Source organism: Triticum aestivum, chromosome 2A (assembly GCF_018294505.1).
Source record: "Triticum aestivum cultivar Chinese Spring chromosome 2A, IWGSC CS RefSeq v2.1, whole genome shotgun sequence".
NCBI lineage: Eukaryota > Viridiplantae > Streptophyta > Magnoliopsida > Poales > Poaceae > Triticum > Triticum aestivum.
Window position 1 is genome coordinate 278,522,967 of NC_057797.1, and position 144,179 is coordinate 278,667,145.

The 144,179-nt window shown below is 45.6% G+C and overlaps 1 long non-coding RNA gene and 1 pseudogene across 1 annotated transcript; both read left to right on the forward strand.

Moving 5' to 3' along the window:
- Positions 1-40,054: 40,054 nt before the first annotated feature.
- On the forward strand, positions 40,055-45,200 carry LOC123188525 (uncharacterized). The gene is made up of 4 exons (XR_006494756.1): positions 40,055-40,703; positions 40,802-41,307; positions 43,098-44,544; positions 44,864-45,200. It is a non-coding gene; the product is annotated as an uncharacterized lncRNA (long non-coding RNA).
- Positions 45,201-50,485: 5,285 nt separating this feature from the next.
- LOC123191651 (nuclear transcription factor Y subunit B-1-like) lies at positions 50,486-97,847 on the forward strand (annotated as a pseudogene).
- Positions 97,848-144,179: the final 46,332 nt, after the last annotated feature.

A 144,179-nucleotide genomic window follows, 5' to 3' on the forward strand; every position in this document is an offset into this window, starting at 1 on the left:
TCGTCAAAGGAGAAACGGACATTGTAATCATCATCGTCGCCCTCGAGGAAACAACCGCGGTGCCCGCCGTCCTCCCCGAAGACTCTGACATAGAGAGTCGCAGCCCACCATGCTAGAAGTGGAGAGTACACCTCCCCTGCAGGCCGCGCGCGCGGGCGAACGGCTGCCACCTACGGTTCAGGAACACTTTGTCAGCGGGGGTGACCTCGACCTCCACCCACGAGGCCTTGCTGCCTCAACCATCGGCCTACTGCTAGAGGCGGCCAGGTCCTCGGTCGGTATCACCCCGTGAAGGAGTGCGTAAGCTAAAACCAGACGCCTGCTGGTCTGTCCTCCCACACCACGAACTCCAAGGATACGTCAGCCGAATGGGATCGAGGGCGCGGTGGCCGAGTGGCTACCACATGCGTCCCTACTTAGTGGCAGCCGCCTCGGCCGCAGCAGCTTCCGTCGTAGGAGGGAGCCTTCCCGTGACTGCCCGAGGTGATGCCGGCCTTCAAGGTGGTGCCCCCATGCCCTCGGGGAGCCACCGCCGGGGTCGCAACATACTTACAGGGTTGGCCGCGGCCCCGCTTGGGCGGTGGCGTGACGGCGGTGGCGCCATGGATGTACTGGCGAGACGGCGGCGCGGCAAAGAAGAAGAAGAGCGAGCAACAAGAAGATGAAAATGGGTTGGGGGCTCTGCCCCCCCCCCCCCAATTTATAGGCGAAGAAAGTCTAACCGACGGCCTCCCATGCTCCTAGTAATGATGTCTCCGCTGCATGCAGCAGGCAATTGTCAAGTCCGAGCAATTACCAAGGCGGCGTGGGGAAGCAGAGACACCCACGTCTCGTCAAGCGCTACGCATCGGCTTGGTCCGCAGGCAATTGGGTCCTGCGATACTTCGCCCTTGCCCCTTGGCTTTGCTTCGAAGCCAAGTTCGTGCGCGCCTTGGAGCCGGGGGCTACTGTCGGCATTTTGGACCTAGGGTACCCAGACTTGCCTACCTGTGACCCACGGTGTGGCTCCACCGATGGCCTGCTACGACCCATCTACAAGACCACCAAGACAAGACCCTCGCGAGGGGCCAAGCATCGTGAGGCGGACGACATCAAGGCTTCCCTAGGAAGCGGCCCCCCTAGGTGGCCTCCCGAGTAGCGGGGATTTCTATGCAGGTACCCAGCCTCATGCGGCTACAATGACACAAGCCATGATGACCACGGCAGGGTGGCGCCAGCGGGCGTAGAGAAGGCAGTTTCATCTTTCGTGCTAAGGAGGCAAGATAGTCATGGGTTCCCGAGGAATCTGGCAATGGTTTCCATTCCAGTGCAACGAGACCAAGGCCACCGGCATGGCATGACGGATGTCATTGCCGATCCCACCACAGCGTCACGACCAGAAGCTTTGCAGACGAATACAAACTTTCATCAGGATAAGACGTACTATTTGTTCCCTTTAAAATTGGCCACTGTGGGATCCCTTCCCGCCTACGTTTTGGGGGAAGTGGACTGAGGCCACTATAAATATAGGTTAGCCACCACCACAGGAGGGGTCGACTCATTCCCTCACCCATAGACCTCGCGAGGTTGTTCATCGCATGTACTAGTTCATCCTTAGCCCCTCGTGAGGCCAATCAACCACAAACCAGGAGTAGGGTCTTACACCACAAGGTGGACCGAACCTGGGTAAACTGCCGTGTTCACCTTCTTCCTTGGTCGTGTGAATTGAGCTAGGCCGTGGGGCGACGGGCTGGTAGGCTATATAGCTTGAGTCGTTCGCACACACCTCGGAGTTTGAACCTTTCTTGGGTCTGCAGAGCCCTAAATCCGGCAAACACCTAGCAGTGCATTTAATGCACTTTGTCCTAACTGCCAGACTTAGGTATGATAGCACTATTAGCTATGTAATCACTTGATAATGACTATTTCGCCACTGTGGTTACCCCTTGAGCTATAGAAGGAGGGCCATGGCAATCTAGAGAAGGGATGCATACCCTCCACAATTGTACGTTCTTAGCAGCTCTTCCCCCAAGGTAACCTTGTTGGGCTCGAGCGCTTTGTGTCGTTGTGCTCTTCCACTCAATCCACCAAAGCAGGAGTAGGGTTTTATGCCTCATGGCAGCCCGAACCTGGGTAAAAACCACCTGTGTCATCGCTGTCATGTTGCTTCATTGCCTCCGCTCTTTCTGCAACGTGATCTTTCCCCTTGCCGAACCACAAGGGGCTCATGGCCTGGTAGGTGATCATGTCCACCCACGACATCTTCAGCGTGCCAGGTAGCTAGGAGGAAAGCGCTTGCGCAAACCCGAGGTTGTGAGAAGCATGTTAATCATCATCATCGTCTTCATCCATGGCACCCAAGAAGAAATCTGGCGCAACAACACATCCTTCCACTTCGAAGGGTCCCTCACACACAGCCATGGACGCCATAGGCACCGCGGCGGCTTTGGGTGAGGTAGATATTGTGGGTGGCATGAATAGCATAGGCGACGTCTTCGTCGTGTCCCCGGTGGTCGAAGCTGAGGCAGGGAACTGCAAAGGCGGGCCCCACTCGTAATTTCTAGGCGAGCTTGGTACAGAAGCTACAGGGGGGAGGGGACAACCAGTCATCACTGCCTCGCCGGACCAGCGAACGTAGCTAACGTAGTAGCACTCGTTCTGGTGCAAGCCATGACCCTCTAGTAGCGCCTACCACCCGTGCGGCTAGTAGGCATCCCCCTTACCCAGAACAAAGCGAGCAGGGCGGTGGCACGAAACGAGGTTGTTGATCCCCGAGGACCCCCTACTCATCGCCTGGCTGCCATGGCGACTGTTTCACTATGGCAAGAGCGCAGCGACACTCCTGCTGATGCAACTAGGAGTCGGCCGACGTCTCAATCCGCCTCGTGGGCTATGCCGAGTACGGCTTTGGAAGCCATGTCGTGGGCCCAACTCCTACTGAGATTCCCATGAACGGCTGATCAAATGGATGAGTGGAGAGCCACCATCCAGAGTTTGATCGTCTTTTCTAAAGCCGAAAAATCCTAGCAGACGGAGCCCTCACGAAACCCATGAACAACGACAACAACACAAACTACTGGCCGTCTTGAGGGGGGCACACTTGATGTCTACTACACAACCTTCTTCTTGTAGACATTGTTGGGCCTCCAAGTGCAGTGGTTTGTTGCACAGTAGCAAATTTCTCTCAAGTGGATGACCTAAGGTTTATCAATCCGTAGGAGGAATAGGATGAAGATGGTCTCTCTCAAGCAACCCTGCAACCAAATAACAAAGAGTCTCTTGTGTCCCCAACACACCCAATACAATGGTAAATTGTATAGGTGCACTATTTCAGCGAAGAGATGGTGATGCAAGTGGTATATGGATGATAGATAAAGGTATTTGTAATCTGAAAATATAAAAAGAGCAAGGTAACTAATGATAAAAGTGAGCGTAAACGGTATTGCAATTCGTTGAAACAAGGCCTAGGGTTCATACTTTCACTAGTGCAAGTCCTATAGACAATAATAACATAATTGGATCACATAACTATCCCTCAACATGCAACGAAGAGTCACTCCAAAGTTACTAATAGTGGAGAACAAACGAAGAGATTATGATAGGGTGCAAAACCACCTCAAAGTTATTCTTTCTAATCAATCCGCTAGGCTATTCCTACAAGTGTCACAAACAGCCCTAGAGTTCGTACTAGAATAACACCCTAAGACACAAATTAACCAAAACCCTAATGTCACCTAGATACTCCAATGTCACCTCAAGTATCCGTGGGTATGATTATACGATATGCGTCACACAATCTCAGATTCATCTATTCAACCAACACATAGAACCTCAAAGAGTGCCCCAAAGTTTCTACCAGAGAATCATGATGAAAACGTGTGCCAACCCCTGTGCATAGGTTCATGGGGGGAACCTGCAAGTTGGTCACCAAAACATACATCAAGTGAATCACATGATATCCCATTGTCACCACAGATACGCACGGTAAGACATACTTCAAGTGTTCTCAAATCTTTAAAGACTCAATCCAATAAGGTAACTTCAAAGGGGAAACTCAATCCATTACAAGAGAGTAGAGGGGGAAGAAACATCATAGGATCCAAATATAATAGCAAAGCTCGCGATACATCAAGATCGTACCACCTCAAGAACACGAGAGAGAGAGAGAGATCAAACACATAGCTACTGGTACATACCCTCAGCCCCGAGGGAGAACTACTCCCTCCTCATCATGGAGAGCACCGGGATGATGAAGATGGCCACCGGTGAGGGATTCCCCCTCCGTCAGGGTGCCGGAATGGGTCTAGATTGGCTTTCGGTGGCTACGGAGGCTTCTGGCGGCAGAACTCCCAATCTATTGTGCTCCCCGATCGTTTTAGGGTATATGGAAATATATAGGCAGAACAAGTACGTCAGGGGAGCCACTAGGGGCCCACGAGGGTGGAGGGCGCGCCCAGGGGGGTGGGCGTGCCCCCTGACTTGTGGCTTACTCGTTGCTTCCCTTACATGGACTCCAAGTCTCCTGGGTTGCTTTCCTTCCAAAAATAAGTTCTGTGAAGTTTCAGGTCAATTGGACTCCGTTTGATTTTCCTTTTCTGCGATACTCTAAAACAAGGTAAAAAAAGAAACTGGCACTGGGCTCTAGGTTAATAGGTTAGTCCCAAAAATCATATAAAATAGCATATAAATGCATATAAAACATCCAAGGTTGATAATATAATAGCATGGAACAATCAAAAATTATACATACGTTGGAGATGTATCAACACTGACGGTGCAATCACCTCCATGGCATCCGATCCAGGAACAGCGACAAGCACATCAAGATTACAAACCTGATGGAGCATCGATGGCCTCATATGACCCGCAGGCCCGTTGGGATCAGTGATGGGTTCTGGAGGATGGACGGAGGGAAGATGCGTGCATTACCATAGAACGATGATGGGAAACCTGCCGCCAATCTGATAGGCTCAATGGCCCAGACTCGACGACCCGCGCCCAGTGATGGCGTGTACCAATCTTTTGAGGTTGGGTGCCCTGCCTTCACTCGGGAGCTGTGGCAAGTCCATTGGCCATCTGCCCGCGTTTTCAAGCCTGAGTTGCCAGAAAAATATGATCCAAAGTTGAACCCAATAGATTTTTTGATCATCTACACAATTGTTGTTCAAGCCGCCGGAGGGAGAGATGAGAAGGCGTTCGCCAACTACTTCCCTTTGGCACTTAAGCCAAATGTGAGATCATGGCTAATGCACCTGTCGTAGAACTCCATTTCGTCATGGGCTGACTTGTGCAATGAGTTTGTTTGCGCCTTCACGGGTGGCTATCAAGAGCATGGACAACCCATCGACTTGCAAGTCCTTCCACAGAAGGAAGGACAGGGCTTGCGAAAGTATATGCAGAGGTTCAGTCAAGTGCACCAAATATTCCTGAGATACATCCAGCAGCCATGATTGCCATGTTCCATTCGAACATGCGCAACAGAAGGATACGTTCCAAGATGGACGTTCAACTTCCGACGACCATTAACAAATTTTCCACTTTGGCATACAAGTGTGATCGGGTTGAGGAAGGAAGGCGACCCCCTAATAGGAGGATGCCGTCGGGGTCGATTTAGAGGACGACGACGAGACTACTAACCGGAGGAGAAGGAACCGGAAGCGCCATAAGAAATGCAAAGAGAAGTCAGTATTGGCCGTTGAGGGTTCTAGCAATCTTCAAGAAGGCCAAAACCGAAGCCCTCAACAAGGAAGCTTCCGCGTGCACTGATTGCCGCGAGGCTGTGGCGGTAGAGAAAGCTGGGAAGTCTGACGGGCCATACTGCAAGATCCATGGCACTAAAGGGCATGACCTTCAAGAATGCCATCAAGTTGAACAGGTTGTTAAGAAAAATAAGGCTAAGTATGAGAAGCATGTCAAGGAAAGAGACCAGGAAGGTGCTGTCGGGAAGAGCCATGACGGCAGAGGAGGCCGTTGCTGCAAGACCCCATAGCAGAAGGAAAAGCCAGCTAGACACCGAGAAGAAAGAAGGGGGCAAGTAAAGTGATGAAGGGGATGAGGAAGAAACTAGCGAGCAAGAATTGTCGAAAGCAATTGAAGCCATGTGCATTAACGGGGGTGCATCCCTGCACTCCTCTCACCGGCAAGTCAAGAAGTGGGCACGAGAGGTCAATGTTGTCGAGCCAGCTGCATATTCTCCGAAGCCGCTCAAGTTTTCATGCACGCCTATCATCTCCGACGAACATGATCATCCCAACCGTACCACTGCGGTTGGGTGTTTGCCATTGTTGGTCTCACCGACAATACACAACCTCAAAGTCACAAAGATGCTTCTTGACGACGGGGCTAGGCTGAATCTAATCTCCCCCAAAGTAGTCCGCAAGCTGCAGATCCCTGATGTTGAGCTTAAGGTTACTGGCACATTCCAAGGAATCAACCCCGCACGAGCTGGCCTAAGGGAAAGATTACGTTGCCGGTAACATTGGTGGAGAATTGAACTACCAGACTGTCGGTGCAACAAACCATGGGTCTGTTGCCCAGACTGTGCACAGGCACGAGCGAAAGAATGAAGGGCCAACACAAGTCAGGGTACAAGGACCCCGGAAGTTCAAAGGACCAACATGCAGATCAGAGGGACCAAGGACGAGCTAAAGGAAGCAGGGTATCGTCAAGAGAAAAGCCTCCCTTGCCGGGCAGGCGAGCCTGGCAAGGAGCAAGGCCACCCCCTGAAGCAGACAACCAGGGCACCCCGACAGGGCCTGCCGGGCCTCGCGGAGGCAGAGCTACCTCACCAACACCTCCAACATGACCCACGATGTCAATCAGTGTGGTGTCAAGCCGCAAAGAGAATAAGTGGCAGCCATTCGACACATGGAAGCCATTTCCTACAAAAGAAACCCACAGATGACACCCGTCCCATGACGTGTCAAGAGAACATGCGCAGATTAGGCAAGATAGCCCAACAAGAGTTGTCGGGCAACCAATGATGTGATGTTAAGTGGTGCATTAAATGCGCCCTTTCAGCGCATAGAGTTAGGTATGATAGCACTATTTGCTATCTTATCAGTGTGTAATGACTACTTTGCCACTGTGGTTACCCCTTGATCTATAAAAGGAGGCCCATGGAAACCATAGAGAGGGTTAGAAGGTTGGACAACTCACACCCCCATACGCACGTAGTCGCTGCTCCCCCAAGGCAACCCCTGCCGAGCAAGTGTAGTACGCTCGCCACCACCTTTTCCACCATCAATCCACCAAAGCAGGAGTAGGTTTTTACGCCTCATGGTACCCCGAACTTGGGGAAATTGCACGTGTGATCTCTGCCGTGCTGCCCCACGCTCGTATGCTCTTTGTGCAATGTGTCACCCCCCTGCCGAACCTCCAAGGGACCTCCTGGTCCCATAGGTGGTTGTGGTTTCCCACGACATCTTTGGCGCACCAGGTAGGGGGCACGCCTGCACGAACCTTAAGGCGTGCGCGGCGCGTTGGCTTCATCACCATCTTCATCCTCGACGACGCCATCAACCATGGTGCCTAAGAAGAAGCTCGGTCCTCCAGCTCACCCATCCACCTCAAAGGCTCCTCCCCCGTGGTCTCTAATGCTGCAGGGGGTGTGGAGGCGCACGAGGGTGTGGACGCTGCTAGGGAAGTGGTCGGGGCATGCGGCGCCATCACCACTTCCCCCGCAGCTGACACAGGAGGAGGAGGTGTCGGAGGAGAGCAATATCAGCAGCACCCCGACGGCCACGCTCCCCAAGGTATGGGCGAGGGCATCACTCCATCTGTGCCCCTCTCCCCCACTGATGGGCACAACCATAGCAACGACGCCCGGACCAGGGCGAACCGCCGCCCTCCAGCCGACCCCACTATGTGTGCGGTCGCAGCGCGTGCACCTCCCGCCGAAAGGGCCGATCAAGCCGCTGCGCCCAACGGAGCCACTAACCCTCAAGTGCCTATGCCGCACACATACATGTGGTCGCCCCGCAGTAGCAGCGCTGGCGCAGTACTACCACCGGTGTCACCGTTAGGAGCCGAGCGACCGTATGATCGACTTCATCATCATACCTGCCAAGTACGGCTTCAGAGGCCATGGCACGGGCTCAACTGCTGTTGAGGTTTCTGCCGGTGGCCGAGCAGGTGGACAAATGGTGTGCCACCATCCAAAGCCTTCTCGGTTTCGCCAAAGCAGGGAGCTCACTGTGAGCTGACCCACCGCGACCTCCCCAAGCGACAGCAATAGCTAGTGCTACTGACCGTATGGAAGGGGCCATCCCCACAGTGCAGTCCCCGTGCGAGCACAACCGAATCAAGACCCCGACGATGTCTTGATGGCTTCTTCTGACCCTAGAGTTCGTCCAGGCCAACACCGAGGACCGGAGGATAGGCGGAGAGGAGACGCACACGTCGTTGAGTAGCGCCGCAATGACCTCTATCGGACCGACAGGTACGACGGCCTCTACATCGATGAGGCTGCGCTCGATGTTGGCGGGTGCCTACCTTTCGAGGTTGTGTACCATGCCTTTACACGATAGTTGTGGCAAGTCCGTTGGCCGTCAGTATGCGCGTTTAAGCCGGAGATACCTGAGAAGTACGACGGGAGGCTGAACCCGACAGAGTTCCTGAGCATCTACACCATCGTTGTTCAGGCAGCCAGGGGAAGAGATGAGAAGGTGTTCGCCAACTACTTCTCCTTGGCCCTCAAGTCCAATGTGATGTCTTGGCTGATGCACCTATTGGAGAAATCCATTTCGTCATGGGCTGACCTATCCCACGAGTTCATTGGAGCCTTCACTAGCGGTCATCAGGAACCCGGCAGGCCCAACGATTTGCAGATTCTCCAGCAAAAGGAAGGAGAAACCCTCCGTATGTATTTACAAAGATTCAGCAAAGTTCATAGAAATATCCGAAATATCCATCTGGCAGCTGTAATAGCTGCCTTCCGGTCCAATTTGCGCAACCATCATATCTGTTCCAAGATGAACGTGCGGTTGCCCAAGACTATGAAGGAGCTTTACACACTGGTGGATAAGTGTGCTCGAATGGAAGAGGGGAGGAAGCTGCCCAGAGAGGAAGATTGCACCAATGTTGATTCAGAGGATGAGGATGAATAAACTAGTTAGAAGAAGAGGAAGAAGCACAATAAGAAGAGAAGGGATAAGGCAGTGATGACTGTTGAAGGATCTGGTATACCTAGTACTGGCAAGAAGGCCAAAGTTGAGGCCCCTGGTAAGGAAGCTGCCATGTGCACCGACTTCCGGGAGGCCGCTGCTGCCAAGAAAGCCAGGTAAGGCGATGGGCCATACTGCAATATTCATCGGACCAAGGGCCGTGACCTTCAAGAGTGTTATTAGGTTGAGAAGCTTGTCAAGAAACAGTAAGCAAAGTATGAGAAGCGTGATCAGGAAAAAGGTCAGAATGTTGCTTGCGGTTAGAGATGAGGTGGTGAAGTAAACCGCCCTGGCAAACCCATTCATAACCAAGGAAAACCCACAAGAGGTCGAGAGAAGGAAATCTGCGATGATTAGAGTGATGGAGGGGATGAAGAGGAAACCAGTCAGTAGGAGTTTCAAAAGGCCACAGACGCCCTGTGCATTGACGGAGGTGCATCTCTGCATACTTCTTGGTGTCAGCTCAAACGGTGGGCAAGAGAAGTCAATGGCGTGGAACCAGCGCGAGAGGCCTCGAAGCAGCTCAAATGGTCCAATACACCGATCATCTTCGACGAAGAGGACTGAGGGAGTCCTGGATTAGGGGGTCTCTGGATAGCCGTACTATATCCTTTAGCCGGACTGTTGGACAATAAAGATACAAGATTGAAGACTTCGTCCCGTGTCCGGATGGTACTTTCCTTGGCATAAAGGCAAGCTTGGCAATACGGATATGTAGGTATCCTCCCTTGTAACCGACTCTATGTAACCCTAGCCCCCTCCGGTGTCTATATAAACCGGAGGGTTTAGTCCGTAGGACAACAGACAATCATACCATAGGCTAGCTTCTAGGGTTTAGCGCCTACGATCTTGTGGTAGATCAACTCTTGTAATACTCATATCATCAAGAACAAACACGCAGGACGTATGGTATTACCTGCATCAAGAGGGCCCGAACCTCGGTAAACATCATGTCCCCTGCCTCCTGTTACCATCCGCATTAGACGCATAGTTCGGGGCCCCCTACCCGAGATCCGCCGTTTTGACACCGACGTTGGTGCTTTCATTGAGAGTTCCATTGTGTCATCATCATAAGGAGGGATGGCTCATCTCGTTGTCAAGGACAACCTCACCTCTGGGGGAGCCCTGGCTGTAGGCCAAACTCTCCGACTAGGCGGCTTCATCATAACCGCCCGCTCGGCCGCTGCGCCAATGATGACTTCTCAGGTCATCAAAAATAGCCTCCACATCGGCTCGATATTCGCCGAGCAGATGGATCCAATGGAGCTCTCCTCTTTGAACGAGCTCTTGGATCGCATCGCCGCTCTGGGAGTCGCTACGAACTACGATCGGATCGAGCTTAAACCCGACCAGATGGATATTAACTCTCCGCCGGTCACCCATCAGATAGCGGTGGTGGAGGAGCATTGCGGTGATTCTCCCTCTATCCTGACGATGAACTATGTTCGGATTCCCGAGCTCTCCGAGCCGGATACCCGTTCACGGGAGGACATCGCCCTAACCCTGAACCTAGAATTAGGCTGCATACCGAACCTGCGGGGTAACATCTCGGAGCCCGAACTTCCAAGATCAGAAACTCCCCTGCCCCGGGGTCTCAGATTGGGTCAAGGTATGGACTTAAATCCACCCACCCACCCAGATACAAACAATCTTTCCCACATTAGGCAAGCGCCCCAAGAGACAGTACATCACTATTGGGCCAGATTCCTCCTTGTAATGAACAAGGTTAAGGACTGTCGCGAGGAAGACACAATTTCGTTCTTTTGCAACAATTGCACGGACAAGGGAATCCTCAACGCCATAAGTCGCCAGGACATAGCACACTTCGCTGACTTGGAGGCCATAGTATGGAAGTACTGTGCGATGGAAAGCGCCTGGAAAACCCAAACAAAATTTTGGGATAATCCGGCTCTGACAAAACCCCCAGTCCGAATTAAAAGGGTGCACTTTCATAAATCGCCCCAACTCAATTACAAAGAAGCAAAAGCCCACTGCAGGGCGTGGAACCGTATTGGAGGGATGGCTTAACGAGCCCTGCAAAATTCATAGTACAGTGGATACCATATCAATAGACAACCTTAGAGCATGTTGGGTACTCCGGCAGGTGGCCAAGAGCGGTGAGGATCTCCTCATCCAAAATACCTCAGAGCACCTTCCCGTGGATAACAATACAGTATTGACAGTCTTTGAGACCTTCGCCTCAAATAATAGGCATAAGCGAGCACTCCGCAGCCTTGCCGAAGTCTGCCACGTGGCAGCAATAAATCCATGGAGCGACACGGATATCACCTTTAATGCCAGTGACGAACCTAAATTCCAAACAGCTCGAGCACCAGCCGCTTTGGTCCTCGGTCCAATTGTGGACGACTTTCGGCTCACTAAAGTGCTCATGGATGGCGGTAGCAGATTAAACCTCATTTAGGAGGAGACTCTTCAAAAAATGGAAATAGACAGCAACCGTATTGAGCAAAGCAGCACAACCTTCCGACGGATCATCCCCAGTCGGGAGGCACGTCGCGCTGGGAAAATCACACTACATGTGGTATTCGACACTCCAGATAATTACAGGTCCGAAGAAATAACATTCCAAGTGGCCCCGTTCAGTACCGGATACCACGCCCTTCTAGGGCGGGAGGCATTCATGATTTTTCAAGCCATACCCCATTACGGGTACATGAAGCTCAAAATGCCCGGACCGAATGGAATCATCACTCTAGCTAGTGATCCGGACATAGCACTCCGTGTCATGAACAAAACAGCCGCACTGGCCCTCAAGGCATTATCCGAAGCCCTTATGGCGGAGGAGTTAACCGCGCTGCGCTCCACAGTGGACAGGGACAATGTGATACTAGACAAAGGATCCAAGTCCACCTCCTTTAAACCAGCGGATGAAATAGTCAAATTCCAAGTCCGTCCAATGGACCCAACAAAAACAGCATCCATCGGGGCACAGCTAAACCCCGCCGTAGACGCCGCACTACGGGAGTTCCTATGCGAGAACTGGGACATATTCGCCTGGCATCCTTCAGACATGCCAGGAATCCCACGCAGGCTAGCCGAGCATAGCCTTAAAATTCTAAAAGGATTCAAGCCGGTCAAGCAGACTCTTCAGCGTTTCTCTGAACCTAAGCGACAAGCCATGGGAGAGGAGCTAGCCAAGTTACTGGAGGCCGGATTCATTAGAGAAATAAAGCATCCGACCTAGCTAGCAAACCTGGTGGTGGTGCCAAAGAAGGACAAATCCTGGTGCCTATGCGTCGACTTCAATGACCTTAATAAGGCATGCCCAAAGGATCCCTTCCCCCTCCCTCGCATCGATCAAATTATCGACGCTACCGCAGGACACGACTCATTGTGCTTCCTCGACACATACTCTGGTTACCACCAAATTAAGATGGCAGAGTCCGACCAAGCCGCAACGACATTCATCACTCCATATGCCCCCTTCTGTTTTAACACAATGCCCTTCTGGCTCAAAAATGCCGGCGCAACGTATCAGCGCCTGATTCAGACATGTCTGGAAAAGCAGATTGGCAAAATAGTGGAGGCATACGTCGACGATGTGGTCGCTAAAACCAGACACGTCGACTCCTTAATGGATGACTTGAGGCTCACATTCGACAATCTCCGAACATACGACATTAAGCTCAATACGGAAAAATGTGTTTTTGGCGTACCTGCCAGAAAGCTCCTGGGCTTTATCGTCTCCAGCATAGGAATTGAAGCAAATCCGGCTAAGATCCGGGCTTTGTCGCAGTTGGTTATCCCAACTGACCTCAAGCAAATCCAGAAGTTACTGGATGTGTGGCGGCCTTAAGCCGCTTCATCTCCCGATTAGGAGAAAAGGCACTCCCCCTTTATTGCCTTCTTCGGCGCACCAAACACTTCGAGTGGACGGACGCAGCCACGACCGGATTGGAAGAAATAAAAGCCATCCTAGCCACCAACCCAATCTTGGCCGCGCCAAATGTCAGCGAACAAATGCTATTATATATAGCGGCGACTCCCCAAGTTGTAAGCGCAGTGCTCGTCGTCGTACGAGAGACGGACGGACATAAATTCCCACTTGAAAAGCCGGTATGTTATGTATCCACTTTCCTCACTCCATGCAAATCACGGTACCCACATTATCAAAAGATAGCATACGCGGTATTCATGGCATCCCGGAAATTACGACACTACTTTCAAGAGTGTTCAATTACGGTGGCCTCCGAAGTAACACTCAATGACATAATAAACAACCGTGATGCCACGGGCCGGATTGCCAAATGGGCTATCAAGCTCCTCCCGTTCGACATAACATATAAACCACGGCGAGCCATTAAGTCGCAAGTACTGGCCGATTTCTTCGCTGAATGGACAGAAGCCGAACTCCCTAAAGAGTACGGCGCGTACTCCAATTGGATCATGCACATCGACGGCTCTAAAATGATGGCTGGTCTGGGGGCTAGCGTCGTCCTGACGTCCCCCACCGGAGCTACATTTCAATACGTACTCCAAATACTATACACAGACTCCAATAATCGGGCCTCATGAATCCAGACATTATTGGAGTCTGTGTATAGTATTTGGAGTACGTATTGAACCGTATCTCCGGTGGGGGACGTCAGGACGACGCCAGGACACAAATACTATACATAGACTCCAAATACTATGGTGGTTGCGGACCAAGCCGAATCGCACTACCGGATACACACCGTTTTTATGGTGTACGTCGCTGAGGCGGTTCTGCCTTGCGACATAATTCATGACTCACCTCGAGTGCGCATGTACGAAGAAAAAGAGGCTGAGCTCGATCGGCAGGATAGTTTGGACGCCCTAGAGGAGGAGCGCGACGTGTTAAAAGCCCGTTCCGCATTCTATCAGCAACAGGCTCAAAGGTATCAAAGCAGAGAAGTGCGGGACAAAACCTATAACGTTGGCGAACTAGTTCTACGCCTGCCGGAGAAGAAAAAGAACAAGCTTAAGCCCAAATGGGAAGGTCCCTTCATTATTGACCAGGTTCTGACAGGTGGAGCATACCGTCTGCGGGATGCATCGGACAATCGACTCGAGCCATACCCAAGGAACGCAGCCAAACTTCGAACATTCTACGCCTAGTGTCGGACTCTATGTTCGTCTCCTTACCTCTGTCAATTTTTTGCATATCTGTCTTTTTTCTCTTTCTCTCTTTTTATTCTCCTCAAGGCCCTAAAGGGATAAACTTGTGCTTGGTTACACAATCCTGACGCGCTAACCGCGCTCATTATACCTGGGGGCTTCTTATACACAAGCTTAATCTTAATATTTTTCTGGGCTTTATGTCCCACACATGTGTTATTCTTCCGCATGTACCTTTTTTCGCCATTATATGCATCGATATGACTTAAGTTTTGGCCAAGATGGGTTGCCTGGTTCTTGTATTTATGCCCATGTAATATAACATAGCTAGTTGGGTACTTGTCTGTTCAAGCACTTATGACCCTACGCATGGTTTCGATGAATACCCCGGTTTTTACATAACCGAGCAGGTATTCGGATACACTCCGGACTATCAGTTCTAGAGGTCGAAGCGAAAAGGTCCGCCATGACAAATGATTTACAATCCGGCTAGGACATCGCATATGTCACATGAAGTACACAGTCACTAAGACTGATTAAATTCTTCTTCTATACCATCCAACAGGTTGTCTAGCCTACAATCCTGTTGGGAATACTTTGCGGCTAATTCTACTTGGTCATACATTAAACTGACGGGGATCTCTTTCCCATCAGGCCCCACAGGTCCGACCTCGGCCATGTGGTTCCGGTCAGCTTTGGTATATCGCTTCTTAACCATAGCCCAGGTTTCCCTTGCATCTTGTCAGTAGGCTGATATCTTCCATAATCGGAAGCGCCGCCGCACTCCCTTGAGCATCTCTATAAGCTCCCCCATGCCTCCTGGCGGGGACGCGGATGGCCACAAGGCTTGGGCATTACCCTGCATCACCTGCCGAACTTGCTCATGCAGTTGTGAGAGCTCTGGTAGAAGATCACCCGAAGACCCAGGCATCTCCTCCGTGGGACGACCCGTCAGTATACCTGCAGACATAACTCTGTTAGCCGGCTTCTTCACCGAACTCCTTTAAAAATTTCGTTCAAGCACTTACTAAAAATGTCGCGCCAAATCTGCTTATTCTCCTTCATGGAGTCCGCAAGCTAGGCTCGGACATCTTCCAGTTGCACGCCCAGCCGGATATGGGCGTCTTGGAGATTATTGTTCTCCTGCCTGACTCGCGTAAGCATGCGCTCGCCAGCATTTAGCTGTCGATCAGCACGTGCCGCATTCACCGCCACGGCCTCCGGATTCACTCCGGGGTCATCTGCAACATCTATTGTTAGATTTGCATGCATGTCGTATACTACCTGGTACTTGTATTCTTTGCAATGGAAACAAGTGTTACCAGAGGGGTCCTTTTCGGACAAGTTCAACGCGGCAACAGCGGCCCCTAGCTGGTCCTTGCACTCTTCCATCTCTTGAGATAGTCGGGAATTCTTCTCTGTAAGAACTTGCACAAATAATGATCCTTAAATCAGTTGCGTCAACTGTTTCAAGTCTCAGGGGCTACTGATACATATAATTGTCAGGTTTTCTTACCCGTATATCCCTTACATACTTGTCTGTGGCTCTGGCTAGACGATTTTGAGCAGCACAGATGTATGTGTCTCCTGAGTTGAAGCCATCGAATGCCTCTTGGGAGAAACAAGTGTCACGGAGTATGGCCCGGCGACACCTGTGATTCACGGTGCTCTCCAATTCAGAATTTGTAGCGGATAGTCTGTCTGCATCCTCTGTAGGAGGAACATCCGGCGTCCACCCCGTGTTAGCTTCTGCCTCTATGTCCGGCCCTGGAGCCCGACTGGTGGAGGCATGATCGACAGCCTCTCCGGATATAGTCCAGCGAGCGTTTTTTGTACTAGGAAACATGGACGTTATTATATTTTAAGAAAGACAACAACCACGGAGCAAGGTTTTGTGTCATACCTCTGCGCTGGTGTCTCCGTCCTGACTGCCTTCCTTTTTGGCCTACCCGGCTTCGGTGCCACTTGTTGGCGATTCGCTGCGGGTTCATCCCAGCGTCCCGAAGGCCTTCCCTGTAAAACACCATATGTGTACGGTAGGTGAAGTGCGTAAAAGGGAATCCTTTTTGGACGTTGGGACTCCGGTTTTTTCTTACATGCGATGCAGGGAGTAGTCTAGGATAGTCGGCAGTTATGGCCACCATGGCGTCATCGCAGCTCAATTGATATAATTTCCTGTCTATCAGCTCCACAAATATGTCTGGATCCTCTTCGAGTCAGGATCGAGGGCCCGGTCAGGGTCCTCCGGTTGTGGAGGTGGGCTGTTAACCTCCCTTACAGCTTTTCGCAATTCCTGCTCTGAAACGGCAAGGTGAGTATTTACAACGCAGAATGCGGGAAGGTTGGGAGTAAAGAGTGACAGCTCACCCAGCTTGGAGGGTTGTGCATGGAGAATCCATCCTGTGGCTTAATACGGATGAACTCCTCTCCCTCTCCCTTGAACAACTTGGACAATTTTTTTGCTAAAGTAGTAGCGGAGTCCGGTCCCTTACGCCCACAGCGGGTGGCATCATCTTCCCCGTTAAAACACCACAGGGGGTGTCCTCGATATTGAAGCGGCTGCACCCCTCGCATTATGCATATTGACATAACCTCGATTATGGTCAATCCTGATTGGGCCAACAGTTTAATCCGGTCCATCAGGTAAAGGACTTCTCCGTTGTCTTCCTCCTGGGGGCTCCGTGGGCGCCAACTTCGGCGTTTCTTCAGAGGAGCATTGTTGAACTCGGGAAGACCCCTCCGAATAGGGTCTAGAAGGGGGACGTCCTCCATGTAAAACCACTCCGAAGGCCAGTCTTCGGACGTCTTCTTCGAGGTACCGGATAGGTATCTGGTCTCGGCGATGCGCCATATTTCGGCTCCGCCCACTTGATAAAGTGACCCCTCCTGTGTACAGGGCACAATGCAGAATAGGCTCTTCCACAGCTCGAAATGAGCCTCGCAGCCCAGAAACAGCTCACAAAGGGCAACATAACCGGCGATGTGTAATATGGAAGCAGGGGTGAAATTATGCAGCTGGAGGCTGTAAAACTCCAGGACCCCGCGGAGGAACGGATGGATTGGAAATCCAAGTCCCCTTAGTAAGTAAGGGGCAAGGCATACCCGCTCCCCCTTGGAGGGATTGGGGAAGCTATCCGCTTGCTCCCCGCCATTATAGGTGGCGAGCCTGGCTCGGACGGGGACCATATACGCTAGTGGGAGAAATCCCAGGGACTGCAACTCTACTAATTGGTTGTGCGCAACTAAACACTTCTCCCAATAACCGGGCTTAGGGCTATGGGAGCGGGAGGAGGAGTTGCGATGGCCGGCCATGATGGAATGGATTTTTCCGAGCGCGCTCCGATGGATTCTCGCCGTGGGAGGATGGTGTGGATTGGATCTAAGAATCCCCATCCCTTTAATAGACGATTTATTTACGTGGCTAGGGGCAAATGTAAAAACGCCCTGCCTCCTCGCATTCGCTCGACACGTGGAAGATAGCCCTTATTGGGTGTAGAAGCCAAGGAATGCAACATTTATAGGGAGCCGGACACTACTTCGCAGATATTCAGAATTTGGAGGAGGAACCCGCCTTGCAATGCGAAGACAATACTGCGCGTCAGACTCATCGTCATTGAAGCCTGGTTCAGGGGCTACTGAGGGAGTCCTGGATTAGGGGGTCTCCGGACAGCCGGACTGTTGGACTATAAAGATACAAGATTGAAGACTTTGTCCCATGTCCGGATGGGACTTTCCTTGGCGTAAAAGGCAAGCTTGGCAATACGGATATGTAGATGTCCTCCCTTGTAACCGACTCTGTGTAACCCTAGCCCCATGCTACCTCTTGAGCACTGCGTTGGTTTTCCCCGAAGAGGAAGGGATGATGCAGTAAAGTAGCGTAAGTATTTCCCTTAGTTTTTGAGAAACAAGGTATCAATCCAGTAGGAGGCTACGCGTGAGTCCCTCGTACCTGCACAAAACAAAGAAATCCTCGCAACCAACACAAATAGGGGGTGTCAATCCCTATAAGGCCACTTACGAGAGTGAGATCTGATAGATATGATAAGATAATATTTTTGGTATTTTTATGATAAAGATGCAAAGTAAAATAAAGGCAAAGTAAATAGCAAAGGAAATAACTAAGTAGTAGGAGATTAATATGATGAAGATAGACCCGGAGGCCATAGGTTTCACTAGTGGCTTCTCTCGAGAGCATAAGTATTCTACAGTGGGTGAACAAATTACTGTTGAGCAATTGACACAATTGAGCATAGTTATGATATTATCTAGGTACGATCATGTATATAGGCATCACGTTCGAGACAAGTAGACCGACTCCTGCCTGCATCTACTACTATTACTGCACACATCGACCGCTATCCAGCATGCATCTAGAGTATTAAGTTAAAATCAGAGTAACGCCTTAAGCAATATGACATGATGTAGAGGGATAGACTAATGCAATATGAAGAAAACCCCATCTTGTTATCCTCGATGGCAACAATACAATATGTGCCTTGTTGCCCCTACTATCACTGGGAAAGGACACCGCAAGATTGATCCCAAAGCTAAGCACTTCTCCCATTGCAAGAAAGATCGATATAGTAGGCCAAACCAAACTGGTAATTCGAAGAGACTTGCAAAGATAACAAATCATACATAAAAGAATTCATAGAAGATTCAAATATTATTCATAGATAGACTTGATCATAAACCCACAATTCATCGATCTCAACGAACACACCGCAAAAAGAAGATTACATCGAATAGTTCTCCACAAGAGAGGGGGAGAACATTGTATTGAGATCCAAAAAGAGAGAAGAAGCCATCTAGCTACTAACTATGGACTATGGTGTTGATGTAGAAGCCCTCCGTGATCGATGCCCCCTCCGGCGGAGCTCCGGAACAGGCCCCAAGATGGGATCTCGTGGATACAGAAAGTTGCGGCGGTGGAATTAGGTTTTTGGCTCCTTATCTGATCGTTTGGGGGTACATAGGTATATATAGGAGGAAGGAGTACGTGGTGGAGCAACAGGGGGCCCATGAGGGTGGAGGGCACGCCTGGGGGGGGGGGGGGTTGGCGCGCCCCCTACCTCGTGGCCTCCTCTTTTCTTTCTTGACATAGGGTCTAAGTCTCTCGGGTCTTGTTCATTGAGAAAATCACGTTCCCGAAGGTTTCATTCCGTTTGGACTCCGTTTGATATTCCTTTTCTTCGAAACCCTAAAACAGGCAAAAAAACAGCAATTCTGGTTTGGGCCTCCGGTTAATAGGTTAGTCCCAAAAATAATATAAAAGTGGATAATAAAGCCCAATAATGTCCAAAACAGTAGATAATATAGCATGGAGCAATTAAAAATAATAGATACGTTGGAGACATATCAAGCATCCCCAAGCTTAATTCCTGCTCGTCCTCGAGTAGGTAAATGATAAAAACAGAATTTTTGATGCGGAGTGCTAATTGGCATAATTTTAATGTAATTCTTCTTAATTGTGGTATGAATATTCAGATCCAAAAGATTCAAGACAAAAGTTTAATATTGAAATAAAATAATAATACTTCAAGCATACTAACAAAGCAATTATGTCTTCTCAAAATTACATGGCCAAAGAAAGTTATCCCTACAAAATCACAGAGTCTGGCTATGCTCTATCTTCACCACACAAAATATTTAAATCATGCACAACCCCGATGACAAGCCAAGCAATTGTTTCATACATGAGCATGAGCCATGGATATAGCACTATAGGTGGAATAGAATGGTGGTTGTGGAGAAGACAAAAAGGGAGAAGATAGTCTCACATCAACTAGGCGTATCAACGGGCTATGGAGATGCCCATCAATAGATATCAATGTGAGTGAGTAGGGATTTCCATGCAACGGATGCACTAGAGCTATAAGTATATGAAAGATCAAAAATAAACTAAGTGGGTGTGCATCCACCTGCTCATGAAGACCTAGGGCACTTTGAGGAAGCCCATCATTGGAATATACAAGCCAAGTTCTATAATGAAAAATTCCCACTAGTATATGAAAGTGATAACATGAGAGACTCTCTACTATGAATATCATGGTGCTACTTTGAAGCACAAGTGTGGTAGAAGGATAGTAACATAGTCCCTTCTCTCTTTTTCTCTCATTTTTTATTTGGGCTTTTTCTCTTTTTTTATGGCCTCTTTTCTTTCTCTTTTTTTATTCTTCCTCCGGAGTCTCATCCCGACTTGTGGGGGAATCATAGTCTCCATCATCCTTTCCTCACTGGGACAATGCTCTAATAATGATGATCATCACACTTTTATTTTTCTTACAACTCAACAATTACAACTCGATACTTAGAACAAAATATGACTCTATATGAATGCCTCCCGCGGTGTACCGGGATATGCAATGACTCATGAGTGACATGTATGAAAGAGTTATGAACGGTGGCTTTGCCACAAATACGATGTCGACTACATGATCATGCTAAGAAATATGAGAATGATGCAGTGTGTCATAATAAACGGAACGGTGGAAAGTTGCATGGCAATATATCTCGGAATGGCTATGGAAATGCCATAATAGGTAGGTATTGTGGCTGTTTTGAGGAAGGTATATGGTGGGTGTATGATACCGGCGAAAGGTGCGCGGTGTTAGAGAGGCTAGCAAAGGTGGAAGGGTGAGAGTGTGTATAATCCACGGGCTCAACATTAGTCATAAAGAACTCATATACTTATTGCAAAAATCTACAAGTTATCAAAGCAAAGTATTACGCGCATGAAAAAGACCATCGCTCGTCCCCGACTGCCACTCATAAGGAAGACAATCAATAAATAAATCATGCTCCGACTTCATCACATAACGGTTCACCATACATGCATGCTATGTGAATCACAAACTTCAACACAAGTATTTCTCAAATTCAAAACTACTCAACTAGAATGACTATAATATCACCATCTCCATATCTCAAAACAATTATCAAGCATCAAACTTCTCATAGTATTCAACACACTCATAGGAAAGTCTTATTACTAATCTTATATACCAAGCATATTAAGATTTTAAGCAAATTACCATGCTATTTAAGACTCTCAAAATAATCTAAGTGAAGCATGAGAGATCAATAGTTTCTATAAAACAAATCCACCCCCGTGCTCTAAAAGACACAAGTGAAGTACTAGAGCAAAATTATATAACTCAAAAGATATAAGTGAAGCACATAAAGTATTCTAACAAATTCCAAATCATGTATGGCTCTCTCAAAAGGTGTGTACATCAAGGATGATTGTGGTAAACTAAAAAGCAAAGAATCAAATAATACAAGACGCTCCAAGCAAAACACATATCATGTGGAGAATAAAAATATAGCTCCAAGTAAAGTTACCGATAGAAGTAGACGAAAGAGGGGATGCCTTCCGGGGCATCCCCAAGCTTTGGCTTTTAGGTGTCCTTAGATTATCTTGGGGGTTCCATGGGAATCCCCAAGCTTAGGATCTTGCCACTCCTTGTTCCATAATCCATCAAATCTTCACCCAAAACTTGAAAACTTCACAACACAAAACTTAAAGTAGAAAATCTTGTGAGCTCCGTTAGTGAAAGAAAATAAAAGACCACTTCAAGGTACTGTAATGAACCCATTCTTTATTTATATTGGTGTTATACCTACTGTATTACAACTTCTCTATGGTTTATAAACTATTTTACTAGCCATAGATTCATCAAAATAAGCAAACAACACACGAAAAACAGAATCTGTCAAAAACAGAACAGTCTTTAGTAATCTGTAGCTAGCGCAAGATCTGGAACCCCAAAAATTCTAAAATAAATTGCTGGACGTGAGTAATTTATATATTAATCATCTTAAAAACGAATTAACTAAATATCACTTTCCAAATAAAAATGGAAGTAGTTCTCGTGAGCGCTCTGTTTTTTACAGCAAGTTCAACAAGACTGTCCCCAAGTCTTCCCAACGGTTCTACTTGGAAAAAACACTAATTAAACACAAAAAACACAACCAAAACAGAGGCTACATAAATTATTTATTACTAAACAGGAGCAAAAATAAAGTAACAAAAATAAAATTGGGTTCCCTCCCAACAAGCGCTATCGTTTAACGCCCCTAGCTAGGCATAACAAGCAAGAATAGATCTATGTATTGCCATCTTTGGTAGGCAATCCATAAGTGGCTCTCATAATAGATTCATAAGGTAATTTAATTTTTTTTCTAGGAAAGTGTTCCATGCCTTTCCTTAATGGAAATTGGAATCTAATATTTCCTTCATTCATATCAATAATTGCACCAATCGTTCTAAGGAAAGGTCTACCAAGAATAATAGGACATGAAGGATTGAAATCTATGTCAAGAACAATAAAATCTATGGGCACATAATTAATATTTGCAACAATAAGAACATCATTAATTCTTCCCATAGGTTTCTTAATGGTGGAATCCGCAAGGTGCAAGTTTAGGGAGCAATCATCAAAATCACGGAAACCTAACAAATCACACAAAGTCTTTGGAATCGTGGAAACATTAGCACCCAAATCACATAAAACATAGCATTCATGATCTTTAATTTTAATTTTACTAGTTTTTTCCCACTCATCATAAAGTTTTCTAGGGATAGAAACTTCCAATTCAAGTTTTTCTTCATAAGATTGCATCAAGGCATCAACGATATATTTAGTAAACGCTTTATTTTGACTATAAGCGTGAGGAGAATTTAGCATGGATTGCAATAAGGAAATACAATCAATAAAGGAGCAATTTTCATAGTTAAATTCCTTGAAATCCATAATAGTGGGTTTAGCAGTATCTAGGGTTTTAATTTCATCAATCCCACTTTTATCAAATTGAGCATCAAGATCAACAAATTCCAAATTCTTGGAACACCTTCTAGGTAGAGGTGGATCATATTTAGTCCCATCATTATCAAGATTGATATTGCAAAACAAAGATTTAATAGGGGACACATCAATAACTTTTAGATCTTCATCTTTATTTTCATAGGAACTAGAAGAACACACTCTTATAAAGGCATCTTTCTTAGCACGCATCCTAGCGGTTCTTTCTTTGCACTCATCAATGGAAATTATCATGGCTTTGAGAGACTCATTGATATCATGCTTAGGTGGAATATATCTAAGTTTCAAAGATTCAACATCAAGAGAAATTCTATCAACGTTCCTAGCCAAATCATCAATCTTAAGCAATTTTTCTTCAATCATAGCATTAAAATTCTTTTGCGAAGTAATAAATTCTTTAATATTAGATTCAAAATCAGAGGGCATCTTATTATAATTTCCGTAAGAATTGTTGTAGGAATTACCATAATTATTAGAGGAATTACTAGGATAAGGCCTAGGGTTGAAATTTCCACTATACGCGTTGTTACCAAAATTGTTCCTACCAACAAAATCCACATCCGTAGATTCATTATTATTCTCAATCAAAGTAGACAAGGGCATATCATTAGGATCAGAAGAAACACTCTTATTAGCAAATAATTTCATAAGTTCATCCATCTTTCCACTAAAAACATTAATTTCTTCTATCGCATGCACCTTTTTGTTAGTAGATCTTTCAGTATGACATTGAGAATAATTAACCATAATATTATATAGGAGTTTAGTAGCTTCTCCTAAAGTGATTTCCATAAAAGTGCCTCCCATGGCCGAATCTAAAAGATTTCTAGAAGCAAAATTCAATCCGGCATAAAAAAATTTGTATAATCATCCACAAGTTTAAACCATGAGTAGGGAAATTACGTATTATTAATTTCATTCTCTCCCAAGCTTGTGCAACATGTTCATGATCAAGTTGCTTAAAATTCATAATATCGTTTCTGAGAGAGATGATCTTTGCGGGAGGAAAATACTTAGAGATAAAAGCATCTTTGCACTTGTTCCAAGAATCAATACTATTTTTAAGCAAAGACGAAAACCAAGCTTTAGCATGATCTCTAAGCGAAAAACGAAATAGCTTCAATTTGACAATATCATTATCCACATCTTTCATCTTTTCCATGTCACACAAATCAACGAAGCTATTTAGATGGGTAGCGGCATCTTCACTAGGAAGGCCGGAAAACGGATCTTTCATGACAAGATTCAACAAAGCAGTATTAATTTCACAAGATTCAGCATCGGTAAGAGGAGCAATCGGAGTGCTAATAAAATCATTGTTGTTGGTATTGGTGAAGTCATACAATTTAGTATTATCTTGAGCCATCGTGACAAGCAAGCAAAATAACACACAAGCAAACAAAAAGCAAGCGGGCAAAAAGAGGCAAATAGTGAAAGAGAGGGAGGATAAAGAGAGAGAGAGGGCGAATAAAAGGGCAAGGGTGAAGTGGGGGAGAGGAAAACGAGAGGCAAATGGCAAATAATGTAATGCGGGAGATAAGGGTATGTGATGGGTACTTGGTATGTTGACTTTGGCGTAGACCTCCCCGGCAACGGCACTAGAAATCCTTCTTGCTACCTCTTGAGCACTATGTTGGTTTTCCCTGAAGAGGAAGGGATGATGCATAAAAGTAGCGTAAGTATTTCCCTCAGTTTTTGAGAACCAAGGTATCAATCCAGTAGGAGGCTACGCGCGAGTCCCTTGTACCTGCCCAAAACAAATAAATCCTTGCAACCAATGCAAATTGGGGTTGTCAATCCCTATAAGGCCACTTACGAGACTGAGATCTGATAGATATGATAAGATAATATTTTTGGTATTTTTATGATAAAGATGCAAAGTAAAATAAAGGCAAAGTAAATAGCAAAGGAAATAACTAAGTAGTAGGAGATTAATATGATGAAGATAGACCCGGAGACCATAGGTTTCACTAATGGCTTCTCTGGAGAGCATAAGTATTCTACAATGGTTGAACAAATTACTGTTGAGCAATTGACACAATTGGGCATACTTATGAGAATATGTAGGTACGATCATGTATATAGGCATCACATCCGAGACAAGTAGACCGACTCCTGCCTGCATCTACTACTATTACTCCACTCATCGACCGCTACCCAGCATGCATCTAGAGTATTAAGTTAAAAACAGAGTAACACCTTAAGCAATATGACATGATGTAGAGGGATAGACTCATGCAATATGAAGAAAACCCCATCTTGTTATCATTGATGGCTACAATACAATACATGCCTTGCTGCCCCTACTGTCACTGGGAAAGGACACCGCAAGATTGAACCCAAAGCTAAGCACTTCTCCCATTGCAAGATAGATCAATCTAGTAGGCCAAACCAAACTAATAATTTGAAGAGACTTGCAAAGATAACCAATCATACATCAAAGAATTCAAAGAAGATTCAAATATTATTCATAGACAGACTTGATCATAAACCCACAATTCATCGGTCTCAACAAACACACCGCAAAAAGAAGATTACATCGTATATAGTTCTCCACAAGAGAGGGGGAGAACATTGTATTGAGATCCAAAAAGAGAGAAGAAGCCATCTAGCTACTAACTATGGACCCGTAGGTCTGAGTCAAACAACTCACACTTCATCAGAGGGGCTATGGTGTTGATGTAGAAGCCCTCCGTGATCGATGCCCCCTCCGGCGGAGCTCCGGAACAGGCCCCAAGATGGGATCTCGTGGATACAGAAAGTTGCGGCGGTGAAATTAGGTTTTTGGCTTCGTATCTGATTGTTTGAGGGTACGTAGGTATATATAGGAGGAAGGAGTACGTCGGTGGAGCAATAGGGGGCCCACGAGGGTGCAGGGCGCGCCTGGGGGGGGGGGGGTAGGCGTGCCCCCCTACCTCGTGGCATCCTCTTTTATTTCTTGACGTAGGGTCCAAGTCTCCCGGGTCTTGTTCGTTGAGAAAATCACGTTCCCGAAGGTTCCATTCCGTTTGGGCTCCGTTTGATATTCCTTTTCTTCGAAACCCTAAAACTGGCAAAAAACAGCAATTCTGGGCTGGGCCTCCGGTTAATAGGTTAGTCCCAAAAATAATATAAAAGTGGATAATAAAGCCCAATAATGTCCAAAACAGTAGATAATATAGCATGGAGCGATCAAAAATTATAGATATGTTGGAGATGTATCACCCCCTCCGGTTTCTATATAAACCGGAGGGTTTAGTCCGTAGGACAGCAGACAATCATACCATAGGCTAGCTTCTATGGTTTAGCCTCTACGATCTCGTGATAGATCTACTCTTGTAATACTCATATCATCAAGAACAATCAAGCAGGACGTAGGGTATTACCTCCATCAAGATGGCCCGAACCTGGGTAAACATCGTGTCCCCTACCTGTTGTTACCATCCGCCTTAGCCGCACAGTTTGGGACCCCCTACCTGAGATCCGCCGGTTTTGACACTGACAAGGACCATCCTAGTCGTACCACTGCGGTAGGATGTTTGCCGTTGTTGGTCTCTCCAACAATCCGCAACCTCAAGGTCACAAAGATGCTAGTGGACGGTGGGGTCGGGTTGTATCTTATTTCCCCGGCAGTTATCAGCAAGCTTCAGATAGGAGAAGTAGAGCTAGAGGTTACCGGCATGCTTCAAGGAGTTAATCCTGGCAAGAGCCATCTTAAGGGAAAGATCACGTTACCCATAACATTTGGGGGAGAACTGAACTACCAGACTGGGAGGATTGTCTTTGATGTGGTTGATATCCTCCTGCCGTACGATGGAATTCTTGGACGCCCGCCCTAGCTATGTTCTTGGCGGCATCACACTATGTGTACAACACGTTGAAAATGCCTGGGCCACTGGGAGTCATTACCATCCCATTAGAAGAGAAGGATGCAATCGTTTATGTGGATAAGATGTACCAGGACGCGGTTGCGGTAGAGGCAGCGGCCGCTCCTACTAGGGAAAGTGAAGGAAAAAGAGAGACTGTAGGGACTCTGTCAAAGAGTCCGGGAAGAATGCCCCCACCGAGTGCACGACACACGCTCATGACGTGCCGAAGTGTTCTAGCAACAAGAGGTCCAAGGTTGCTGCTCCCCAGGTGAAGAAGGTCCCCGCAGGGCTGGTAGGCATTGATGGTACTTTTACTATCAGCGCCACCGTCGATGACAAATAGGAAGGCGCGCTCATTGCCTTCCTGGGGGCGAATATCGATGTGTTTGCCTGGCAACCATCTAATACCCCGATGTTCCCAGGGAGGTAATCGAGCACCACCTTGCCGTCTGCCCACACGCCCGACCTGCCAAGTAGAAAGTCCGGAAGCAGGCCTTGGAGAGGTAGTAGTCCATTGCAGAAGAGATCAAGAAACTTGAGGTAGCTGATTTGGTCAGAGGAGTATTGCACCCCACGTGGTTAGCAAAGCCAGTGGTGGTCTGGAAGGCTAACGGGAAGTGGAGGCTTCGCATAGATTTCACATATCTCAACAAGGCTTGCCCGAAAGACCCATTTCCCTTGTCGTGCATCGCCTAGATTGTGGATTCCACTTCAGGTTGTGATTTGCTCTCCTTTCTGGACACATACTCTGGGTATCACCAAATCTTCATGTCCAAGGAATATGAAGAGAAGACGTCATTTATCACTCCTTGTGGTATGTACTGCTTTGTCCGCATGTCATTTGGATTAAAGAGTGTCGGGTCCACTTTTGCAAGGGCAATCCAGATTAGTTTTGAGCCACAGTTATGTAGGAACATAGAAGCCTACATGGACGATATTGTGGTAAAGACCAAGGATAAGGCCACTGTTATTCGAGATTTGGAAGAGACATTTGATAACCTGCGCAAGATCAATCTAAAACTCAACCCGGAGAAGTGTGTATTTGGTGTTCCCTCCGGCAAGGTGCTTGGTTTCTTTGTATCCCATCGCGGGATCGAAGACAACCCCGACGAGATCAAAGCCATAGAACACATCCAAGTTCCAAGGACAATTAAGGATGTGAGGCGCCTGATGGGATGTGTTGCCGCGCTAAGCAGATTCATCTCCAAATCTGCCGAGCGTGCCCTATCGTTCTTGAAAATTTCGAAGAAGGCAAGTCCTATGAAGTGGATCCCAGAAGCCGATGCAACTTTGCAAGAGTTAAAGTCCTACTTGTCCTCTGTGCCTACCTTGGTTGCTCCAAAACCCCAGGAACCATTGTTGGTATACTTGGCGGCAACCAACCAAGTGGTCAGTTGATAACCCACAAGTATAGGGGATCGCAACAGCTTTCCAGGGTAGAGTATTCAACCCAAATTTATTGATTCGACACAAGGGGAGCCAAAGAATATTCTCAAGTATTAGCAGCTGAGTTGTCAATTCAACCACACCTGGAAACTTAGTATCTGCAGCAAAGTGTTTAGTAGAAAAGTAATATGATAGTGGTGGTAGCGGCAACAAAAGTAAAGACAGCAAAAGTAATATTTTTGGTATTTTGTAGTGATTGTAACAATAGAAACGGAAAAGTAAATAAGTGTAAACCAGTATATGGAAAACTCATAGGCACTGGATCAGTGATGGATAATTATGCCGGATGCGGTTCATCATGTAACAATCATAACTTAGGGTGACACAAAACTAGCTCCAATTCGTCAATGTAATGTAGGCATGTATTCCGTATATAGTCATACGTGCTTATGGAAAAGAACTTGCATGACATCTTTTGTCCTACCCTCCCGTGGCAGCAGGGTCCTGTTGGAAACTAAGGGATATTAAGGCCTCCTTTTAATAGAGAACCGGAACAAAGCATTAGAACATAATGAATACATGAACTCCTCAAACTACGGTCATCACCGGTAAGTATCCCGATTATTGTCACTTCGGTGTTAACGGATCATAACACATAATAGGTGATTATAGACTTGCAAGATAGGATCTAGAACTCTCATATATTCATGAAAACATAATAGGTTCAGATCTGAAATCATGGCACTCGGGCCCTAGTGACAAGCATTAAGCATAGCAAAGTCATAGCAACATCAATCTCAGAACATAGTGGATACTAGGGATCAAACCCTAACAAAACTAACTCGATTACATGATAAATCTCATCCAACCCATCACCGTCCAGCAAGCCTACGATGGAATTACTCACGCACGATAGTGAGGATCATGAAATTGGTGATGGAGGATGGTTGATGATGACGACGGCGACGAATCCCCCTCTCCGGAGCCCCGAACGGACTCCAGATCCGCCCTCCCGAGAGGTTTTAGGGATTGGCGGCGGCTCCGTATCGTAAAACGCGATGATTTCTTCTCCCTGATCTTTTCTCTCTCCGAAAGAAAATATATAGAGTTGGAGTTGTCGTCGGAGGGTCTCCAGGGGGCCCACGAGGTAGGGGGCGCGCCGTAGGGGGGCGCCCCCACCCTCGTGAGATGGGTGTGGGCCCCCTGGTCTTTATATTTGGCGAGGATTTTTTTTTATTTTTTCTAAGACCTCCCGTGGAGTTTCAGGTCATTCCAAGAATATTTGTTTTCCGCACATAAAACAACATCATGGTAATTCTGCTGAAAACAACGTCAGTCCGGGTTAGTTCCATTCAAATCATACAAGTTAGAGTCCAAAACAAGGGCAAAAGTGTTTGGAAAAGTAGATACGACGGAGACGTATCAACTCCCCCAAGCTTAAACCCTTGATTGTCCTCAAGCAATTCAGTTGACAAACTGAAAGAAATAAAGAAAAACTTTTACAAACTCTGTTTGCTCTTGTTGTTCTAACTATGTCAAGCCAGCATTCAAGTTTTCAGCATAGATCATAACTAACCACATTCGCAATAATTCTCAGGTCTCACAATTACTCGTATCAATAGCATAATCAACTAGCAAGTCATAATAATAAATCTCGGATGACAACACTTTCTCAAAACAATCATAATATGATATAACAAGATGGTATCTCGCTAGCCCTTTCTGAGACCGCAAAACATAAATGCAGAGCACCTTTAAAGATCAAGGATTGACTAGACATTGTAATTCATGGTAAAAGAGATCCAATCATAGTCACACCCAATATAAATTAAAAGTCATGAATGCAAATGACGTTGTGCTCTCCAGCTAGTGCTTTTTAATAAGAGGGAGATGACTCAGCATATAAGTAAATGGATAGGCCCTTCGCAGAGGGAAGCAGGGATTTGTAGAGGTGCCAGAGCTCGGTTATGAAATAGATATAAATTGTATTTTGAGCAGTATACTTTCATTGTCAACGTAACAACTAAGAGATGGCGATATCTTCCATGCTAAACACATTATAGGCGGTTCCCAAACAGAATGGTAAAGTTTATACTCCCCCTCCACCAACAAGCATCAATCCATGGCTTGCTCAAAACAACGAGTACCTCCAACATACACCAGGTCCCAGGGGGAGTTTTGTTTGCAATTAATTTTGATTCAGTTTGCATAAAGCATGGGACTGGGCATCCCGGTGACCAGCCATTTTCTTGTGAGTGAGGAGCGGAGTCCACTCCTCTTGAGAATAACCCACCTAACACGGAAGATAAGGACAACCTTTGTTGATACATGAGCTATTCGAGCATACAAAACAAAATGTTTATTTGAAGGTTTAGAGTTTGGCACATACAAATTTACTTGGAACGGCAGGTATATACCGCATATAGGAAGGTATGGTGGACTCATCTGGAATAACTTTGGGGTTTTAAGGGATTGGATGCACAAGCAGTATTCCCGCTTAGTACAGGTGAAGGCTAGCAAAAGACTGGGAAGCGACCAACTAGAGAGCGACAACAGCCATGTACATGCATTAAAATTAATAAACATTGGATGCAAGCATGAGTAGGATATAATCCACCATGAACATAAATATCGTGAAGGCTATGTTGATTTTGTTTCAACTACATGCATGAACATGTGCCAAGTCAAGTCACTTAAATCATTCAAAAGAGGATACCACCCCATCATACCACATCATAATCATCTCAATAGCATGTTGGCATACAAGGTAAATCACTATAACTCATAGCTAATCAAGCATGGCACAAGAAACTATGATCTCTAATTGTCATTGCAAACATGTTTATTCATAATAAGCTGAATCAAGAATGACGGGCTCATCATATTTACAAAAACAAAAGAGGTCGAGTTCATACCAGCTTTTCTCATCTCATTCAGTCCATCATATATCATCATAATTGCCTTTCACTTGCACGACCGAACGGTGTGAATAATAATAAGAGTGCACGTGCATTGGACTAAGCTGGAATCTGCGAGCATTCAATAAACAGGAGACGACAAGGCAATATGGGCTCTTTGGTTAATTCAACAATAATGCATATAAGAGCCACTTCAACAATTTAATTATGGTCTTCTCCTGCTGACCACCAAATAAAAGAAATAAAACTATTTACACGGGAAAGCTCCCAACAAGTAAAAGAAGAACGGGAAATATTTTTGGGCTTTCTTTTTAGTTATTACAACTATAGCAGAAAAATAAACTACTACTTATTTTTTTTGGTTTTTCTTAAGGTTTACTAAACACACAAGAAGAAAGCAGGAAAAAGAAAATAAACTAGCATGGCTATTACAGTGAAAAAGTATGAGCACCGACATCTAGCAATGAGTGTGTGAGAACATAAATGTAATGTCGGTGAGAAATACGTACTCCCCCAAGCTTAGGCTTTTGGCCTAAGTTGGTCTATGGCCACGGCTGGCCTAGCGGATATCCATAATAATAGTTGTTGGGGTCGTACTGTGATGAGGAAGGATAGTTGGGATCATACTGATGTGCAGCGGTTATCGCCTGCTGAGCTACAGCATGGAGTCGGGCTACCTCCGCTCTCCTCTTGTACTCTTCTGCCTCCTCTCTGGTAATAACATATCTTCCTTTTGTCTGTGAATCAAAGAAGGCAGGAGCAGGGAGAGTAATACGGAAAACACGTTGTTTATCAAAAATTAAACGATATAAGAGAGGTGATTCAGGCCTCTCGACAAACTGCTGCGAAGCCATAGAGTTATAATCTAAATATGCAGGAGGCAACTCCATATCACCCTCACGAATGTCTATTTCAAGAAAATGAGCTAAGCGGGATGCGTAAATTCCTCCAAAGAAATCTCCATTATGTCTATTATGATGCAACCTACGAGCTACAATGGCTCCCATATGATAAGATTGGTCTCCTAACACAGCACTCCTAAGAATGCTAAGATCAGGGACACACATGTGACATGCTTCATCCTTAGCATTTATGCATCTACCAATGAAAAGAGCAAAATAATGTATAACAGGAAAGTGAATGCTCCCTATGGTAGCCTGCGTTATTTCTCTAGATTCCCCCACCGTTATACTAGCAAGAAAGTTTCTAAATTCAGATTTATGGGGATCCCTAACACTACCCCATGATGGAAGTTCGCAAGCAGAAGTGAAATCCTCTAAGTCCATGGTATAAGATTTTTCATAGAGATCAAACATGACCGAAGGAGAATTACGCGAAGATGAATACTCAAACCTCCTCACAAATGAACTTATGAGATCATGATACTGAGGGCATTTGTTAGCCTCAAAATCCTCAAGACCGGCATTGCGCAAATATGATTTGAATTATTCTTTAATTCCCGCACGGTCCATAAAATTTTCCGACGGCCATTCGCAAGGCCGTACTGGAGCGTCTCTTGGTGGATCCTCGTCAGCATCGCGCATAGCAATTCTGGGTCCTTGCTTCTTAGAGGAACCACCTTGGAACATCTTCCTAAACATATTTTTTTCTCTGAAATTTTTAGTAACTTCAAAATAAAAGTAAACCAAATTCAATAAAACTGATAGCAACTACTCCTACAAGTGCCTAGAGCCTATATCAAGCATTAGAACTACTTAGAAGCATAAAAATTTGACATGCAAGCTCAAGAACATAGTCACCTATGCAGCAGAAATTTGGAAACAATAAAGCACTAGAACAAAAACTAATTGGACGAATGGAGGAGTCCCATACCAAGGAACAATCTCCCCAAGCAGTTTTGCGAGAGGTGCTTTGAGCAAGGAGATCGAAAATCATAGCAAAAGTGGCTGGAACTCGTGCTTGAGTTGGTTTTTCGGGTTTGTGTGAGATAGAGGAAGAAGATAGGTGCTGGGATAAGTGGAGGAGGGCCACCGTGGGCCCACGAGGCAGGGGGCGCCCTATAGGGTGGGGCGCGCCCACCTCTCTCGTGGCCAGGTGGTAGCTCCTCCCACGGTAATTTTTGCACAATAAAATCTCAAATATTCCTGAAAAAATCATATTAAATTGGCATGGCATTCTGAGGACTTTTATTTTCAGGATATTTTTATATTGCACGGATAAGTCAGGAAACAGACAGAAAATACTATTTTTACTTCATTTAACATAAATAACAGAAAGTAAAAGTGGGGTACAGAAGTTTGTGCTTCTAGTTTCATCCATCTCATGCTCATCAAAAAGAATCCACTAACAAGGTTGATCAAGTCTTGTTAACAAACTCATTCCGATAATCATGAAACCGGAGAAATTTCGAATAACACTAAGTTACCTCAACGGGGATATGCACATCCCCAATAATAAGAATATCATATTTCTTCTTGACAGTAGGAAGAGGAAATTGAAAACCTCCAAATATAATTGATGGAATTTTTCGAATAGAGTTGATACTATGAAGTTGAGGTTGTTTCCTCGAAAAGTGTACCGTATGCTTATTACCGTTAACATGAAAAGTGACATTGCCTTTGTTGCAATCAATAACAGCCCCTGTAGTATTAAGAAAAACTCTTCCAAGAATAATAGACATACTATCATCCTCAGGAATATCAAGAATAACAAAGTCCGTTAAAATAGTAACGTTTGCAACCATAACAGGCACATCCTCACAAATACCGACAGGTATAGCAGTTGATTTATCACCCATTTGCAAAGATATTTCGGTAGGTGTCAACTTATTCAAGTCAAGTCTACGATATAAAGAGAGAGGCATAACACTAACACCGACTCCAAGATCACATAAAGCAGTTTTAATATAATTTCTTTTAATGGAGCAAGGTATAGTAGGTACTCCGGGGTCTCCAAGTTTCTTTGGTATTCCACCCTTAAAAGTATAATTAGCAAGCATGGTGGAAATCTCAGCTTCCAGTATCTTTCTTTTATTAGTAATGATATCTTTCATATATTTAGCATAAGGATTTGTTTTGAGCACATCAGTTAATCTCATACGCAAAAAGATAGGCCTAATCATTTCAGCAAAGTGCTCAAAATCCTCATCATCCTTTTTCTTGGATGGTTTCGGAGGAAAAGGCATGGGTTTCTGAACCCAAGGTTCTCTTTCTTTACCATGTTTCCTAGCAACAAAGTCTCTTTTATCATAACGTTGATTCTTTGATTGTGGGTTATCAAGATCGACAACAGGTTCAATTTCTACATCATTATCATTACTAGGTTGTGCATCATCATGAACATCATTATTAATATTTTCATTAGGTTCATGTTCATTACCATATTGTGTTTCAGCATCAGACATAGATATATCATTTGGATTATCAGGTGGTTCAGCAATAGGTTCACTAGAAGTTTGCACAGTTCTATCATTTTTCTTTTTCTCTTTTTAGAATAACTAGGAACATCAATATTATTTCTTTGAGAATCTTGCTTGATTCTCTTAGGGTGGCCTTCAGGATACAAAGGTTGCTGAGTCATTCTACCAGTTCTAGTAGCCACTCTAACAGCATAATCACTTTTCTTACTATTCATTTCATCAAGCACTTCTTTTTGAGCTTTAAGTACTTGTTCTACTTGAGTGGTAACCATAGAAGCATGTTTGCTAATAAGTTTAAGTTCACCTTTAATATCAGCCATATAATCACCCAAGCGTCTAATCATATAAGCATTTTCTTTTAATTGTCTACCAAAATAAGCATTGAAGTCGTCTTGCTTAAACATAAAGTTATCAAACTCATCCAAGCACTGACTAGCAATTTTATTAGGAGGGACTTCAGCTTTATCATATCTACAGAGAGAATTTACCTTTACTACCTCTGTCGGGATATCGGGATCAGGAGGTTCTTCAGTAAATAAATAATTGAGATCATATGTTTCTTCAACAGGTGGTGAATTAAGACCATGTATTTCTTCAATAGGAGGAAAGTTCTTAACGTCTTCAGCTTTAATACCTTTTACTTTCATAGATTTCTTTGCCTCTTGCATATCTTCGGGACTGAGAAATAGAACACCTCTCTTCTTCGAAGTTGGTTTAGGGATAGGCTCAGTAATTCGAGCAGGAGCTGGCTCAGGAGGTGCCCAATTATTTTCATTTGTCAACATATTATTCAATAGAATTTCAGCTTCATCCGGTGTTCTTTCCCTGAAAAGAGAACCAGCACAACTATCTAGGTAATCTCTAGAAGCATTGGTTAGTCCATTATAAAAGATATCAAGTATTTCAGGTTTCTTAAGAGGATGATCAGGCAAAGCATTATGTAACTTGAGAAGCCTCCCCCAAGCTTGTGGGAGACTCTCTTCTTTAATTTGCACAAAGTTGCATATTTCCCTCAAAGCAGCTTGTTTCTTATGAGTAGGGAAATATTTGTATAATCACCTTATTATTGGGCCAAGCCCATGTAATTTCAAAATACATAAGTATAGGCTATTTCTAGACTCCGTATGTGTGGGGAAACAAAAGATAGGGTTGGTTTCGGACCCCTCCCCCAAGGGCCACGAAATCCCCCTCCCCCTCTTCCTCCATATATACAACCCTTAGGTCATCATTTAGACTTTGGGTTTTGTTTAGATTAAAAGTTAGCCATAGCTGCAACTTTGTGTACTTCGTTTGTGTTCAACGACCAGACCAAGGCATCATAGAACCCCACCTTGATCAATAAAGCTTTCATCTTATATTCACAATATCTAGATTGCACTCTTAGTTTCTTACTTGTTCTTCGTTTGCTTGCAGGAAAAAGACCTTTGTGGTCAGGTTGATCATGCTCCGGCGTGGTCAATAACGTCTCGGAGTTGGTTTAGCGATTGCTAAGGCATGACGTCCTCACACGTTCGTAGTCGGATCATGAAAGTATACTCCTCTAAAACGATAGTCACCATCTCATCGAAGATAGGACACCTTTGCCTCTATTAAGTGGTATCAGATTTCCAGGTTGCTCGGTGAGATTTTACAGTTTTTCGTAGTTTAGATCGAGTCTGTTCTTCATACCTACAGTCCACGAAAAAGCCACAAAAAATTAGGGTTAGTTCATCATATCCGAACCAATCTGAGCCTTTGCATAATCTTTTTAGGGTTTTTGCGTTGTTAAATTTGCGATTGCATCATCGTGTCTAGTTGCTAGTCTTAGTGTCTAGTCTTTTAGAGTTTCAGTTCTGGTCATTGTTGTCACACTGTCGTCGCACCATCATCATCTCCCTGCCATCTACCACCACTGCTTATCCGCCACCGATCTGTATCCATATCCATATACCTCCACCAATCCATATCCATATACCACTACCGCTACCATATACCACAACCGCTGCCATATCTTACCATCATATATCCACCACCAAGCTAGGTTCTTTTCATATTAGGTTTGTTTTCGAGATCCAACTATTTTCTGATTCGTGTTTCCTTGCCTAAGTAGGTTTCGGAAAAAAATCAACAATATTCAAATGCCAAAATTTCGACAGCCGAAAATATTTTTCCCTAACCTGTTTTTAGGATTTTCTGAGTCTTTTGAGACACTTGCCATCATAGTGATTTTTTGTCGCACTTTTTTGTCGTCGCTGCCCTGATTCCTGAAAATTTTGTCAAAAAAAATTCGTGCCTATCCTATTAGTTTGACTTGGTAAGAGTTTTGAGACACTTGCCATTATAGTGATTTTTCGAAAAAGAAAATAAAAAGAGGACTGCAAAAAAAGAGCAATTTTTTTAGGGTGTGCTTTTCCCTTGTTTACGTGTCGCGCCGTGATTTTGTTTGTGTTCTAGGCTCGCATTTCTAGTATGGTCTAGCCTAGGACCAGCATAGTACTGTCGTTGAGCATTTATTCAACTTTGCATCTCTGAACTGATTATTGCTGACCCTTTTTGCTACCATATTATAAGCCTTCCTAGCTCCACATACATCTACGTCGTGCGTTTGACTCTCCCTGGTAATCACTCTATCCAAGCTTTGAGAGTTTTCACTACAGCAGTTGTCGATCACTGCCTGCTGCTGGTTAAGAATTGGTAAGAATTTGAGATTTGCTTGACGAATTTGTGACACCCACCACCACCACTTGTTAGTAGTCTGTATTATCATATTCTTGTGTGTTTCTATTGCTGCTAAGCATGGAAGGATCATAAGCCGACGAGATTGACTGGGAGAACTTGACGAACAAGGAGCTTCATGATAAGTTTCAGCAAATGATGAGTGGACAGGTGCAAGAGGTGCTAAATAGATTTGAAGATACCATGGAGAAGATAGATGGCACGAAGAAGACGTTCAAAACAAAGATCGATAACAAGTTTAATGAATTGCTCGCGCATCTTCCACCACCACCAATGGCTTCACCTATCGCACCTCTACAACAACAACAACAACAACAACAACAACAACGTCGCCTTCCAAATCAATTGGGACGAGCACTGCATGTTCCCCTTGAGTCTGGTCAAAATTCTGGTGCCGCTGTACCACTACAAGAAATATGCCAACTAGTGACCTTCTGTCAGTGACCCTGGAAGAATTGGTCATAGATCTATGACCATTTCAGACCAATTGGTCAAAAACTGTTCGGGGGGCTCCAAACCCTAAACTATAACGACCATTTTGGTCAGAAATGTCGTAATTTCCTTACACAAAATGGTCATAAAGAAGATAGCACTGGTCCGCTGCCTTATTTCTAGCTGATCACGACCAATATAGATGGTCATAACCTTGTAAATTGTGGTGGGTTGCTATGACTAGGCGCCACCTCATTAGTTTTGCCTATGTGTCATGTCCATGTGTCATTTTTTGCCCCAGGTTGTGAAGCAACCTATATTTCTGTCATTCCTAAAATTCCCCAAAAAAATATCATAAATTATTTGGGTCATATCTTCATCAAATATGTAAATAACCTTCCTTGCCTAGTTCAAAAATAATTCAATAATATTCATTTTCCTATTCTGTTCGGAACAACACTTTGTGAAGGAAGTACCACTTTGGCATGTCCAAATAGTATCCATTTTCTACAGTGCTTTCCTATGCCCAAATAACCATACTCCACCAAATGCCAGCTCAATCCATTTATTATTTTGAGCCCAGCTTCAACATTCATATTTATGTCCAGTGTGGTACTTTGCAAAGCAAGTACCACCTAGGCTCCTCCTTTTGAGCTGAAAATTTGTGAAGACGGCCTCCTTAGTAACTGATCACCCTCAGCCAAAACTCACGCCCATTAGCCATGTACATTTCTCGTACCGCCAATCAAACACTTGGCTGCTAATTCATGTTTGAGCATCAATCGGTCTCCTCGTGAGAATCTTATGTTGTAATTTTCTTCCTAGAATCTACCTGGGGAGTGCCCAACCCACTAGACATGCCTAGGCCGCCCAGAACACATGGCAAGGCCACGGTCACATGGTGACCACGCGATGGGCATGCGAGTTTACGCGCTCTAGAGTTGGGGCCCTCGGCCACCGCCCAAACCTCGACGTATCGCCACCAAACCATGTATTTATGGTTAAATAGGTACCTATGTAACTAGAAATGATTTTTGGAAAAAATAAATAGCAAACTAGGAGGTAGCCACAGTTCAAATTTGACCCGCTTCCATCTAAATCAGCAGAAATTTATCTTTTTCAGGAGAGGTGGATCAAAAGTTTTTACACCCAACCATTTTGTCAATTGTGCATTAAATATGTCCTAGTATTCTAGAAAATTGATTTGGTCCAATCTTGCAACAATTATTTGGGTGGTCCTTCACAAAAAAACCTCCTTTTGGGCACTCGAAAAATGGAAAATGGTTTTTTCGTCCAAAGAAAATGAAAACTTCCTTAGGCAGCATTGTTTGCCATTCCAATATGCACCCTTGTGCACAATATGAGATCATTTGAACAAACTATGCCATGAATGTGGCCATAAGATTGATCATTTGGCTTGAAAGCCATTGATCTCCACACGTGATAGCTCGTTTCTGAGAACACTTTTTTAAAATAATTGCACTATTACAAGTTTGTTATTTTCCCTGGAAACTTGGCCACATATAATGACACAATGCGAAGGTTTCTCTATTTTTTTATTTTTTTTTATTTTTTATGCACGTTTCAAAATGCGGTCAAAACGGCGGGCTTGAGCGTTCCTAGCTAGTTGTTGAATCTTGGAAACCTTTTGATGCTTCTATGATTAAATAGATAGTTATGTACCTAGAAATGGTTTGTGGAAAAAATAAAGAGCAAACTATGAGGCAGCTACAGTTCAAATTTGACCCGCTTCCTGCTGAATCGGCGGAAATTTGTCTTTTTCACCACCGGTGGATCAAATCTTTTTACACCCAACCATTTGGTCAATTGTGAATTAAATATGGCCTAGTATTTTAAAAAATGATTTGGTCCAATTTTGCAACAATTATTTGGTAGGTTCTTCACAAAAAACCTCATTTGGGGCACACAAAAAATGGAAAATGATTTTTTCATCCAAAGAAAATGAAATTTTTCTTAGGCAACATTGTTTGCCAATCTAACATGTAAACTTGTGAAAAGTATGATATCATTTGAACAAATATTTGGTAGTTCTTTTACAAAAAAACTCATTTTGAGTACTGAAAAGTGAAAAGTGGTTTTTTTCTGAAAAAGTTATCTTTGATTTCGACCAATTTAGATGGTCGTAAGGTCTTCGCACTGTTTGCTGCGTTATGATTGGTCCATGGGCATATCACGCGGATCATGGATTATACACTGTTGGATGCTTGAGGATCCAATGGCAGTCATCAACCCTTCCACACCAACCCTAGCTTTGTTCTTGTGGTCATTTTGCATCCACACCCCCGCCTCCTTTTTTCCCAATCCATCCATCCATCCATTCCAGATCGAGAGGGATCTCGTCTCCTTCCTTCCTCCAGCTCCCTCCAGATCGAGAAAGAGATCGCCGCCGCCACCTCCCTCCAGCGGAGCTCGCCGTCGTCCATGGCCTCCCCACACCCTCCTGCTCCGCCCGCTCCTCCTCCCTCCACGCCTACCGCACACCATTGCCGATTTCCCAAACCAGACCGCCTCCCCGGTTCATTCCTTCCTCCCCTCCCACCCACCCGTCTCGGCGCCGCCACCCAACTCGCCGACGACCTTACGCATCGCCGCCGACCTACGCTCACACCCGCTGCCCCACCCTCTCCACCTCCCCTTCTCCCCCTACCCCGGTAGCACCCAGGCCAACAACACATGCAGCGGCAAGATCCAAGATCCAGCAAGCTGGCCTATGCCTCACCGGAGGCGCACACGCAGAGTGAGGTGGGCTGCCCGCGTGCACACGCCATGGACCTCCGTCACGGGACGCCAACACGTCTTGTCTGCCCGGCCGCATCACCAAACGGTTGCCTGCCTGCTCCCTGCCGACGCCATCCCGTGCTTGGGACGCCGCGCCTACCACGCCCCGACGTCCCTCCTCCCTCTCCCCTGCATCGGCCTCGTCGTCCGTCCCCGAGGTACCCCGCCCGACCACCCCCAGTTAGTTCTCTTCTCCGTGGCTGGTTCAGCGTGACATGTTCCTGACATTTTTTCTCTCCTCTCTGTGGTTGGGCAGATGGAGAGTGTGCTCAAGGATGATGCCATCCAGGAGAAGGGTGAATGTGCTAGGGTGGTAACCAGCCCCCTCCCATCTGATCTGCTTGTTTTCCTTCTTGGTCTGACTGGGTTGGTTCATTCGTCAGTTGGTTGGATGGCGCTGCTACAACTGTGTGCAATTAGTATATAGTGATCTCACTTAGACTACAAAATCCATATATTTTCCTGATCTTTGTATAGGTGGTATGATTATAACTGAACCATATGTTCTGTTTTATAATATATAACTGAATCATGAGTTTGTTTCATATTTTAAACCTACATGAAAGGAAGTGTGATTGTTGACGATGGTTATTGTTGCTGAATCCATATCCTGGTTCAGACTTATATTTTGCTATTCTTAGGTGGCGGGCTTATACGGCATCGCGAGCAGGAGGGCCATGAGGGGTTTGCTGCTCTTCTCCTAGGGCGACCAAGAGGTCCTGCCCCGAGCTCATGCACGTCCACGCCGACCCACCACAACAGGTAGCATCTCCATCTCCCTCTCATCTTCCTCTGCTCTCTATTGCTGCTCCGAATTATACATGTAGGCAAAGAGATGTCCCTATTTTCCTCAGTACTATGCACTGCTATATTTATGTGGTTGTCTTTGTGTGCATCTTATTTTGAAACCAAGTGAGACACCTCCATCCCCTACATCTTGACGATCCCTCATGCATTGCTCTCACTACCTCCTGCTCATAGATTTCCAATTGCCTTTGTTGCCTGCTCACTTAATTAATTAAGTGATCAACATCATTTCTATGTAGATATGCAACTCTTGAGTATATTTTCCTTATATGCCCCTTTCATACCATTCCCACTCAAATCAAAGCTTGTGTATGCACTTGATATTTGCAATGAGACTTGAGAGAACATCCGTATGCACTGAAGTTTTCTCTAATATAGATTTTTCAAATAATATTGAGTGGACATATAGAAGAAAGCTTGTGTATGCACTGAAGTCTCAAAACATGTCACCACTTGTAGATGTCTACGTGCTGGCACCTCCACTTTTATCCCAGCTTTTTCCGCTCACAGCTGTGGCATGTTATATCGGCCAATGCTATCATGATAGGAACCTATGTGAACACAAGTTTTTGTATATACCCTTTTTGCATCCGAGTTTTGTAGCGACATCACAGAACCTTGTGGACAAGATCTAAGACAGTTTAGGTACATGATTCTTGTTATATGACTGCTTTCACATATGCAAATTCTGCCTGTGCATGTTTTCTGAGATGGCTGAAACGCACGCCAGGTCCTGCCTGTGCCTGGGGGCTTTGAATTTCGTGTTTGGTACTGAATACTGATGCTGGGACGTGGGCGGTTGTATTTTAGGATTTGTAGATCTGTTTCTTCCCTAGCGTTGTTGTATGCTGGAAAACATTGTCAGGGCTTGCAGGTTTTTTATCGCTGTACTCTGTTGGTCAGCTCTGTACTTGTTATAAGACTTGTTAGAGATTTCAATATGTGTTGCACATGTATCTATATATGTATTTAAGAGTGTAGATTTTTACTCATTTTGCTTTGTATGTAGTCCGCATTGGAATCTCTAAAAAGACTTATATTTAGGAGTAATTTATAGTACATACGTCTTTATCTAAAAGCGTGAATGGCTCAGAATCTGATATGCTATTTGTCAAGGAGTACTGCTGCATATCAACAAGAAGTACGTAGGGCTATTTGACCGACTCACTTCCTAGCCATAGTAGCTAGTGCTTAGCTCTGTATGGTGGTCGTTGCTTTGTTGAATTGCTTGGTGTTGCTGTAGCCATAGTAGCCAGTGCTACTATTTCCACAATCGATGCTTACTGAAAGATCATGACTAGTACTGTGACATATGCTCGGTGACTAAAAATATGTTGATTTATAAGATTTTTTCGGTAAAGCGGAACTTCTTAAATATTGCATGCTGAAGTAAACTGAAATGTGCAGCGCAGTACATTACCAGAAGCAGAATGGCCATGGACTCAATCATTCTTTGTTATTACAGTTTGACTGTATCTCCAATGCACTCAATCATTCTTTGTGATTATAGTTTGACTGTATCTCCAGCATTGACAAATACTATTGCTTGTTCAAATTTATATTGGAGTTGCTTGTTCAAATTTATACTGGAGTTGCTTGTTCAACATTGATAAAATGTCATTGCTTGTTTAAGGACTCCACTAAACTGTATTGTAAATTATTCATTTTGCTGCTAGTGTCCATTTAGCAGTTTTTTTACTATGTTCCTACCAAGATGATTCAGCCATTTATTTGTTTTCCTGCAGCGAAGTGTGGCTGGACGATCGAGGCTGCTATTCTGCCTTGATCTGCACACAAAGAGTTCCTAGACCTGACTTGAAGCAAGGATACCTACGGCTGCAAGCCAACAATATCTGAAGACGGGTGCTGCTTGCCTATGTTCTCAGCATAACTATAGGCTGCCATGTCTTTTCCACTTTCCTTTTCGCTTTATGTAATGCTAACTTGACGGTCAGCCAATAGTTATGCGAAGAACATCGGCAAGCAGCACCTATCTTCAGACATACACTGCCATGTCTTGTTCCATTAATCACCTAGTCCTCCTATTAGTGACATTCATCTAGTATTTTATTTTGCAAAGCATGCAATGGTTTGGAGTACTTGATCATGGCCTGATGGAACCTACATGTTGTGGTTTACACATTTACACATTCATGGTTTCCACTGCTGTTTGTAATTGTTCTGGTTAACTATGCTAGTAGATATCGCGTGGGATCTGTAGCTAGTGTCTGTTGTGCATGTCCTCTTTGACGAGTTCATTCTTTGAAAAATATTTCTTGATAAGTTGCTTTCTTTCCAAATGCATACTATTATTTCAGATGCTTTCTATACTTTAGCTAGTGTCTGTTGTGACATCTTTCTATACTTTAGAACTACCACTTATCATGTTGCTTATTTCTGATGCTTTCTAAGTTGGTAATATATTTCACCAGTACTTGATTCCCTTTTCAAATTGTTGTTGCCATGTGGTTGTCCTTCCCATTAGTTCATGTGAAATTTGGATTTTAAGATTATGGCTTAATATGTTGTCTCATGTTGTTGATTTCACTTGTGCAGAATCTATTGACTAATCTTGACAAGTTTTGCTCTTCTGACCGCCCGTGCTGCTGCTCTTTGTGCTAAGAGTCCTTGAGTGCTAAAGTGCATGTCTCGACTTGACTGTGGTTACAATTATGGGTTTACTCAAGTTATACCAAGGGCAGTAAACCATACAGTGCTCCTTTGTTTGTACTTGCTAGTATTAAATTTACGCTCCTTGGAAAGTGCTGGGATTAGATATACCAAGTACCAACCAGACAAGGCTAAAGTATAGCTGATCAGGCTTGCACTGCCCTGAGTGATGCAAACCTATAGTGGTTCTTTATAGTTCCTTAATCTACTGACCGATTTCTAGTAAAGCTAATATACACATTTGCTGGCTCTGTTAATGGCTATTTTATCAGAATGGTGCCTGTGTACTTTTGTAATTTGGTGGTTGTTCTAACATTTGTTATCAACTCATGTCATATACTAATGTCATCACTTTAATTCATGGGTTGCACATTAGAAGATAATCATGGTTTTGTTGTATCACCATATTTACCAGGTCCACGATGGCGTCTGGCCTGTCGAGTCCTTCTGCAGCCGCTGCAGCTACTCCTTCCACAGCTTGGGTGGGACTCGTCGGATTGGCCTCCTCCTTTCCCATTTCGGGTAGTACATCCTTCTTGCTCGAATCTACTATTTGATCTACCTGCACATCTCTCACTCCAGCGCAGAATTGATGGGTTCTTCCTGGATTCTTGTGTAATGAGCTCTTCTTTTTTAGTACTTCTGTAATGTTATTAAGAAATAAAATTCATATGTTTCTATATATGTTCTTTTAGATAAGTATGTCAATACATAACTAGTAATGTAAATGGTGTGACGCAGTTCTAAATATAAATGCAAATAGCTTGTGAATGTCACTCTCATGTATCAGGGTCCTATTCTTGTAAACCTTATGTAAAGCTAAAATTCTTGTTGTGTGCAGGGCGGCTAGTGATGCAGCAAACTAAGCAGTAGCAGGCACACCAAGCAGTAGCAGGGGGAGGGTATCTCTCGAACGTCGCCGCTGCCACTCATTGCTTCTGTCACTGATTAATTATGGATGATCGCTATTAGTTTAGCTCCTTGGTATTCCCCCCCTCTCTCGCAAGCGTGTAGAAATAGATATGGTAGCTGTAGTCCCATGTAGTTGTAGTTCATGTACTCGGTCTGCCCTTGGTTGCTTCATTTCTATGTTAATTCAGTCTCTATTGAATGTATCTACTATCTATTGTTATGGCTGTTGAAAGAAATGAAATGGTTTGGATACATACGTACATGCTGAGATGTAAGCTGGAACAGCCATCTGCCCTTGTGATGTCAAGCTTCTAAATGCATGTTGTGGAGGCTCAAAATAGACAGGATTGTAAAAGGGCCGAGGCCCAAAAAAGAAATGAAATATAGAAGGCTACGTCCTAGAAAATAAAATGGGCCAGGCCCATGAACCCAACAAAAATTGATGAAAAAAACACAAATAGGCTGAATTAATGGGCTTGGCCAATGTAAAACAGCGAATCGGATCGGGCTGAATCTTGTCAGTGACCTTTTCAATTGGTCACAATTTTGCCACGTCAGATTGCCACGTCGGATCCGACATGGCCTGGGCAGACAGCCAGTGGCCAAAACAAAAGGTCATGGGTTCAACGACCTTCTGTTTTGGTCGTAAATGTCTACGACCTTCTCAGAGAAAAGGTCGCTAATTTTAGTTTACGACCGCCAGCTTTTGACCTTTTGTTTTTGGTCACAGAAAGGTCGCAAATGAAAAACTATGACCTTTCAGTGGCCAATAGTGAGGGTCACAAGTTGACATATTTCTTGTAGTGTACCTACTGTTGATGCTTCTGTAGCTCCTGCTGCTACTACCGAGGTGGAGGACCATTACGAGGATGAGGTTGATCAAAATCAGAACTACGTGCAACCACCAGCACCACCACTACCAGGTCGTCCTCATGCATATCATCGCAATGGTAGGGCTGCAGCACCACCTGAGGTACGAGATCATGACCATCTTCCTAAACTAAAATTGAATATTCTACCACTTGAGGGTAGATATGTTCCTGATATATATCTTACTTGGGAGTTAGAAACTGAACAATGTTTTACATGTTTACAATATCCTGAGGATAGACGTGTTCCTACTGATGTTTGTGCTTTCACTAGTTTTGCATGTGTTTTCTTTGAAAACTGCTATGCATACTCGTTGGGTTCCACCATATTATCAACATGAATTACTTCAAAAATTGCAGTGTTTAAGACAAGGAATTTTTTTTGTAGAAGAATATTATCAGGAATTACAAACTAGCATGATTAGATGTAGTATTGTTGAGGATAATGAAGCTATGCTTGCATGTTTTATGGGTGGATTAAATAAAGAGATTCAGAGAATTCTAGAGTTTAAGGAATATAATAATATCACTTGTTTATTCCATCTTGCTTGCAAAGCTGAACATGAAGTGCAAGATCGCGCGAACTAACTTTTCTGCAGGTCCACCTTCATCATGGACACCGCGTGCATCCTCTAGTTCCACACGTTTTGCTGCATCGACACCTCCGTCAGCTACCACCTCCAACCGTGATACAAGAAAGCAGGCACAACCACCCCTATCTGCCAAGAGCACACCTTCTGGGCCTGCACAAAGCTCTTCTTCATCCATGGCATCAACATGGCAAACACACAATATTATTTGTCATCGTTGCAAGGGTGGAGGTTATTATGTGAGAGAATGCCCATCTAAGCTTTTGATGATTGTTACTGAGGATGGTGGGTATGACTCCGCTAGTGATTATGATGAGGAGACTTTGGCTCTTATTACAAGTGAAGAACACGGTGGAGATGATTCTGATCATGAGACGCAATACATGGCTGCTGAAGATGCTGACATGTATGAATGTTTAGTTGCTGAACATATTTTGAGTGTGTAGGTTACATAAGCTGAGCAAAATAAGATGCATAATTTGTTCCGTACAAAGTGAGTTGTGAAGGAACGTTCTGTTCCCGTCATCATAGATGGAGGGAGCTGCAACAACTTGGCTAGCATGGAGATGGTGAAGAAGCTATCTCTCACCACAAGACCACATCCACATCCTTACTACATCCAATGGTTCAACAGCAGCGGCAAGGTTAAGGTAACACGTCCTATTCATGTACATTTAAGTATCTCTACATATGCTAATTATGTTGATTGTGATGTGGTACCTATGCAAGCATGTTCCTTATTACCTGGTAGACCATGGCAATTTGATAAAAATTTTGTACACCATGGTAGAAATAATCAGTATACTCTTGTTCATAAGGATAAAAATATTACTTTACTTCCTATGACTCATGATTCCATTTTGAAAGATGATATTAATAGAGCTAATAAAGCAAAACAGGAGATAAATAAGTGTGAAAATCAGATTGTGCCAAAAGAATTTGAGCAACAAATGAAGCCTAATAATAAACCATCTAGTGTTGCTTCTGAAATTAAATTGAAAATTGCATGTTCACTTGCCAGCAAATCTAATATTGATAATCTAGATTTCAGCAAATCTGTCACTAATGTTTATTGTGCGAAGAGGTATTATTTTCTTTCGAGGATGTACCTTGCTCTTTGCCTCCTGCTGTCAGTAACGTTTTGCAGGAGTTCGTTGACGTCTTTGCACAAGACATGCCACCGGGATTACCACATATTCGAGGGATTTAGCATCAGATTGACTTAATTACCGGTGCTTTGCTGCCAAACCGTGCGCCATATCATACCAATCTAGAGGAGACAAAGGAGATTATGTGTCAAGTACATGAGCTGCTCGACAAAGGTTATATACATTAATCTCTTAGTCCTTGTCATGTTCCTATTATACTAGTGCCAAAAAAGGATGGCACGTCGCGTATGTGTGTTGATTGTAGAGGCATTAATAATTTTACTATTCGTTATCGTCATCCTATTCCTAGGCTAGATGACATGCTTGATGAATTGAGTGGCTCTACAATATTATCCAAAGTTGATTTGCATTGTGGATACCATCAAATTCGTATGGAATTGGGAGATGAATGGAAAACAACATTTAAAACTAAGTTTGGATTATATAAGTTGTTAGTCATGCCTTTTGGGTTAACTAATGCACCTAGTACTTTCATGAGATTAATGAACAAAGTTTTACGTGCTTTCATTGGACGATTTGTGGTAGTCTATTTTGATGCTATACTAATTTATAGCAGATCTTTGGAGGAACATTTGGAACATTTACGTGTTGTTTTTATTGCTCTACGTGATGCACATTTGTTTGGTAACCTTGGGAAGTGTACAGTTTGCACCGACCGAGTATCTGTTCTTGGCTATGTTGATACTCCACAAGGAATTTAAGTTGATAAAGCCAAGATTGAAGCTATTGAGAGTTGGCCGCAGCCCAAAACGGTCACACAAGTGAGGAGTTTTCTTGGCCTTGCTAGATTCTATAGGCTTTTTGTGAGAGGTTTCAGCACCATTGCTCCACCTCTCAACGAGCTGACAAAGAAGGGTGTGCCTTTTGTTTGGGCTACTGCACAGGAAGAAGCCTTCACAGTATTGAAAGATAAGTTGACACATGCTCCTTTACTCCAACTTCCTGATTTTAATAAGACTTTTGAGCTTGAATGTGATGCTAGTGGAATTGGATTTGGATGTACGTTATTACAAGATGGCAAACCTGTTGTATACTTTTCTAAAAAGTTGAGTGGGCCTAGACTGAATTATTCTACATACGATAAAGAATTATATGCTCTTGTTCAGAATTTAGGAACATGGCAACATTATTTATGGCCCAAAGATTTGGTATACATTCTGATCATGAATCTTTGAAACATATTAAAAGTCAAGTTAAACTGAATCGTAGACATGCTAAATGGGTTGAATTCATTGATACTTTCCCTTATGTCATTAAACACAAGAAGGGTAAAGAAAATGTTATTGCTGATGCATTGTCTTGTCGCTATACTATGCTTTCACAACTTGACTTCAAAATATTTGGTTTGGAGACCATCAAAGATCAATATGTGCATAATGCTGATATTAAAGACGTAATGCAGAATTGTAAAGAAGGAAGAACATGGAACAAGTTCTTCATTAATGATGGATTTGTGTTTCGTGCGAACAAGCTATGCATTGATCAGTTTGTCTTTTGTTGTTGCAGGAGGCGTATGGAGCAGGATTAATGGGATACTTTGGCGTGAAGAAGATGGAGGCCGTACTTGCTACACTTTTCTTTTGGCCAAAGATGAGATGGGATGTTGAGCGTTTTGTTGCTTGCTGCACTACATGTCAAAAAGCTAAGTCATGACTCAATCCTCATGGTTTATATATGCCTTTGCCTATACCTAGTGTTCCTTGGGAGGATATATCTATGGACTTTTGTCGGGGTTGGGGTCCTGGCAAACCCTTAAGGTTCAAACACTGGGGTGCGGTGAAGTCTATCCCTCCAACCGATCTACGCCCTAGCTTGTTAGGATCTTGCGGACGAACTCGACGAACTCACAACACAGATGGACACAGGGATTATACTGGTTCGGGCCACCGTTGCGGTGTAACACCCTACTCCAGTGTGGTGGTGGATTGCCTCTTGAGCTGATGATGAACAATACAAGGGAAGAACGGCCTCCTGAGGTTGAGGCGTTCTTGGGCTCGGTGAGCTTGTCTGTCTGACCATCTCTCTCCACTATGGTGGCTAGTCCTATTTATAGAGGCCCTGGTCCTCTTCCCAAATATCGAGTGGGAAGGGAGCCAACAATGGCGGGATAATTTGAAGGGGGATAGCTAGTACAAGCTATCCTGACAAAAGTAGTCTTCGCCTGCACAAAGTTCTGGTGGTGACGCTGCTCCGGGCTCCACGATGACCTCCGTCTTGCAGTCCTTGGTCTTGGTCTTGTTGCACCGAAATGGCAACCTTTGCTTGATGCCTCGGTACTCCATGACCGCGCTTGCCCCCTTTGCACCAAAGAGGAAACAAGGATGCTGTGCGCGCTAGCGCCCGCCTGGTGTCGATCGTCACGGCTCACGTCACGGAAGTCTCGTGAGGTTCGCCCCGCCTTGATATCTCCGCTCCACGTGAGCCTGCCCAGCTAGGCCACCTAGGAGGAGGTCTTGCATCGTCCGCCTTGCGAGGCTTGGGCCCCTCGCGAGGGTCTTGAGTGCTTTGCTGGTGAAGATGGGCTGTACAGCCTGCTGGCTCATCCATGCCATGGGCCGCAGGCAGGCAAGCCTAGGGACCCCTGTTCCTAGAACGCCGATAGTAGCCCCCGGGCCCAAGGTGCGCGCGGGCTTGGCTTCACGACAAAGCCAAGGGTCAAGCTCGAAGCACTACGGGCCCCAAAAGCCTGCGACCTTGGTTGACGCGTGGCGGTTGATTGAACGTGGGTGTCTCCGCTTCCCGATGCTGCTTTGGCGACTACACAACTTGACAGGTCACTGCGACATGCAAGTGGAACCATCATTACCTGTGATCATGGGAGACGTCGGTTGGCCTTCTCTTGATATAAATGGGGGGGGGCGAAGCCCCCGTTGCCCATCCCTTCCTTGCTTGCTTCCTCCTTCTTGATCCACTACTTTCTCCAATGGCGCCCATCAGAAGATTCTCCATCGAGGAGAAGGGGAAAGCCCCCTGGGATGCCCCGGAGCCACTCCTCCTGAAGAAGAGGTCGATCCATCGCCGTGACAAGGCGGCGTTGCAGGTGGTGGCGAGGCCTTTGTGCGAGGCCTTGTACGCTGCATCCGTACACTCAGGAAGACGAAGTGGCGAGCAGCGTCACCCTCACCGCACCCGGGGCCGCCATGCGGTGGACTCCTGGTGCTGTGGATGCCGACGCCTCCGAACTCTTGGATCCGCTTCCCATAGTTCTTCTCCGACATGATGCCGCTGAGGGGGCCTCTCGAGCTCTAGATGTAGCATGCTGATTGTGGTGCTCCGGTGATCAGAGCGAAGATCGAAGTGGTTCCCATTGGCAAAATCTTCATGACTTGCGACAGGGGCGAGATTGTGCGGATCTGTCGCGCGAGGGGTGCCCTCGCGATTCACTTCGAGTATGACAGCGCCTCCATGCTTCTCTTCAAGGTCTTTGACACCGAGGGCCGCCGCCTGGAGTGCTGCTTTGGAGAGGAGCGCGAGGCTGACGCACGTTCCACCCGCGACTACTCGAGAAGTAGCAGCCCTTGGGAATCCAGCAGTTCTCCTGAGCTCCAGGAGACTTCGGAGATGAGTGACGACATCTACATCCCCCCGAGCTCTCGCCTTGCTAGGGGCAAGGCCGCGGCTTCCGGCCGCCGCGGCCGCTGATCTGGATGGGGTTGGCGCCGGCCTCCCATGACCCACTGTTGATGATGGCATCCACCACGAGAGGATGTAGATAGGATCCCCTAGCATCACCTGCGAAGAATCATGAATCACCCCATGGGGGCATGTAAGGATCCGCAATGCCTTTGTACCTATTTTCCTTGTTGTGAAAATTTGATGAACGCGCGCCCAGTTAAGGCTCGGCCTCCCCTTTCTTTCTTCGTGATAGCTTGTTGCTCTACGCCGACGGGTCTCGATCCCAAGGCGGCTACAGCCGTCGCTGGTATGCCAGGTCACGATGCCGTGGTCAAGGCCAGGAGGTGCGTGGCCCGAGGTCCAGTAAGAGCCCCTGGGGCGCGATGCTCAGCAGGTACCCCTTAGCGCCCAAGCGGCCATTGCAAGGAAAGAAAAGGGAGATGACTTGGCCGCAACGGGGTTGCAGCATGGGGTGAGCGACTATGGGGACCAAATGTTTTGCTGATCTGAGGGCGAAACTTATCTTGATGACTTTGCAGTGATTCCCGATGTTGCACTAGGGCTGCGTGCCAACTTATGTGACATAGGTAAGCCGGACCGTGCGAGTTTTCCTTCTCCCGAGCTCCCCTTAATGCTCTACGTCCTCAGGTCCCGGCCCTCGAGCGAGCTCAGCCGCCGCTGGTATTCCAGGTCGTGATGCCGTGGTCAAGGCCAGGGAGTGAGGGCAGGAGAGCCAGTAAGAGCTCCTGAGTCGTGATGCTCAGGAGCCCCCCTTTTAACGCACAAGCGAGACGCACGAGAGGGAAGGAGACTCTTGGTGCCGCCTTCTATCCTTCCCGCGGGGTTCCTGTGAACAGGCACAAGGAGAAACATGGTTGGTTGTTACTGCCGCCTGCCTGCAGCTGGTTGGTCCGGGTGAAGTGAAGGCACTAAGGGCCTAATGAGGTGACATGCATGGCGCGTGCCGCAAGCCAGAGCTCGACCACTCAGATTTGTCGGTCGTGGCAGGGACGGACCCATGCACCAGCTCCGTGGTTGTTTAGGGGCCCCGAGGGGGGTGATGATCGAGCAGGTGATAGCAGTTGGCAGGTTAAGCATGAAGAGCAGATCGACTAGGATAAATGCAGGAAGATACATGCCACTGGGTCTTGCCCGAGTGGTGTGGGGATGATGCAGCCCAAGGGGCGGCCCCAGCAAGGTAAGCTAAAGACATAAGTAAAAGGGGGACATGCCGCAGGGACGGACCCACGTGGCCTGGGAATAGTGCAGCCCGAGGGGCGCTCCGAGCTTAGACGAACTTGGAAGCTGTCACCTGGGTCTGTAGACGAAGTAGAGCCGATGCAGCTGAAGCCATGCGCCGAAGGAATGACTCCTCATGAGCCACCGGGGCCCTGAGGCTCAGGAGGCTCTAGGAGCTCAGGAGGCTCCCTAAAGGCCATCGCCATCTCCTCCCGAACGGCGCGGAACCTGCCCTCCTGAGCCGCCTGGAATTGCCGTAGGTTGCACTGATAGGCTGATGCCGCACTCGGCAAGCCGAAGGGCATGTGAACGTTGCTGTGCGGTGGACCCTCACAGCGGCCCGCGCGTGATGGACAGAAGCGTTCCTGAGATGCTGCCCTGTTGAGCCCTGGGATGTCGATGCAGGCGCGCAACTCAGCACCCTCGCCTGGGTGGTGAGCCACACTCTGTGAGCGGCTGTCGCCACGCATGGCTCTTGCGTCTTGTAGCTCTAGGGTGGTCTTGGTGATGAACTCCTGGGTGGTGGGCATTCCTCGCCTCATGCTCTCCTGCGGAACACGTGTTGCAAAGCACGCTTCCAAGTGGTGCCTAAGCGCCTACCTTGTGAGAGTGGCAAGGTCTGAGGCCCTCCAAAAGAGAGCCCCCGAACCTTTCCCAAGGAGGGTGTCGGGCGCGCTTTCCTATGCGGTGGAGTGAGGCACCCCTGGAGCGGGCGCCAATCCTGACGAGGCTCTTGATGTGTCGCCATCTTCTTGGGGTCCTACATGGCGCGGCAGCTTCTTCTTGGGGATGGTCTTCGGAGGGCCCTCACTTCCGCAGTCAGGGTTGGAAGGCGCGCTCAAGGGAGCACACCGCATCCCTTTCTTCACATGGGACCGTGATGATCCCCCTGCTTCCTGGCATCTTGAGTACGTTGTAGCCGTGGTGAGTGACTGCCATGAACTTGTCCAGGGCTGGGTACCCGAGGATGGCGTTGTACGACAGGGGGATGTGTGCGACATCAAAGTCGATGAGATCGGTGCGGTAATTCTTGCACTCCCCGAAGGTGACAGGCAGGCGGACCTGCCCTATCGGTGTGGTGGAGCCGTCAGTCACTCCTCAGAAAGGCTTGGTTGGCTGGAGCTGCTCATAGGGCACTTGGAGGCTGTCGAATGTGTCGGCGGATAGGATGTTGAGCCCTGCGCCACCGACTATGAGAGTATTGGTGACTTGCACATTGCTGATGACTGGGAGCACAGCATAGGGAGTGTGCCAGCAGCGGATGCGCACTTGAGCTGGTCGGCCGAGCTGAAGGTGATGGCGCATTGGGACCACCGGAGCGGGCGCGTGGCCTCGAGCTTGGCGAGCGCCGCATTTACTTCACTAGCGAACTGTTTGATGGTACGCTGAGAGGCTGGGGCCTGAGCGCCGCCCAGGATGCAAGCGACCGCGTGCAGCTCCTGGAAGCCCACAGCCCCCTCGTCCTGGTGATGGTCGTCATCCCTCCTTCGCGGTGGCAACGGGGAAAGACCGGCGTTGCCCTAGCGACGATCCTCGTGAGGCGGGTCCCTCCAGGCGCCCTCGCGTGGTTGATCCTGCCAGCAGTCCTCACGAGGCCGGTTGCGCCACTCCTGGCGCATGTCACGGTCGTCCCAGCGTCCACCTTCGCGTCCTCCTCCGCAGTCGTAGCCCCGGTCGCTGCGCTCGGGGTGTTGGCCGAAGCGTCCTTCTCGAATAGCTCTCAGCTCTTAACCCTCGCTGGTGTTGTGGGTGTTCAGGTTGTGGAAGGCACAGAAGGGCCGACCGTTCTTGGATAACTTGGGCCGATCTCTGCCTCGCTTGGTGTCCGGCTCCACTGTGAGCACGACTGCCTCTTTGCGCTTCACGTACTTGGCCTTGGCCTTATTTTCCTCCACTCCTGCAGCTGCCAGCTCCAGGAGAGAGGCGCCCCTCCTCAGCTTTTGCGCACCTGGTCGCTAGGTTGAACAGCTCCTGAGATGTGTAGAGCTCCTCATGGATGGCCAGCTCTTCCTTCATCTTGACGTCGTGGACGCCGTCGGAAAACGCGGAGATGATGGCCTCGTCCGAGACCTAGGGAATATTGAGGCGGGTGCTGTTGAAGCGATGGATGTACTTCTAGAGGGTCTCTTCGGGCTGTCGCTTGATGTGGCGTAAGTCGCCCGCGACCGGTGGGCGGTCACGAGTGCCCAGGAAGTTGGCGACGAAGTGGTCACGCATCTCGTCCCAGGAGGAGATCGAGCCGTGCTGCAGGTTCAGGAGCCAGGAGCGGGACCCATCCTTGAGAGCCATGGGAAACCAATTCGCCATGACCTTCTCGTCGCCGTTGGCCGCTTCGATGCTCAACTCATAGAGCTGCAGGAACTCCGCGGGGTCGAAGGTGCCATCGTACTGTGGAGGCAGATCTGGCTTGAACTTGCCTGGCCAGGCAACGCTACGCTGCTCAGTAGTGAAGGCGCGACATCCTGCTGTGGTTGCCGGGGCCCATATCAGGCGTAGAGCTTGATCTTGGCGAGGTTTGCGCTGCGCCACTGCAGGCGGCGCGCGGTCTTGACGAGGTGGCGCGGGGAGCGCTGGTGCGGCGTCTCGCGGTCGCGGGACTTCTTGGCAGCTCCTTTCTTCACGTGCGGGCGCCGGGCGTGGCGGTCGTGTCGTGGAGGCGCGCGCCTTGGCGCCAAGGCACCGTCTTGGGGTCGAGGTGGTGGAGGCGCGCCACGGGCCCCGTTGCCCGCAGCCTGCTGAGGGGGAGGCAGAGACTGAGACGGCGCCAGAGTGCCCCCCGCGGCACGGACGAGCTCGGCGACGTGGTCGAGCCACTCTTCATAGATGTCGTCGACAGGGCGATAATGCAGGAGCTCGTTTGCTACGATGAGCACGGCCCGCGCCTCTAGGGGAGCACGGTGCGCGTGAGACGAAGAGCCAGCAGGAGCGAGTGAGGGAGTAGCGGCGCGGCCGTCCTGCCGCACCAAAGGATGTTGCAAGGACGCCTGCTACTCGTTTCCCACTGGGCCGGTGGCTGCGTTGGCGGTGGGGGAGGGACATCGACGAGGTGGCCTACCGACGGGTGCCGTCTGTGCGACGCGGGCAGCGAGGGCGGCCCGATGCACAGCTCCAGCACGGGAGCGTCTGCCATGGAGACGACGGGGCGACGGAGCGATGAGGGACAGAGACGAAGCTACGGTGCACCCCTACCTCGCGCGCCAAATGTCGGGGTTGGTGTCCCGGCAAACCCTTAAGGTTCGAACACTGGGGTGCGCGCGAAGTCTATCCCTCCAACCGATCTATGCTCTAGCTTGCTAGGATCTCACCGACGAACTCGACAAACTCAGAACACAGATGCACACAGGGTTTATACTGGTTCGAGCCACCGTTGCGGTGTAACACCCTACTCCAGTGTGGTGGCGGTGGATTGCCTCTTGGGCTGATGATGAACAATACAAGGGAAGAACGGCCTCCTGAGGTTGAGGCGTTCTTGGGCTCGGTGAGCTTGTGTGTCTGACCGTCCCTCTCCATTGTGGTGGCTAGTCCTATTTATAGAGGCCCTGGTCCTCTTCCCAAATATCAAGCGGGAAGGGATCCAACAATGGCGGGCTAATTTGAAGGGGGGCAGCTAGTACAAGCTATCCTGACAAAAGTAGTCTTCGCCTGCACAAAGTTCTGGTGGTGACGCTGCTCCGGGCTCCACGATGACCTCTGTCTTGCAGTCCTTGGTCTTGGTTTTGTTGCAGCAAAATGACAACCTTTTCCTGATGGATCGGTACTCCACGAATGCGCTTGCCCCCTTTTCACCAAAGAGAAAACAAGGACGCTGTGCGCGCTCGCGCCCGCCTGGCGCCCGCCTGGTGTCGATCGTCACGGCTCACGTCACGAAAGCCTCGTGAGGTTTGCCCCGCCTTGATATCTTCGCTCCTCCTAAGCCTGCCCAGCTAGGCCACCCCGGAGGAGGTCTTGCGTCGTCCGCCTTGCGAGGCTTGGCCCCTCGCGAGGGTCTTGAGTGCTTTGCTGGAGAAGATGGGCCGTATGGCCTGCTGGCTCATCCACGCCCTAGGCCGCAGGCAAGCAAGTCTAGAGACCCCCGTTCCCAGAACGCCGACAACTTTGTTTTAGGTTTACCTCGAACAAAGAAGGGGAGGGATAGCATATTTGTTGTCATGGATAGATTCTCAAAAATGGCACACTTCATACTATATCATAAAAGTGATGATGCTGTTAATGTTGTTGATTTGTTCTTTCGTGAAATTATTCATTTGTGTGGTGTGCCAAATATTATTGTTTCAGATCGTGGTACTAAATTTCTTAGCCAGTTTTAGAAATGTTTATGGGCTAAGTTGGGGACTAAACTGCTTTTTAGTACTACTTGTCACCCCCAAACTAATGGACAAACTGAAGTAGTCAATAGAACATTGTCTACTATTCTTAGGGCTATTATGAAGAATAATAAGAAAATGTGGGAATAATTCTTGCCCCATATTGAATTTTCTTATAATCGTTCATTGCATTCTACTACTAATATGTGCCTTTTTGAAATTGTGTATGGTTTCCTACCTCGTTCACCTATTGATTTGTTGCCTCTTTCGTCTTCGGAGAAGGTTAATTTTTATGCTAAACAATGTGTGGAATTGATTTTAAAAATGCATGATTTAACTAAGGAAAACATTGAGCATATGAATGCTAAATATAAACTTGCGGGAGATAAGGGTAGAAAACATGTTGTGTTTGCACCTGGAGATCTTGTTTTGTTACATTTACGTAAGGATAGATTTCCTGATTTGCGCAAATCAAAGCTAATGCCACGTGTTGATGGTCCTTTTAAGGTGTTAGAGAAAATAAATGATAATGCATATAAATTTGAGTTGCCTGCAGATTTTGGGGTTAGTCCGACTTTTAACATTGCAGATTTGAAGCTTTATTTGGGTGAGGAAGATGAGCTTCTGTTGAGGACGACTTCATTTCAAGAATGGGAGGATGATGAGGACATCAATAACATTGTTACACCCACAACCCCTGCTACTACACATATTGGACCAATTACTAGAGCTTGCGCACGCCAATTAAATTACCGGACACTTTCATTTCTTGGTAATGATTCTAATGTTCACGAGAATATGATGTTGCCTAAATTGGATACATTTGTTTTGCTTACAAATGAAGGGCCTAGCTTGGAGAAGGATGAACATTGGAGCAAGAACAAGCACGGATATGATGGCATGCGCAAGGGAAATAAGAACAGAGTTTCAAGTGATGATTCTAGGACTTTGAAGCCACCGTAATGAGAGCATGAAGTCTTGGATGAAATATACAAGATGCGACTTGACAATTTCGTCCAGAGGCTATTATAGGTGTTGTGTCACCTTATTATTGGGCATCCCCATGTAATTTTGAATACATAAGTATAGGATATTTTCAGAGTCCGTATGTGTGGGGAAACATGAGATAGGGTTGGTTTCGGACACCTCCCCCAAGGGCCACGAAATTCCCCCCTCTTCCTCCATATATACAAACCTTAGGGGGTTGTTCAGACTTTGGGTTTTCTTTAGATTAATAGTTCAACATAGCTACAACTTTGCGTACTTCGTTTGTGTTCAACGATCAGACCAAGGCGTCACAGAACCCCCAACCTGATCAATAAAGCTTCCATCTTATATTCGCAATATATAGATTGCAATCTTAGTTTCTTGCTAGTTCTTTGTTCGCTTGCAGGAAATAGATCTTCGTGGTCAGGTTGATCGTGCTCTGGCATGGTCAATAACCTCTCGGAGTTGGTTTAGCGATTGCTAAGGCGTGACATCCTCACACGTTCGTAGTCGGATCGTGAAAGTCTACTCCTCTGAAATGATAATCACCATCTCATCGAAAGACGGGACACCTTTGCCTCTATTAGCGAATGTTGATGTGTTTGCTTGGCAACCATCTGACATCCCCGGTGTTCCCAGGGAGGTAATTGAGCACCACCTAGCTGTCTGTCCTCATGCTCGGCCTGTCAAGCAGAAGGTCGAAAGGAAGCACCAGAACAACAGTAGTTCATTGCCGAGGAGATCAAGAAGCTTGAAGCAGCTAGATTGGCCAGAGGAGTGCTGCATCCAACGTGGTTAGCGAATCTACTAGTAGTGCGCAAGGCAAATGGGAAATGGAGGCTTTGCATTGACTTCACAGACCTGAAGAAGGCCTGCCTGAGGGACCCTTTCCCCTGCCATGCATTGATCAGATTGTGGATTCCACCTCTGGATGTGATCCGCTTTCCTTTCTGGATGCATACTCTGAGTACCATCGGATATTTATGTCCAAGGAAGAGGAGGGGAAAACCGTGTTCATAACCCCTTGTGGCACGTACTGCTTTGTGCGAATGCCCTTTGGGCTAAAGAGCGCTGGATCCACCATTGCAAGAGCTGTACCAATTGGTTTTGAACCTAAACTGCACAGGAATGTAGAAGCTTACATGGATGATATAGTGGTCAAGACCAAGGACAAATCAACCCTCAGTCAAGATTTGGAAGAGACCTTGGCGAACTTGTGCAAGATCAATTTGAGGCTAAACCCTGAGAAGTGTGTGTTTGGCATAACCTCCGGCAAGCTCCTTGGTTTCATTGTATCACAGTGGGGGACAGAAGTCAACCTAGACAAGATCAGGGCAATTGAGCTGATCCAAGCTCCCAAGACTGTTAAAGATGTGGGATGCTTGACTAGATGCGTTGCCACACTGAGCTTGTTCACTTCCATGTCTGTTGAGCGGGCCTTGCCTTTCTTCAATATTTTTAAGAAGGTAGGTCCAATGAAGTGGACTCCAGAAGCAGAAGCAGCGTTGCAAGATTTAAAAGCATACATTTCCTCTGCGCCCACCCTAGTTGCTCCTAAACCACAAGATCCATTCTTGCTATACTTAGCGGCAATGAATCAAGTGGTTAGTGTAGCACTGGTGGCACATCAAGAAGTCTATGAAGAGGCAGCTGCAACAACTATCCCCTCCGGAGGTGAAACTGAACCAGTTACGGCAGAATCAGACACAGACCAAAGAAGTGCAGAGCAAGAGAGTGAAGGTAGTTCCAAAACTGCGGCAAGGAAGAAAGTAGTGCAACGGCCAATGTACTTTGTCAGCTCTCTATTGCAGGGGGCTAGGTCAAGGTACTCCGGAGTGCAAAATCTGATCTTCATCCTTGACATGGCCCCGAGGAAATTGTGCCACTACTTCCAAGCCCATGAGATCATGATTGTTACACGTTTTCCACTGCAGCGCTGTCAGGACCCCAATTCCAAGTCACATCGATCTAGCCGGTAACACCTCATATCGCATTGCGGCCTCATGCACGGTATTCCCACGGGTGTCGCCTTACCATGGCCCGGGACCGTTTGCGCCTTTTGGCTCACGTATATGATAGTGTCGCTAGCATCCATATGATAGAGAACCCGGGCCGACATGGCTAGTCGTGAACCCAAAGCGACGCAGACCTATGGAGACAGGCATACATGAATCACATCGAGCATTTCGGTCATCAGCGAGTGAATCCGGGCTGTAGCACTGGGCTAACAGGACTCCGGGGAACCCAGGCTGTAGAAGTCTAGGCAGGACTCCGGATGTCACCGCGTGACATTTCCCCGAAGGGACATACATAGGAACGAAAGTGAAACACATGCCGGCCAGTCAAATGTCCTGAGCAGTAGTGCTGGGCTAGCAGGACTCCGGTGGACCGGGCTATAGCGGACTACTATGGCTCGAGGAACACTAGACTACATTTCCCCATAAGAAAGGCTACCAAGGATAAACAACTAAATTGTCGGATCCCACTCATACCAAGCATTTCAATCATACACACAATATGCCCGATATGAGTACATACAACATGGCATCACAACAAAACTCTACAACTCAAGTACATTATTTAAAGGCTCCAGAGAGCCATACATAACATGTTCATAAAGGTAGGGGTCACATGACCCAACACTCAAGTCATACAAGCATACAAGCACATGCGGAAGCAAATAGTCTGAGTATAGACACTAGAAAGAAAGAAGGCTTCTCGAAGCCTGTCTATCTACATAGGTCCCTCCATGGCCAGGATCACCACCTGGGTGGCTAATCCCTCGTCGACATCAAGGTCTACATAAAACCCATCAGAGGGGGTGGTGTTGTTGTCTGAAAACAGTAATTAAGCAAACATGAGTACAAGGGTACTCAACAAGTCTTACATCAGAACCTACTATACATGCTCATTCTCAAGAAGGTGGTGGAGTTACTGCAGCAAGCCAGCTTTGACTCTTGGCTAAGCTATCCTACGGAACTCCACTAGTAAAACAGTTTTTCGCACACGAGTCCACTAATCACTAACACAATACTCCACCAGGGATCCTCCCTCGTCATCCTACGACAGGGCCATCCTCGGTACTCACACTTATCTTGAGTCTTTTAGTAGTATCCATTAGCTTGTCTATGAACTGTATAGGCAACCAAGTAGTCCTTTACCGCGGACGCAGCTATTCGAATAGTTTTATACCATGCAGGGGTGTACTTCTTCATACACGCTTTCACCACTTACCGCCGTTTACACGACATGTACTCGGCAGCCTTCAAGCGAAAGCCCAACGAGGGTGTCGGCCACGGCCTACCTAACACTCAAGTCTCTAGCCCAGGTTTATCGCCTATTCAGGTTCCATCCGCAGGGAGTCCGTCCGAGGTTTCCACATACGGCCCCGAAACGATGTGAACAGGGTTCCCGAGACACCAAACGAGTGACTCGATACACCGTGCCACGGTGTATCTACCGCAACATAGCCCACCCCTTGGGTCAGCGCTACGCACGACCGCCAACACATAACCTACAAACACCAGAAACTATTTGCAACTCCTGGACAGAGTACCAGGGTGATTAAGAAGCCAAGAGGGTCCATTGGTTTCGGGCCCAATGTATGGTAGTAACTGAATCTTAAATCACACATACAGATCTCATTTCTTAGGGACGGCCTCAATGAAACAACCCACCATGTACTCCTACATGGCCTCTCATCGATACCTTTACCAAATCATGTTCAACACATCCCTCGCATTAGCGACATAATCATTTCACTCTAGCCCATCACCCAGATGAACCAAACCTGACACAACTCTAAGCATAGCAGGCATAGCAAGGTAGGAAACACATACATGGCTCAATCAACTCCTACACATGCTAGTGGGTTTCATCTAGTTACTGCGGCAATAACAGGTCATGCAGAGGATAAGGGTTCAACTACCATAGCACACAACAGTTTGAATCACGTTGTCTTAATGTAGTAAACAAGAGCAGAAGCGAGAACATGGGTTTGTATCGGAATGATCAATGGGTTGCTTGCCTGATGTAGTGGTAGTAGGGTACTGCCCTTCAGACGGATACTCGGGGTTATCCTCGGAGGCAGAACCTACCACGAAAGACACACCGAACATAATCAACACATGACGATATGCAACAATATGATGCATGATATGACATGGCAAAATGAAAGTGTCTTGGCCTAATGCAAGCTAAAATAGAAAGGAATGAACTCATTTGAATCAAAGATTCAAATATTAGCTCATTTAACATGGCCTTATTAGAGCATTATCTTATTCTGCTTAAACAGCAAGGTTAACTTGTTTTTTCATGCATGAAACCATTACAGATGGATAGATTGAATTTTTCTGATCATTTTTCATATATAAATTGTTTGATTTGGAGCTATGGTTGATTTTCTATGATTTTTAGAAGTTTTGGCTATTTTCTGGAATTTCCTATATAAGAATAATTCTAGTAATTGAATTAATGCGTCAGCATGACATAGGTGTGACGTCAGCGGGTCAACTGGGTCGGCCAGGTCAAACCTGACTGGTGGGCCCTATCTGTCAGTGGCTCAGCTAATTAACAGGATTAAATTAGTACTAATTAACTGTCAGTGGGGCCTGGGCCCACATGTCAGTGACTAAACCAATTAAAATTAGTTAACTCTAATCCTAAACTAATTAGCAGGCCGGCCCCACCTGTCATAGGCTCTGGGGGGAGTCAACCTTGGCCCATGCGTCAGTCCACGGTCAATGGGGGTCAAACTCTCCGGCGTTTAGCCGTCGGCGAGGCCAGACACGGCGGAGGGCTCGGGTTTTGCACTCCGGCAACCAAAAGGACGACGGACACCATCTACGTGATGCGGGGAGTGAGCCGCGTCGAGTGGTGGCTGTAGGTGGAGCTGGGGTGGCCGGAGACGACGGCGGCGAGCACGTCCGCGGCGGCCGGAGTTCGGGCGAGGTTGAACTAGTCGCTAGCAGGCACGGCGAGGGGCGCGCGGGGGTGCTACGGGCTCCTGCGAGTGCGTTGAAGACGAAGGCGTGCTCGGTTGCGACCCAACATGGCTGTGGCCACAACGGCGATGTGCGGTGGCGGCGGCGAGCTTCAGCTCCGATGGCCATGGGGGTTAGAGGGCGCAGACGAGCGCAAGGAGAGGGGAAATGGGTCAGTAGCTCACTGCGGTTGCAGGGGAGCGAACGGCGAGCTCGGGGAAGAGCTGGAGCGAGCGGGGTGGCGAGGGGGATCTCCGGCGACCGAGGTTGAAGACGAGCTCAGTGCAGCGTCTCCGGGGCGAGCGAGCGCTCGGGGATGGGTCGAGGCGAAGCAGCGGACGACGGCGGAGCTTCTTGGCAAGGCGAGGCAGCGAGTGGACGGTGGTGGCTGCGGTGGTGCTTGTCAGCGGCGACGGCTGCGCTCGGCAAGGGATGGGGAGAGAGCCAGAGAGGGGGAGAGGCCACGGGGAGAGTGGGGAGAAAGAGAGGGGGACGTGGGGGAGTGCGTGGCACTTGTAGGCGCGTCCGGGGCGTCGGCGGAAGCAGGAGGTGGCCGTCGTGTGGCCGCGGGCGCCGGCCACGCGCTTCTCGTCCTCCTGGCGGGAGGAGGAGGACGACTGGCAAGAGCCAGTGGACTGGGCCGGGCCGGTGGGCTAGGTGGGCTGCGCCAGGTAAGTTCTGTTCTGTCTCTCCTTTTCTGTTTTTTATTTATTCTATTATTTCTGTAACTTCAGGGCTTTATTAAAAATGCCAGGGCATTTCCATAAATCATAAAATTAATCATGGCCACTGCTTAGAATATATCCAACAGCAAACATTTTGGTTTATGATTATTTGAGCATTTAAAATATTTTATAGCATTTAAATGCCCAAATGCAAATACTATAAGAATTAATTCAATGACCTTAAGATGTCCTAGAAAAATGTGCACCATTTTTGTCCAAGGTTTTAACCCAAAACAAAAAGGGTGGGCTTTTTAGAAGGGCATTTCAGGTTCATTGAAAAAGTTTTTAGTAAACCATAGTTGTTCCAGGGGGGTGCTGAGGGTTCTGTCATCCCCATTTCAAATTTAAGAGAAATTTAAACATGATGCACACTCTAATGCTTGAACTGGCTAGGGTGTGACAAGCGCATACCAAGGAATCCCGAAGCCACCAGTAGGACAGTTGAGTGGGCTCTGGAATTATCAAGCTATGGCCTAAATTATGAAAGTACCTCAACTATCTGTATTAGAGCATTGGTAGAGTTCATTATGGAATGGATACCTACTCCTGATGAAGATATGCCAGAGAGAGTTATCCCCGGCAAGGAGGCACCTCAGGAGTGGATTATATATTTTGATGGTGCTTTCTTGTTGCAGGGCGCTGCATTTGGCATGCTTCTTGTTGCGCCCATCAGAGAGCATCTCAAGTACGTAGTTTGAATGCACTTTCCCCAGGAGAAAGCCACCAATAGTACTGCTGAGTATGAAGGGCTCCTTGTCGGGCTCAGAATTGCGGTCGAATTGGGAATCAAGAAGTTAATCATCCACGGAGACTCTCAACTCATGGTAAGGCAAGTTAATAAGGATTATCAGAGTCCGTTGATGGAGGCATATGTGGATGAAGTAGGGAGGCTAGAAGAACACTTTCATAGGCTGCATGCAGAGCACGTACCGCGTGCAGAAAACCACATCACCAATCACCTGTCAAAGTGTGTGGTGCATAAGCTGCCTGTGGAACCAGGGACTTTTGTCCTCCACCTAATCCAACCATCAGTGTCCCCTTCAATGATGGCCTGAAAGAGTAAGAAGTTGGACTCCGACAAGTATCTCCTGGCAGGGCTCCACGAAGCCATTGGTAGAGAGGTTGCCGGGAACGACTCCACTTTGGTTGGTGAGCAGCACCCTCCCGCGGAGCCGCATGTTCTTGTGGTCGAGGAGAGCGCTCCCACGGACGAGGAGGTGCCTTTGATCCTTGTTGTTGAGCCACAAGCTCCAACATGGGCGCATCACATAGTCCATTATCTTCAAACAGGAGAACTTCCCGAAGAGCAAGAAGAAGCTGAAAGAGTAGCCCGATGGTCTAGTATGTATCAATTTGTTGATGACACTCTATATAGAAGAAGGCCAAATGGAGTGAAATTGAAGTGCATCTCCCTGGAAGATGGACTGGAACTGTTCGCAGAGATACACAAGGGTACGTGCGGTTCTCACGTTGGATCAAGGGCCCTGGTTGGAAAATCTCTTCGACAAGGTTTCTATTGGCCCATGGCCCTCCAAGATGCGATTTAACTAGTTACCAAGTCTGAAGCCTACCAGTTCCACTCCAAGAACATTCATCAACCAGCTCAAGCTCTCTAGACGATTCCTTTGTCCTAGCCATTTTCGGTCTGGGGGCTCGACATCTTGGGCCCCTTCCCTCATGCCACTGGGGGCTTTGAATTCTTGTACATCGCCATCGACAAGTTTACAAAGTGGACGGAAGTGGAACCAGTGAGGAAGGTGACCACACAATCAGCTATCAAGTTCATAAAAGGATTGGTGTGCAGATTTGGAGTGGCCACCAGGGTAATCACTGACAATGGCACCCAGTTCACGAGCCGCGCCTTCATGTAATACATCCAAAACCGTGGAAGCAAGGTCTCCTTTGCTTCTGTTGCTCATCCCCGGAGCAATGGACAACCTAATAGGATGAACACTAAAGTGTTGCATCGCCTCAAGACGAGAACTTTTGATAGGCTGCAAAAGTGCGACAAACGCTGGATCAACAAGCTGCCGGTGGTCGTTTGGTCCCTCCGTACGACACCGAATCGAGCCACCCGCCAGACTGCCTTTTCCCTAGTGTATGGGGCAGAAACAATACTCCCGACGGAACTCATGTATGGGTCATCTCGTGCTCCTCGAGGACGATCATCTCCGGGCCGCTGTGCATGCTACACGCTACTAGAAAGCCTTGCGCCGCTATCATAGCTGCAGGATTCATGCGTGGAGCCTTGAGGAAGGCGACCATGTCTGACGGAGTCCTGGATTAGGGGGTCTCCAGACAGCCGGATTATATCCTTTGGACGGACTGTTGGACTATGAGGATACAAGATTAAAGACTTCATCTCGTGTCCGGATGGGACTCTACTTGGCGTGGAAAGCAAGCTAGGCAATACGGATATGTATATCTCCTCCTTTGTAACCGACCTTGTGTAACCCTAGCCCCTCCGGTGTCTATATAAACCGGAGGGTTTTAGTCCTTAGGACAACATACAATCATACCATAGGGTAGCTTATAGGGTTTAGCCTCTCCGATCTCGTGGTAGATCAACTCTTGTAATACCCATATCATCAAGAATAAATCAAGCAGGACGTAGGGTTTTACCTCCATCGAGAGGGCCCGAACCTGGGTAAAACATCGTGTCCCCTGCCTCCTGTTACCATCCGCCTTAGACGCGTAGTTCGGGACCCCCTACCCGAGATCCGCCGGTTTTGACACCAACATTGGTGCTTTCATTGAGAGTTCCTCTGTGTCGTCGCCAGAAGGAAGGACGTCTCGTCTCTTCTTTAAAGACAGTACTACTGTTGGGGGAGCTATGGCTATCGGCCAAACTCTCCGGTTAGGCGGTTTCATCATGACCGCCTGTTCGGCCGCCGCGCCGACGATGAATTCTCGGGTCATCGAAAACTGCTTCAATGTCAAATCGGCACTTGCCGAACAGATGGATCCAATGGAGCTCGCCTCCTTAAACGAGCTCTTGGATCTCATCGCCGCCTTGGGAGTCGCTACGGACTATGATCGGATTGGGCTTAAACCCGATCAAAGGGAGATTAACTCTCCACCGGTCACCCATCATATTACAGTTGTGGAGGAACAACGTGGCAACCTTTCCTCTATCTTGAGGACCAACTATGTCCGGATTCCCGAGCTCTCCGAGCTGGACGCCCATTCGCAGGAGGACAACATCCAATCCCTGAACTTAGAGTCAGGCAGCGGGCCAGGATTATCGGGTAGCACCCCGGATCCGGAACTTCCAAAATTGGAAACTCCTCGGCCCCTGGATCCCAAATCGGGTAAGGGTTCGGATTCAATTCCACCCACCCACCCAAACATAAGTGATCTTTCCCACATCAGGCAAGAGCCCCAGGAAACAGTACATCACTATTGGGCCAGATTCCTCCTTGCGATGAACAAGGTTAAGGACTGTCGCGAGGAAGACGCAATCCTATTTTTCAGCAATAATTGCACGGACAAGGGAATCCTTAACGCCATAAATCGCCCTGAGATAACATGCTTCGCTGACTTGGCGTCCATAGTACGAAAATACTGTGTGATGGAAAGTGCCTGGAAAACCAAAACAAACTTTTGGGATAATCCGGCCCTGAATACAAACCCAGTCCGAAATAAAAGGGTGCATTATCACAATACACCCGGGTCAACTACCAAAAAGCAAAAACCCTCTACAGGGCATGGAACCGTACTGGAAGGATGGCTCAACGGACCCTGCAAAATTCAAATACCACATAGCACCATCCCATGGATAACAATACGGTGTTAACGGTCTTTGAGACCATCGCGTCAAATAATAGACGCAAGCGAACACTCCGCAGCATGGCCGAAATCTGCCACGTAGCAGCAATAAATCCATGGAGTGACACGGCTGTTACCGTCAATGCCAGTGACGAACCTAAATTCCGAACAGCCCGAGCACCAGCCGCACTGGTCCTCAGTCCAATCGTGGATGGCTTTCGACTCACCAAAGTACTCATGGACAGCGGCAGCGGATTAAACCTCATCTATGAGGAAACTCTTCAAAAGATGGAAATAGACTGGAACCGCATTGAGCAAAGTAGCACAACCTTTACAGGAATCATCCCCAGTCGGGAAGCATGGTATGCTGGGAAAATCACACTAGACGTGGTATTCGGCACGCCATATAATTACAGGTCCGAAGAAATTACATTCCAAGTGGCCCTGTTCAGCAGTGGTTATCACGCTTTTTTAGGATGGGAGGCGTTCACAATCTTCCAAGCCGTACCCCATTACTGGTACAAGAAGCTCAAAATGCCCGGGCCCAACGGAATCATCACTCTCGCCAGTGATCCGGACACAGCACTCCGCATCGAAAACAAAACAGCTGCATCGGCCCTCGAGGCATTATCCGAAGCCCTCTCAGCCGAGGAATTAACCACGCTACGCTCCACAGTGGACAGGGACGACGTGATACTCAACAAGAGATCCAAGTCCACCACTTTTAAACCCGCAAATGAAATAGTCAAATTCCAATTCCACCCAACGGACCCTACAAAAACAGCCTCCATCGGGGCACAGTTAAACCCCGCTGTGGACGCCGCACTACGAGAGTTCTTGCGCGAGAACTGGGACATATTCGCCTGGCATCCCTCAGACATGCCAGGAATCCCACGCAGGCTGGCCAAGCCTAGCCTCAATATCCTAAAGGGATTTAAGCCGGTCAAGCAAGCTCTTCGGCATTTCTCCGAACCTAAGAGACAGGCCATGGGAGAGGAAGTAGCCAAGTTATTGGAGGCCAGATTCATCAGAGAAATAAAACACCCGGACTGGCTAGCAAACCTAGTGATGGTACCAAAGAAGGACAAATCCTGGCATTTTTGTGTCGATTTCAAAGACCTGAATAAAGCTTTCCCAAAGTATCCCTTCCCCCTCCCACGCATCGATCAAATCATTGATGCTACCGTAGGACACGAGTCATTGTGTTTCCTCGACGCATACTCCGGTTACCACCAAATCAAGATGGCGGAGTCCGACCAAGCCACAACGGCATTCATCACACCATACGGTCCCTTCTATTTTAACACAATGCCTTATGTGCTCAAGAACGCCGGCGCAACATATCAGCGCATGGTCCAGACTTGTTTGGAGAAACAAATCTGCAAAATAGTAGAGGCATACGTAGACGATGTGGTCGTCAAAACCAAACACGTCAACTCTTTGATAGACGACTTGAGGCTCACATTCGACAACCTCTGAACATACGACATCAAGCTCAATCCGGAAAAAAGCGTTTTCGGTGTACCAGCCGGAAAGCTCCTAGGTTTCATGGTCTCTAGTAGAGGTATTGAAGCTAATCCGACCAAAATCCGAGCTTTGTCACAGTTGGCTACCCCAACAGACCTCAAACAAATCCAGAAGTTAGCTGGATGCATGGCGTCTCTAAGCCGCTTTATCTCCCGCTTACGAGAAAAGTCTTTACCACTTTATCGCCTCCTTCGGCGCACCGAACACTTCGAGTGGACGGACGCGGCCACAGCCGGATTGGAAGAAATAAAGGCCATTTTGGCAACCAACCCAATCCTGGCCGCGACAAACATCGGTGAACCAATGTTGTTGTACATTGTGGCAACTCATCAAGTTGTAAGCGCGGTGCTCATTGTCGAACGGGAAGCGGACAAACATAAATTCCCTCTTCAAAAGCCGGTATACTATGTATCCACTGTCCTCACTCCATGCAAATCATGGTACCCACATTATCAAAAGATAGCATATGCGGTATTCATGGCATCGCGGAAGCTGCGACACTACTTTCAAGAGTGTTCGATTACAGTAGCCTCGGAAGTGCCACTTAATGATAGTATAAACAACCGCTACGCTACAGGCCGGATTGCCAAATGGGCCATTGAGCTCCTCCCGTTCGACATAACATACAAAGCTCGACGAGCCATCAAGTCGCAAGTATTGTCCGACTTTGTCGCCGAATGGACGGAGGCCGAACTCCCTAAAGAGTACGGCGCATACTCCAATTGGATCATGCACTTCGACGGTTCTAAAATGTTGGCCGGTCTAGGGGCTGGCGTCGTCCTGACGTCCCCAACCGGAGATACCGTTCAGTACCTACTGCAAATATTGTATACAGACTCCAACAATGCAGTCGAATACGAAGCTTTGTTGCATGGTCTTCGGATGGCAGTCTCCATGGGCATTCAACACCTAGAGGTGCGTGGGGATTCAAACCTCGCAATATCCCAAATAAATGGAGACTTTGACACCAAGGATCCGAAAATGGCGGCCTATCGAAACGCCGTCCTAAAAATGTTAGCTCGGTTCGAGGGGCTCGACCATGTGGCTCGGAAAACAATCAGGCGACAGATATCCTCGCCCGCATCAGCGAAAAACGCGGTGCGGTCCCCCCCCCCCAACATATGGGAAGGGGACACCGGTAACAACAGTCCGGACCCGGCAAAAATACCCGATACCGAACTCTCTGACACAATCGGAGGCTCCGCCACCGAAATAACACCTTCAGCCCATGAAATAATGGCCATAATTGCCCCGTGGACAGAACCATTCCTGGCCTACCTAACTAGACAGGAACTTCCGGAGGACCAAAATGAGGCACGCTACATAGTGCGGCGATCCAAGGCTTACAGGGTCTATGAGGGAGAATTGTACAAAAAAAGCACTACTGGAGTCCTTCAGAGGTGCATCTCCGAAGAGGAAGGGCGGAATCTTTTGGCAGAAATTCACGCCGGACTCGGCGGTCATCACACCGCAGCCCGAGCTCTTGTAAGCAAGGCCTTCCGTACATGATTCTATTGGCCAATGGCCCGGCAGATGCACAGGACTTGGTCCAACGTTGCGCCAGTTGCCAGCTCTTTGCAAATCAAAGCCACATGCCACCCACCACCCTCCAAACAATCCCCATTACATGGCCCTTTGCGGTGTGGGGGCTTGACATGGTTGGACCCCTTAAAGGGGGAACCCACAAGAAAAAATACTTATTGGTCATGGTGGATAATTTCACCAAATGGATAGTGGCTAAACCTGTTAAAACAGCCGAATCCGTACCGGTGATAGACTTCATATCCGGGGTTGTACACCGTTATGGCGTCCCCCACAACATCATCACTGATAATGGCACGAACTTCATGGCCCACGAGGTAAAACTCTGGTGCAGCAAAATGGGCATCAAGCTCGATTATGCTTCAGTCTATCACCCACAAACCAACTGTCAAGTCGAGAGAGCAAACGGTCTTATAATGAGCGGCATTAAACCCAGATTAGTGCGTTCCTTAATGGAGTCTAACACGCACTGGGTAGAGGAGCTCGACTCCGTACTCTGGGGGCTGCGGACCACGCCAAATCATAGTACCGGATATACACCCTTCTTTATGGTGTACGGCGCAGAGGCAGTCTTGGCCTGTGACATAATTCATGACTCACCTCGAGTGCGCATGTACGAAGAAAGAGAAGCCGAGCTCGATCGGTAGGACAGTCTGGACACCCTGGAGGAGGAGCGCGACGTAGCCAAAGCCCGTTCAACATTTTATCAGCAACAGGCTCGCAGATACCAAAGGAGAGAAGTACGGGCCAAAACTTATAACGTTGGCGAACTAGTTCTACGCCTGCCGGATAAGAAAAAGAACAAGCTCGAGCCTGAATGGGAAGGTCCCTGCATTATTGACCAAGTTCTTACCGGTGGAGCGTACCGACTGCGTGATGCATCGACTAGTCGACTCGAGCTGAACCCATGGAACACGGCCAGGCTCCGAAGATTCTACTCCTAGCACCGGACTGTATGTTAGTCCCCTCCCTTTGTCCATTTTTTGCATATACATCATCTGTCTTGTTTCTCTTTCTTTCTTTTATTATTTCTCTAGGCCTTCAAGGGTCACCTTGTGCCTCGCTTGCACATTACAGATGCGCTAGCCACACTCTTCATACCTGAGGGCTTCTTTCACAGAAGCTTAAATTATTTATCTAGGCCTCATGCCCAACACATGTGTTATACTTCTGCATGTACCTTTTTTCACCATTATATGCATCGATATGACTTAAGTTTTGGCCAAGCTGGTTTGCATGGCTCTTGTATTTATGCCCTATGTTCCCGTTAATTCGACTAGGGCATAAGGGGAGCACCTCTGTGATTGTTACTGCCGGGTCAGCCGGATGTGTACCTCAGACTGGGTGAAGCCGAAAGCTAGCGTCCTTAAGGGAATATTCGGTCGGTGAACAAAATATGATATTTCTTTATTGTCCATATCTGCCCCCAGATGTTTTTTCTGCGTTTCCTATCACAGTCCGGGCATGCACTTTAGGGCATGCTTACCGAGGGAAAGGAACCCTTAACAGAACTATTCTCCCTGGAAGATGTTTCTTACTACCCATGTAATATAACATAACTAGTTGGGCACTTGTCTGATAAAGCACTAATGACCCCTACGCCTGGTCTCCACGCATACCCCAGTTCTTATATAACTGAGCGGGTATTCGGATACACTCTGGACTATTGGGCCAGGAGGTTGAAGCGAAAAGGTCCGCAATGACAAATGATCTACAATCCGTCTAGAAGGCATTATACATGTCACTTTAATTACATAGTCATGCAGACTGACTAAATTCCTCCTCTATACCATCCAACACGCGGTCTAGCTTACAATCCTGTTGGGAATACTTTGCGGCTAATTCTACTTGCCCATAAACTAAGCTAACGGGGATCTCTTTTCCGTCGGGCCCCACAGGTCCGACCTCGGCCATGTGATTTTGGTCTGCCTTGGTATACCGCGTCTTCACCATGGCCCAAGCTTCTCTGGCACCCTGTCGGCAGGCTGATATCTTCCATAATCAGAAGCGCCGCCGTGCTCCCTTAAGCTTCTCCGCAAGCTCTGCAACACCCTCTGGGAGGGAGACGGACGGCCACAAGGCCTGGGCAACACCCTGCATCACCTGCCGAACTTGTTCGTGCAGATGTGACAGCTCGGACATAAGATCACCCGCAGACCCGGGCATTTCCTCCGTGGGACGATCCGTCAGCATACCTACAGACATAACGCTGTTAGTCGGCTTCTTCATCGAACTCCTTTAAAAGGATTCGTTCAAGCACTTACTGAAAATGCCACGCCGAAGCCGCTTATTCTCCTTCTCGGAGTCTGCAAGGTGGCCCCGAACGTCTTCTAGTTCCACGCTCAGCTTAATATTGGCATCTTGGAGATTGTTTTTCTCCCGCCTAACCTCAGTCAGCACGCATTTGCCAGCCTCTAGCTGCCACATAACATGCTGGTCCTCCGGATTTCTCCGGATTCATCTCGAACATCTGTTGTTAGATCTGCAGCCATGCCGCATGTTATATGGTAACCATCATTCTTTAAAGTAAATTTTACCAGCAGGTGACTTTTTATTTTCCTGGAATGCGGCCACAGCAGCCCGCGGTTGGGTCTTGCATTCCTCCAGCTCATGTGACAGCCTAGTATTCTTCTCTGTAAGAACCTGCACAATAAAGATGATCCTTAAATCAGTTCTGCTAACTGTTTCAAGTCTCAGGGGCTACTGATACATATAAATCGTTAGATTTACTCACCCGTACATCCTTTACATGCTGATCCGTGGCTCTAGCTAGACCGTCTTGAGCAGCACGGAGGTACGCCTCTCCAGAATTGAAGGCGTCAAACGCCTCTGGTGAGAAACAAGTGTCGCAGAGTACGGCCCGGTGGCGCCTATGATTCATGGCGCTTTCCACTTCTGAGTTTGTAGCGGATAATCTATCCGCATCCTATGTAGGGGGATTATCCGGCGCCTGCCCCATATCGGCTTCTGCCTCCATGTCCGGTCCTGGCACCCGACTGGTGGAAGCGTGATCGGCAACATCGCCGGACATATTTCGGCGAGTGTTTTTTATGTTAAAGAAACGCGGGCGTCATTACATTTTGAGAAAGACAACAACCAGGGAGCGGGGTTTTTCTTATACCTTTGCGCCGGCGTCTCCATCCTGACCGCCTTCCTTTTTGGCTTACCCGGCCTCAGTGCCTCTTGTTGGCGAGTTGCTGCGGTTTTGGCAGGGCGTCCCGAATGCCTTCCCTGTAAAAGATGCCATGTGTATATGGTGGGTGAAGTGCCTAAAAGGGGATCCTAATTTTGGAGTTGGGATTTTTGGTTTTTCTTACTTGCGATGCAGGGAGCAGTCCGGGATAGTCGGCCGTAATGGCCACCATGGCATCATCGCAGCTTAACTGATAGAACTGCCGGTCTATCATGCTCCACGAAAATAACTGAATCTTCTTCAAGTCCGGAGTCGAGGGCCGGTTAGGGTCCTCTGGTTGTGGAGAAGGGCTGCTGACCTACTTTATGGCTTTTCGCATTTCCTGCCGCAAAGTGGCAAGGTGAATACTTATGACAAAGAATGCGGGAAAAATGGGAGAAGGGAAATATAACTTACCCAGCTTGGAGGATTGCACATGGAGAATCCATCCCATGGCTTGATGCGGGTGAACTCCTCTTCATCACCCTTGAACAATTCTGACAGAATTTTTGCTAAAGCAGCAGCATTGTCCAGACCCTTAGGCCCGCAGCGGGTGGCGTCATTTGCCCCGTTATAACACCACAAGGGGTGCCCACGGTATTGAAGTGGTTGCACTCCCCACATTATGCAAATTGACATAACTTCGATTATTGTCAATCCTGATTGGGCCAGTGCTTTGATCCGGTTCATCAGATAGAGGACTTCTCTGTTGTCTTCCGCCTGGGGGCTCCGTGGGCGCCAACTTCGGCGCTTCTTCAGAGGAGCATTGTTGAACTCAGGAAGACCCCGCCGAACAGGGTCCGGAAGGAGAACGTCCTCCATATAAAACCATTCTGAAGGCCAGTCTTCGGACGACTTCTTCGGGGTACTGGAAAGGTATCTGGTACCGGCGATGCGCCATATTTCGGCTCCTCCCACTTGATAAAGTGATCTCCTCTGTATGAGAGGGACGAGGCAAAATAGCCTTTTCCACAGCTCGAAGTGAGCCTCGCAGCCCAGGAACAACTCGCAGAGAGCAACATAGCTGACGATATGTAGAGCAACATAGCCGCAGATTGTGTAATTGGAGGCCGTAGAACTGCAGGAGCCCGTGGAGGAATGGATGAATTGGAAATCCAAGTCCCCTTAGTAAATAAGGAACAAGGCAGACCCGTTCCCCCATGGAGGGACAAGGAAAGCTCTCCGCTTGTGCCCCACCATTGTAGGTGGCATGCCCGGCTCGAACGGGCACCATATACGCCGGAGGGAGAAATCGCTTAGTCTGTAGTTCGACTAATCGACTATGCAGGACTGAACACCTCTCCCAATCACCGGGCTTAGGGCTACGGGGGCGGGAGGAGGAGTTGCGGAGGTCGGCCATGCTAGAATGGATCTTTTCGAAACGTGCTCTGATGGATTCTCACTGGGGGAGGATGGTATGGATCGGATCTAAGAATCCCCATCCCTTTAATAGACAATTTATTTATCTGGCTAGGGGGAGAATGTAAAAATGCCCTGGCGCCTCGTATTCATTTGACGCGTGGGAGATAGCCCTTATTGGGCACAGAAGCCAAGAGGTTCAACATTTATCGAGCCGGACACTGCTTACGAACACTAGAAAATTGGAGAAGAACCCGCCTTGCAATGCCGAAGACAACACTGTGCGCCGGACTCATCGTCATTGAAGCCTGGTTTGGGGGCTACTGAGGGAGTCCTGGATTAGGGGGTCTCTGAATAGCCGGATTATATCCTTTGGCCGGACTATTGGACTATGAAGATACAAGATTGAAGACTTCATCTCGTGTCCGGATGGGACTCTACTTGGCATGGAAGGCAAGCTAGGCAATACGGATATGTATATCTCCTCCTTTGTAACCGACCTTGTGTAACCCTAGCCCCCTCCGATGTCTATATAAAACGGAGGGTTTTAGTCCGTAGGACAACATACAATCATACCATAGGCTAGCTTCTAGGGTTTAGCCTTTCCGATCTCGTGGTAGATCAACTCTTGTAATACCCATATCATCAATAATAAATCAAGCAGGACGTAGGGTTGTACCTCCATCGAGAGGGCTCGAACCTGGGTAAAACATCGTGTCCCCTGCCTCCTATTACCATCCGCCTTAGATGCATAGTTCAGGACCCCCTACCCGAGATGCGCCGTTTGACACCGACAATGTCCTTAGGTGTGTTCAATCCGCCAAGGATTCCAACAAGTTGATGCTGAAGTGGGAAGGTCCTTACTGGGTAGTTCGAGTCACCAGACATTGCGCATCTTTGCAAGTTATACCTGTAAGGCATGGTTGTCGGGATCAGTCCAGCAGCCACCTTTTGTACAAGCCTTGCCGATTGTGACACCCCGAGTCTAATGCGCGAGATGTCATCCAGTTATTCGCCGTCTTTGCCATGTCATTTGTGAAGGAAATATGCCCTAGAGGCAATAGTAAAGTTGTTATTTATATTTCCTTATATCAGGATAAATGTGTATTATTCATGCTAGAATTGTATTAACCGGAAACTTAGTACATGTCTGAATATATGGACAAACGGAGTGTCACTAGTATGCCTCTACTCGACTAGCTCATTGAATCAAAGATGGTTCAGTTTCCTAGCCATAGACATGACTTGTCATTTGGTTAACGGGATCACATCATTAGAGAATGATGTGATTGACTTGACCCATTCCGTTAGCTTACCATTCGATCGTTTAGTATATTGCTATTGCTTTCTTCATGACTTATACATGTTCCTATGACTATGAGATTATGCAACTCCTGAATACCAGAGGAACACTTTGTGTGCTACCAAACGTCACAACGTAACTGCGTGATTATAAAGGTGCTCTATAGGTGTCTCTGATGGTACTTGTTGAGTTGGCATAGATCAAGATTAGGATTTGTCACTCCGATTGTCGGAGAGGTATCTCTGGGCCCTCTCGGTAATGCACATCACTTTAAGCCTTGCAAGCAATGAAACTATTGAGTTAGTTGTAGGATGATGTATTATGGAATGAGTAAAGAGACTTGTCGGTAACTAGATTGAACTAGGTATTGAGATACCGACGATCGAATCTCGGGCAAGTAACATACTGATGACAAAGGGAACAACGTATGTTGTTATGAGGTTTGACCGATAAAGATCTTCGTAGAATATGTAGGAGCCAATATGAGCATCCAGGTTCCGCTATTGGTTATTGACCGGAGACGAGTCTCGGTCATGTCTACATAGTTCTCGAACCCGTAGGGTTCGCATGCTTAACATTCGGTGACGATCGGTGATATGAGTTTATGTGTTTTGATGTACCGAAGGTAGTTCGCAGTGCCTGATGAGATCGGGGACATGACGAGGAGTCTCGAAATGGCCGGGACGTAGAGATCGGTATATTGGACGACTATATTCGGACATCAAAAAGGTTCTGAGTGATTCGGGTATTTGTCGGAGTACCGGAGAGTTATGGGAATTCGCTGGGGAGTATATGGGCCTTATTAGGCTTTAGGGGAAAGAGAGAGGGGAGGTTGCGCCCCTCCCAAGGCTTAGTCCAAATTGGACTAGGGGGAGGGGTGGCGCCCCCTCCTTCCTTCTCTTCTCTTTTCCCTTTCCTTCTCTCCTACTCCAACTACATGGAAGGGGGGAATCTTACTCCCGATGGGAGTAGGACTCCCGAGGGCTCCATAGTAGAGGGCTGGCCCTCCCCCTCGTCCAGTCCTTTATATATTTATATACGGGGGAGGGGGTACCTCATGAACACACAAGTTGATTGTTCCAAGCCGTGTGCGGTGCCCCCCTCCACCATATGCCACCTCGGTCATATCGTATCAGTGCTTAGGAGAAGCCTTGCGTCGGTAGCATCATCATCACCGTCATCACGCCGTCGTGCTGACGGAACTCTCCCTCGAATCTCTGCTGGATCAGAGTTCGTGGGACGTCATCGAGATGAACGTGTGCTGAACTCGGAGGTGTCGTACATTCGGTACTTGGATTGGTCGGATCGTGAAGACGTACGACTACATCAACCGCGTTCTCATAACGCTTCCGCTTACGGTCTATGAGGGTACGTGGACGACAATCTCCCCTCTCATTGCTATGCATCACCATGATCATGCGTGTGCGTGGGAATTTTTTTGAAATTACTATGTTCCCTAACAGTGGCATCCGAGCCAGGTCTATGCGTAGATGTTATATGCATGAGTAGAACATAAAGGAGTTGTGGGCATGGGTATATACATATTGCTTGCCGTCACTAGTGGATTTCTTGATTCAACGGCATTGTTGGATGAAGCAGCCCATACCGACATTATGTGTACGCTTACGCGAGACTGGTTCTACGGACGTGCTTTGCACACAGGTGGCTAGTGGGTGTCTGTTTCTCCAACTTTAGTTGAATCGGATTCAATGAATAGGGTTCTTTTGGAAGATCAAAAAGAATCACTCTACCACATTGTGGTTTTTGATGCGTAGGTAAGAACGGTTCTTGCTCGGCCCGTAGCAGCCACGTAAAACATGCAACAACAAAGTAGAGGACGTCTAACTTGTGTTTGCAGGGCAAGTTGCGATGTGATATGGTCAAGACGTGATGAGATATAAGTTGTTGTATGAGATGATCATGTTTTTATTGAAGTTATTATCGGCAACTGGCAGAAGCCTTATGGTTGTCTCTTTATTGCATAAGATGCAAGCGCCTAATAATTGCTTTACATTATCGCTATGTGAAAGCAATAGTTGCAAGAGCAATAGTTGGCGAGACGACCATGTGATGACACGTTGATACAGATCAAGATGATGGAGATTATGGTGTCATGCCAGTGACGATAGAGATCATGACGGTACTTTGGTGATGGAGATCAAAGGCGCAAGATGATCATGGCCATATCATGTCACATATTTTGATTGCATGTGATGTTTATCCTTTGTGCATCTTATTTTGCTTAGATCGGCGGTAGCATTATAAGATGAGCTCTCACTAAATTTCAAGGTATAAGTGTTCTCCCTGAGTATGCAACGTTGTGACAGTTCATCGTGCCGAGACACCACGTGATGATTGGGTGTGATAAGCTCTACGTTCACATACAACGGGTGCAAGCCAGTTTTGCACACGCAGAATACTCGAGTTAAACTTGACGAGCCTAGCATATGCAGTTATGGCCTCAGAACAGTGCAGACCGAAAGGTCGAGTGTGAATCATATAGTAGATATGATCAACATAGTGATGTTCACCATTGAAAACTACTCCATCTCTCGTGATGATCGGACATGGTTTAGTTGATTTGGATCACTTGATCATTTAGATGACTAGAGGGATGCCTATCTAAGTGGGAGTTCTTAAGTAATATGATTAATTGAACTTTAATTTATCATGAACTTAGTGATGATAGTATTTGCATATCTATGTTGTAGATCAATTGCTTGCGATGTAGCTCCCCGTTTATTTTTGATATGTTCCTAGAGAAAAATAAGTTGAAAGATGTTAGCAATGATGTGTACTAGCTCCGTGATCTGAGGGTTATCCTCATTGATGCACGAAAGTATTATGTCCTTGATGCACCGCTAGGTGACGGACCTATTGCAGGAGCAGATACAGACGTTATGAATGTTTGACAAAGCTCGGTATGATGACTACTTGATAGTTTAGTGCACCATGCTTTACGACTTAGAACTGGGACGTCAAAAACATTTTGAACGCCACGGAGCATATAAGATGTTCCAAGAGCTAAAATTGGTATTTCAGACTCATGCCCGACTAAAGAGATATGAGACCTCTGAGAATTACTTTGCCTACAAGATGGAGGAGAATAGCTCAACCAGTGAGCATGTGCTCAGATTGTCTGAGTACTACAATCACTTGAATCAAGTGGGAGTTAATCTTTCAGATAAGATAGTGATTGACAGAGTTCTCTAGTCATTATCACCAAGTTACTAGAACTTTGTGATGAACTATAATATGCAAGGGATAACGGAAACAATTCCCAAGCTCTTCGCGATGCTGAAATCGACGAAGGTAGAAATCAAGAAAAGCGTCAAGTGTTGATGGTTGACCAGACCACTAGTTTCAATTAAAACGGCAAGAGAAAGAAAGGTAACTCCAAGAATAATGGCAAGCAAGTTGCCACTCCCATGAAGAAGCCCAAAGCTAAACCCAAGCCTGAAACTGAGTGCTTCTACTGCAAATGAAATAGTCACTGGAAGTGGAACTGCCCTAGATACTTGGCGGATAAGAATGATGGCAAAGTGAACAAAGGTATATTTTATATAAATTTTATTGATGTGTACTTTACTAGTGTTTATAGCAAACCCCTCGGTATTTGATAATGGTTCAGTTGCTAAAAGTAGTAAATCGAAACGGGAGTTGCAAAATAAAGAAAGACTAGTTGTGGGCGAGGTGATGATGTGTGTTGGAAGTAATTCCAAGGTTGATAAGATCACCATCGCACACTCCCTTTACCTTCGGGATTAGTGTTGAACCTAAAATAAATGTTATTTGATGTTTGCGTAAAGCATAATATGATTGGATCATGTTTATTGCAATACGATTATTCATTTAAGTCAAGGATAATTGTTATTCTGTTTACATGAATCAAACCTTCTTAGGTCATACACCCAAGTTGAATGGTTCATTGAATTTCGATCATACTGATACACATATTTATAATAATGAATCCAAAAGATGCAAAGTTAATAATGATAGCGCAACTTATTTCTGGCACTACAGTTTAGGTCATATTGGTGTAAAGCGCATGAAGAAACTCCACGCTGATGGGCTTTTGGAATCACTTGATTATGAATCACTTGATGCTTGCGAACCATGCCTCATGGGCAAGATGACTAAGACTCCGTTCTCCAGAACAATGGAGCGAGGAACTGACTTATTGGAAATAATACATACTGATGTATGGGGTCCAATGAGTGTTGAGGCTCGCGGCGGGTATCGTTATTTTCCGACCTTCATAGTTGATTTGAGAAGATATGGGTATATCTACTTGATGAAACATAAGTCTGAAACATTTGAAAAGTTCAAAGAATTTCAGAGTGAAGTGGAAAATCATCATAACAAGAAAATAATGTTTATACGATCTGATCGCGGAGTCGAATATTTGAGTTACGAGTTTGTTCTTCACCTAAAACAATCTGGAATAGTTTCACAAATTCATGCCAGCTGGAACATCACAATATAATGGTGTGTCCGAACGTCATAACCGTACTTTATTGGATATAGTGCAACCTATGATGTCTCTTATAGATTTACCGCTATCGTTTTGGGGTTATGCATTAGAGACAGCTGCATTCATGTTAAATAGGGCACCATCTAAACCCGTTGAGATGACACCGTATGAACTATGGTTTGGCAAGAAACAAAAGCTGTCATTTCTTATAGTTTGGGGTTGCGATGCTTATGTGAAAAAGTTTCAAACTCATAAGCTCGAACCCAAATCGGAGTAGTGCATCTTCATAGGATACCAAAAAGACACTGTTGGGTACACCTTCTATCACAGATCCGAAGGCAAGATATTTGGTTGCTAAGAATGGATCCTTTCTAGAGAAGAAGTTTCTCTCGAAAGAAGTGTGTGGGAGGAATGTAGAACTTGATAAGGTAATTGTACATTCTCGCGGATTGGAAAGTAGCTCATCACAGAATTTAGTTCTAGTGATATCTACACCAATTAGTGTGGAAGATAATGATGATGATCATGAAACTTCGGATCAAGTTACTACCGAACCTCGTAGGACAACCAAAGTATGGTCCGCACTAGAGTGGTATGGTAATCCTTTCTGGAAGTCATGTTACTAGACCATGACGAACTACAGACTATGAGGAAGTGATGATGAGCCCAGATTCCGTGAAATGGCTTGAGGCCATGAAATCTGAGATGGGATCCATGTATGAGAACAAAGTATGGACTTTGATTGACTTGCCCGTTGATCAGTGAGTCATTGAGAATAAATGGATCTTCAAGAGGAAGATGGACACTGATAGTAGTGTTACTATCTACAAGCTTGAAATGTCGCAAAATGTTTTCGACAAATTCAAGGTGTTGACTACGATGAGATTTTATCACTCGTATCGATGCTTAAAAGTCTATCCGAATCATGTTAGCTGTTACCGCATTTTATGAGATCTGGCAAATGGATGTGAAAACTGCATTCCTTAATGGATTTCTCAAAGAAGAGTTGTATATGATGCAACCAGAAGGTATTGTCGATCCTAAAGGTGCTAACAAAGTGAGACAGCTCTAGCGATCCATCTATGGACGAGTGCAAGCATCTCAGACTTGGAATATATACTTTGATAAAGTGATCAAAGCATATGGTTTTATACAGACTTGTGGTGAATCCGGTATTTACAAGAAAGTGAGTGGGAGCACTACATCATTTCTGATAAGTATATACATATTGTTGAGATGAAATAATGTAAAATCTTCGGGAAATCATAAAGGAGTGTTTGAAAGGAGTTTTTCAAAGAAAGACCTCGGTGAAGCTACTTACATATTGAGAATCAAGATCTATAGAGATAGATCAAGACGATTGATATATTTTCAATGAGTACATACCTCGACAAGATTATGAAGTAGTTCAAAATGGAACAGTCAAACAAGGATTTCTTGCTAGTGTTGCAAGGTGTGAAGTTGAGTAAAGACTCAAAACCCGACCACGGCAGAAAATAGAAAGAGAATGAAAAGTCATTCCCTATGCCTCAGTCATAGGTTATATAAAGTATGCCATGCTGTGTACCAAACCTATTGTGTACCTCACCATAAGTTTGGCAAGAGGGTACAATAGTGATCCAGGAATGGATCACTAGGCAGCGGTCAAAAAAATCCTTAGTGGATAAGGAAATATTTCTCGGTCATGGAGGTGACAAAGAGTTCGTCGTAAAGAGTTCCGTCGATGCAAGCTTTGACACCGATCTGGATGACTCTAAGTCTTGATCTAGATACATATTGAAAGTGGGAGCAACTAGCTAGAGTAGCTTCGTGCAAAGTATTGTAGACATAGAAAATTTGCAAAATATATACGGCTCTGAATGTGGCATACCCGTTGACTAAATTTCTCTCACAAGGAAAACATGATCACTCTTTGGGTGTTAATCACATAGTGATGTGAACTTGATTATTGACTCTAGTAAACCCTTTGGGTATTAGTCACATAGAGATGTGAACTAATCACATAAAGATGTGAACTAATCACATAAAGATGTGAACTATTGGTGTTAAATCACATGACGATGTGAACTAGATTATTGACTCTACTACAAGTGGGAGACTAGAGGAAATATGCCCTAGAGGCAATAATAAAGTTGTTATTTATATTTCCTTATATCATGATAATTTTTTTATTCATGCTAGAATTGTATTAACCGGAAAATTAGTACATGTGTGAATATATGGACAAACAGAGTGTCACTAGTATGCCTCTACTTGACTAGCTCGTTCAATCAAAGATGCTTAAGTTTCCTAGCCATAAACATGACTTGTCATTTGATTAATGAGCTCACATCATTAGAGAATGATGTGATTGACTTAACCCATTCCGTTAGCTTAGCATTCGATCGTTTAGTATATTGCTATTGCTTTCTTCGTGACTTATACATGTTCCTATGACTATGAGATTATGCAACTCCTGAATACCAGAGGAACACTTTGTGTGCTACCAAACGTCACAACGTAATTGGGTGATTATAAAGGTGCTCTACAGGTGTCTCCAATGGTACTTGTTGAGTTGGCATAGATCAAGATTAGGATTTGTCACTCTGATTGTCGGAGAGGTATCTCTGGGCCCTCTCGGTAATGCACATCACTTTAAGCCTTGCAAGCAATGCAACTAATGAGTTAGTTGCGGGATGATGTATCACGGAATGAGTAAAGAGATTTGCCGGTAACGAGATTGAACTAGGTATTAGACGATCGAATCTTGGGCAAGTATCATACCGATGACAAATGGAACAATGTATGTTGTTATGCGGTTTGACCGAAAAAGATCTTTGTACAATATGTAGGAGCCAATATTAGTTATTGACCGGAGACGAGTCTCCGTCATGTCTACATAGTTCTCGAACCCGTAGGGTCCACACCCTTAATGTTCGGTGACGATTGGTAATATGAGTTTATGTGTTTTGATGTACCGAAGGTAGTTCGGAGTCCCTGATGAGATCGGGGACATGACGAGGAGTCTCAAAATGGTTGAGACATAGAGATAGATATATTGTACGACTATATTCGGACTCGAAAAGGTTCTGAGTGATTCGGGTATTTTTCGGAGTACCGGAGAGTTACGGGAATTCGTCGGGGAGTATATGGGCCTTATTGGGCTTTAGGGGAAAGAGAGAGGGGAGGCTGCACGCCTTCCCAAGGCTTAGTCCGAATTGGACTATGGGGATGGGCGATGCCCCCTCCTTCCTTCTCTTCTCTTTTCCCTTTCCTTCTCTCCTACTCCTACAACATGTAAGGGGGGAACCCTACTCCCGGTGGGAGTAGGACTCCCCAGGGCGCGCCATAGTAGAGGGCCGTCCCTCCCCCTCCTCCACTCCTTTATATACGGGGGATGGGGCACATCATGAACAAACAAGTTGATTGTTCCAAGCCGTGTGCGGTGCCCCCTCCACCATATTCCACCTCGGTCATATCATAGCAGTGCTTAGGCGAAGCCCTACGTCGGTAGCATCATCATCACCATCATCACACCGTCGTGCTGACGGAACTCTCCCTCGAAGCTCCGCTAGATCGGAGTTCGTGGGAAGTCACCGAGCTGAATGTGTGCTGAAGTCGAAGGTGCCGTACATTCGGTACTTGGATCGGTCGGATCGTGAAGACGTACGACTACATCAACCTATTTCTCATAACGCTTCCACTTACGGTCTACGAGGGTACGTGGACGACACTCTCCCCTCTTGTTGCTAAGCATCACCATGATCTTGCGTGTGCGTAGGTATTTTTTTTTGAAATTACTATGTTCCCTAACAATTTGTTTGTGTGTTGCATCTTGCCATGTCATCATGTGCATTGCATCCTCATGTTTTCAAAACTTGCATCCGGTCACTTTCTCCGTTGTCCATTTTGGAATCCGGCACTCTCCCACGCACCCGCCGCACCTCCCAGATCTTGTTTCGTGAGAGGAAGAAAAACGTCCTCGGAATGGGCCAAGATTTGAAGAGTGGCCTTGGTATATCACCGGTAGACCGCTTGCCAAGTTTCCTTCCATTTGGAGGTCATTTGATGCCCCAACGGTTAACCACATTAACCACCGGACCCCCTTCTCTTTGTAGCCCAACACCCCTCCTCAGCAGCCTACTAGCCCATCGAAACCCCCTCCATGTTCTTCACCATTGGATCGCGATCATGTGGGTGAAAACCAAACCTCAATAGCCCTCTACTAGCTCTCTCTACCTATAAAAAGGCATATCCCCTCCAATTTCGGGCGAAACCCTAGCCTCCTCCTTCCTCCACGCCGTCGGACACATCCGCCACCGGCCGGACGCATCCAACAGATGCCCTCGACCAATTAGGAGCTGCCACGTCACCATCGCCAAGCCTCCTCCAACGTGCCTCGCCGGGGCCCCGCTACACCGCCGCCTCCCCCACGCCGCCAGCGCCTCCCACACCACCGCTCGCTCGTCGTCGTCCACCACCTCCCGAACGTGTGGCGATGTCCATCGCCGCCCGCGTGCTCGCCGCCACCCGCGTCAGCCGCCGCCGCCCTGCACCTGCCGCGGTCTTGCCCTGCTGCGCCGCCGCCACCTTGCATCGCGTGCCACCCGCCGCTCCTCGCCGTCGTCGTCGCCCGACCCTATCCGGCCATCTCCGGTCACCCCCCGCCTCCACTGGCCACCTCCGGCCGCCCCATGCCTCGCCGAAGTCACCTCCGCCCTCGCGGGAGCTCACCTGGACGAGATCCACCGGTCCCTCACCCGGATCTCGTCATCCCCGCACCTCCCCGTCCAGTTTTCCTGTGAGGTTGATTTCGTCAAAGTCCTTGATCTGTGACATTATGTGTCCGTCTTCCTCATATCATAACTTTGTGCATGTGGCTCCGTTTTGCGTGTATGATATGCCAAAGTGTTCATCTTTGAATGCTCTACATGCTAGTTTCTCTTGTGTGCATGTTACTGTTGGTATTGATGCCTTAATCATCGTTGCATAAGTGCTAAATGATATAATATGCTGGGAGTTGTCGTAACTTGCTGATTTGTCTTTTTCATAGCATTTTGTGTGCTTATCATTTGAGCATCATGTACACATGTTTTAGGAGCATATTCATGCCATATTTATAGTGGTGCAATCCATGTATTTTTATGTGCCCTGTGGTGACTAGCACTAGCATGCAAAGTAGGTTACTTGTTGTTGCTGATTTTAGTGACTTGATGATTTCTGCTACATTATCTTGCCATGTTAACTTGTTGCTACAAGTGAATTCATGCATAATCTGGAGATGCTTAGTAAGCATGTTTTGAAGATCTTGTTATGCTCTATCCATCCATTCCGTTGTTTGTAATTATGACCTGCTGTAGCTTGTCATTCCCATGTTGTAAATTTGCTAAATATTGTTTTTGTCAGCCTGTTACCAGTAAGTTTAGTTTTTCCATGTGAATAGTTAATGTTCTCTGCATCCTATGGTCATGTCCTTGACATGAATAGTTGCACAAATATGTTGTTGTTGGTTATATTCATATGCCATGAAATGCTTTCTGGTGAGTTGCACAAGCTCGCAAACATGCCTACTTGTCGCTGTCCTTCCATGTTCAGTTTACTACAATCTATTATCATTTGGAATCTTGCCCTGATGTTTTGAGCATGTTCTAGTGATTTCTAGTAGTAGCTCAGTGTTCATCTTTTGTAGTTCTCTACCTGTACATGCTTGACATGCCCTTTGATGCCATCAAATCTTCTTGTATCATATACCTTTGTTGTCTCGAAGTATGCATCATGAATCTGTTTTTAGCCTTACTCTATTTTTCACAAAGTCTGAGAATCTATTATGACTTGCAATCTTGTCTTGATGAATGCCATTGAACTAGAGGTTATATGGAGATGCTTAGTAACCATGTTTTGCCATGTTTAACCTATAATTTAATGCCATGATTTTTCTTGTTAAGTCCTCGCAATGTAGCATCATTGGTTCATGCCTCCAACATGTCAACATGTTATTTCTGCTCACATGTATGCCATTTTTTCACTAAGTCATAATATGTGTTATAAAGTTGCCTTTTTCTTTGCTCATATTGGTTTAATCTTGATGCTTATGAACCTGACCCTTGATCATAATTGAAGCATGTAATATGTACTTTAAGTGCATATCAAGTTTGTGTCCATATGTTTCCAGTAGCATGTTGTCCTTGATTGCAAAGTGCTTACTTGCTGTTTTGGGCAGATTGTGTCTGAAACTTGTATTGAGTGTATGTATTGAGTGTACATGAAACTTGCTCAGTTTTGCATGTAGTGTTAGCGTGCCATGTTGCATCCATGTTTTGGAGTGTTTGTGATTGTGTTTTGCTTGTATTTGCATCAATCCATGTTTAACTCGTTTTGCTCATATCTTCTTGGCCGTAGCTCCGAATTAAGCGAACTTTATATGTAACTTGGCTAGAAAACCACGTAGATAATCTTGGTGCACTTTAACTTGATGTTTAATAACTTCAACATAATGTTTTCCTCAGATCTGGACCAATTTCGAAATTTGTATATGTGGAGTTTCTGGAAGTGTTATATGTTGATTTCGGCCTCATTTAAACTTGCTTTGTGTGTTGTTCTTGTATGCATCCTCTCTTGCCGTGAGTACCATCATGTAGCCTTGTCATGCATCATACTTGGATGAGCATCATGTCATGTTTATGTGTTGTGTGTTTACCATGTGGTTTGCTCCTTTCCGTTTGTGCTCCTTCTAAATAGTTCCTGTTTTGTTGCGATTGTGAGGATTCGTTCATCTACGTGGGTTCATCTACTTCATGGACTCGTTCTTCTTCCTAGAAGGATTTCAGGCAAGATGACTTTCACCTTGTATCTCTCTACTATCTTTGTTATGCTAGTTGTCTCGATGCTATCGCTATGTCGCGCTACCTACCACTTGTTTATCAAGCCTCCCAAATTGCCATGATAGCTTCTAACGTTTTCACCCTTCCAAGCAAACCGTTGTTTGGCTATGTTACCGCTCTGCTCAGCCCCTCTTATAGCCGTGATCATCTTGCCTGCACAGTTGTCAGAGTAGACTGGATCCTCAAAAGCAAACTCAATGGGCTCCTCGTTAGCGAACTCGTCTCCCGGCTCTACCCAAACAAGACAAACAAGCAACAAGGATACAATCAACCACGTGCAAGAACAAGCAATATGATGAAATGATGATATGCTATGCGGCATGCGATGCGGGATGCAAAATGCAAGATATGACAGGAAATGCATGAACCTGGCCTCAACTTGGAAAACCAAGGGTGCCACTGGAAAGATGGGATGAAATCGCTTGAAAACGATATAAACAACGCCAGAATCGGAGTTACGGTTTGGAAATGGCAAGCGTTTCAAAAATGACACCGGTCTGCGATTTACAACAAGTAGGCATCTAAATGCAACGAAATGAACATGCTACAACCACCAAACATGACAACAAAATACATGGCATGGATGCCCACAAGATGCTTAACAAAAGACTAGCACTGAGCCATGGACAATTCATCCATTATGCGGTTCAAACAAGCACAGCAATAACGCAAATGCAAAACAGATTCCAGACTTAGTGAAATTAACACTTGTCTGAAATTTCAGATCATGAAGCCCTCTTTGGAGCAACAAAACAACATGCTACAGGACCTGAACATGACAAATAAAGACATGGCATGGAGCTACTCAACAAACTTAACAAAAGTCCCTTAGTGAGCTGGGGCCAAAAGGGTTCACAAAATATACTAACGGGCACACGAACATAGCTAAAACACAATCAGTTTTCAGACTTGGTGAAAACTGAGATATGCTGAAATATAACTCACGAAGGCATGTTTACGAGCTCGATGCACTCACTACAGTTCAAGTCATGGCAAGGCAAGCATATACCCATAAAGAAGGCACAAAATACAAGCTAGACATGGCAAGAACAAAGGCATAGCCTGCATGGATCAACTACAATAGCATCAGCAAAATCGCAAACTAGTTGACGATCTGCCCAGATTCACAACGAAGCAAAAGTAGAGCTCGATTGACTCAAGCTTGGTTTCTCCATAATTTCAAACAAAGACATGGATGGATAGAGCATAACATGATTAACAAAACTCCTTTACTGATCATCCTCAAAAGAGGCACGGATCACTAGGAAACAAGCTGAACATATGGCATCATGAACTAAATAATCCCAGACTTAGTGAAAACTACTAAGTCCCTGAAAACAGATTTACCGGGTGCCTCACTTTGCAAGCTTGCACAAGTCACCACACAATCCTAAAAATGCATGGGTTGCACATCTGGAAATATAACAAGATGCTTAACAAAACATATGAAGGACTCACAGGCATATCATGCACACAATAATCATGGCAAAAATGACAAAAGTCTAAGATGAACTAGCAGATCTGACAATTAACTCACGAAGGCCTCTTCTAACCACATTTCGGGCATCAAGATGAACTCAAATGAAAATGATGCAATGGAATGAAATGGTTTACTCGTCGAGATGAACATTTTGATATACTATATGCATGAATCGGAGCTACGGGTGCAAAGTTATGGAGCCTCGGACAGAGCAACTTGAACTGAAAATTTAAAGACTTAGAGAAAAAAAACAACCCCAGATCTAGGGTTGCACAGAAACCGAGGCGCAGCGCTGCACTGTTCACGGAGGTCGCCGGAGATGACGGAGACGACGGCGGCCGGAGCGGGACGAACGGCGGCGAGGTCTCCCGGGCCCGGTGGGTTGGAGAGGCGGCGGGGACGGCGCGGCCGGCCGCGGTGTGGGGCGGCGATGCGGTCCGAGCTCGCCGGCGCGGCGAGGCGGCGGCGGTGCGGCGAGCTCCGGCTCGGCTCGGGGCGGAGCGGTGGCCTGGCGGCGGGGACTTCGGGCTCGCGGGGGCCCGGATCGGGCCTCCCGGGCCAGCGGCGGTGGTAGGTGGCGGATGCCACATGGCGCAGCGGGATAGGGCGGCGGCAGTGTGTCCGGCCGGGTCGGACAATGTCCGGCCAGCGCGAGGGGATTTAGGGTTTCGGAGAGGGAGAGAGATCCGAAAAACGGGGGGGTGTCTATTTATAGGCATAAGTGGAGCTAGGAGAGTCCAAATGAGGTGCGGTTTTCGGCCACGCGATCGTGATCGAACGCTCTAGGACATGGAGCAGAGTTTGGTGGGTTTTGGGGCAAATTGGAGGGGTGTTGGGATGCACACACACGAGGCCTTTTCGGTCCCTCGGTTAACCGTTGGAGTATCAAACGAAGTCCAAATGGTACGAAACTTGACAGGCGGTCTACCGGTAGTAAACCAAGGCCGCTTGGCAAGTCCTGAAATGTCTAATCCCCACACATGAAAGAAAGCTAGAAATGACCACCGGAGGAGAACGAAGCGCCGGAATGCAAAACGGACAAAGGGGAAAATGCTCTAATGCAAGAGATGAACACGTATGCAAATGCAATGCACATGATGACATCATATGAGATGCATGACAAAGAAAACAACACACGGAGACAGAGACCCGAACCCGAGGAAATAAAATAACTTAACGCCGGAAACGGAAAGAGTTGGAGTACAAATAGGGAAAGTTACATCCGGGGTGTTACAACACTCCACCACTACGAAAGGATCTCGTCCCGAGATCTAGGACTGAAAGAACTCCAGGTACTCAGAACGGAGGTGATCCTCGTGTTCCCAGGTAGCTTCACGGTCGGAATGGTGTGACCACTTGACTTTGAGAAATTTGATTGACTTATTGCGAGTCTTGCGTTCAGTCTCTTCAAGAATAGCAACTGGGTGCTCACGATAAGAGAGATCTTCTTGGAGCTCAATGTCCTCGAAGTTGACGGTGCGGTCAGGAGTCTTGAAGCACTTCCGAAGTTGAGAGACATGGAACACGTCATGAACATTTGCAAAGTTTGAAGGAAGCTCGAGTTGATAGGCGAGGTCGCCTCTCTTGCTGACAATCTTGAAAGGTCCCACGTATCTAGGGGCAAGCTTCCCTTTGATACCGAAGCGACGAGTACCTTTCATAGGAGAGACACGGAGGTAAACATGATCTCTGATCTCGAAAGCCAAATCACGGTGCTTACTATCATAGTAGCTCTTCTGGCGGGATTGGGCTGCTTTGAGGTTATCACGAATGACTTTGCACATTTCTTCTGCCTCTATGATTAAGTCATTATCCAAAAGCTGACATTCACCGATTTCAGACCAGTTGAGAGGGGTACGGCACTTCCTGCCATACAGAATTTCAAATGGGGCCTTGCCCGAACTTGCTTGAAAACTATTGTTGTAGGAGAATTCAGCATAAGGAAGACAATCCTCCCACTTCATGCCGAAGGAGATCACACAAGCCCTGAGCATATCTTCAAGAATCTGGTTGACACGCTCGACTTGACCGCTTGTTTGAGGATGGAAAGCTGTGCTGAAGCGGATGTTGGTGCCCATGGCCTTCTGGAAAGAATCCCAAAACTTCGAGGTAAAGATGCTGCCACGGTCTGAAGAGATCACTTGAGGAATACCGTGCAGAGAGACAATTCGAGAGGTATAGAGTTCCGCCAATTGAGCTGAAGTGATCGACTCTTTGATAGGCAGAAAGTGAGCCACTTTGGTGAGTTTGTCGATGACAATGAATATAGCATCATTGCCACGCTTGGACTTTGGAAACCCAGTCACAAAGTCCATCTCAATGTGGTTAAACTTCCATTCTGGAATGGCAAGAGGTTGGAGGAGACCAGCTGGCCTTTGGTATTCTGCCTTCACTCTTCTGCAGACATCACATTCATTCACGAATTGAGCGATCTCGCGCTTCATTCGAGTCCACCAATAAACTTGCTTAAGGTCCTGATATATCTTCGTGCTCCCAGGGTGGATGGAGAGGAGAGAATTGTGAGCCTCGTTCATGATCACTTTACGGAGGTCACCTTTGGGCACAACAATACGATCCTCGAAGAAGAGAGTTTCCTTGTCATCAAGGCGGTACCACTTGTACTTGGACTGACTCTTGGCAATCCCAATCTTCACCTTTTTCACCATAGCATCAAGAAGCTGGGCTTGGCGAATCTGGTCTTCTAAGGTAGGAGAAACTAGAAGGTTGGCGAGGAAACCTTGAGGAACAACTTGCAGGTTAAGTTTGCGGAAAGCTTCACAAAGCTCGGGTTGATAGGGCTTAAGAATCAGACTGTTGCAGTAAGCCTTTCTGCTCAATGCGTCAGCAATCACATTGGCGTTGCCTGGAGTATACTCGATACTCGGATTATACTCTTGAATCATTTAGACCCATCGAGTTTGCCTGAGGTTGAGATTAGGCTGAGTGAAGATGTACTTGAGACTCTTGTGATGAGTGAAAATGTCCACTTTTCTTCCCAATAGAAGATGTCTCCAGGTCAAGAGAGCATGCACAACTGCCGCCAACTCGAGATCATGAGTGGGGTAGTTCTTCTCATTAGGCTTCAACTGGCGAGATGTATAAGCAACAACTTTCTTCTCTTGCATCAATACTGTGCCAAGACCTTGGAGAGACGCATCACAAAAGACCTCGTACGGCTTGGATTCATCAGGCGGAGTCAGAACTGGAGCAGTGATCAACTTCTCTTTCAAAGTGTTGAAAGAAATATCACACTCCGGAGACCAAACGTACTTGACGTGCTTCTGAAGAAGATTAGAGAGAGGCTTCGTGATCTTAGAAAAGTTTTCAACGAATCTTCGGCAATAGCTTGCGAGACCGAGAAAACTGTGGAGTTGCTTCACGTTCTGAGGAGGTTCCCAATTCACAATTGCAGACACCTTCTCAGGATTCACGGCAATGCCCTTGGCAGAGATGATATGACCAAGATAAAGAACCTCATTGAGCCAAAATTCACACTTGGAGAACTTGGCGTAGAACTGATGTTCTCTGAGCTTATCAAGAACCAAACGCAAGTGCTTGGCATGATCTTCCTTGTTCTTGGAGAAAACCAGAATGTCGTCGAGATAGACCAAAACGAAGTCATTGGTGAAGGCGTTGAAGATGAAGTTCATCATGCGAGAGAACGTCGGAGGAGCGTTGGCGAGGCCAAAAGACATGACAGTGTATTCATATGAACCAAAGCTTGTTCTGAATGCTGTCTTGGGAATATCTTCTTCAAGAATGTGAATCTGGTGATAACCCATACGGAGATCAAGCTTGGAGAATACTTGGGCACCTTTGAGTTGTTCGAACAGCTCATTGATGTTGGGAAGTGGGTATTTGTTCTTGATGGTCTTCTTGTTCACTGGACGGTAATCAACACAAAGTCGGTCCGTTCCATCCTTCTTCTTCACAAAAAGAACACCACAACCCCACGGAGAAGAACTAGGCTGGATGAGATCCATTCTTTCTTGCTCATCGAGTTGCTTCTTCAGCTCCTTCAACTCTTCAGGTCCGAGCTTGTAAGGACATTTGCATACAGGTTCCGTGCCAGGCTCGAGTTCAATAATGAATTCAACTGGCCGGTGCGGAGGCATTCCTGGGAGCTCTTCTGGAAAGACGTATTGATATTCGCAAATGACTGGAATTTAAGAGATGGCATCCAATTCACCCTTCTCATTGAGAGAAAACAGACGAATGGTATCATCACGAGCGGCAAAGACAATTACATCCTCAGACGAATGAGTCAATTGAATCTGCCTGGCTGCACAATCAAGCTGAGCCTTGTGCTTAGAAAGCCAATCCATTCCGAGAATAAGATCAATATCCGAGTCACCAAGAACATTTGGAGAGGACAAGAACTTATAGTCACCCAAAGTGATAGTAACATCCGGAACGCATACTCGAGATGTCATCCGGAACTTATAGTCACCCAAAGTGATAGTGACTAGGCGCCACCTCATCAGTTTTGCCTATGTTTCATGTCCACGTGGCAGTTTTTGCCCTAGGTTGTGAAGCAACCTATATTTTTGTCATTCCCAAAATTCCCAAAAAAATCTCATAAATTATTTGGGTCATATATTCATCAAATATGTAAAAATCCTTCCTTGGCTAGTTCAAAACTAATTCAACAATATTCATTTTCCTATTCTGTTCACGACAGCACTTTATGAAGGAAGTGCTATTTATATATTCTTGATTGCCCTTGGAATTTTTGGGCACTCTTTCCTATCCAAATCATTACCGCATGACAAAAATCAGCTCCACTTGCCTAGCAAATCTTCCTCGGCAAATTTTCAAAGTTTTTGTCCACCTAGAAGCATGTGAAGGAAGTACCTTTTTTATATATCGAAATGACATGAAATTTATACAGTTCCTTCATATGCCCAAATTATCACCCTCCTCCAAATTGCAGCTCAGTCAAATCATCTATGTGAGCCCAGGTTCAATTTATATTTTATGGCCAAATTGGCATGTTGCAAAGCAAGTGTTATCTAGACCCCTCCTATTACCCTCAAACTTTTCGGGCACTCTTCCATACCCAAATCATTGCCACATGATAATATTCAGCTCAATTTTCCTAGTAAATCTTTCTCAGGAAATTTTCAAAGTTTCTACCTCGAGAGAGGCTTTGTGAAGTAAGTACTAGCTAGGCTTACCCAAATGATCTGAAAATTTACCAGTGCATGACCATACCTATGTAACTTACCTACACCAATTTTTAGATCATTTCATTCATCCAATCTCTCTCACTAGTTTTCCCAAGTTTCTGTCCATAGAAGAGAATTGTGAAGGAAGTACCACTTTGGCATTTCCAAATAGTATCCATTTTCTGCAGTGGTTTCCTATGCCCAAATAACCATCCTCCACCTAATGCCAGCTCAATCTGTTCATTATTTTGAGCCGAGCTTCAACATTCATAGTTATGTCCAGTGTGGTAGTTCGCAAAGCAAGTACCACCTAGGCTCCTCCTTTTGAGCTGAAAATTTGTGCAGACGGTCTTCTTAGTAACTGATCATCCTCAGCCAAAACTCACTCCCATTAGCCATGTACATTTCCCGTACCGCTAATCAAACACTTGGCTGTTAATTCATGTTTGAGCATCGATCGGTCTCCTCGTGAGAATCTTATGTTGTAATTTTCTTCCTAGCACCAACCTAGGGAGTGACCAACCCACTAGACATGCCTAGGGCTCCCAGAACGCATGGCAATTCCACGGTCACGCGGTGACCACGCGGCGGGCATGCGAGTTTACGCGATCTAGAGTTGGGGCCCTCAGCCACTGCCCAAACCTCTACGTATCGCCACCAAACCATGTATTTATGATTAAATAGGTCCTTATGTAAATAGAAATGATTTTTGGAAAAAATAAATAGCAAACTATGAGGCAGCTGCAGTTCAAATTTGACCCGCTTCCTGCTGAATCGGTGGCAATTTGTCTTTTTCACGAGAGGTGGATCAAAAAATTTTTACACCCAACCATTTTGTTAATTGTGCATTAAATATGGCCTAGTATTTTATAAAAATGATTTGGTCCAATTTTGCAACAATTATTTGGTAGTTCCTTCACAAAAAAACCTCCTTTTGTGCACTCAAAAAATGGAAATGGTTTTTTCGTCCAACGAAAATGAAAACTTCCTTAGGCAACATTGTTTGCCATTCCAATATGCACCCTTGTGCACAATATGAGATCATTTGAGCAAACTACACCATGAATGTGGCCATAAGATTGATCATTTGGCTTGAAAGCCATTGATCTCCACACGTGATAGCTCGTTTCCGAGAACACTTTTTTAAAATAATTGTTGTATTACAAGTTTGTTATTTTTCCTGGGAACTTGGCCACATATAATGACACAATGCGAAGGTTTCCCAATTTTTTGATTTTTTTTTGAATTTTTTATGCCCGTTTCGAAATGCGGTGAAAACGGCGGGAATGACCGTTCCTAGCTAGTGGTTGAATCTTGGAATTTTTTGGTGTTTCTCTGATTAAATAGATACTAGCTTATGTACCTAGAAATGATTTTTGGAAAAAATAAATAGCAAACTACAAGGCAGCTACAGTTCAAATTTGACCCGCTTCTAACTAAATCGGCGGAAATTTGTCTTTTTCACGGGAGGTGGATCAAAACTTTTTACACCCAACCATTTGGTCAATTGTACATTAAATATGACCTAGTATTTTAGAAAAATGATTTGGTCTAATTTTGCAAAAATTATTTCGTAGGTTCTTCACAAAAAAACATCATTTGGGGCACTCAAAAAATGGAAAATGACTTTTTCGTCCAAAGAAAATGAAAATTTCCTTAGGCAACATTGTTTGCCATTCCAATATGCACCCTTGTGCATAATATGAGATCATTTGAACAAACTAGGCAATGAATGTGGCCATAATATTGATCATCTAGCTTGAAAGCCATTGATCTCCATAGATGGTAGCTCGTTTCTGAGAACACTTTTTTAAAAGAATTGCCGTATTACAATTTTATTATTTTTCCTGGTAACTTGGTCACATATGATGACACAATGCGAAGGTTTTCCAATTTTTTGATTTTTTTTGAATTTTTATGCCCGTTTCAAAATGCGGTCAAAACGGCGGGAATGACCGTTCCTAGCTAGTGGTTGAATCTTGGATTTTTTTGGTGTTTCTATGAGTAAATAGATACTTTTGTACCTAGAAATGTTTTTTGTAAAAAATAAATAGCAAACTATGAGGCAGCCGCAGTTCCAATTTGACCCGCTTCCAGCTAAATCGGCGAAAATTTGTCTTTTTCATCAGAGGTGTATGAAAACTTTTTACACCCAATAATTTGGTCAATTGTGCATTAAATATGGCCTAGTATTTCAAAAAAATGATTTGGTCCAATTTTGCAACAAATATATTATAGGTCCTTTACAAAAAAAACTCAGTTTGGACACTCAAAAAATGATTAAAAATAGGTAGAAAGATCAGAAATGCATACAAATTGGTGCTCATCCATAAAATGTGGTCTAACTTGAGTGAAAATTTGTATAATGCCCTTTTGAAAAATATTTTTGATAGTTGCTTCACAAAATAGCTCTATCTTTAGTACTTGGAAATTATTTTAAATCACATATTCTCGAACCAATCAGAACACTTCTCACGGATCATCACACTCTATGTGATCTGAACCGTCCACACTAGGCGAATCCAACGTCTCTCGCTCACCTCTCAGCAGGCCAACCCAAACCATAACTCCACTCCTCTCCCCTCTATCCCCCGATTCAGATCCACTCGTAGCCGCCACCTACCTACCTCCCCCAATTCAGATCCCGCCGCCCACGCCCGCGCGCCACCACACTCCGCTGCCCGTGCCGCTCTTCCTCCGCCCGCTGACCCCACGCCGTCCCTGATGCCTCACTCGCCGCGCTCGTCCCGCCCTAACTCCACTCCCACTCCAGCAGCCGCTGCCCCCTTCTCCCTCCCACCCACGCCCCGCGCCCACGCCCCCAACCCCACCCCTTCTCCTTCCCTCAGATCTCGATCTACCGCCGCCCCCAACCCCACCGCCACTGCCACCATCGACGACCCTCGCCGTAGATGAGGTTGAGGCCGACCCAAGATCGAGCCCATGCCCAGAGCCGCCCCCAAGATTCGCAGGCAACCCCACGCCAATCAGGACCTCGATCTGGATCGAGCAGGTGCTCTCCACCAACAGGGCTTGGGCAGTCGAGCCAATCGTAGCGGATTCGGCCCTCAGCTCCTCCGGTGGCCAGAAAGGCGTCGCGGAGGCTTGCGAAGCACGGGGACGTCGCTCGCCGCCCTCACCGCACCTCCATTCCCCTCCACCACCTTCCCTCCCTCCCTCTACACGGCCGTCTATAAAAGGTACGCCTCCCTCTCCCCTCACCTCTCTCCCTGCACTTCCGGAAGTCGGGGTCTAGGGTTTGGTGCGCCGGTGTGCTGATGGATCTGGCGGGGTTGCTGGTGTGCTGCAGGAGGGCGGCCGGATGTCGGACGCGGCGGCGAGCCTGCCGGGCGGCGGCTTCGGCGGCATCAGGGAGCAGGACAGGTTCCTGCCCATCGCCAACATCAGCAGCATCATGAAGAAGGCCATCCTGGCCAACGGCAAGATCGCCAAGGACGCCAAGGAGACCGTGCGGGAGTGCATCTCGGAGTTCATTGCTTCATCGCCAGCGAGTGAGTGGCTCTGTTGACTGTTGCCGCTCTGTTTTGCCTCCCCGAATCAAGTGTGGTCTGGTGTTGACCTGTCGCTGTTTTGTCTTGTCTGTATTGTAGGGCGAGTGACAAGTGCTAGAGGGAGAAGTGCAAGACCATCAACATCGACGACCTGCTCTGGGCGATGGCCACGCTAGGCTTTCAGGAGTACATTGAGCCCCTCAAGGTTTATCTGTAGAATTACAGAGAGGTGCATGCCCATTTAGCCATGTGGGATTTTTTTATCTGAACTAATTGGGGATGGATTAGTGCTTTGAGAGTTAGGTAGGTCCATGATAGTTTAATATGTTGCTGTTGTAGCCTAAAAAGCTCTGTTTGGCACTTTTGTTAGTCCTAGTTGGCAAATTTAAACACTCATGTTCAGCTTGGTGACTGATGAGACCCCACACTGCCTGGCACCAATCATCTTATTGTCCTTAGAACAAGTGTTGATTTATCCCTCCAATTACTACTGTCATTGATCTTCAATTCATTTCTGTACTGTTAACTCAAATAACTGAATGATTTGAAGCACTAAGAATTGTCTCCGGAGTCCAACTATTAAACTGTTTAAGTAGCTACTGAATCTGCTTGCTTGGTTATGGCAAACATACATGTCTTACAAATTCGTTATTCTTGTTTGAAGCTAAGCTAGGCTACTGTAGTTCCAGCAAAAAACAAGGGAGCCGCTCTTTTTGTTCTTCACTAATAAATTCTTGTTTGAATGCATATCCTGGGGGTGGTGAAGCTGGGAGCTTTTCCTCCCCATAAAAATACTTTGCTCTTCATTATGAGCAATGCCCTTATATAATTAGCTGTTAGGAGTGTTTATATACTTGATCACCACACCTCTACTATTTTGGTTACTTTTGCTTTCTTCTCTGTAGTTGTCCAGGGCATAACAGTTTTATGTGTGGCTTGTTATTTTGTTACCAGCCTACTTTCTTGTGCTCCTGGTCGAGTCTTGTGGACAAGCAGGGCGAATCGGGCATCATCTCACTTGTGCCTATGTGGTAAGAATAGAACACCACTCTCGCTTGATGTGCATGTATTAGTACAACAAAGCATTCTTACATGGTGATTGTTAGCGACACAACAATTATCTTGCAACATAGCTTGCCAAATTGCTTGCTTGCTTACTATATAACCTGTACTGCTAAACATGTTATCCCACTCCATGATGTTGTATCATTTGCAAATACTCCTGGACGTCGGCTCCCATTAGCTATATTCTATACCTCTAAAAGAGGAGTATAAACTGGACTAATCTGTACTCTATTATGCTTGAGACTTGATCCAAGCCGTATTACTTGTTGCTAGTGATGTTATTATCTACTCTAATGGCTGATGAATCTGTACCTGCCATACCATGTGGAATGACTAATGAATTTGTACCCAAATACCATGTGTAATGATTGTTATTTTGCATCATTTAAACATTTTTTCTGCTATATAGTTTCTCACTCATGATTGATCTACTGCAGGTGAATGAGGTTTTCAAATGTTGGAAGGAGGAGGACAATAGGAACTTCTGTTATGTCTTAGCATCTAAATTTTTGTTTTAATTTTATTTGTTCTAGAATAGTTTTGTTTGGCAGTTACTGTTCCTGGGATGTAAAGATATCTTAGATATGTATTGCTGGAATGAATGGTTGTAATATAATAACATTGCACGTTGCCCAAGATAGCTTGTGGTGTGATGTGTTGTAATGTCAATGGCATAATAACTTCTTTTGTATTGGATCAATTTTTTCGGAACTGGGCTAGGCTCAAGTTATATTGGACAACTATTTTTGAGGGAAAAACATGAGAGGCCCAGCAAAGAAATGGCCCAGAAAAATACATGATCAAAAAGAAAATATGTTGTTAAAAGGGCCACATAAAGAAATCAATAAGGCTGAATTGTTGGGCCAGACCCATGTAGCTAATAAAAGCACAGGAAAAAAATACATTAAAAAGGCCGAATTGTTGTGCTAGGCCCATGTAGAAAATCGAATTGGACCGGGATGAATCTTATGCCACGTCAGATTGCCACGCTGGATGCCTACGTGGCCTGGGGAGGTTGCTAGTGACCAAAACGCCACAGTAGACGTATTTTGGTCATAATCGTCTTCGACCATTGCAGAAGAAAGGTCGCTATAGTCAGTTTATGACGGCCAGCTTTTGACCTTATGTTTTTGGTCACAAAAAGGTCACAAATGAAAATTTGTGACCATTCAGTGACCAATAGTGGTGGTCACAAGTTGACATATTTCTTGTAGCGAATTCCCCGCTTGCCTAAGCATGCCAAACCTCGCCACCATCTTCGTCTTAGACCCATTAACTCTCCCCTGGCACTCGCCAACGCCGGAGCTCGCGGCAGCGAGCACGGGCACGGTTCGGCCAACGAAACAGTGCGGTGCATACTGTGCTCGTCGTCACCCCAGTACCCCTGTGCTCGTCCCCGTTCGCCCACACTCCCCGCGTGAGCTCCGTCTCCTTCTCCCTCTCTTAGTGACGCCGCTCGTCGACGGGCGCCGTGTCCAGGTGTCCACTGGTGGAGCCCGAACCCCCCTCGACGCTCGGCTATAAATAGAGAACTCCCCCAGCCTCCTCGAGCATCATCCACCACTCTCAAACACTCCACAACCTAGTAGAAGACTGTAGCATGGCCGGGCAGGCCGCGGGCCGCCGTCCCCGAGATAGAGCTCGTCGGCGATCCCCTCGGGTCGTTCCCATAGCTCCGGCCCCTCCCAGGCCTGGGCAACCCTTCCAGGGCCTCTGCCACTCTGCAGTGGTGCCGTTCCGACCGGTTGGAACCCCTAGAGTCACTTCCGCTTCCGCTCGCCCTCGTCTTCGTCTCCGGGGAGCTCTGCTTCCTGTCTCCGCTAGAGAGGAAGATTCCGATGCCGTCCGACCACCCCTAGCTACTCTACAGGTACGGGCAGGTGCGCCTCAGTCTCCTCTCTAGATCCCTTCCTCTCATTTTGGCCAAGGAGCCCTCATCACCGGCGTTTGCTCCGGCAAAGCCGCGCCACCCCCTTTCTCGTTTCCCCTCTCCCCATCATCTGACTAGCGGGCCCCGCTAGTCAGCCACTCACTACGCGCGCGAAGCGGTATGAGTGGTGGCGCCCCGAGGCTTTACGCCTTCGACGTCACCTCCCCTCCAGTCTGTTTTATTTAAATTCAAATTTCATTTATATCCAGGGAGCTTCAAACAGCTATAACTTCTCAACCATAAGTCCAAATGAATTGATTCTTTTTTGCATTGTGTTCTTTGCAAAGAAATCTAGCAGCTCACCAAAAATGTGATTTTTCCCTGCTGCCTAGATTTTCTGGTGAATTTCAGAAGGGTTCTTGATGATTTTTTTGTGTGTTTGTAATTGTTTTCAGATCAGTGAGGCTTGTCTTGAGGATCACCACGAGGCTTGTGAACCTCATCTGCACTAAGGCAAGCCACATCAACATTTTCATGGTGCCATTGCAATATTTGTGATTTTCCTACTTGAATGAATGATTTAATCCATGCATATAGATCATTATTATGTTATTCATATTCTGTTAAGTGCTAGTCCAAGTTAATATGCTTGTGTTACAGAAAGTTTAGAGCCAACTAAGTTGATAAAGAGACTAGAACTTATTTTTTCTATGGTAGAAATAATATGGTTATGGATATAAGTAATTAATTGAAGTTATTTTCTTAGATGATAATAATGATAAAACTTGTTAGAAAAGATTTTGTTTAGTGTGAGGTTTAATCTTGACTAGAGGAGTGTCAAGAGTTGCTGTTGGTTATGCTTAGTGCGGATATAGTTGACTCAGTCTTTTCCGGTATTATGTGATGCATATGTTATTGTTGCACTTCATGGCATACTATGACACCGATTATTTTCAATTTAAGTTGAACCTGATAATAATACAACTCGAATATATCGTTGACCAGGTCATGGTGCCACTGAATCATGTTTTTCCCAGTGCAACCGCATTTGCCTGTATTGGAAGGCCTTTATTCGGTCCGTTGTCATGCCTCTGCTTGGTGCCTCCAACAAGGGAAGGTTATGGGCATGCGGTACCCTGGCCCGTAAGCAGACATAACCTTGTGTGTCGTTGTTAACATTTTTGGTACCAGTCCCCATGAGGGACGTTTGGCCACGACGGTGGTCGTTGTGTCTTTGGTAGACACGGGGCCACCCAGGACTTGCCCAGTTGGGAGTGGGTCTGAGTTGCCGAGAGAGTGTCATGGCAATGGAGTGATTTCGTAGGAATGTCGTTGGTCCACCCGAATGGGAGTACGAGTCCATGGGTTCCGTGGTGTGGGTACAGTGTGCTACCTCTGCAGAGTGTATTAATCTATCGATAGCCGAGTCCACGGTTACGGGCACACTCGAAAGTAGGTGACACCACGGGTCAACATTTAATAAAATTTGCACACTAAGTTATGAACTCCGCACTATTGATGATGGCGGGAAGGCCATTGGGTTGGACAGGATCAAGTGTTGGTCGTGGTTGTGATCGCCGGAAGGATCATTATTTTAGACCTAGTATGGGTCGTGGTTGTGGTCGCCGAACAGATCATTGTTTTAGACCTAGTATGGGTCGTGGTTGTGATTGCCAGAAGGATCATTGTTTTAGGCCATGTATGGGTCGTGGTTTTGATCGCCGGAAGGATCATGAGATATTCTTCGTTAAGATGTTGAGGTTGGTATGGTGGTGATCCAAGAAGTGATCACCGTTGGTAAGAGGAATTTTTCCTCACAAGGATATGATCACAGCATGTTGGATATATTGTTGCATTATTAAGAATTGGTTAAATAACATGATATTGTTTGTCATTATGTTTATGTCTGTTGTGAGCTTGCAAGTACATTCAATGTATTGACCTGACGTGTCATGCCAGATTTCAGGAAAAGCCTTGTTGGAGAGGAGTGCTGTCCAAGTCTAGATCGTGTCCACATCGGTGTCCCTGTGCTATGGACCTTCCGCTACAACGTTGTTCCGCTGCCGCGTAGTTGTTATGATCGAGGCCTTTATGTTCAGTAAATAATGTACATATTTTTCAGCCGCCCCGTGCGTGCCGCTTGGCCTTGCTACCTGTTGTAATGTAAACTTTGATCCGCTAGCATCAATAAAGTGGTCGTTTTCTATACCAAGATGTTGTGTGTTGCCAGAAGACATGGTCTCTGGGCTGGCAATGCATGGTAAACCGGTTGCTCTGAGCCGAGGTGCCACATTGGGGGACAAAAAATATCATCTTCATCAAATATAGCACCCCCAAGTTTATGGCTTTGCATACACTACTAGGGAAAACCTTATACATAGAATCTTAGCAGTAGCGCGGTTTAAAAACAAATGCTACTGCTAATTAGCAGTAGAGAGCTTGAGAAAACCGCGCTACTAATAACCCTATAGTAGTAGCGTGGGTTTTTACCCCTCGCTACTACTAAGTGATTTCCACTGTGCCTCCTGGGACCAGTAGTAATAGCGCGGGTTATAAACCCACACTACTACTAAGTCGATAGTAGTAGCGCGGGTTATAAACTCCAGGCTACCACCTGCATCTGCTCCCACCCCACCAACCACTCCACCGTCCACCTGCCCACGTTTATCAAAAAAAAAGTTCCACCCAAACCTCGATCCAAATCCCCTCCACCGCCGGCCTTCTTCCACCTCCTCTCCTCTCACAATACACGAGTGTGTGCAGCCCCGAGCGCTGCAGCCGGCCGGCTAGGCCTCCGCACGACCACCGCCACCGCCACCCTCGCCCCTCCCCTCACTAGAAGACGATGAGAAGAGAATAGGTCAGGCGGTGGCTCTCAGTCCGAGATCCGCCAAGGGCTTGGACCTGGAGATCCACATCCATGGCCGACGGCTAGGACCTGGAGCTCCACCTCCATGGCGTTGGACGCATCTCCCCAATCGCGAGCTCGCGCGCCTGGACAGGACCTCCATCTGTCCGTCTGCTTACGCTCCATTCGGTCGACGACGCCATGGCCGCCAAGGTACTATCTCGATCTACTTCCCTTTCCCTTTCCTTTTTTCCTTTCCTTCCCTCCCTCATGCGCAGCTAGCTTTGGTTTGCACAGACGCAGACGCACACACACAGCAGCATTACTGACTTGTTGCGTGAGGCAGTAGGCGAGGTGAGGTGAGGCAGGAGAGGACTACCCCAAGAGCCTACAAGCCCTCCTTCCTCCACAAGAATGAATGGATCCACCGGCCGTACCCACCTTCTTCTGATCCCCAATCTAATTTCTCTTCCTCTCTTGCAAAGGAAGGACAAATTTGATACTGTACCCGTCACTGTCGAGTCCCACAATCCCATATCAATTCATCTTCTCATCTATCTCAGTGGTGAATTACTACTATAATTATTATACATGTCGTCCTATAGTTAAATTTGAACTTAATTTTGAACTAATGTATGTACTATAGATTTGAAAGTCCGCTTCTCCAATTCTTCTTTGTTCAAATGAGGCCAACTTTGTTCAAAGCAGAGTTGAGTTGAATAAATCATTAGGTTCGCTGGGATTCCACCTATTTGTGGTGTCCTTCCTCTAGCTACTGACTATTATTGGGAATTATTACTAGTTCATGAACTATTATTGAATGAATCATTAAGTAGTATGTGTGTGTATGACAGGCCTGTTGTTGTGTTCATGTGAATATAATCATACTGTCGTGTGGTAATTTCGTAGCGGATCAATGTGTTGGATGATGGATCAATCTCTATATATCTGCTGTTGAATGGCTTCCCTGTGAATGGTTCTATGCTCTGCGATGAACAGATCATTGCGCGGCATGGCTTGTCGTCCTGTTCATGTAATGAGCTGTTGCTTGCCATAGCATATAGATCACTTATAAATGAAAATGGCTGATTTAACTCAGTTCAGTCCATTTTAACTCAGTTCATGCAATGTGTTTATTTTATCTTAATTCGGCATAGCATATAGAGGTTTATGTCTGGCCTATTCATGTAATGTGTTTATTTTAACTCAGATCAGTCCATTTTAGTTTTTGCAGATAACGGATAGTAAACAATTTTGAGTTGCCCACAAGAGAAATAGAGGTTTGGAGTGACAATTGAAGCTGACACAAACTGAAACTACCACAGGTTGCATGTGAAAATCCACCTTATGCATATATTCATTTATTTTTTAAGTTACTATTAAGAAAAACTCGAATATGAAAAAATCCACCTTCATATTAATATTCTGCACAACATTGGATCATAGTTCACTTGTCATTTTATAGTTGTTTGCTTTGTGCTATTTAAATTACATATTGTAGTAAACTGAAAGATGCTCTTGTCTAGTCCTTGAATAAAATTCCACTAGGCCTATGCGCCGTTTTACGGGGGTCATCCTCCTGTTCTAAAAAAATGCGCAGTTAGACTAGGTTTCTTTTGTTCAGTTAGAATCTTGATGTTTTGTTGCCCCTATAAGTTAGCTAACTTCCCTTTTCTTGATGAAATTGTCAGGAGTGATGCTTTCTTCATATGTAATTCTATCAGAGATATGTTCGATGTTCATGCAGAGCCATGGACCATTCTATTCTCTATGACCCCGGCGACGGAGGCTGCCAGGACGGAGCCGATGGCTCCAGCCAGCGAAGGGAAGGAAGATGGTGAGTGGGTCAATGTATTTGACTGAGGAAACCATGATGCTCTTCTTTACTTGTTTTTTGAGGAAGTTGTAGCCTCTCGCATGCGCATGGTAGATTCAGTTGTGCAAGTGGGTAGTATCTTGATTTCCACTAGACATGTTGCCATGGAGCTGAAAACAATTGATGCTTTGCATAGGTTCGGCCCTGTCATGTGCTTGCTCATGTCTATGTCCATGAGCAACAGCAAAATCAATCATTTAGTAGCATATCGTCTTAGACCTTAGTACTTGCCCTAGCAACTGGATATACCAGACTCTATAGTGCTAGTGCACTTTCATTTTTGTTAAATTTGTACACCCTGCCTGAAAAAACAGTAGCTGTCACTTTGCTTTTTGTTCGGTGCCTTATATAGGATGCACTTCCTCTATTACCGGACGACATCCACTAGGTTGATGATCCTAAACATCCTGTGAGAGTGAATGCTTCAATGCTCATCACATACGTGTATGTAGAGTCTGGACTAGTTCATAATCTGTTTTCAACATTTGTACTACTAGATAAGTAGTAATTCTAAACAACTTTGTGGCTTGCAAAACCCAGATTGCAAGTAATTCTTAACATATTTGTAGCTTGCAAGAACATACTTGAAATCAGTTGACACATGACCCCCGTGACAGAAGGCACTGATTAATGCTAAAGATTTAGTAACTACAAATTTCTGTACTTTTCTTTGCCTTGTCCAACCCAGCAATGTATTGTATTTGTCTTCCAAGACTGAACTTGGTGCCAAACATTGCGGTGTGAAGTAAACACATCACCCTGCTTGATGTGGTACTATATATATTGAATAACCTAACAAGAAATCTGCTAACACACAAAGTAATTTAGTTCACATATGCATTTCTGTGTTTCTTTTGGACTTTATGTTTTTCTCTGCATTTGCCAAATCTATATATTTAGTTTGAATAAGAAGTGAGGAATTAATCATATATATTCGGCATGAGCCCCTTTAAATTGCTAGATGATAAGGAATCTTAACTTAATGGGTCTTATGAATTGTAATATACTATTTAGTTTAACTGATGCAATTTGCATACTAACAAGTTTTCACTTTCCCAACGTGGGTGCAGGGGTGATCGACGCTGACTAGTGTGGCCCGGTGGGCGTTGTGCTCTTCAACCACTTGGAGGCAGACTTTGCTGTGAAGCACGGTGGCCACGTCGAACAGATGAACGTCCAGGTGATTTTGACACCGGAGGTCTTCGAGGTGGAGGTCCTCGACGCCATCGTCCGGGGGAAGGAGGATTCGGGTACATTGGCATCTGAACTCCAAGCCTTGGTAGATACATCTAGAGAAGTGATTTGTTTAGGTTGGTGATGGACCACTAGGGGAGGTACTTCGATGATGGTTGTGTGTCTGATGTTAAATGGAATCCTGAGATGGTTCTGTGACGTTGGTTTGCTTTGCAATGGATGTATTACCTTTCATGAATACCACATCTAACTTTTATTATTTTTTAATTCCTAAATTGTTAGTAGTAGCGTGGGTTAAAAGTGAGCGCTACTAGTAGTTAGGTTAGTAGTTAGGTTAGTAGTAGTGTGGGTGTTAGATTAGTAGTAGCGCGTGTGCACCCGCGCTACTACTAATCATTTAGTAGTAGCGCGGGTTTAGCCCATGCTACTAGTAACAGTTAGCTGTAGCGCCTTATTCGTAGCGCGGCTGTCCGCGCTGCTGATAGCCTAAAAACCCGCGCTGCTGCTAGCCTTTTTTTCCCTAGAAGTGATCGTTAGCATCATCGATATTCAAAGAATTCATACTAGCAACATTGCAATCATCCTCATCATTTATGCCAAACATTTTATTGAATTCTTGTTCTATCAATTGAGCACAATTTTCATTTCCATCATTTTCACAAAAGACATTATAAAGATGAATAATATGATGCAACCTCAATTCGATTTTCTGGTAGTTTTCTTTTACAAACCAAACTAGTGATAAAACAAGACACTAAAAGATTCAATTGCAAGATCTAAAGATATACCTTCAAGCACTCACCTCCCCGGCAACGACGCCAGAAAAGAGCTTGATGTCTACTACACAACTTTATTCTTGTAAACACGAGTTGGGCCTCCAAGCGCAGAGTTTTGTAGGACAATAGCAATTTTTTCTCAAGTGGATGACCTAAGGTTTATCAATCCGTGGGAGGCATAGGATGAAGATAGTCTATCTTAAACAACCCTACAACCAAATAACAAAGAGTCTCTTCTGTCCCCAATATACCAAATACAAGGGTAATTTGTATAGGTGCACTAGCTTGGCGAAGAGGTGGTAATAAAATTGTAGTAATGACAGTAGATATTAGTTTTTGTAATAATAACATTAAAAAACAGCAAGGTAGCAAGTAAAGAAATTGAGCACAAATGGTATTGCAATGCTTGAAATTGATGCCTAGGGTCCGTATTTTTGGTAGTGCAATCTGTCAACAATGCTAATATAATTGGATCATATAACCATCCCTCGACGAGCAACGAGGAATCATGCCAAAGTTCTTATCTAGCGGAGAACATAAGAAGAAATTGTTTGTAGCTATTCTTTCCGATCGATCTATCAAGAGGTCATATTAAAATAACACCAAAGCAAATTTAGATTTAGAATACTCGATCCAACACACAGAATCTCAAAGAGTGCCCCAAGATTTCTATCGGAGAAACAAAGACGACAACATGCATCAACCCCTATGCATAGATTACCCCAATGTCACCTCGGGAATCCACGAGTTGTGTGCCAAAACATATATCAAGTGAATCAAAAAATACCCCATTGTCACCACGGGTATTCATATGCAAGACACATATCAAGTGCTCTGAAATCAATAAAAGTATTAAATCCGATAAAATGAAATCTCAAAGGGAAAACTCAATTCATCACAACAATATAGAGAGGGGAAAACACCATATGATCCAACTATATTAACAAAGCCCGAAATACATCAAGATCGTGCCATCAAGAACACGAGAGAGAGAGAGAGAGAGATGAAACACATAGCTACTGGTAGAAACCCTCAGCCCCGAGGGTGGACTACTCCCTCCTCATCATGGTGGCCAAAGGGATCATGATGATGGCCTCCTATGATGATCTCCCCCTCTGGCAAGGTGCCAGAACGGGCTCCTGATTGGTTTTTCGTGGCTAAAGTGGCTTGCGGCGGCGGAACTTTCGATCTCGGGTTATCTTCGGGGGTTTTGGAATATTTGGCAATTTATAGGGCGAAGAGGCAGTGCGGGAGGCCACCGAGGTGGGCACAACCCACCTGGCACTTCTTTGACCCACTAGATGTCTTCTGGTCCAAAAAAATCTCCAAAAAGTTTTGCTGCGTTTGAACTCCGTTGGGTATTGATTTTCGGTGATGTAAAAAAACAAGCAAAAACCAGCAACTAGCACTGGGCACTATGTCAATAGGTTAGTCCCAAAAATGATATAAAGTTGCCATAAAATGATTGTAAAACATCCAATAATGATAATATAACAGCATGGAACAAGCAAAAATTATAGATATGTTGGAGACATATCAGTCGCTGGCCCCTTGCTGACGGTGACGGTGTGTCCGGCGCTCAGCCAGAGTCAGAGTCGTTGTCCTACCGCTCGGCGACGTCGTCATCGCCTTCACTATCCTCTTCGTTGCTGTTGGTCGAGGAGGAGCTTTCGTCGTCGGTCGAGCTTTCCGTGCAGCACCCTAAGCAAGCACCCGAACGACTGAAGACCTTGATGGAGAGCAAGTTGGTGTCAATTAGCTTGCAATGGAGAACCTGCCCCACTGCCAAGCTATGGGCACGAGCGAAGGTTTTCTAGCCACACCGGAGAAGCATGGCATGAGGTGCGGGGAACTCCATGTCCGCCTGCATGCTTCCGTTACAACAGCCCCACAATTCTAACCTAAATCTCGGCGTCTATTCTTCCTCCATCACCCTTGTGAAAGGGGTGGGGAGTTGAAGGCGGCTGCGCAGAGGCCCGCGCAGCATGACGATGAACTACAATGGCTGGTCACCGACGTGGCCTTCAGTCAGGGCCAGGGTGGCTGGAGGAGGAGCGATTAGAGCACTACCATGCCTTCCTGGGCCCCGAGTGCCACGACGGCCACACCCTCATCCCACCGTGCCACCTCATACGCTGGACTTTGCCCCTGCGTCCCCAGCAGGGGGAGGGAGGCGTTGTCGAGTAGAAGCCCTCGTCGCCGCTACTGGAGTATTACCACTTCCTCTTCCCCTCACCGTACTAGAATAGGGATGCGATGAGAAGAAGGAGATGTGTGTGGGGATGAGCACCTCGCCCACGCCTCCTGCTATAGGAGAGCATGGCCGGGGGCTGGCTCCTCACCACCTAGGATACAACCGCCCCACTCCACCAATCCATTCCATATGTGTCACTGACGATGCTTGGAATCACCGTCCGCCCTCCTACGCCAATCCACGGTGCTTGGTTTTCTTCCATGGCACTCATACCCGCGCCCTGCGCGCCCGCCACCAACCCTGCTCAATGCATGCTGACTACGTGGTGGAAACGACAAAGGTGGTGGGATAGGTAAGATGGCAGTTACCACCCCGGGAATGTGCGGCGTCGGCAGCCCGTGGTTCCTGGCTTAAACCAACCCACGTCATCTCGCACAATGAACGGGAAAACCGGAAACTGATTCTGGTACAGGTTAATGAAGAAGCAAGGAAAGTATCAAGGAAGACATTGATCCCACTACGAGTGGGCCGAAGCATTCTCCTGTGTATCTGTTAGGGCCTACCTCAACGATGCCTGGAGACATGTATGAGCCAGATGGGGGGGCTCCTGTCGGTGCAACGAACAATCACGTTTGTTGCCCAGACTTATACACATGCACGATCGCACCCAATATACAACACCAACATCCAAGGCAAGGCTAAACCAGAAGAACCGCTCTTCGTGAGATCAAGGGGCGGATCAAGAAGACCAAGAATAATAAGATAGGAGAGCACTACGTTGGGAAAGCCTCCCTTGCTGGGGGGATGGACGGAGAGGCTTGTTGGGACCACCAAGGGAGAATCTCCCGCCAAGGCACCACCGCTCCACCGCTCCACCTCGTAGCGACACAAATGACTTATCAATGCGATGTTGAGACCCAAGTGATTATGTGGCTTCCACTAAGCAAGTGGCAGCCCTTTTTGGAGACAGATTTCCTTCACGTGACACCCGTCCAGAGGCGTGTGAAGCAGATAAGCAGAAGACAATTAAGTGGCACCACAGGCTTGCCGGGCTACGTCCTCAGCATGACACCTAGAAGTGCATTTAATGCCCTTTGTCCTAACTACCAAAGTTAGGTATGATAGCACTATTCTCTATCTAATCACTAGATAATGATTGTTTTGGCACTGTGGTCACCCCTTGAGCCATAAAAGGAGGGCCATGGCAAAGTAGAGAAGGGATTCGGATCCTCCGGAATTGTACACGCGTAGCAACTCTTCCCCCGAGACAATCTTGCCGGGCTCGAGCCATGTCAATTGTACACGCACCTAGAAGTGCATTTAATGCCCTTTGTCGTGATGCGTGCCATTGTGCTCTTCCACTCAATCCACCAAAGCAGGAGTAGAGTTTTACGCCTCACGACGGCCCAAACCTGGGTAAAAACCACATGTGGCATCGCCGTCGTGTTGCTTCATTGCCTCCACTCTTTGTGTAATGTAATCTTTCTTCTTGCCAAACCACAAGGGGATAATGGCCCCTTAGGTGATCGTGTCCACCCATGACACCTCTAGGGTCTTGGATTGAAAGTTACGAGCTGGCCATGGAGATTTTAGATGTCAGCAATGCAGTTTGTGCCAAATATTTCACCATGATGTTGGAAGGATCGGCTTGCACATGGCTGAAGAGTTTGCCCCTAACTCCATCAACACTTGGGCGGTGTTGAACGACAGCTTTATCAAGAACTTTCCAGGTACTTGCAAGAAGCCTTTGAAAATTGTTGATTCGGAGTACTATGTGCAGTCAGAAGATGAGTCGGCTCATCATTGGGCTCGCTGGGTGGCAACCAACATTCATTCTTCAGACAATATTTGGATGGATCAGGCTGTGCTGCTCTTGGAGCAGAACTATCACTTTGACCCCCTCAAGCAATAGCTAGTGTGGCTAAAGCGTAAGTGTATATATATGGGAAAGCTTATGGATATACTTGCCATGTATGGTGACTCTCATACTACAAAAGATCCAAGTTCGGATGATGATAAATCGGGTAAGGGCAAGAAAAAGGAGGTGGCAAGGGCCGGCAACAACATGCCTCAGCTCAGCATGGCAATCAGCATAACCAAGGAACTGGAGGGAAGCGTAAATACTCTGACAGTGGGTCAGAGTTTGTGGCTAATACCAATATCGAGTCAAAGAATCAATGTCGCAATGGTAATGGCAAGCCATCATAGAGTCTTGAGGAAATGCTTAATGGTCCTTGTCCAAAGCACAATTACCCTAATAAGCTATCTCGTCACGCCTGGAAAGATTGTTATGTCATGCGGGTGTTTAAAAACTAGACTGTTGGGGATATAACCGGCCCTAATAGGGTCGCGTAAGATCATTGGCGAGTTAAGGAGCTGGGCCACTGATCACTACTAGGGAAAACCTTATACACAGAGCTATAGCGGTAGCGCTGGTCAGAGCAGAGCACTACTGCTACTTAGTAGTAGCGCGTGTCAATAAAGCGCGCTACAGCTACGGTTGTAGCAGTAGCGCGTCTGCACATAAAAAGCGCTACTCTTATAATTCCCACACTATTGCTGATAGGCTAGAAATAGTAGTAGCGATGCTGCAAAAAGAACGCTATCGCTAAGTGCCTTTTAGCAGCGCGTTTACTGTATAGAGCAATACTGCTAAATGGGAAAATAAAATGGAAAAGAAGTAGAAAAATAAATGAAAATGAAAGAAGTAGAAAAAGGATAAATGAAAAAAAATAATATAAAGATAAACAAAAGAAAAGTAAGAATAAAGGAGAAAGGCATAACACTAGCACTTATTGCCACAAAGGACTGTAGTTACTGTAGCAGTAGCGCGTATTATGGGCCCATGCTATGGCTACATTCCTTAAATAAAAAGAAAACAAAAAATAAAATAAATAACTACTTCCTATAGCAGTAGTGTGTTTTGGTAGAAAGTGCTATAGCTAAGTTAGCTATAGCACATTTGCCTAACAATTCTACTGCTACTTTGACTTACCTCGCCTGGGCTCAAAATTTTGCTAAGTCCTTTCCGCCAATCCCCATCGATCTCCTCCAATACCGCCTCTCCCTTGCCGCCCCTGCTCCCTCTCCACCGTTGTTGCCTCATCGGCCCTACCCCACCGCAGCCATGTGTCGCCGCCGCCACCGTAGCCGTGCGCCCTTGACGCCCATGCCTGGCTCACCGCCACTGCCTCTGTCACTGCCAACGGAGCTGCGCCCCCTCGCTGCTCCTGCCTCCATCGCCGAGCACCACCCCGCCACCGTCTCTCCCCTCTCTGTAAGCCCCCCACCCCTCCTCTCTCTTTGCATGTTCTTCCTTCCATGTTTTTTAGTAGTAGTAGATGTTAATTAGTAGTATGGTTAATAGATAATGTTTTGAGTAGTAGTAGTAGATGTTAATTAGTAGTAGTGGTGGTACTAGTTAACTAGGGCAGTAGGGTTAATACTAGAAGTTTTTTAGTTAGGGTTATAATAGATGTTAACTAGTAGATAATTTAGATGTTAATTAGCTCAGTGGGGCTTAGTATTTTAATTAAGTTTGTTTAACCAGATGTTAATTAGGGCAGTAGGGTTTAGTTTAGAGTACATTTTTGTTCAATAGTTAACGAAACATAATTTTTAGGAAAAAATTGTATATGCTTAACTAGGCCAGTAGGGTTAGGTTGTAGGGTTTAATTACGAATGTTAGGAAAGTAAGGTTTAACTAGATGTTAACTAGGGTAGTAGGATTTAGTTTAGAGAAAAAAATCAATATATAAATATAAATTTCTATTACTGCTGCAAGTCCAGTAGGTTCTTAATTTTTAGTTAATTTTTATTAGGACGAAAATCTAGGACATATTTTGAGTTCTAGGGTTCATAATTTTTATTAGGACAGAAATTGAGTTTGAGGGTTCATAATTCTTATTAGGACATAATTTTTATTATGACAAAAATATGTAAAGGTTCTAGGTTTCTAGGGTTCATCCATCTATATTTGGTTTTTGAATTGAGTTTGAGAGAGCATGAGATTTGTGTTGATTTTCTTGAAGTGTCAAACACTAGGAGATGCAAATTTGAAGTGGTCATGTTCTATGCAAATTCCTCAATAGTGTTTGCTCATGTTTCTCTATTATTGTAGTTGCTCATGTACATGTTCTAAGTGGTCCAGTTATATGCAACATTGAAGTGGTTCGATTGTGCCCAAGTGGTCTTTTGTTGTTTGGAGGGAATGATTCTGGGTGGCCTATGTTTTGCCGGAATTTGATTCATTTCCTTTCCGGCAAATTTCAGGCGCTCTATTTGTCCAATTTGTAGCAAAGGTCATGCGGAAGTTTTTCTTGAATTTCGGCATAACCTGTGCTACAAAATAGGACATATCGAGTGCCTGGGATTTGCCGCAACGAGAATTGTCGCGGGAAACCACGGCCACCTATGGGACTAGGAGGCCCCTTGCTAGTTCGGCAGGGGGCGACGCGTTGCACAAAGAGCAGACGAGCATGGGGCAGCACGACAGTGATCATGCAGGAAATTTTACCCAGGTTCGGGCCGCCTTGAGGCGTAAAACCCTACTCCTGCTTTGGTGGATTGATGTTGCAAAGGTGGTGGCGGAGCGTAGTACACTTGCCCTGCAGGGTTGCCTCGAGGCACCAATGGCTATGCGCGTACGGGGGTGTGAGTTATCCAATTTTCTAACCCTTTCTACAGTTGCCATGGTCCTCTTTTTATAGATCAAGGTTTTACCACAGTGGCAAAAGTAGTCATTACACACTGATAAGATAGCAAACAGTGCTATCATACCTAACTCTGCTTGCTGACAGGGCCCATTAAATGCACCTCTCAATGTCACATCATTGGTTGCCCGGCAAGGCTTGCCGGGCTCTCTTGCTAGCTCTGCGCCTACTCGCTTGACACGTCACAGGGCGGGTATCGTCTGAGGGATTCTCCTATAGAAAATGGCTTCCACTTAATCACTTTGGGGCTCGACACCGCACCGATCGATGATGTGGGTCATGGTAGAGTGGTTGGTGAGGTGGTTTTGCTTCCGTGAGTCCCGGGAGGCCCTGCCGGGGTGCTTTGTTTGTCTGGTTCTGGGGGTGGCTTCGCCGATTGCCGGGCTCGCCTGCCAGGAAAGGGAGGCTTTTCTCTTGATGATATCCCGATTCAATGGTTTGATCTTGGTCCCTCTGATCTGCATGTTGGTCCTTTGAATCTCTGGGGTTCTTGCACTCTAATCTGGGCTGGTACTCCAATCTTGTTCCCGTGCCTGTGCACATTCTGGGCAACAGATCCAGGGTTTGTTGCACCAACATAAGCCCCCGGGCCTGCCCTGAATGCACTTCCGAGCATCATTGGGGTAGGGCCTAATAAGTGCATAGGCGACAGTTGCTGAATAGGCTGGTCTCTTGAGGTCTTCTTTGCTTCGTCATTAGCCTTGATCCCGAGCCAGTTTCCAGTTTCTCTGCGCGTCGCGTAATGCCAATAGTGGTGAGGTCACTCCAGTAATGGCCCGTGAATGACTTTAAAGCACAGGGTAGAAAATGACCAATTCACTCTTCCCACCACACCCTTATCCTTGGCCACGTATGATGCATGCATGGCGCGAGGTAGGTAACGGAGGCACGCGACATGGGAGAGCATCAAGGTGAGAGCCCGGTCATCTATGAATTAGTGGAGGAGGACGGTGCCCTCCCATTGATGGAGCAGCTCCCCTCCTTGCCCCGCCTATAAAAGGGAGGGGCGGAGGAGGATAGATTCACCAATCTTCGCATTCCTCCTCTTCTTATGTTCTACTTCTACCGGTTTATGTCGAAGGGAAGGGCCTGGGGCCAGCCCCCGGGCACTTGGTTGGGGTTAATGTCACCACATGCTAGTACTGATGCTCGGGGAGTGAGCCTGGTCCTTGGTGTGGCGACCTTCTTGGTTCCTTCGAGGTTCGGCTGGGAGGCGGTTCTGGAGATCGTTGGCAATCCCAGAACTGCACCTCCCGGAAATCATGGGGCTAATGTCAATGAGAGCCGCACCTTCCGGCCCTCCAAGGTGGGGAGTGGCGCGCCTCAAGCCCCCTCACTAATACATGATGCTGCTAATGCGACACTACGATCAGAGACCCTTCGATGAAACTGTGTGCGATGCCATAATCGCAAATGGTGGTGTAATAAAACCGTCAAAAAAGGTGCAAAACGTTTGCGATGGAGGATGCATCAAACAAGGTTCAGAGTTTAGTTGCGTGTGCGATGCAGAGCATACAGTTCAACTCGATCAACCGTTTGAGATGAGGAGGAACAAAAGAAACGGGCAGACACATGAAGGTGCATGCGATGTACATCATACGGTTCACCCGGATGAACTGTTTGTGATTAGGCAACACAAAAGAAACGGTCAGCCAGATCAATGTGTGTATGATGTACAGTATTTGGTTCACTCGGATGAACTGTTTGCATTGACATGGGAACAGAAACGGTTCAACTTAACAAGATGTGTGTGATACGCGGCAAACAAGTTTGTAATCAGAAATGTGTGTGAAGACCGATAATAACACAGATTATTGATTCTAATAAGACGTATGTGATATCCGCTGTCTACACAACATCTATTCACCATTGGGGGACGGGTGGTCATCTAGATACGCCATATAAGGATGCGAAGAGGCATCCTATATCAGCAAAGACTAGTTGTTGCACCAGTAGCTCATGTAAGAGAACTCTCAAGTTAAGTGTGATCAAGGTGGAGCATCCATCGGATGGGTGACTGGATGGGAAGTTCTATTGATGTTAAATTAACTGATAGGATGGGTCATATTTGTCAAATTAAATGACTGATACGACCCATCCCATGATTTAATTTAACCCCGCGGTCCTTTTTTTTGGACACATGTTAAAGAAGGTCTACCGCATTACTTTTTGATAATGTACGATACATGGCATAAAGTCGATTCATCCGGCCTGTTTGTGATGCAATAAGTCGTGTGTGTTGTGGGCAAACACTTGCTAGTATTCAACCATCTGCGATTGATGAATTCATCACCGACGGGTGCCCTAGTGTGGTCCGTGTTCATCTGATCATCATCTACTTCTTGTGCTAGCTCGATGTTCCTTATATAGAAAGTTTCCATTAATTGATGGCGTTCTATGAAAACAGCACCGTTTCCCGCCATTTCCTCACCTGTTTCCCGTCACTCGGTGATATTGCGCATAAACCTTGGCAGCGCGCGATGCACAGAGGTGACAAGCGCAACCTATAGCACATCCTTTTCCAAGCATGCCAACCCACCAAAGCGCCGCCTCTAGCATCAACCTCGTCGACGAGGAAAATGAGCAGGCGCCTCGGCCCGGGCCGAGGCGCTCCCCGGCAACGCGATGGATGACGCCATGATGCACTTCTTCGCCTGGGTTGAGCAGACCTTTGGCGCATCGCGCTTGAGCGCCGCGGATCAAGATAGGAATGTCAGCGCCGACAGGCTGCAGCTCGCCGCACAACATGATTGATGGCGCGCCGTAGAGTGAGCTAGGCACGTCCGCTCCGATAAGTTGTAGCTCGCTGCACGGCGAGACCGTTGGAGCACCGCAGAGCGAGAGGCACGGCGTGCTGCACCGCAAGAGCGGATCCATCGGCGCTTGCCTACTATCGACACGGCATCGCAGCTGGGTACACGTCCCGTTAGTACTCCCATTCCTCGCCAGGAGTGGGCAGAGGCCCTCAGCGTCGTACTTGCACCAGAGGCCGGCTATGCCGTACTTGCACCGGACACCCGCCGCGCCGTTCACATGGGTGCCGCTGTTTGCCTTGTCCGCAGCCCGCCGATTGCCAACACACTGGTCCGTAGGCTCGACCGCCACCTTGGCCCAGGTGTCCACCTGGGCGCAGTAGAGGAACATGGCTGTCGCATCCTCGAGCTGGTGATCTCTGATGAAATAGCCAACTTGGAGCTCGAGATCGCGCTCCAGATGTACCGCGAGCGTGTCGACCGCTTGGACGAGCGCCTGCACAAGTTCATGCAGAGCCAAGAGATACCGTAGGCAAGGGTTGCTGGTCATGGTCTCATGGACGCGTTTTATTTTGTTGAGTTGTTTCGACGTGGATAGCTATGTATTCACAACCATCATAGTATTGCTCCTTTTATTCCTCTGTTTCAATGTGTGTACTCTGTTTTCCGTTCTTATATGTTCTATTTCAATGTGTGTATATATGCTTTCCATTCTATATATGTGGATGGTAACAACTAGACTCAAATTAGTATACAAATATAGATAGAAAATGGAATTCATAATATATATATATATTATATATGTAATATCATCACAAATACGTGATGATACTTAACTACTAGGTACAATGCATGAAACTAAAAACGAACAATACTAAAACTAATAATCCCTCCTGGGGCAAGTATTCCGGCAGCCCCTCGCCAGTAGCTCCCTGGTGCGCGACGTCCTCCCAATGCGGAGGCAGTACTCCGCCTCATCCGCCTCGCAACACTCGACGTACCGATCTACCTCATGCTGGCGAACGCGCACGAACAATCGTGCCATATCGTTCAGCACCCACCGGAGCTCCTTATCGGTGGCACGCTGTGACACCCCAAAATTTTAACCTTGTTTTACTAATTAAAATTTTGCCAGGAAAACTAAACTTTTAATTTTTCTGGGTTTTCTTTGATTTCAGTACCATCCTTTCTTGGATTTTTATGGAGTTTTATCCCAAGTGAAAGTTTCCAAATATATTACTGGACTTGTTTTCTCCCTCGAGAGAAAAAACATTTCTCTTAAAGGTGGATTTAATTGCATAACTAATTCTCCCTGAGATTTATTCCTTGAAATGATTTTTTTTTAAAGTTTCAGGACCCAATTTGCACTGCAACCTCTTGATATATTTATCTAAAATTCCAACCAAAATTTGGAGATGTCATGTGATGTTTTAAAATCACTTTTACGCAAAAATATATTTCATTCTTTTAATATTTTGAGCTCTACACCAATTTTTCAAATCTGGTCCAGTGGGCAATTTTGCACTACAAGCCATTTAAATGTTTCTTTCTAGCCTCCACCAAAATGATGGGATGTTAATAGGAGTATATTATTCAACTTTATGCAAAAACCCAGTGGTGTTCTTTGAAAAATTTGAGTGAACCAACCTCTTTTGCTCTCTGGTTCAGTTTGGCTTTTTCTACAACAACCCTAGTTTAGTTTGCTCTAGTACCCTTGAGTTTTCTCCTGCTTATAGACCACCTTGAAAAACCCTTAAGTCCAGAAGAAGGGACCCATTGCAAGATTTATGGATCATGAAACAATGCCATTTACCTGTTGTCCAGAACTGAAGTTTTGCAGAACTTGCACTAACAAGTGTTTGTTTTTGTTAAACTAACCTCACCACCCTCTTACTCATCCAAGGAGACACTGATCTGGAGAATTTGGCCACCCCAAGAATTGCCTAGATGCCTTTGGCATTTTGTTAAACACCCTGTGTGCACAACCAGATTTGGCATGATTTCAAGTTTACATTGTGAACTTGATCCCCTGACTAGACCAGCATGTCACATGGATTTGCCCAAGCCTATAGCCCCATCCTGCTAACTCCCTTGTGGATTGGAGCCCCCTAGCATGCCCTGGCATTTGGTCGAACACGTCGCGTACGTGCTCTGGGCACACCTAGAGCGCACGTTTTGCACGCGCGTGCATCGAGCCGCCGCATCACACTGCCGTCGCCTCGCACTCGTTCTGACCCTTCCCCGCTCGCAGCCAACACCACGCTCCTTCCCCTCGCCGCAGAGCCGCCCCTGGCGCCCTACAACGCCGCCGTCAGGTCAGAAACGGTGGCTAGCAGGCGGCCACAACAGCTTCTGCCATGGACGGCGCCGCCTGAGCCATCAGCGCTCGCCAGGTGCCCCCTTGAGCAGCTCAAGCTTATCCGCAACCTTGTCCGCAAGCCCTCGTCGCCACCACGTCGCCCTGCAGCACAGTATGACGGTCGCCGGCGTTCTTATCCTCGGCCATCGACGGAACCGCCCATATCGCTATATAAGGAGCCCCCCCCCCCCCCGAGCTCACCAAACTCTCAAGCAACCTCCCACACTCCCTCACCGATCTGCCCGTAGCAGTAGAAAGACCAGAGATGTCGTCTTCCTCATCTCCGGCAACCACGGCCGCCGCCACTGTCTTGTTCACTCTGGCGCCACCAGGGCCTCCCCCACCCATCCAGCGCCACCGTCGACTTCCCCTCGACCTTGCGGAGCTGCCTGACCCCTCGAACAAGATAAAAATCCACCATAACCCAAATCCCCAATCATGCCTGAAGCTCCCTCCGCCGCGGAGCTCGCCGCCGGCGATTCCCTCCATCCCCGTCGACCAGTCGACCACCGGGAGGAACGCCTAGGAGTGGCGGATCCATCCCTGGCCTCGGATGCCCTCGAGGAGCCCCCGTTCGCCAGCGATGAACGCCAGAGTCCCGCCCCCCGCTCGGGCAGAGGAAAGGGGAGGGAGTGGAGACCAGTCAAACCTGACCAGTGGGCCCACTGGACCCATTGTCAGTGACCACGAGCCGGTCCATGCTGGATAAGTGAAGACGTAAACCCCAGAGTACGTCTTCGCTACCCCAAAAGCGTATTCCTTTTGAAACGTTTTCTTTTCTGTTTTATTTTAAAAAGAGATTTGACCAAAGCTTTGACCGGCTATAACTTTTTAAATATAAGTCCAAATGAATTGATTCTTTTTCCTACCTCTCTCAAATTTCACCTAGTTTATTTTAAGATCTATTTCAAAAATAATTAGGACAACTTTTTGTACTGTTTTTAAAGTATGTGTTATTTTCCTATTTTCGAAATAGGATTTTGGAGAGAGAGAAGAGAGCTTTCAAAAAAATATTGGAGTGCACCTCACCTCTCCACACCTTGAAGGCAAGCATTTTTGAACTCAGGCATAATATTATCGTGTGTTGTTTGATACCGTTACAACACCACCGTGACACGGAGTATCCATTATGTGTTTGTGACGATATGATCATACGCTTTGAGTGCAAAGATGAAATTTTTTGCTGGTGGAAATGGACATACTTGTGATAGCAATCACCCTCATATGCCTCTCATGCCTACCAGGAAGGATCCGAGAAAGTCTGTCTTGGGTAGACACGAGCTTGTCCCTCGTCGAGACGGTTATGACCGGCGGGGCAAGGGGAGATATGATGAGTGGTGGTTGTGTCTGATGGATGTGAAATATTATCCTTGAGCTAATCATGCAGGAAATACTTAAGCCTCCTGAGTCGGCCGTAGATTGAGTCTTGTTCCAGTAACCCCCATACTTGTTTCGTGCTGCCACTTGTCCCTGCCGTAGGTAGGGTATGGTTCAGTAAGTTGTCAACCCCTTCCTAGCACACACCGTACAGAGGGGCCGTGATGAGGGTTCCATGGCCCTAGATTAAATCCAGTCATCCGGTCTGGGGGCATGGGTGTTTCGGTTGTAGCCGAAGGGGTAGCTCCCCTAGTTTGCGCGCGGTATAAATTTTGTGATCCCATGCTAGTCGAGGTTGTAGCCTCCCCGCTTAGAGTTTTGCTTAACAGGTGTCAAGGGTGATTCCAGACACCGGTAAGTTCGGCTGGTGTGTGCGGTTAGGGTGTTTTCAATTAAAAGACCATAGACGGAATTAGTCCCGATGGACTAAAGGAATCCGTTACTCGTGAGTAAAGAGTACACCCTCTGCAGAGATATTAATCCTATCCAAATAGCCGTGTCCATGGTTAAGGACTATAGTCTGGGATGGGTCAAGTGTCGGTCTTAGTGTCGGTCTTCGGAGGAGAAACTATTAAACCAAAATATTGATTATGACTTGTAATATATGATGGTTATGATTATTATCATTGTGGACTAACCGTTTGCATTTTTTGAAATAATGAATATCCCTGGGACGACACTACCTCCTGGATACTCACTGTGAATATGTTTATATATAAGCCCTTTTTGTGGCGTCGCTTAGACGCCCGACTGTGGCATGTTTGTTATTTCATTTACTTATAAGCCCTTTATGTGGTGTCGCACAAACGCCCGACTGTGGCATGTCCATTATTTCATTTACTTATAAGCCCTTTATGTGGTGTCGCACCGACGCCCGATTGTGGCATGCTTGTTATTCCTTTTATATATAAGCCCTTTATGTGGTGTCGCTCAGACGCCCGACTGAGGCATGCTTCATATTATTATCCTTTCAAGGCGTCGCTTCAGACACCCGAACGGTGCTTTATATTTTTACACCCTGATTGTTTACTCGTGATTTATTTAAATGATCTACTTGCGTGCATCATGAACCTTATTTCATAACTGACGAAGTGATCATAGAATATTTTAAAGCATGATTATCAGTGGCTATATTATACCTGTGTTCTTAATGTTTGCGAGTACATTCAAAGTACTCACTGGCTTGTCCCTGGCTATTGTCTTGGCCAGATTTCTTGCGTGGAAAGGAACGTTGCGATGACAGCCCCAGAACCTACGCAATGGAGATAGCAGCCTCGCAAAGATAGGAGTTATCATGGTCAGCTGTTCCTGTGGGAAATGGAGTCCCATAGACGCTGATGATCCGCAAACCGCTTCCGCCATCAACCACCAGAAACCAATTGTTGTACCCATAGGCCAGAATGGTCTTGTACTACATATTTTGTAGTTTGCTTGGAGTTTCTCTAACAAGTTGGTGTCTCATCAGCTAATAGTAGTCCTAGGGCTGGTGAGCACACGGGCCACTTTTGGGAAATTAATATCCCGAAAAACCGGTCCTGACACACGCCGGAGCTTATCGGCCCACCTCCACGCAGCAGCAAGGCGCCCAACACCTACGACCTTCCTCGCGAAGTACCGGTCTCCGTACACCTCATCGGCATGACAATGCGCCTGCCCCCAAAGCTCCGCCGCCTCCTTTTTCCAGGAGGCATCACGGGCTTCATAGGCCACCTGGTACCTCCTCCGCCATCTCCTTCTTGAACGCCACTTGCCTGGCTTTCTCAGCCGGCGGCAGCGACTTCCATAGACAAAGATTGTACTGGCCACAAAATCAATCCAAAGTTGGGGGGTCCGACGCAACCTCGTCAGGAGGCGTGTAAGGGTCCTCATTGCTGTTATTCAAGTGAGCGTCCTCGGGGGGCGGCGACTCCTCGTCGGCACATGGGCAGACTAGCGGCGCCATGGCAGCGATTTGTGAGAGAGAGGGCGAGTTAGGGGAGGATGTAGATGAGAATGCAGGCGGGATGACATGAGCAAGGGAGTATTTATTGGCGGCCGGAATCTAGATCAACAGGGACAGTACACATGCTGGTCGCCAAAATTTATGAGTATTGTAGTTTGAAACACACATGATTCCCGCAGCAAAATCCGTGTGTGAACATAATAGCTGACAGTTTCCAATACAGAACCATGTCTGATTAATGATCCCCGCCACTCACCTACCAAACCTCGGGCTGCGAGATAGAGTGCCAATAATGTGGGGGGCGGTTGTCTTACCAGATCTTTATATTTTCGTTTTAGAACACCAGATCTTTACATCGTTTGATGATTTTTTAACTCGCATACAAGTATACAAAATATGATTTTTCAAACCATTATGGTTAGGCATTGCATGTAGATGTAGTTCAAATTGGAATTACAGTCATTAAATGGTTAGAAAATCACTTAAATGTCTTTAAAAGGTCAAATGACCCCTGAAATTTTTCGAATTTTCACATGACAGTTGTATTAGTGCATGTTAAACGTAGAAATTTTTTTGAAGGTTATAAGAGGAAGCTATCTCCCGTTCGTCATCAAACATGCATTGTTCCCTCTCGGAACCACGAACCTTCCAGTGAGTTGCTCCGGTTTGTGAGGGGTATGTTTCCAAACTTTCGTCAAACATTCCAGTTTTTCTACCACATCATCTTGGTGGCATGACATCAAATCAAGCAAGGTTTCATGTTTTTTCTGATCATTTTTTATTTTTTTGGAATTAAAATGCCATGGCACTCCGTGCATGTGCCCATGCCTTGAGACCAATATGTTTGAAAATTCTTTCTAATTTACTGCACAGGGAATTAACTCGCACAAAATTACACAAAAATATGAATTTTCAAACCGTGTTTGTTAGGCGTTGCATGTAGATGTAGTTCAAATTTGAATTACAGTCATTAAATGGTTAGAAAATCACTTAAATATCTTTAAAAGGTCAAATGATCCCTGAAATTTTCCATATTTTCACATGACAGTTGTATTAGTGCACGTTAAACATAGGAAATTTTTTGAAGGCCGTAAGAGGAAGCTCTCTCCCGTTCGTCATCAAACATGCATTGTTCTGTCTCGGAACCATGAACCTTCTAGTGAGTTGCTCCGGTTTGCGAGGGGTGTGTGTCCAAACTTTCGTCAAACATGCCAATTTCTTTACCACATCATCTTGGTGGCATGACATTACATCAACCAAGGTTTCCTGTTTTTCTGATCATTTTTTAATTTTTTGGAATTGAAATGCCATGTCACTCCATGCATATGTATGCATGTGCCCATGCCTTGAGACCAATATGTTTTAAAATGCCTTCTAATTTGCTACACATGGAATTAACTTGCACACAAGTACACAGATATGATTTTTTCAAACCGTTTTGGTTAGGCATTGCATGTAGATGTAGTTCAAATTTGAATTACGTCCATTAAATGGCTAGAAAATCACTTAAATGTCTTTAACAGGTCAAATGACCCCTATTATTTTCGAAAATTTCACATTACAGCCGTAGTAGTGCATGTTAGACATAGAAAACAATTGAGGGCCGTAAGAGGAAGCTATGTCCCGTTCGACATCAAACATGCATTGTTCCCTCTCGGAACCACGATCCTTATAGTGAGTTGCTCCAGTTTGTGAGGGGTGTGTGTCCAAACTTTCGACAAACATGCCAATTTCTTTACCACGTCATCTTAGTGGTATGTCATAACATCAACCAATGTTTCATGTGTTTCTAATTTTTTTTATTTTTTGGAATTAAGATGCCATATCACTCCATGCATACGTATGCATGTGTCCATGTCGTGAGACAAATATGTTTGAAAATTCCTTATAATTTACGGCACATGGAATTAACTCACATACACGAACACAAATATGATTTTTCAAACCGTTTTGGTTAGGCGTTGCATGTAGATGTAGTTCAAACTTGAATTACGGCCATTAAATGGCTAGAAAATCACTTAAATATCTTTAACAAGTCAAATAAACCCTATTATTTTCGAAAATTTCACATTACAGCTGTAGTAGTGCATGTTAGACATAGAAAAAAATTGAAGGTCGTAAGAGTAAGTTATGTCCCGTTCGACATCAAACATGCATTGTTCCCTCTCGGAACCACGAGCCTTCTAGTGAGTTGCTCCAGTTTATGAGAGGGGTGTATCCAAACTTTCGACAAATATGCCAATTTCTTTACCACATCATCTTGGAGGCATGACATTACATCAACCAAGGTTTCATGTGTTTCTAATTTTTTTTATTTTTTGGCATTAAGATGCCATATAACTCCATGCATACGTATGCATGTGCCCATGTCGTGAGAGAAATATGTTTGAAAATTCCTTATAATTTACTGCACATGGAATTAACTCACACACACGAACACAAATATGATTTTTCAAACCGTTTTGGTTAGGCGTTGCATGTAGATGTAGTTCAATTTTGAATTACGGCCATTAAATGGCTAGAAAATCACTTAAATATCTTTAACAGGTCAAATGACCCCTATTATTTTCGAAAATTTCACATTACAGCTATAGTAGTGCATGTTAGACATAGAAAAAAATTGAAGGTCGTAAGAGGAAGCTATGTCCCGTTCGACATCAAACATGCATTGTTCTCTCTCGGAACCACGAGCCTTCTAGTGAGTTGCTCCAGTTTGTGAGGGGTGTATGTCCAAACTTTCGACAAATATGCCAATTTCTTTACCACATCATCTTGCTAGCATGACATTACATAAACCAAGGTTTCATGTGTTTCTAATTTTTTTATTTTTTGGAATTAAGATGCCATATCACTCCATGCATACGTATGCATGTGTCCATGTCGTGAGACAAATATGTTTGAAAATTCCTTATAATTTACTGCACATGGAATTAACTCACACACACGAACACAAATATGATTTTTCAAACCATTTTGGTTAGGCGTTGCATGTAGATGTAGTTCAAATTTCAATTACGGCCATTAAATGGATAGAAAATCACTTATATGTCTTTAACAGGTCAAATGACCCCTATTATTTTTGAAAAATTTACATTACAGTTCTAGTACTGCACGTTAGACATAGAAAAAAATTGAAGGCCTTAAGAGGAAGCTATGTCCCGTTCGACATCAAACATGCATTGTTCCCTCTCGGAACCACGAGCCTTCTAGTGAGTTGCTCTAGTTTGTGAGGGGTGTGTGTCCAAACTTTCGACAAACATGCCAATTTCTTTACCACATCATCTTGGTGGTATGACATTACATCAACCAATGTTTCATGTGTTTCTAATTTTTCTATTTTTTGGAATTAAGATGCCATATCATTCCATGCATACGTATGCATGTGTCCATGTCGTGAGATAAATATGTTTGAAAATTCCTTATAATTTACTGCACATGGAATTAACTCACATACACGAACACAAATATGATTTTTCAAACCGTTTTGGTTAGGCGTTGCATGTAGATGTAGTTCAAATTTGAATTACGACCATTAAATGGCTAGAAAATCACTTAAATATCTTTAACAAGTCAAATGACCCCTATTATTTTCGAAAATTTCACATTACAGTTGTAGTAGTGCATTTTAGACCTAGAAAAAAATTGAAGGTCGTAAGAGTAAGTTATATCCCATTCGACATCAAACATGCATTGTTCCCTCTCGGAACCATGAGCCTTCTAGTGAGTTGCTCCAGTTTATGAGGCGGTGTGTCCAAACTTTCAACAAATATGCCAATATCTTTACCACATCATCTTGGTGGCATGACATTACATCAACCAAGGTTTCATTTGTTTCTAATTTTTTTTATTTTTTGGCATTAAGATGCCAGATAACTCCATGCATACGTATGCTTGTGTCCATGTCGTGAGAGAAATATGTTTGAAAATTCCTTATAATTTACTGCACATGGAATTAACTCACACACACGAACACAAATATGATTTTTCAAACTGTTTTGGTTAGGCGTTGCATGTAGATGTAGTTCAATTTTGAATTATGGCCATTAAATGGCTAGAAAATAACTTAAATGTCTTTAACAGGTCAAATGACCCCTATTATTTTCGAAAATTTCACATTACAGCTGTAGTACTGCATGTTAGACATCGAAAAAAATTGAAGGCCTTAAGAGGAAGCTATGTCCCGTTCGACATCAAACATGCATTGTTCCCTCTCGGAACCACGAGCCTTCTACTGAGTTGCTCTAGTTTGTGAGGGGTGTGTGTCCAAACTTTCGACAAACATGCCAATTTCTTTACCACATCATCTTGGTGGTATGACATTACATCAACCAATGTTTCATGTGTTTCTAATTTTTTTTATTTTTTGGAATTAAGATGCCATATCACTCCATGCATACGTATGCATGTGTCCATGTCGTGAGACAAATATGTTTGAAAATTCCTTATAATTTACGGCACATGGAATTAACTCACATACACCAACAGAAATATGATTTTCAAACCGTTTTGGTTAGGCGTTGCATGTAGATGTAGTTCAAATTTCAATTACGGCCATTAAATGGATAGAAAATCACTTAAATATCTTCAACAAGTCAAATGGCACCTATTATTTTCGAAAATTTCACATTACAGCTGTAGTAGTGCATGTTAGACATAGAAAAAATTGAAGATCGTAAGAGTAAGTTATGTCCCGTTCGACATCAAACATGCATTGTTCCCTCTCGGAACCACGAGCCTTCTAGTGAGTTGCTCCAGATTATGAGGGGGGTGTGTCCAAACTTTCTACAAATATTCCAATTTCTTTACCACATCATCTTGGTGGCATGACATTACATCAACCAAGGTTTCATGTGTTTCTAATTTTTTTATTTTTTGGCATTAAGATGCCATATAACTCCATGAATACGTATGCATGTGACCATGTCGTGAGAGAAATATGTTTGAAAATTCCTTATAATTTACTGCACATGGAATTAACTCACACACATGAACACAAATATGATTTTTCAAACCGTTTTGGTTAGGCGTTGCATGTAGATGTAGTTCAATTTTGAATTACGGCCATTAAATGGCTAGAAAATCACTTAAATGTCTTTAACAGGTCAAATGACCCCTATTATTTTTGAAAATTTCACATTACAGCTATAGTAGTGCATGTTAGACATAGAAAAAAATTGAAGGTCGTAAGAGGAAGCTATGTCCCGTTCGACATCAAACATGCATTGTTCCCTCTCGAAACCACGAGCCTTCTAGTGAGTTGCTCCAGTTTGTGAGGGGTGTGTGTCCAAACTTTCGACAAATATGCCAATTTCTTTACCACATCATCTTGGTGGCATGACATTACATAAACCAAGGTTTCATGTGTTTCTAATTTTTTTATTTTTTGGAATTAAGATGCCATATCACTCCATGCATATGTATGCATGTGTCCATGTCGTGAGACAAATATGTTTGAAAATTCCTTATAATTTACTGCACATGGAATTAACTCACACACACGAACACAAATATGATTTTTCAAACCATTTTGTTAGGCGTTGCATGTAGATGTAGTTCAAATTTGAATTACGGCCATTAAATGGCTAGAAAATCACTTATATGTCTTTAACAGGTCAAACGATCCCTATTATTTACGAAAATTTCACATTATAGTTGTAGTACTGCATGTTAGACATAGAAAACATTTGAAGGCCTTAAGAGGAAGCTATGTCCCGTTCGACATCAAACATGCATTGTTCCCTTTCAGAACCACGAGCCTTCTACTGAGTTGCTCTAGTTTGTGAGGGGTGTGTGTCTAAACTTTCGACAAACATGCCAATTTCTTTACCACATCATCTTGGTGGTATGACATTACATCAACCAATGTTTCATGTGTTTCTAATTTTTTTATTTTTTGGAATTAAGATGCCATATCACTCCATGCATACGTATGCATGTGTCCATCTCGTGAGACAAATATGTTTGAAAATTCCTTATAATTTAATGCACATGGAATTAACTCACATACACGAACACAAATATGATTTTTAAAACCATTTTGGTTAGCCGTTGCATGTAGATGTAGTTCAAATTTGAATTACGGCCATTAAATGGCTAGAAAATCACTTAAATATCTATAACAAGTCAAATGACCACTATTATTTTCGAAAATTTCACATTATAGTTGTAGTAGTGCATGTTAGACATGGAAAAAAATTGAAGGTCATAAGAGTAAGTTATGTCCCGTTCGACATCGAACATGCATTGTTCCCTCTCGGAACCACGAGCCTTCTAGTGAGTTGCTCCAGTTTATGAGGGGGGTGTCTCCAAACTTTCGACAAATATGCCAATTTCTTTACCAGATCATCTTGGTGGCATGACATTACATCAACCAAGGTTTCATGTGTTTCTAATTTTTTTTGGCATTAAGATGCCATATAACTCCATGCGTACGTATGCATGTGTCCATGTCGCGAGAGAAATATGTTTGAAAATTCCTTATAATTTACTGCACATGGAATTAACTCACACACATGAACACAAATATGATTTTTCAAACCGTTTTGGTTAGGCGTTGCATGTAGATGTAGTTCAAATTTGAATTACGGCCATTAACGGGCTAGAAAATCACTTATATATCTTTAACAGGTCAAATGACCCCTATTATTTTCGAAAATTTCACATTACAGTTGTAGTAGTGCATGTTAGACATATAGAAAAATTGAAGGCCTTAAGAGGAAGCTATGTCCTGTTCGACATCAAACATGCATTGTTCCGTCTCGGAACCACGAGCCTTCTAGTGAGTTGCTCTAGTTTGTGAGGGGTGTGTGTCCAAAATTTCGACAAACATACCAATTTCTTTACCACATCATCTTGGTGGCATGACATTACATAAACCAAGGTTTCATGTGTTTCTAATTTTTTTATTTTTTGGAATTAAGATGCCATATCACTCCATGCATACGTATGCATGTGTCCATGTCGTGAGAGAAATATGTTTGAAAATTCCTTATAATTTACTACACATGGAATTAACTCACACACACGAACACGAATATGATTTTTCAAACCGTTTTGGTTAGGCGTTGCATGTAGATGTAGTTCAAATTTGAAAAACGGCCATTAAATGGCTAGAAAATCACTTATATGTCTTTAACAGGTCAAATGACCCCTATTATTTTTGAAAATTTCACATTACAGTTGTAGTAGTGCATGTTAGACATAGAAAAAAATTGAAGGCCTTAAGAGGAAGATATGTCCCGTTCGATGTCACACATGCATTGTTCCATCTCGGAACCACGAGCCTTCTAGTGAGTTGCTCTAGTTTGTGAGGGGTGTGTGTCCAAAATTTCGACAAACATGCCAATTTCTTTACCACATCTTCTTGGTGGTATGACATTACATCAACCAAGGTTTCATGTGTTTCTAATTTTTTTTATTTTTTGGCATTAAGATGCCATATAACTCCATGCATACGTATGCATGTGTCCATGTCGTGAGAGAAATATGTTTGAAAATTCCTTATAATTTACTGCACATGGAATTAACTCACACACACGAACACAAGTATGATTTTTCAAACCGTTTTGGTTAGGCGTTGCATGTAGATGTAGTTCAGTTTTGAATTACGGCCATTAAATGGCTAGAAAATCACTTAAATGTCTTTAACAGGTCAAATGACCCCTATTATTTTCAAAAATTTCACATTACAGCTATAGTAGTGCATGTTAGACATAGAAAAAAATTGAAGGTCGTAAGAGGAAGCTATGTCCCGTTCGACATCAAACATGCATTGTTCCCTCTCGGAACCACGAGCCTTCTAGTGAGTTGCTCCAGTTTGTGAGGGGGGTGTGTCCAAACTTTCTACAAATATGCCAATATGTTTACCACATCATCTTGGTGGCATGACATTACATCAACCAAGGTTTCATGTGTTTCTAATTTTTTTATTTTTTGGAATTAAGATGCCATATCACTCCATGCATATGTATGCATGTGTCCATGTCGTGAGACAAGTATGTTTGAAAATTCCTTATAATTTACTGCACATGGAATTAACTCACACACACGAACACAAATATGATTTTTCAAACCATTTTGGTTAGGCGTTGCATGTAGGTGTAGTTAAAATTTGAATTACGGCCATTAAATGGCTAGAAAATCACTTATATGTCTTTAACAGGTCAAATGACCCCTATTATTTTCGAAAATTTCACATTACAGTTGTAGTACTGCATGTTAGACATAGAAAAAAATTGAAGGCCTTAAGAGGAAGCTATGTCCCGTTCGACATCAAACATGCATTGTTCCCCCTCGGAACCACAAGCCTTCTAGTGAGTTGCTCTAGTTTGTGAGGGGTGTGTGTCCAAACTTTCGACAAACATGCCAATTTCTTTAGCACATCATCTTGGTGGTATGACATTACATCAACCAGTGTTTCATGTGTTTCTAATTTTTTTTATTTTTTGGAATTAATATGCCATATCACTCCATGCATACGTATGCATGTGTCCATGTCGTGAAACAAATATGTTTGAAAATTCCTTATAATATACTGCACATGGAATTAACTCACATACAAGAACACAAATATGATTTTTCAAACCATTTTGGTTAGCGTTGCATGTAGATGTAGTTCAAATTTGAATTACGGCCATTAAATGGCTAGAAAATCACTTAAATATCTTTAACAAGTCAAATGACCCCTATTATTTTCAAAAATTTCACATTACAGTTGTAGTAGTGCATGTTAGACATAGAAAAAAATTGAAGGTCGTAAGAGTAAGTTATGTCTCGTTCGACATCAAACATGCATTGTTCCCGCTCGGAACCACGAGCCTTCTAGTGAGTTGCTCCAGTTTATGAGGGGGGGGGTGTCCAAACTTTCGACAAATATGCCAATTTCTTTACCACATCATCTTGGTGGCATGACATTACATCAACCAAGGTTTCATGTGTTTCTAATTTTTTTTATTTTTTGGCAATTAAGATGCCATATAACTCCATGCATACGTATGCATGTGTCCATGTCGTGAGAGAAATATGTTTGAAAATTCCTTATAATTTACTGCACATGGAATTAACTCACACACACGAACACAAATATGATTTTTCAAACCGTTTTGGTTAGGCGTTGCATGTAGATGTCGTTCAAATTTGAATTACGGCCATTAAATGGCTAGAAAATCACTTACATGTCTTTAACAGGTCAAATGACCCCTATGATTTTCGGAAATTTCACATTACAGTAGTAGTACTGCATGTTAGACATAGAAAAAAGATTGAAGGCCTTAAGAGGAAGCTATGTCCCGTTCGACATCAAACATGCATTGTTCCCTCTCGGAACCACGAGCCTTCTAGTATGTTGCTCTAGTTTGTGAGGGGTGTGTGTCCAAACTTTCGACAAACATGCCAATTTCTTTACCACATCATCTTGGTGGTATGACATTACATCAACCAATGTTTCATGTGTTTCTAATTTTTTTATTTTTTGGAATTAAGATGCCATATCACTCCATGCATACGTATGCATGTGTCCATGTCGTGAGACAAATATGTTTGAAAATTCTTTATAATTTACGGCACATGGAATTAACTCACATACACGAACACAAATATGATTTTTCAAACCGTTTTGGTTAGGCGTTGCATGTAGATGTAGTTCAAATTTGAATTACGGCCATTAAATGGCTAGAAAATCACTTAAATATCTTTAACAAGTCAAATGACCCCTATTATTTTCGAAAATTTCACATTACAGTTGTAGTAGTGCATGTTAGACATAGAAAAAATTTGAAGGTCGTAAGAGTAAGTTATGTCCCGTTCGACATCAAACATGCATTGTTCCCTCTCGGAACCACGAGCCTTCTAGTGAGTTGCTCCAGTTTATGAGGGGGGTGTGTCCAAACTTTCGACAAATATGCCAATTTCTTTACCACATCATCTTGGTGGCATGACATTACATCAACCAAGGTTTCATGTGTTTCTAATTTTTTTTATTTTTTGGCATTAAGATGCCATATAACTCCATGCATACGTATGCATCTGTCCATGTCGTGAGAGAAATATGTTTGAAAATTCCTTATAATTTACTGCACATGGAATTAACTCACACACACGAACACAAATATGATTTTTCAAACCGTTTTGGTTAGGCGTTGCATGTAGCTGTAGTTCAATTTTGAATTACGGCCATTAAATGGCCAGAAAATCACTTAAATGTCTTTAACAGGTCAAATGACCCCTATTATTATCGAAAATTTCACATTACATTTGTAGTACTGCATGTTAGACATAGAAAAAAATTGAAGGCCTTAAGAGGAAGCTATGTCCCGTTCGACATCAAACATGCATTGTTCCCTCTCGAAACCACGAGCCTTCTAGTGAGTTGCTCTAGTTTTTCAGGGGTGTGTGTCCAAGCTTTCGACAAACATGCCAATTTCTTTACCACATCATCTTGGTGGTATGACATTACATCAATCAATGTTTCATGTGTTTCTATTTTTTTTATTTTTTGGAATTAAGACACCATATCACTCCATGCATACGTATGCATGTGTCCATGTCGTGAGACAAATATGTTTGAAAATTCTTTATAATTTACGGCACATGGAATTAACTCACATACACAAATACAAATATGATTTTTCAAACCATTTTGGTTAGGCGTTGCATGTAGATGTAGTTCAAATTTGAATTACGGCCATTAAATGGCTAGAAAATCACTTAAATATCTTTAACAAGTCAAATGACCCCTATTATTTTTGAAAATTTCACATTACAGTTGTAGTAGTGCATGTTAGACATAGAAAAAAATTGAAGGTCGTAATAGTAAGTTATGTCCCATTCGACATCAAACATGCATTGTTCCCTCTCGGAACCACGAGCCTTCTAGTGAGTTGCTCCAGTTTATGAGGGGGGGTGTCCAAACTTTCGACAAATATGCCAATTTCTTTACCACATCATCTTGGTGGCATGACACTACATCAACCAAGGTTTCATGTGTTTCTATTTTTTTTTATTTTTTGGCATTAAGATGCCATAGAACTCCATGCATACGTATGCATGTGTCCATGTCGTGAGAGAAATATGTTTGAAAATTCCTTATAATTTACTGCACATGGAATTAACTCACACACACGAACACAAATATGATTTTTCAAACCGTTTTGTTTAGGCGTTGCATGTAGATGTCGTTCAAATTTGAATTACGGCCATTAAATGGCTAGAAAATCACTTATATGTCTTTAACAGGTCAAATGACCCCTATTATTTTCGAAAATTTCACATTACAGTTGTAGTACTACATGTTAGACATAGAAAAAAATTGAAGGCCTTAAGAGGAAGCTATGTCCCGCTGGACATCAAACATGCATTGTTCCCTCTCGGAACCACGAGCCTTCTAGTGAGTTGCTCTATTTTGTGAGGGGTGTGTGTCCAAACTTTCGACAAACATGCCAATTTCTTTACCACATCATCTTGGTGGTATGACATTACATCAACCAATGTTTCATGTGTTTCTAATTTTTTTTATTTTTTGGAATTAAGATGCCATATCACTCCATGCATACGTATGCATGTGTCCATGTCGTGAGACAAATATGTTTGAAAATTCTTTATAATTTACGGCACATGGAATTAACTCACATACACGAACACAAATATGATTTTTCAAACCGTTTTGGTTAGGCGTTGCATGTAGATGTAGTTCAAATTTGAATTACGGCCATTAAATGTCTAGAAAATCACTTAAATATCTTTAACAAGTCAAATGACCCCTATTATTTTCGAAAATTTCACATTACAGTTGTAGTAGTGCATGTTAGACATAGAAAAAAATTGAAGATCGTAAGAGTAAGTTATGTCCCATTCGACATCAAACATGCATTGTTCCCTCTCGGAACCACGAGCCTTCTAGTGAGTTGCTCCAGTTTACGAGGGGGGTGTGTCCAAACTTTCGACAAATATGCCAATTTCTTTACCACATCATCTTGGTGGCATGACATTACATCAACCAAGGTTTCATTTGTTTCTAATTTTTTTTATTTTTTGGCATTAAGATGCCATATAACTCCATGCATACGTATGCATCTGTCCATGTCGTGAGAGAAATATGTTTGAAAATTCCTTATAATTTACTGCACATGGAATTAACTCACACACATGAACACAAATATGATTTTTCAAACCGTTTTGGTTAGGCGTTGCATGTAGCTGTAGTTCAATTTGGAATTACGGCCATTAAATGGCCAGAAAATCACTTAAATGTCTTTAACAGGTCAAATGACCCCTATTATTTTCGAAAATTTCACACTACAGCTATAGTAGTGCATGTTATGCATAGAAAAAAATTGAAGGTCGTAAGAGGAAGCTATGTCCCGTTCGACATCAAACATGCATTGTTTCCTCTCGGAACCACGAGCCTTCTAGTGAGTTGCTCCAGTTTGTCAGGGGTGTGTGTCCAAACTTTCGACAAATATGCCAATTTCTTTACCACATCATCTTGGTGTCATGACATTACATAAACCAAGGTTTCATGTGTTTATAATTTTTTTATTTTTTGGAATTAAGATGCCATATCACTCCATGCATATGTATGCATGTGTCCATGTCGTGAGAAAAATATGTTTGAAAATTCCTTATAATTTATTGCACATGGAATTAACTCACACACACGAACACAAATATGATTTTTGAAACCATTTTGGTTAAGCGTTGCATGTAGATTTAGTTCAAATTTGAATTACGGCCATTAAATGGCTAGAAAATCACTTATATGTCTTTAACAGGTCAAATGACCCCTATTATTATCAAAAATTTCTCATTACAGTTGTAGTACTGCATGTTAGACATAGAAAAAAATTGAAGGCCTTAAGAGGAAGCTATGTCCCGTTCGACATCAAACATGCATTGTTCCCTCTCGAAACCACGAGCCTTCTAGTGAGTTGCTCTAGTTTGTGAGGGGTGTGTGTCCAAACTTTCGACAAACATGCCAATTTCTTTACCACATCGTCTTGGTGGTATGACATTACATCAACCAATGTTTCATGTGTTTCTAATTTTTTTATTTTTTGGAATTAAGATGCCATATCACTCCATGCATATGTATGCATGTGTCCATGTCGTGAGACAAATATGTTTGAAAATTCCTTATAATTTACTGCACATGGAATTAACTCACATACACGAACACAAATATGATTTTTCAAACCATTTTGGTTAGGCGTTGCATGTAGATGTAGTTCAAATTTGAATTACGGCCATTAAATGGCTAGAAAATCACTTAAATATCTTTAACAAGTCAAATGAGCCCTATTATTTTCAAAAATTTCACATTACAGTTGTAGTAGTGCATGTTAGACATAGAAAAAAATTGAAGGTCGTAAGAGTAAGTTATGTCCCGTTCGACATCAAACATGCAGTGTTCCCTCTCGGAACCACGAGCCTTCTAGTGAGTTTCTCCAGTTTATGAGGGGGGTGTGTCCAAACTTTTGACAAATATGCCAATTTTCTTTACCACATCATCTTGGTGGCATGACATTACATCAACCGAGGTTTCATGTGTTTCTATTTATTTTTTATTTTTTGGCACTAAGATGCCATATAACTCCATGAATACGTATGCATGTGTCCATGTCGTGAGAGAAATATGTTTGAAAATTCCTTATAATTTACTGCACATGGAATTAACTCACACACACGATACAAATATGATTTTTCAAACCGTTTTGGTTAGGCGTTGCATGTAGATGTAGTTCAATTTTGAATTACAACCATTAAATGGCTAGAAAATCACTTAAATGTCTTTAACAAGTCAAATGACCCCTATTATTTTCGAAAATTTCACATTACAACTATAGTAGTGCATGTTAGACATAGAAAAAAATTGAAGGTCGTAAGAGGAATCTATGTCCCGTTCGACATCAAACATGCATTGTTCCCTCTCGGAACCACGAGCCTTCTAGTGAGTTGCTCCAGTTTGGGAGGGGTGTGTGTCCAAACTTTCGACAAATATGCCAATTTCTTTACCACATCATCTTGGTGGCATGACATTACATAAACCAAGGTTTCATGTGTTTCTAATTTTTTTATTTTTTTGGAATTAAGATGCCATATCACTCCTAGAATTTTCAACAAATGTCTTTAAAAGGTCAAATGACCCCTAGAATTTTCCAATATTTCAAATTATTGTTTTTGTAGTTCACGTTAGACGTAGAAAAAATTTGAAGGCCGTAAGAGGAAGCTATCTCCGGTTCGTCATCAAACATGCATTGTTCCCTCTCGGAACAACGAGCCTTCTAGTGAGTTGCTCCGGTTTGTGAGGGGTGTGTGTCCAAACTTTCGTCAAACAGGCCAATGTTTTTACCACATCATCTTGGTGGCATGACATTACATCAACCAAGGTTTTCTGTGTTTCTGATTTTTTGTATTTTTTGGAATTAAAATGCCATGTCACTCCATGCTTAATTCTGTCATAGCTGTTAGACCAATATGTTTGAAAATTCCTTCCAATTGCACATGGAATTAAATCGCACACAAGTGCACAAAATATGAGTTTTCAAACAGTTCAAATTTCAATTACGTTCATTAAATGGCTAGAAAATCACTTAAATGTCTTAAAAGGTCAAATGACCCCTGAAATTTTGCAAAATTTGACATGACAGTTGTATTAGTACAACAAAATTTCTTGTTCATTAAAACGCCATCCGTTGCCACTTTACACCAAATTCGTCTTTCACAGCTAATAAAAAATATCTACAACACTAGACACAGTTGTTTAGTAGGAACCGTTTGCGATGAAAATATCTGGGTCTATTTAAGTCTCCCTCCTTCAGATTCGTCGGCTCGTCTGCTCTAGTGTCGGCAACCCCCGAATCCACGAATCCCAATCCCCATTCCTGCACCCCCTTCTTGCAAAGATGACACCATGGAAACGCTTCGTAAAGGCCCGTACGATGGCCGCGTCCCCCGCCCCCCTCCCCCGAGCGACGCCGCCTACGCCAGGAGTGCCGCCGCTTCTGCATTGAGCATGGACACTTCCGCCGAGAGGGCATCTGTAGCAGCCGAGACGGCTGCAGCTGCTGCTGCGACGGCGGCTGCAAAAGTCGAGAGTGCTCGAGCTGCCATCCGTGCCGCCGATGTCGCCCTGGCCCGGGTCAAGGCCATCCACGCCAAGATCGAGGATGCACACGCCAAGATATGCCAGGCCACATCAGACTCCAGCATGCAACCCGCGTCTGAAAAGGCGGCGATGGCCATGGAGCACCTGCTTCCTCATGAGGTCGCTGAGCGGGAGCTAGAGATGCAGGAGGCGGCGGAGATCGAGGAGCGCCGGGAGGAGGAGTTGCGCGTGGCCGAGGTCGAGGTATAGAAGAGTCCGTCTGTCGAGGAATCAGCGGTGGAGTACTACAACCTTGAGGGCGGCGCCGAGGACGACGACAAGGACGTGGTCGACTTCAGCAGGGGGGACGTGGAGTCCACCAGCAGCGGCATGTCGCCAGGACAAGTCATCGACGTCTCATCTCACACCGGCGATGCATAGGCCGGCGCGGCGGCGGATTTGTTAAAATTATGCGTACTTATGCTTTCTTTTTCATGCTGGTCTTTTGTTAGAGCAATTTTTAGTTTTACTAGCTCTGTTTAATTACTATAATTGCTCGATTCAGTAAGTGTGGTCTGTCTGCTGTACATTCTTTTTTTGTGCTCAAATTAGCAAGCGATATTAAATTATGCAATGACGTACCCAGCGAAATTTCCACCAAAATTTGAATTATCAAACTCATCCCATGTGCGTAAAGCAGAAGAATCATTTGCGATGCACACAATCATTCAAATTGAATGGTCCGGCGGCACCGCGTGCAAAGTTTCCCTCCAGATTTGCAAAATTTTGGCCTACCGCCAAAATATCTACCCCCACCCCCTTTCCGCCTTCCCCACGCCCTTTTCTCCTCGACCACGAGTCACATTTCCCATGTTTCCTCCTTCCTTCCTTCCTTCCTGAGCTATAGCCACTTCCTCGCTCTCGCCGGCTCGCATCCTACCGTCGGGGTCGCCATAGTCTTCTTCAATGACCTCTCCAGCGGTTCCTCCTCCGGCGATGACTCCTTCACCACCCGGGTATTCCTCTGTTCTCTGTCTCGGGCTATGACTTGGAATGAAGGATTTTTACCCTTTGGTCGATTTGAGTCATTTCTTCCTCTTGTAGCTCCCGAGGACCATCAGTGGCAATGAATGGAGCGGGGTGGCTGAAGATCTATCTGCTCGTTGTCACCATCAATCTCCATGCGTGAAGCTAGTTGCGTTTGAATTTGTGGACAGTGGGAGGAAGTTTCTGACATGTGCAGAGAAGGTTAGACCCTCTTTTGTTGTTACAAATCATTTGTTATATGTGATTTGGACACTGCCACGGTCCCAACCCATTCATACCACACCTTCAACCAAACGCATCCTAAGATAGTGTCACAGTTTGTACCTAGTATCTTAAATTGTTACCATCTCATTAGTGGTGCCATTAGAAAATTATTTGGCATCGCTTCAAGAGTTTTTGCAGCCAACTTTGGTCCACACATCCGAGTAGCCAAGCAGTAAAATACTAAATCTTTATGGCACGAAGGAACTAGGCATTAGAGCAACTACCACTAGTAGAAAACAGGCCTATTGTCTCGGTTCATAAGGGCCTTTTGTCCCGGTTCCTGAACCGGGACTAAAGGGTCGTTACTAATGCCCTGTCCCTTTAGTCCCGGTTCAGTCTAGAACCGGGACAGATGGGCCTCCACGTGGCCTGTGCGTGGAGCCCAAGCAGGAGGGCCTTTGATCCCAGTTGGAGGCACCAACCGGGACCAATAGGCATCCACGCGTCAGCATTTCTGTGGCTGCGGTTTTTGTTTTTTTAAGGGGGGGGTTGTTGGTTTTGGGGGGTTAATTTAGGTGTTTCATATATTGTGTTAGCTAGCTATAATTAATAGAGAGAAGTGTCCTCTCTTATGTCCGTGCTTGGTCGACGCTACGTATTGTACATACGTATAGAGAGGACTAGACATGCTATCTAGCTAGTAAGCAAACGAAGGAAACAGAAGATCGTCATGAACATATATGCATACAGAGAGAAGTGATATCGACCACCTCTCCTTCTCCGAGAGATTGGTCGAACAACAAGTTCTCATATATCTATCCGACACTACCGGCTACATATATACAATAATTATCTCTTACAAATATAATCTATACGGACCCATGGTCTTCGTCTGGACCTTTTGGTCCCGGTTCGTCCCACCAACTGGGACCAAAAGGTCCAGACAAACTGGGACCAATGGCCCACGTGGCCCGGCCGGCCCCCTGGGCTCATGAACCGGGTCCAATGCCCCCATTGGTCCCGGTTCTGGACTAAACCGGGACTAATGGGCTGACCCGGCCTGGACCATTGCCCCCTTTTCTACTAGTGTACGTGCTTCGGAGTCCGGGTCCCTGATTTTTTTCCGCTACATCAGTTCGCCAGTGCAGGGGACCGGTGCGAGATGTAGCAACAGTTGTCTTTACCCCAGTTTTGGCATACATAATGGATGGCCTTAGTGCTATTTGTTTTATGTTACTAAATTTGTGCATGTACACACATGTTAGTATCAATTTAATGTCATGCAAACATTGTTGCTATGCTGTTGCAGTTATATTTACCTTCCTCGAAAAATGTTCAATTTGTTATTTATTGTACATGAGTAAGAACTTCTAGCGTCGTTGTAGTTAATTATAGCTTCTGATGTTCAATAATTTGGTTGCTGTCTCAGTAGCAATTAATTCATTTGCACATTTATCTTTTTGAGAAGATATGTCATAATTAACATGTTTCTTCAGTTTTTCAAAATAAGCATTGGTGATTTTCTATGTTGCTATAAACCCATTTCCCCTACAATTGTTACTGATCCAGTTTTAAATATTATAGGATGAACGGAAGTGTTCTTACTTGGAGTGGGTTGATCAAGAGTGGCCACAGTCTTTGAAGATGTGCCTAGCAAAGCTCTGGAGCATACATGAGGAAGAGAACAGACGTAGGCTTAGAGAAACTGTTGTCAACGCTGAAGAATATTTGAAGATGCTGGATAAAAAGTTGAAGGTGGACAATGAGCTCAGATTTTTTAAATCAGACTTTGCTAAGATGGTGTTGGCGAATGAGGAGGCACTTTCCCAATTGGCCCGTGCAAAATAGGTTCTTACTAAACTGAAAGAAGAGGTGGATAAGACGAGCCTGGATGATCTTGACTACGGAAATGAATATATTGTTCTTATGAAGTTGAACTAACTATATTTTGTACTGTGTTGTTTTCATGTAGCTACCGTATTGTGATGTTATAATATATTTATGTGCCCAATATGAAATTGGCAAAAAATTGTTCGATATGAAATGTGAATTTGCGTAATACTAGAATTATTAATTGTAAACTAATAAACCTGCTAAATGTGTCATGGACCTTTGCAAACAGTTCTAGCAGTAAAAGCGCTTGTGATTGATAGCCCAATGCCACACATTTTTCTTCATCATGGCAGGCTAGGTGTGATATAGTTGATAAAAGCAAACAGTTAACCAAGGCAGACCGTGTGTGATAGTTACACCTTTCACATACGAGCCTACACATAAAACTGTGTGGGATGTACGTACAAACGGAAATGTTTTCCGTCGATTGACTGTGTGGGATGTACATAAGAACGGAAATGTATTCCTTGGATTGACCATGTGGGATGTACATACCTACGGAAAATGATTTTCTGGGATTCACCATGTGGGATGTACATACCTCTGGAAATGTTTTTCTCGGATTACCGTGTGGGATGTGCATACCTACGGAAATGATTGGGTCCTGATGCCACACCCGACCGCACACGGCCCCAGCTTGTGTCCCAGGAGGGCATATCCCCGACGATTTTTGGGTCGTGTGGGAAGGACCCCCTATCGCCCACACTCACTTGGCGATGGTTCCAAATGTCGTCACGGGAAGGGGTTAAATACCATTTGTATAGCACCTACACGCACCAGTGCTTGGCTGTCTTGGCTGCTCGCTGTCTTCCCGGGGAAGGTGCCAGACTGGAGTCTTGGCGCTTCTCGGGAGCAGCAGTGCTGAGGAGGAAGTGAGGGAAGACGGGGAAGGCAGATGGCAGGTGGTTAGGTCGGAGTACGATGGCGTGGATGCCTTCGCCTCCAACTGGTTACCTGCCGCCTGTCTTCCCGCTCTTCCCCTCCCTCCCCGGCTTCATCATCACCAGCCTCTTAAGGAGATAGCCGGGGAGGGATGTTCTCTTAGCGCCTTCTCCTCCCCTCCAGCAGTCTTTCGGATGAGCTTTGGTGGATGACTCCATCGGCGCTCAATCTGAGGCTTCTTGCTAGCTCTAGAGGTGGCGACCAGAGGGCGCCGCCTCGTCACCTATATTCCTCCTACGCAGCCTCGCCACTCTCGGTCTTGTTAGAGTGGGCTCCTGCTTGGGCACCCCTTTTCTCATCTTTTCCTCCTTCCACCGCAGTGCTTGAAGGAGAGTGTCGGCGTCCTAGGAATGGGGGTACCTAGACTTGCCTGCCTGCGGCCCACGGCGTGGCTCCATTAGCGGCCCGGTATGGCCCAGTCTCGGCAGCAACAACACGAGACCCTTGCGAGGTGCCAAGCCTCACGAGGCAGACGACACCAAGACCTCCCTGGGGGCGGCCTCACTAGGCTGGCTCCCGAGGAGCGGAGATATCAATGCAAGGTGCACTTCGCGAGGTTCACATGATGTGAGCCATGATGACCAAGGCCAGGCAGGCGTCAACGGGCGTAGTGTACCAGTTTCACCTTTGGTGCCAAGGAGGCAAGCGCAAGCGTGGAGTCCCGAGGAATTAGGCAAAGGTTTCCATATTGGTGCAACAAGACCAAAACCGCCAGGACGGCATGACGGAGGTCATCGCGGAGCCCACTACAGCGTCACCACCAAAGCCTATGCAGGCAAAGACTACTTTTGTCAGGATAACTTTTACTAGTTGTCTCCCTTTAAATTTGGCCGTTGTTGGATCCCTTCCCGCCTACATTTGGGAAGAGGACCAAGGCCACTATAAAAAGGACTTAGCCACCACCCGAGAGAGGGATCGGGTCATTGAGACCATCCTCATTCCACTAGCTCATTGAGCTCAAGAACACCTCACCTCCTGAGGTTGTTCAACCACTATACTAGTTCATCCTTAGCCCCTCGAGGCAATCCACCACAAAGGTGGAGTAGGGTATTACACCGCAAGGTGGCCCGAACCAGGATAAACAACTATGTATCTTGTCCCTTGGGTTCGTCGAGATAGGCTATGGAATCGTTGGGCCAGCAGGTTGGGGAGAAGGAGTTCTTTGTATGCACCCCAGTGTTCGGACCTCTCAAGGATCTGCGGAGCCCAGAATCCGACATTTGGCGCGCCAGGTAGGGGTGCGTCGAAGATTCTCTCTCGTCGAACGACTGGCTGCCGCTCCACCTCTCCATGGCTAATGCTCACTGGGCCCATGCAGCTCTTGCCGCGCTTGTCGCCCAGACGACGCCCGTCGGTGGGCCTCCCCGTCATTCTCCATCACCTGCCGCCAACGCAGTCACCGGCCCAGTGGGGCATGAGCAGCAAACTTTGTCGCAACACTCCTCCATGCGGCGGGACAGACGCACCGATACTCCATCGCTGACTCCGGCCGGCTCGTCGTCCCACGCTCGTCACGGTCAGGAGAATGCATAGGCTGCGTTGCTCATGGCGCATGAGCTCCGCGCGTTCGATGACCTCTACGAAGACTAGTTGGACCGCATCGCCGAGCTAGTCAGCGCGGCTGGGGGCTCGCCTGCATCGTCCCTCTCATTGTCTCGTCCACTGCCCGATGCGGGCGATGTAGCCCATGGAGCGCCTCCGCCACCTCCCCGTCAGGACGTCGCCGTCGGTCAAAGACACGCGGCCCCGCGGCATGACCCACCACGCCGGGCACCTGCGCACAAAGAAGAAAGCTGCCGGGAGGTCCAACGGCCACAAGAAGCTGCTCCACTGCTCCCTCCACCTCCACGTCAAGACTATGTGCCTCCTTCTGTGGTGGCGCGCGAGCACCAAGATCAGGTTCCCCCTCCACGATGGGCTTCGGTGACCACAGCGGACTGCTGCACCTTCACCCCTGAGCTACACAACGTCGTCTGGCCAGGCAAGTTCAAGCCTAACCTGCCTCCACGTTACGATGGCACCCCCAACCTTGTGGAGTTCCTGCAGCTCTACGAGCTGACCATCGAGGTGGCCAGTGGCGATGAAAAGGTCATGGCGAACTAGTTCCCCATGGCCCTCATGGATGGCACGCACTCGTGGCTCCGGAATCTGCTCGCGGGATCAATCTCCTCCTGGGGCAAGATGTGCGAGCGTTTCATCACCAACTTTGAGGCCACTAGCGACCACCCGCCTACCGCGAGTGACCTATGGCGCATCAAGCAGCCACCTGGGGAGACCCTGCAGAAGTACATCCAGCGCTTCAATAGTGTTCGTCTCAAGACCCCCAAGCATTCTGATGAAGCCATCATCTCAGCATTGTCCGATGGCGTCCACGATGTTAAGATGAAAGAGGAGCTCGCCATCCACGAGGACCTATGCACGGCTCTGGAGATGTTCAACATGGCTACCAAGTGTGCGAAAGCTGAGGAG